The 127,952-nt window shown below is 42.6% G+C and overlaps 4 protein-coding genes across 12 annotated transcripts in view; 2 read left to right on the forward strand and 2 right to left on the reverse strand.

Annotated features, from left to right (window-relative positions):
• LOC144707989 (uncharacterized) overlaps positions 1 to 6,814 on the reverse strand; it is a 7,186-nt gene extending 372 nt beyond the window's left edge. The window contains exons 1-8 of one of the 2 annotated variants that reach the window (XM_078581278.1): positions 6,718 to 6,814; positions 6,313 to 6,613; positions 4,258 to 4,416; positions 1,954 to 2,043; positions 688 to 780; positions 471 to 614; positions 128 to 235; positions 1 to 21 (exon numbers count right to left, since the gene is read on the reverse strand). The exon at positions 1 to 21 is cut by the window's left edge and continues 31 nt beyond it. In XM_078581278.1, the coding sequence (XP_078437404.1) occupies positions 1 to 21; positions 128 to 235; positions 471 to 614; positions 688 to 780; positions 1,954 to 2,043; positions 4,258 to 4,416; positions 6,313 to 6,600 (903 nt within the window). In that variant the 5' untranslated portion in view covers positions 6,601 to 6,613; positions 6,718 to 6,814. Of the gene's footprint in view, positions 22 to 127; positions 260 to 470; positions 615 to 687; positions 781 to 1,953; positions 2,044 to 4,257; positions 4,417 to 6,312; positions 6,614 to 6,717 lie in introns of those variants that run through there. The other variant, XM_078581279.1, reaches the window with a different exon arrangement.
• Positions 6,815 to 30,113: 23,299 nt separating this feature from the next.
• LOC144707674 (uncharacterized) lies at positions 30,114 to 33,924 on the forward strand. Of its 2 annotated transcripts, XR_013582504.1 has the most exons (6): positions 30,114 to 30,414; positions 31,033 to 31,166; positions 32,488 to 32,564; positions 33,159 to 33,322; positions 33,402 to 33,498; positions 33,630 to 33,924. XR_013582504.1 is itself a non-coding variant. In XM_078580895.1 (5 exons), exons 1-5 carry the CDS (start codon positions 30,312 to 30,314, stop codon positions 33,828 to 33,830), a joined length of 642 nt encoding a protein of 213 aa, XP_078437021.1. In that variant the 5' UTR covers positions 30,121 to 30,311; the 3' UTR covers positions 33,831 to 33,924. The 2 variants fall into 2 exon arrangements, 1 of the variants encoding a protein (XP_078437021.1); XM_078580895.1 differs by lacking the exon at positions 31,033 to 31,166 and having other exon boundaries at positions 30,121 to 30,414.
• A 13,622-nt stretch (positions 33,925 to 47,546) lies between these two features.
• On the forward strand, positions 47,547 to 98,511 carry ABA3 (molybdenum cofactor sulfurase (LOS5) (ABA3)). 7 transcript variants are annotated; one of them, XR_013582633.1, is made up of 23 exons: positions 47,548 to 47,779; positions 47,856 to 47,954; positions 48,070 to 48,128; positions 48,751 to 48,911; positions 57,100 to 57,254; positions 57,478 to 57,604; positions 61,146 to 61,248; positions 61,322 to 61,367; positions 63,377 to 63,415; positions 63,493 to 63,649; positions 64,313 to 64,415; positions 64,738 to 64,854; positions 71,507 to 71,584; positions 71,705 to 71,806; positions 75,369 to 75,462; positions 93,499 to 93,609; positions 94,117 to 94,181; positions 94,551 to 94,702; positions 94,809 to 95,038; positions 96,325 to 96,470; positions 96,842 to 96,945; positions 97,698 to 97,799; positions 98,096 to 98,134. XR_013582633.1 is itself a non-coding variant. In XM_078581386.1 (23 exons), the coding sequence occupies exons 1-22, from the start codon at positions 47,668 to 47,670 to the stop codon at positions 98,213 to 98,215; spliced, it is 2,478 nt and encodes an 825-aa protein (XP_078437512.1). In that variant the 5' UTR covers positions 47,548 to 47,667; the 3' UTR covers positions 98,216 to 98,257; positions 98,349 to 98,511. The 7 variants fall into 7 exon arrangements, 4 of the variants coding, with proteins under 4 accessions (XP_078437512.1, XP_078437514.1, XP_078437515.1 ...); XM_078581386.1 differs by lacking the exon at positions 96,842 to 96,945 and adding an exon at positions 98,349 to 98,511 and having other exon boundaries at positions 98,096 to 98,257; XM_078581388.1 differs by lacking the exon at positions 96,842 to 96,945 and adding an exon at positions 98,349 to 98,511 and having other exon boundaries at positions 75,369 to 75,450; positions 98,096 to 98,257.
• Positions 98,512 to 101,582: 3,071 nt separating this feature from the next.
• LOC144707398 (pentatricopeptide repeat-containing protein At5g56310-like) lies at positions 101,583 to 102,542 on the reverse strand. The gene has a single exon (XM_078580502.1). It carries the CDS (start codon positions 102,540 to 102,542, stop codon positions 101,583 to 101,585), a length of 960 nt encoding a protein of 319 aa, XP_078436628.1.
• Positions 102,543 to 127,952: the final 25,410 nt, after the last annotated feature.

The following is a 127,952-nucleotide window of genomic DNA, read 5'->3' on the forward strand; positions in this document are numbered from 1 at the left end:
GTCTGCAGCAGAATTAAATTCCTACAAAATTTTCTATTTAATTGAGCAGACATCTCTGAAGGACTTATAAATAAGATATGCGATTACACAATTAATATATGTGAAGAGAAATCAATTGATGGCTTACCCTTCTCACATGGCGCACATCGAGGGAAAGGAATTTATTTTTGAGTTCAATGGCTTCCTGGTTTAGGCTGATAAGGTTCTTATGCCGTGTTCGCCAAACTCCACTCAACTGTCAATAGGAAACGCACCAAAACTGACAAATAATTAGAGGTATTATCAACTTCTGACATCGGTTTTTAAACCAAGTATCGAAGAATATTTGTCTGAATATTTAACATTTTATAAGGCAACACTCGAGAAAAAATTGAAAATTTGTATCACAAAAACGTTTAAACTAAGAAGAAGGATTAGCTTAATATCAGATGTACAAGGGTGGAAAAGAAAACCCTTTGGATCAAATATACCTGATTCACGACGAGCTTTGAGTCTCCTTGGATACGTATCACCTTCAAGCCTTTCTTAAGGGCACATCTCAACCCTAGTATCATAGCTCGATATTCAGCCACATTATTTGTTGCAACACCTAAACCTTCACGCAACCTATAAATCTTTAATGAACACTTCTTAAGTCACCAGGTATAAGAGTAAAAAGTGCGCAGCGGAGGGTGTAAGTTGGCATACCACGGCTCCATCCTCACTGCGGATGATGACACCTGCCCCAGCTCTTCCGGGGTTTCCTTTCGATGCACCGTCGAATTCAATGATGCATGATGTCTGATCCAATAAATATGATATATTGTCTCAATCTCCAACTCTTTGCTCAAAAGTTCATCCACATAGATGAAAAATAGGATAAAAGGTTATATGATGGAGTTGACGTGGGATATTGACGAATAACAGATGACTTCATCAACATCAACAGGCATCAATGTCATTATCGATCGTCCAGGTAGACATAGTTAAAGATCTTTTAATTAGAACTTTACTAGGTTGTCAGCTGATGATGAAATAGGATGTCAACTGTCCGTGATCCCCCCTTTGTCACCATCAACTGTCAACACTAATCTCATCATCGTCATTGTCAGCAATCCTAAAATTTGTCAACGTCAACGTCTTAGTCAACATCAATGAGGGTCGATTATGTTGACAATGATGTTGATGTTCGCCGAACACAAAAAGTCAGGTACTCTGAGTTAGTCTATCATTGGAAACCAAAAAAAAGCTTCACTTTGTAAGGCTCAGAGATAATCCATTCAATAAGATTAAAGGCCTAAGCCCTAAACTTTATGACTTTCTCAAGTTTAGTTATAGAAGAAGAATCTACTTAAGAGAAAATTAATTGAACATTTGTAATAGAGACGAATGAAATGATGTAATCTGACATTATGGTTGACATGACCCTTTACTAGCTTGTTTTAGTTTGTCCGGTCATGAATAACAGGCACATTATTTTCCAGAAGACGTCTTCAAGAGAAATTATTCTAACTCAAGAACAATCCCATATCAGAAAAGAAAGATCTATCATGAATTTGAAAGGGTAAGGGAAACAAAGGGGCAAAACCTTGAGGAAAAAGATTAAGTCGCGGAAGAAAGCAGCCATTACTTAATTATCTTAAATCCAAGGGTTTCATCTCCCTCTATCTAGCACTCTTTCTCTCTTTGCATCAAGGAATCTATCAGATTCCTAGAGCAATATTGTAGATGCAACCTTGTGCAAGATGGTCTAATGACTTTGATCTAATAATCGTCAGTAAAAAATTTACGTGATCCTTTTGTGCATTCATGACATGGATGGGAGAGGGAAAAAGGAAAGAGAAAAGGAAAGAAAGAAGAAAAAGAAAAGGAAAAAATAACAGTGATTTTTTAGAAAAGATAATAGCAGTGAATTTTCACCGATTCTAATGAAAAAATGGAGAAATACTATGGCGAAACTAGAGCCGGACTCACATTTCTGGAATCAAAAGAGTCCACAATTGGCTTAGAAACCTCAAAACTTTCCATAGAAAGTTCTGCTGGGCGCTCCGGTTCAGTTACATCCTGCGGGTATAAATCATAAAAATACAAATACTAGTTATCATCTGTCCGTAAAAACTGACGAATGTAAAAACCCATAAGATGGGTATGAGATAAAGGAGTTATAGATCTCATAACAATGCACCAAAACCAAAGCACCTTTCTCAATGTAGGTATATACAATGGTCAACATAGTAGGGTTAATCCACCACAGCTTTTGATAATCCTTTCGGGAACTCCAAAAAAACTATGAGCCCATGTGACGATATAAAAAACAGAGATAGGGGACTTCCATTGAAAATGAGGATAAATTTGCTTTTGAAAATAAATTTAGAAATTAAATATTGAAAATGACGAATATGTTTAACTGATCATAAATTAGAAAAATTGGGACACAACCTTGAACTCTTTGTAAAACTAGATACCAAATTATACAGAAAAAAGAACTGAAGCTATAAAAAACTAAAGCTGAAAGGATAAGCCAGCCACTCTCAGAGAAAGAATGCAAAACTTAGTGATGCCTAAAATTGTCAACCTGATCCAACATCAGTCCTTGTTTGCATCAAACAAATAAATCATAGTCGTCATCCTACCCCCAAATGAATGACAATGATACTGTGATCAAGGATTCCTTAAATAGTTGATGTCAACTCCACTTGGAATGGACGAAGAATGGAAATCAAACCAGATCCAGAATAGTTGACGTCGAATAGTGCGCAAGAATCATGATAACAAGATCCGTGACGAAGAGAATACGATGGAACACAATGCAATGACGAACCGAAGTAGAAGAAGATATCGTCCACTGCACTGGAGACTCCCAATCCGTAGCCTCTCTGCTTGCAGATATGATGGAAGTCAGATGGACTCCCACCCGCGATCAAAAGGATCTCCCGATCTGTAACTGATTCAAGAAAAAAACCCCCTTCCTCTATCTTGATCCCTCTTTATTTATAGACTGTGTTTCCAGCCTTCATACGTTTGAACAGCTGCGGCCGAGCCCTGGAAGTGACTTGGTGTCCCCCCTGTCCGGCTTCTCCTGTATCTGCCGTCGTTGACAGAGACCCAGAATGCCTCACCGGACAAGACATTGACCCCTGAAATTTGCTGCGATGACCATACTGCCTGACATGTGAAGAAAAGGTGAGCACAGTCTCTGTCGACCCATGTGCATGTAGGGCCATTCTTTTTGAAAGGCGCTTATCACCAGTTGCCACCGCCGCAACAGCCAGCTGAAGATCAGCACCTTGAGAGGGAGTTTCTGTTTCCACGGCAAGGTGCATATGTTGCTGATCGTCAAGTCCTCCACATCTCCCCCTCTGATCTTCATATAGGCATCCCTTACTGAAAATGATGTCACATCTCCCCCTCTGATGTTCATATAGGCATCCATTACTGAAAATGATGCCACATGCCACACCCAGCCATCTCGCGACCCGCACTAGAACTGAGATGTATAATTACCAGGATTGACTGCTTTACAACTCTTAAAGGCCGTGGATGGCAGAGGAGATGCAGACAGACAGACAGATGAGGTTAAACACTTCACTCTTTCGCGCTCCTGTGCCCTCTCCCAACCCATAGCCTACTCTCCGCTCTTCATTGCCACAGTTGGTGGACGATAGTAGGACGAACTTGGAGCACATGATGCCCTCTACTCGAGACAACAATACCATTCCTTCTCTCTTCCTCTCTCTTACCAGACCCCCTTTCTAGTATCTCTGCTCACCCTGAGACCCAAATTCTTCCCTTATTTCGCTTATACATAATCATTCTAGACCTGAGAGCGACAAGAGGCAACGATGATAACGATTTCAACATCATCATTGTCATCTTTGGGGGCGGGGGGGGGGGGGGAGAAATGACAGAATGATGACAACTCGCCAATGCAATCGCCGGGGATGTACACTTGCCAAACAAAACGTTGTATAACCCCACTGGAATCCTCTCATCGTCAAAACTTCCTTCACATAACTAAAACCAGGGAAGACATCCGAAGTATACCAAGAATAGATTCTCTTGACCATGTTTTTAAAATTATAGCCGTAATTTCTGAAAACCTAAAACGAACTGTGATGCAAACAAGAAAGAAATCTAAATTCTTCAAAGATCAAATCTGTTCCACTCTTTAATAAAATATAATGTTGTCATAATAGACACAAAATATTTAAAAGATATATATTTTTGTTGAACGAAAATATTTAAAAGATATGGATCTCTAAGAGGTTGGAAATCTACCTGAATAGTACAAGGAACAAGCGCACCAAAGATGTCATCTTTAGCATCTGCCGAATGGATGACATAAATAGCATTTCTTAAGCCACGAGAAGAAAGATACTTTTCTGTCTCCTCCATAAGCGAATATCCCTTAAAAACACTGACGGCTGGATCACATACCTAATGAAACGTTCATGGGCAAATCAACTTCAGCAACATCAATAAGAAATCAAGAGGAATGCCTGACGAAAAATTAGCATGTAAAGAGTTCTCAGTTCTGTTAATTTCGAGGAGAAAATATATCAAGAGGGAAAATGATGTGGATCTGAAGAATCAGCGTCATCTGCATAGCAGGATTTGGAAAACCAGCAGAGTATTCAAGTACAGGGGAAACAGAAGAACGAAGTAGAATTCGGAGGTGAGAGAGAAGAGTGGATAATTGGGAATCTCCAGGTCGAGCTTCCCCCTTCTAGATCATAGACCGGATCCTGCTCACCAGACTTTGGTTGCTGCTGCAACCAATTCTTGAAATGATGCCGAATGCCTGCTCCTTCCCAGTTTGGCTGTATTTTTACCTTCTCACACGTGTTGTACTAGTCAGCATGTGCTCTTCCCATTGGGCAAGATTCCTTTTCTTTCTATGATTGTTCTAAAATATGTGACCATGTTTTATTCGAATACACAAATGAATTTACAAAAATTAGAATAATAATAAAATACACAATTCAACAACTAGATTTCTTAGTCTTGGTGAATGGCTACAATCCCAAACTCGATTTACGATACCAAACGGTCTCCAATTTTGCTTCTTTACTCCCTAAGAGCAATAGAACACTGCTGTAACACAGGGAAAGGCTTCCAGAACAGCAGGATAAAATGATTTTAATATTTAATTGCATTTTATCTCACTTGCTAAAGAAAAATCCACAAAGAAAAGTTTTAAGGCGGAGGGTTAAAAGATGAAGCATCAGGTTCCTATTGCGCAAAACACAACCAGCTGATTGAAATATTTCAAAGAGATGAGGACAATTTTTCCTTTCACAGGTTTGTAATTGAACTACAAACTGACATAACCTTATCATATTATGGATGGCGCACTCTTTTCTATATTTCAGTTTTCCTACGGCCCTTAGAAACCGGCAGATTAACATAGAAACAAATGCAGCCTAACAAAAAGCCCTGTAGGAATCCTTGTGGACTGAGACCATAGAAAAAACCCATCCAATTAAACAGAATTTGAAAGATTGCAGTGATACACACGTCCTAAATTAAATACCTGCTTGAAATAGATTTCCCTTTTTTAAAGAAATGGGGAAGATCATTCAAAATCAGTGATCAGCCTAAGATCACCTAAAGATATATAAACAACAGGAGTTACAAGAATGGCCAAACTGGTCCCTTCCCCCACTATTCATGCCCTTCTAAACCAGCCTATAACAAATCCTTCCCGGTTTTTGAAGATTTGCACAGACACGAGTTCTTGGAAAACATGATGTCCCCATTTCTAGATTTTATTTTCTCAATATTACAGAAACAGTACCAAGCTATGAAAGAGGAAGAATTCTAAAACAGGATTATTAACGCATGAATCAGAGTACTATAACAGGATTAACTTACTTTTGTCCACCCCTTTTAATATGATGAGAGAGCTGTCTCCTAAAAGTTCACATCTATCATAATAGTTTCTCCTCACGGAGCACTGGAGAGAAGGAATTTAAAATATTTTATAACAATGCATTGAGTACATAATTAGGCCCCTTAATACATCATATCTCGTCTCTGGATGTTCTAAAAAATGAAAAACGAAGACATTATCTCCAAACCCTCGCCTGAGTTACGTTTTAAAATCAGGCTACGTTTTGAATTATTCTTCTTCTTCAGGGAAAAAAAGCCACAGTGAACAAAATAAATTCAGATTCATCTGCTAGAAACAATTTCATCAAAGACGTTTATTAAAAAATTTAGTTCACTAAACAAAGATCCTGAAAAATAATCAAAGATGCCGTCTAAACCTAGAGCTGACAAATGAACTTGCAATTTCACAATCTGCCAAGAATAACGAAATGAAGAACTCACAAACGAACTGAGCTGTTCCTGACAATCCTCAAAACTTTTAAAGACGCCGACAAGATCTCCTTTCCGAACCACATAGAACGCATCACTCTTCTTTCCGGACACGCGACACTCCGTCTTCGACAATCGAGATCGAGCGAGTCGAAGCGTGGAAAAGCACCATCTCTGTGTCTTCAAAAAATGAAGATCCGACGGAGTAGGACAGCACGATCTCCGCCCCAACGCCGGGGACGCGCTCCTCATCAGGCGATGGCAGTGCTTCAAGACGCCTGCCACGGAAAATGCTCGCATTTCGATCCAGTTCCTGGACGAGCAATCCGTCAGATCTTCAAATTGGATCAAATTCGATGGAAAACAAACGCGAAAATTGGGAGAAAATAGGGATAATTTGAGGTCTGGAAGATTCACCGGTCTCGACTAGGATTGATGAACTCGGATCGTCGGCGAGTTCAGTAATTGAATTTGGGAAAAAAATCGATCTCGTCTTCTTCGACGAGCTTTGAAGATTCAGCGAGGGTTTTGTTTAGCTCGTTGTTTGCTTCGGGAATGGTCGACGGACGACGGATGACGGAAAACGGATGACGGGATGATGAACGATGGACGACGGTTTATACGTGACGGATGATGCAATAGGACGAACGGAACAGAGATTCGTCCGTCATCCATAACTGATTCTATAGTAGACTAGGTCGTTCGGAATTGTTCTTTCTGTTCGGTTTTCCAAACAGAACAAAAACGAATTCGAACATAACATCGCACAGACCGGTGTGTGATTCTTTTGTTCGCCGAATTTTGTTCTAGTTTTATTTGAATGTGCGAATTTTGTTCGTTTATGAAAATAAAAAGGAACAGAACAAAGAACAAGGCCATATGCGGTTCATTTGTGCGAATTTTTGGTTCGTTTCAAACGAACAGAACAGAATAACCATGTCTAGTCTCTAGTGGGTTAGCCGGAGTGGATGACGGAATATGACGAACGAAACAGAGATTCGTCCGGCCTCCGTCATTGACTCTACGGAGGGTTAGACAGAGTATATGACAGAACGTGACGAAAGGAGCGGAGATTAGTCCATCATCCTTCAGTGAGTTTGTTACAGGGTTTGACTATTCCAGTCGAAACCCAATTTTTAGAAAAGACCTAAACCTTATCTAAACTTTGGTCCACTTCTGGTCCAGTTTTGTTCGATCTGGGTCTGGTCCTGATTGCCGACCCAGTTTTTAGAAAGTACCTAAACCTTATCTAAACTTTGGTCTGGTTTCAGTCCAGTCTTGTTCGGTCCAAGTCTGGTCCCGATCCGTTCCTAGTCCAGTCTTGTAGGTCCGAGTCTGGTCTTGATTACCGACGCAGTTTTTAGAAAGGACCTAGACCTTTTCTAAACTATGGTCTGGTTCTGGTCCAGTCTTGTTCGGTCCAAGTCTAGTCCCGATCTGGTCCTAGTCTAGTCTTGTTTGGTCTGAGTTTGGTCCTGATTGCAGACCTAGTTTTTTGAAAGAACCTAAACCTTATCTAAGCTTTGGTTTTGTTCCAGTCCAGCCTTGTTTGGTCCGAGTCTAGTCCCGATTCGGTCTTGGTCTAGTCTTGTTAGGTCCGAGTCTGGTCATGATTGCGGACCTAGTTTTTAGAAAGGACCTAGACCTTATCTAAACTATGGTCTGGTTTCGATCCAGTCTTGTTCGGTCTGAGTCTAGTCCCAATCCAGTCCTAGTCCAGTCTTGTTCGGTCCGAGTCTGGTCCTGATTGTGGACCTTGTTTTTAGAAAGGACCTAAGCCTTATCTAAACTTTGGTCTTGTTCCAGTCCAGTCTTGTTCGGTCCGAGTCTAGTCCCAGTGCGATCCTAGTCCAATCTTGTCCGGTCTGAGTCTGGTTCTGGTCCGGGCCCTGTCCAGTCATGTTGACTAGTCAGTGTCACAATCAAATAATGAAAGTAAAAAATTGCATAGAAAAGAACATAAATTAAGGGGGACATCCACCACATACAAGAAATGGGGAGGGGGAATATGGTCCTGGTCCAGTTTGACCTTCAGATTGAATCTAGACTAGCCAGCTGGTCCATCTAGAAATGGCGAATTGAGGTCTTGGTCTGGTCCGGTCTGGCCGGTCTTTGGTCCAAAATGGCAAATCCTAAGTTTGTAGAGGGTTGGAAGGAAAGGATGACATAATATGACAAATAGTGTTCGCCCAACCGATATACGTCTGATATCCTGTATCGGACAACTGATGTCCAATATCTGCAATAAAACTTGGACGGTGCCTGATAACGGATATCGGATATAGGTCGATCCGTCTTTAAAGTGTGGATGGATATCAAAGATGGATATCAGAGGGGTAAGGACGATCCGGATATCGGATACCGGATATCAAATATTGATATCTGGATATTGGAACCGGTATCCGGAACGAGATCCGGTATCAACAGAAAAAATAATATTAATCATCACATTTGATGATTTATGTATATCCAACGCCATATACTTTTGATATATATTCAACCTCAGTTAATATATACAATGCAAGACTTTTATTTTCTTCCATATGGGATAACAGGATATTTGTTTACATTAAACTCCGAATCCTGTTATCCCATATGGAAGAAAGGAGAAATCACGTGCTGTATATATTAAACAAGGTATAATATTTGTTAAACAATTTAGTAACATTTTAATAAAAATTTAGTATATTTTAAGCTGGTTATATATGTAATATATTTATTATATTAGTAACTCATCCAATAAATAGAGCCCAAAATTTCTATTTTCTTCCATATGGGATAAAGGATTCGGAGTTTGATGTTAAACTCAGACTCCTGCTGTTATCCCATACGGGAGAAAAAAAAAAGTTCAAGCTCTATGTATTAAATGTGCCATTTGACATATAAAAAGCTCCCAACTACCCTCTTCCGCACAATGATTCGTCTAATTGTTGCTTAATAATGATTAACTAATATTTTTATGCAACCCTTCTAAGTTGGATATCGGAATCCGATATCCAACACCGATATCTGATATCGTCATCCTCCTCGTGAGACGGCGGCGGATGACGACATCGGGACAGATACTAATATCGGATATCGGCACTGAAGCAACCGATATCCGATATCGTTATTTGATATCCAGATACCAAAAATTTGATTTTGGTATCCGGTACGGCATCCATACCGATACCGTAATACGATAGCGGTATCGGGACGGGCGAACACTAGTGACAAACATAACCGAGATTTTGTCTGTCAACCTTCAGTTAGTCTGTGGAGGGTTGGACGGAGAGGATAACATAATGTGATGAACTGAATGGAGATTCTTTTCATTCTCCTTCTCAAGTTGATTACTTGAATTGAGATGGATGTTTTATCACACTATTAAAACTAGAAATCAATGCTTTGAGATGATCATCTACCTTTTATGGTATTTTCATTTTTAATCTTTTTAAGCTTATGATATAAATATAGATGAGCTTAACTTGTTAGAGTGATGTAAATTAACTTTCATAAATCTAAATTGGCTAATATAAATGTTTAAACATGAACGGGGTATTTTATGGGTTAAATTTTGTTGTAGGTGGAATATTTTTTTGTCAAATATTATTATGGTTATGTTATTTTTAATCTATTGATGTAAGGGAGTAAAATTGACTCCATAGCTAATGGTTCTTAGAGTGGGAATTTTTTTAAATCAGGAGAAAAATAGAAGGCGAAGTGTAAAAGTTAAGAATGGGAACAAACACAAAAGTTGGAATGAATTTGGAAAATGGTTGAATCTGATAAAAGTAGCATAAGTGATAGAAACGAAACAAAAAGAAAAGGACAGTGAGAGATAATATAATATAACAAGAGAAATACCTGAGAAGACAATAAATGAGAGAGAGAGAAAAGAAACAGGAGGAAAGAAAAATATAGAAATATCAAAAGGAAGAAAGAAAGATAGAAGCACAGGTTGACAAAGTACATGATGGATGCAGAACAACATGAAGAGAGGTAATAACAAGGGAAACAAAACTCTTTTTAGTAAAAATGGTGAGTGTAAATGCTTCAGGAAAAATAAAGTGTCAGAATTGCTAAAAGAAACAAGATAATATAGAATATCAAAAAGAAAAGAAAGAGTAAATGATGTTAGAAAAAAATAGGAACCGATGCTGAAAAAAGTTGTAGAGACAACAAAAGAACTAGGGGAGAAAAGGAGAGAATTTTGTTTCACAAATTTACATATTTCTGGTGATAAATTGATCTAAAGATAAAAGAAACAATAGGACCTAATAATTTGTATTTTTTAGTTTTAATTGGGAGGAAAAAATTTATGTTTATTTTAGAAATTCCCAAAATGATACTCTTTATTGTAGGAATAGAATCAAACTAATGATTCTGAAGATTAGGATAAAAAATGTATTGAGATCAAATTCACAAGAAGTGGACACTAACTGGGACCGCCAAAGCTCCAGATCCCTCTCAATTTGTTTCTTTATTATAGGCGTATTTGGAGTCTTCCTCATATTTCGTTGTCACCCAAAATCACCATTGGAACCAGCGGATCAATGACCAGAGGGATTTTTTTCTGCATGACCCCCAGCTTTCTGACCCGTAATGGTGATTGAATGGCGGTGATAAAACCACAATCAAGGACCCCTAATAAGGTCACTAGACCCTCATCCCAGTGAGCCACCACCTCTCCCTTGGATTTTCTCGTTAAATGAGAAATTTAGCTTAGATATTTAACATCACTTGAACAATATTCTCAAATAAATTTGGAAGTTGTATATTATATCATATATTTTTTTTATTTTTTGCCTGTTCTTAGACAGGCTTTTGGGCAGAGGAGAGTAAAGCCCACTGCTATTGATAAGCTCAAAAATGCACATTTATATGTTGTTATTTAGGGGTTTTTCGAACTTAATCACTAAAATTTTTTTGTACCTTAATGCTTGAGTAAGGGGATGAACCCTAGGGAGGCGATAGGGAAATTCAGTTTTCCTCAAATTAGGGATTAGCACTCTAAGTTTTAATAGTTATGATTTTTTAACTTTTAATAGATTTTATCATTAGTTAGCAATCTTTGATAAGAATTACTAACTAATCTTCTAAATTGTTTAAGTATCCATGGCTTAGAAAAAATCTAAATCAACAGTTCTCTTGATGAGTGCTTTACTTGTTTATTTTACCTGAATACTTAATTCAGCTTGAATAGTTTTTTTATATTTCCTTTTTTATTTTGTATTCACTCAGAAATTATTTAGAGAAGAAAATTTATCCCAATCGTTATCACCAATATTTTTATAAGGGTTGATCCAATTTTCCTATGCACTAAAGAGCCAAAGGTAATGTTTTCTACCGTTTTGGATTTTCTTTTATTTTTTTTACGGATTTTAGACTGTTAAGAGTATTTTTATTATTTTTCATTTTATCCAAATTCGTTTGAAATTGTAAAAATGTCCTAAATGATTCACGATTTGCTAACTTAAGAAATACTAGATCGTGAATATGATTCACGATTTTTATGCAATTCAAGGGACATATAGGATTTAAAATAGGAAGTTTATAATCAATTAACACTAAATGATTCTAAAACGAACTAAAATCTACGAATTAAAATGACTAAAATCGGAAATTAAGGAAAAATGGTGAACGGAGCTGAACTATGGTTTTTTGAAGATTTGAATGATAAATTAACTGCAGATTGAATTCAAATTGTGCCTAGGAGTACCAGGAGGAGATTATGACTCTGTTTGAGGGAATTCGCGCAACGAATAACACCAAATTTCTGAAAAATTTGAAGGTTGAGTCTCAGGAAGAACGGCAGCCGGATCGTCGATTTCGTCTTCAAATTGAGCTCCAAATCCTCCCAGGTTGTTTCTTGAGTCTTCGAGGCTAGGCGATCACTCCTCGAACTTGAAAAATCAAGAACAACCAAATAATCTTCATTCTCCCTTTTTATCGTTGCAGAATCGAAAGAATTGTTTCTTCCGATTCCGTTATGTTTTTTTCTTTTTCGCGTTGTACGCAGAGTGTACAACCCGATTTGATTGGCTTTTTGTATCCTTGTGTGGCTCCACTCCGTGCGCGGCAAGCACGGAATCGTGTACGTGCGTGTCACGCACCGACGGCCTGAATGACCCGTCTGATGCGTTTGTGTGGCGCTACATGCAAAGCGCAACTTTCTTGTGCCCTGCACCACTTACCCACTTGTGAGCGCCAAAACTGGCCCAATAAGGGCCAGTTTAATTTAAAATATATTTTTAATTGAAAAACGAATGGAATAAGTCGTAAAAATTGTTTATTAATGCGACATTTTTTTATTAATTTATAAAATCATTTTTTATTGTTTAATTTATTTTTATTTATAGAAATGCTCAATTAAACAATTATATTCTTTTTTTAAAAAACATTTTAAAATGTTTAAAATGTATATGTTGACCTAAATATTCATCAAATGTATTATTTATCTTGAAATTTAAGGAAATGCTTCTTTTAACCTAAAATCATGATAACATGCATTAACAATTAATGTTTTGAAGAATTAGAAGCCCACAAATATGATGAAATAAACAATTTATCAGCTCTTATTTTCATGTTATAAGCTATTTTTTTGTATTTATTGCTTTTAAGACAGCCGATGGGCCGTACTCTACATTTATTCACTTCTACCTGGCCTGACATTACCTGAAGTACAAAGGGTTAGTGCCATGTCAAGAAATCCAGAAAATCTGAAAGCATATATAATGGTTGAACCATATTTAAGTTTAACTTTAAAAGTAAACGCATCCCCCGATTAATAAACAATTTAGTGAAATTTCTCAAATATATATTACCCTATGTCTTCTTATTAGATACATTTATTGTTTTAATTATATAAAATATAGAAGTGGAATATTCCATAAGTTTGAGTGGGCAAGCAACTAAGGCCCACCAGCACATGCCTAAAAGAGTGGAAAGTGGATGGTGGCCTTGTACATGGTTTCTCAACATCACAAAGATGATCTCATACCTGTCGATGCAATGATTTCTGTTACTTGGGTGGACGACCTCCATGTCGTGTTTCTTAAGGCAATAATTCTTCCATTAGTAGACCCCACAAAGATGTAAAAGGGTGCGAGTTTGGGAACAGGATGCATGATTAGGGGTCACACTAACCTTTTTAGTTCCCATGATTTATTTTAGAACATAGAGTTTCACACTGCTCAAGACTGTTGGGTTCTGCCACAATTAACAATCCAAGATCCAATTTGCTAAAAGGAAGAAATTTGAATCAAATTGGACCTTTTAAAACCAAAATAAAAATAAATTGATGACGACGTCCCCTTGTGCGTTATTGAATCCACTTCCATTTGACTCCTTGAAAGATTCATAGCAAGTTTCACAGATATGTGGCCTCTAAATGGATCCATGTAATCTCCGATGCATAAAATATCATCATCTTCTACTTAATAAGTGCCACCATCTCTCTAGAATGATATTCTCCTGATTCAAATTGCAATGGGAGGGGATAGTGCATAGTGAGAGAGGGGGGAGGGCTGGCAAGGAAAGGCTTGAATGGGTGATTTCTTTTCAGGGGTTTATCCATTTACGCTTGAAAGGGAATATTTCTTAAAAAACTTCATATTTTGACTATATCTTACAACATCCAATAAACCTATTGTGTGACACTCTAGACCTATGTACCACTCCAGTTAATAGCTCTAAAAGCCCAATAATTCTTTATTAGTAAACTAATTAATTGATCATTTCTAACATTTATTGGAATTACTCATGGATTGAGTTAAGTAAGTGCTACATTGAGTTTCCAACACATGAGGTGCTAAGCTATACCATGTACTCAAGAATGCATAAAAGACTTAATTCAATTTTCATGGAACTTTACTGTAATTAGTTATGATGCATGTGCAATCCTTCATCCATGTGACACTACTAGGATTAGCAAGGGTATGGTCAACTATCAAACTCTAAACAATCAACCTAATTAGCTCTAGTGCATTAGAAAATCATATGAGAACTCCAGCAATATTTTCTTTGCCGTTGCCAGGGATTTCACTGCATCACCTTCATAGGATTTCTCTCTTCTTTTACCAAAGGCAAATAATCCCATCTTGTCCACTTGTTGTTGGATCTAGGCTGATACCCCTTGGAATCCCATCGATACAAAATTCATTAGTCATAGTCAAAACACAATTTTTTAGGCACATGATTTTTTCACACAACAACAACATCAATCAATGTGATTGATAGTTAATTTATAAAACCATCAATGTATTATGTTAGGATCTATGTTGCATCATGTTTTCTCTCTCTCTCTCTTACTCTCTGATAACACTTGACAGCTAGGATTTGTGAGAAGAAAAAACAGAAATAAACGCTTCACTAACTCATGGTGGCATGTATAAATACAAGTTACATTGTTAATGTTCCAGACCCACTTATGACTCTTAATTAGTCTCATGAATAATGGGCTTTACCGATACACAGAATTAAAAAAGAGTTAAAGAAAAATAAAAGCATACATGGATCCTGCCATACTATCAGAACCCTAACCCAAGGCTTCCATTTGCACACAAGGAAAGCAACTCCAACCATTTGTAAAAGAAGAGATTGTTGACCTGATGGGACTCGTGATAGCAAGCTCTAGAGAAAGTCAGGATTAATCAGGAGGACGTCTCTCCATGAAATGAGAGAGCCCCCAAGATACCACGCCTAAAAGAACCAAATTCTATGAAGTATGTTTAAATATTCCTCATTGGAGTCAATATGCCGAACCGATTCTCAAGGGATTGGGATTGCTTGACAATCTTACTTTGGTGGTCAGTTATGGTGATTCAAGATACAAAGTATGGAATTAGGAAGACTCACTTGTCCATGTTTGTCTCTTGGGTCGCATGGAAAGGGAAAAATTCAAGAAAATCTTATTCCTGAACACGTCAAAAGGAATATGGAACCATGCACACCGAAGTAGCTCTAAGCGAGGTATTGATTAGCATATCTACAACCTAGTTACTCATGATATTAACTTGGTGTGTGGAAAAGGTCTGTGGAAGAATATTCAACAAAAATGATGGCATTATGGCAGGAGATGGAGCATTATCATCTGGTTAAGAATCTTGAATCTCAAGGATATAAATATGTGATGAAAGACCATTTCTACAAGTTTCTCATGGGTCTTAACATGGAGTATGAGGCATTAAGGAGTCAGATATTGCCCCTAGAGAGAGTTCCCAATCTTGAAGAAGCAACTAATTCAGTTGAGGAGGAAGCGATGAGGCGCTGTATGTTGGTTGAACCAATCAAGGGGGAGATGACAACATTCTTAGTGAAGAAGAAAGATGGAAATAAGCTTGTGTGAACACTTTAGAGACGAATAGTAATAACTTCACTCAATAAAGTAATCAAACCAGAACTCAATAGGGGCGCTTAAAGAAGGGGGATGACAAAGATATCTTGTTATGCATCTATTATAAGCAATGGCGGAATACTCAAGACACTCACTATAAGTTGCAGGGAAGCCAAATAAGGGAAGGCATATACAATGATTCACCCATAACCAACTAAGAAACATTATTCTCTAATTTCCTCAGCCGCTGAAAATGTGAAGCCTAGCTCTCAAGGCCCAATTGGCGAGCTAGAGAAGATTAGGAAGGAGCTAGAATGTTTGAAGAGTATGCTGGATACCACCTCTATTGTCCTCTCAAGTGAGGATAAACCGTACCTTGGCTTATCCTATACGCCAAAGAGGGTGATATAGGTTATTGATTGTGTATCAACTGACTAGTGTCACCTGATATTTTAAGATTCTATAATTACAGGCCTAGTGACGATCACAAAAGAGTTTACCATCAGGAGGATAATCATTACCAGTTATAGGAACTGATGACCTAGAGGCTTATCCTGTAAGAAGGCTGAAAAATATGCTACGTGTAACACAACTGAAGTCACAATTTGGTGGAGAGACAAATTGATGACATGGTGGGAATGAATGACTCAAAAATTCTTCCATTGCAAACTTTCAAACAGATTTCTCTATCATAGTTAACTAAAATTTCTTTCTGAAGGCTCCTTGGCCTATGTTCATGTTCATAGTCAAGGAAGAGGTAAAATTGGCCAAGGACCATTAAATGAACTATGGTTGGATCATAAGGGATTTTTATATAGCAGGAGATATTCATTTCAGTGACACGGAATCCTTTTTCCAGAACAACAATTCAAAGACTTGAAGATGACAAAAAATAATCAAGGCAATCCTAGTCAATTGCTGAGATGGGGGGACCTCAACCACACACATAGGCATTAGAAAGTGTGTTATCTAGAGAAGGGAACATGGAAGTGGTGGAGCATGAGCTCAATCAATCTGTATATGTTGAAATTCCATCCATGCAAGAAGAGGACGGAGGAGTTGAAGATAACCATTAGAGGGTTGACAATGAAAATTGGGATATTCAACCTGAATCTCATAACAATGAATGTGATTTAACCTTGCAGATATATCAGTCCTATAGGCCTATAGTCTTACGTAAAGGTATAAGGAGTTTTTTATGTAACCGAAGGATGCCGAGATTGAATTTCTTGTGCTACACCACAGGGAGGAGCGTACAATTAGATATGCAGCGATGCAGACATGATGCAAGCGAAGTAAAATCAATGAGAATATACAAAAATGCCGCGGATCTAGGGGGTAAGACCAATGTAACTGACATCGGACATCGTTGTTGACGTCGTCCGGTTGGATATCGAGACAATGCTCTTATACCAATTTGATGTTGGACGTTGGTGACGTCGTCCGGTCGGGTATTGCTGTGTTGTCAGACGTCGTTAGTGATGTCGCCCCATAGATAATTCCCTAATAGGAGATGTAACTACGTGATGATGTATGCCTAAGGTGGGTGTACGTGCAGGCCCCAAATCGTGGGGTTCGCCGAGCTCCGAGCTGTGGGATGGGCGACCGATGATGGTAATGGTGACCTTATGACCCTCGTCGGAGCGACGATGGCGACTACGGCGTCAAACGGAATAATTTCATTGATGCTCACACGTAACAGACGGGCTCGACCCATACCTAAGAATCCACTCGTGTCGTAGTTTTCTCAATATAATGTCTCACCTAAACTAACCCGAGCGCGGTGGAGTGCAGCCAAAAATATACTAAAAGACGTAATATAAATGACGAGCAAGGGGAACGACATAACTCAGCGGTGGTGTCGCTTGTCGTTGGTGTATTCGTTGCCATGAGCCGGTGCAGGCAGGTGTGGTGGAGATGTGCCAGTGACGGGCACAGCTTTGCTCGACTAGCGGCAGTGACAAGGCGCAGGAGCATGTATCAAGAGAGGTAGGCAATGACGAAGAGAATGGAGGAGCAGATGCAAGGTGGTTCAAGCTAAGGGCTGAGCTCGGCGGGCGCGATTCTTTCTTGAGGCTTGGCACGAGCGAAGATGACAACAATTGCGAGCGATGGCAGACGGCTTGATGACGGGCATGAGTCCGGGCAACATGCAGCAAGAAACGGACCGGCGCAACAGGTCAGAAGATCGGCGGGCACGATGGCTCAAAGGAGATGCGAGACCGAGCAGGTGGCGCGCAGCATGATCCAAGCGGGGCCGCGACCGTGCGATGGCTGTGTTGTGTGGCCGCTCGGTCACGTGGCAGTACGACAAGCGCGATTATGCATTCTCGTGGCTGAGACGTCTGCATGAACATCTTGTGTTGCATCCGAACTGTGATGAGCGGCGCACGTAGATGGTCTACACGAGGGTTGGGCTGCATGGCAGTTCGGTCAGCTTACGTCACAGTAGTGCGACGGTTGCGTGGCAATTGCTCGACTGTGCAACTATAGGTTGATCGTTCGCGTGACTTTGAGAACATTGCAGTCCGGCACATTCGGAAAGGTGCACGCAAAGAACGGCGTTTGGGTGCGCATGGTGCCGGCCGACGACGCACGGACGCACACGACGGATCGGCGATGCAACTATGACGTGGTTGTAACTAGCGGGACTAAGGGAGGTACATGGTGTGGAGGGCAATGGTCGCGGTAGTACGCTAATATGCAGGGCGAGTGACGACCACAGGGGAACTGATTGGGGCACTTACACCAAACCACGTCTAGCATCAGTCTCATCGCTGGTATGCGGCGAGATGGCAGGTGGTGCTCGTGAAGACCGCTGATGCTCTGGCTCAACCAGCGACATGCCATGGTCACGCTCAGAAACTATGTCGGTTCACCTGTTGGCACATGCACCTCACCTGCGCCATGCTCTACTCAGGCAGTACACTGTCGAGGTGGTGGTGGGAGTGGTACGGGCGACGACCAGCGACCGGGTTGCAGGGGCGTCTGTGGTCGAGGATGTAGGCGGCACGGTGTTCCCTCTCTTTCCCTTCTCCTCTTTTCTCTTCTTCTCTCTTCTTCCTTGTTCTCCTTCCTTGTTCTCCTTCCTTGTTCTCCTTCCTTCTTGGTGAGATCAGCCAGAGAAAAAAATCCTTACTCAAAGAAATAACTGGTCGAAGAGGGGCTAGGGCTCCATCGTGCCCCTTATATAGGGGCATGATGGCCCTTACTAAAGGCAGGGGAGCCCTTAGTGAAGGCACCAGTGCCCTTACTAAGGGGGAGGATCTTATACATAGGACCCCCCTTAATACAAAATAAATATGGATTCTTGACACCTACTCAATGATTCAAACACGACAAAACAAAACATGACATGACACATGGATATGGACATGACGAAAACAAACATATGAACACGATAAAAATGACGAATAAATGAGCACGTGCTGATGAAAATCAAAACCTTTGAATACACGGACGTGCTTTCATTTGGGTGTCTTCACTGTCGCCTTGGAGTGCTGGTCGAGCTGGATGCGAACCGGTGTGCGGTCAACGATGATGATGGCAGCTCCGATGATGTCTCTGATGGAGCAAGCTGGCCCGCTCCATCAGTAATGACACGAGGGGCCTAGGGTAGTGGCAAGCTCCCAATGACCCACGTAATCAGCTAGAAGGTGGACAAGAGGGAAACAATCACTGTCCATGAGTGTCCACGATCGTTGCTGAGAGCGATATAAATCTGGCACCAAAAGTAGAAGTCCTTAACACGAGTTCGGTGGCTATTCCTATGACTCAAAAACTCTCGTCAGCGGAGCAATTGAGGCCGTCACTAATAAAGATAATAATAATGAAAATAAGGGGAACGAATGTGTAACCTGTGGGCCCGGGTCTGGGTGCTCAAGCGGTCGTAATCATCGATGGCGAAAAAATAACACAAGACATGTCGATGATAGTGCAATCAACTCGTGAGTGATGGCACATGATGCTGATAATTTCCTGGCGATGGATGAACGGCCAACAGTGAGGGTGCACACAAGGGGCAAAGGTAAGTGGCAACGGGCGCGACGGTGACACTGTAGTTGGCTTGCTGGTAGGGCTCCAATGGACGAGGCGGCTAGTGGTCCTAGGTGTGACCACGGACTGGGCTGCAGCTGGCAACTGCTAGGGCGACGACCACGGATGGCAGCCGCTAGGGCGGTGGCGTTGGTCATGACAGTGGTTGGTGGTCACTAGGGTGGCGTGCGGAGTTGCTAGGGTGGCTTCAACTAACAGTCGCTAGGGCTGGGGGCTGCTAGGGTGGCGGTCGCCGTCCTGGCTGCGGCTAGCGGCCGCTAGGGCTGTGGCTGCGGTTGGCAGTTGCTAGGGCAGCGACAACAGCTGGCAGCTGTAGCTGCGGCTAGCGGCCATGGTTGGTGGCTACTAGGGCTGTGGTTGCAGGCCTCGTTGTAGGTGGTGGCCGCGATGGTGGTGATCATTGACGAAGGCACTATTGTGGCTGGCGCCACTGTGGTGGCGGCTACGATGGGAGTGCTGATAGATGTGGGAGGATGGTGCCCCGACAAATGCAGTGTTGAAAGGACTCTACAGGATGGTGGTCATGCGCCGAGAAGGATCCTACTAATGATGGACGATGAGGTCGTCGCCGGCTATGACAATGGCTGCTTTTCTAACGGCGGTATTGTCATCGCAGTGGTGAATTGGTGGCAGCGACGGTGATTGATCGGCGGGCGTCGTCCACAAACTAATCAACAAAAAAACTAAGATAATCTCCCTAGCAGAGAGGATGGGACTCCGAGTGAAAAACCTCAAATTTTCATCAAGCAAAGTATAATCGTTTCTTTGGCGTACCTTCCCTTAGATAGGGTGGGGGGGTTGCCTTAATGGGCCTAATTAGGGAAATTCCAACATGGGGGACTTCCCCTAATGGCCTAAAAAAACCAAAAAGATATGAAAAAGAGACGTCGAGAGGCCAAAACACAAGGGCCCTCGATATAGTCCATAACGAAAAAAATGTACAGAAAATAAATGAATATGGCCTGTCGTCAAGCTGGTTACTTGAAGCTCAGGTCCTTTGCGTCAGCTCAAACTCCACGACGCGGCTGCTGATGAGCTCAAGCATGATCTTACAGATGGTCCTCCATCAGTTGTACAAGAAGAACTGCCTATCTGATGTTCTGTTATTTAGCCTACATCAGACTGTCACCTTAAGAACACACTCTCCTCACTAACCTTTTAGATGTGCTCATTTTGTAGTAGGGAACATCAAACATCATATGTCATGTCATTTTTCACGGTTACAGATTTGTGACAGTAATGGGTGATGTTTTTTAGCCCCTTGAAGATGATGGATGACGTGACCAAATACCTGTGCCTTGGATGGGTGACATGATGGAACGACCATCACTAATGACGAGGGTGACAATTTCTTATGGAAAAAAAGGGGGGGAAAGGAAAAAAATGTGTTATATTCAGAAAAAAGGAGAGATATCGAGTAAGAGGGAGAGATGAAGATTGACCGAGAGAGAGGGGATGGATAGGGGAAGAGAGAGAGTGAGAGTGACCAAGAGAGAGAGGGAGAGAGGGAGATTGATCGAGATAGAGGGAGGGGAGGGAGAGAGAGAGAGGAGAGAGAGTGCGAGTGACCGAGAGAGAGAGGGAGAGAGGGAGAAAGAGAGATGGGTGTTGGGTTCTATATGCCTAGATCTGGATGAAGAAAACAAAACGATCCGCAGTGGAAGACTTTTGCAAAATCAAACGGCATCGATAAAATCATTGAAATGAAATACCTTTGCACCGATCCCATGTGTGATTTTATGGATCCCAGAGTGAGACGAGTCAAGCTGCTCAAGTGTGCAACCTCTAGATGTATCCACGTGATCCTTGGCATGTCAAAATCTCCTCCTTTTTTACCAGCCCTGTTCAATCTCCATCGGGGATGGAGAGGGGTGGTGGGGAGAAGGGAGACAAAGGGGAAAGCCCCCAAAACAATTCTGGTCTAGGTGAATTTCGTTCAGGGCCTTCCCCTATTTATACTAAGTGGGTATTTGTCATAAAACTCCCAAAACTTAAGTATATCTTTTGACGTCCAAAAGACCATTTGCATGTAACCCTCTAGGCCCATCTATCAGTCTCGTTAATAACTCCACAGCTCAATAACCTTTATTGGCCATCCAAATTAATTAATTATATCATCATATAGATTATTTAATGTCAGATCAATTTAACCCAATCGATAGGTTGGGTCTCCAACACGTGGGGTGCCACGCAATACCTCGTGCTCTAGAAGATACAAGGGAGTGTGTATCAACTCACTCATGGAACCTGTTCATCATCGGTTACCGTGTAGGTATAGTCCCTCATCCACTTGACAATCCTTTGATAACTTCAGTTATGATCTAATGTCAAACCCTAATCAGTCATCCGAGTTAGTACTGGTGCGTTTGGAAATCATCGAAGAACTCTTCTTCGATATTTCACTACATTGGCCAATGACTTCATCGCATCGTCTTCCTTGAGCTACCTCTTATACCAAGGGTGGACGAGCCCATCTTGACCACTAAATCATCTTTGTGAACTTCTTGATGTATCCAAACTAAGACTGTTTAGAATCATATGATTAGAGATTCGTTGGCCACAATTAAAGTACAACCGTCCATCCACAAGACGTCTTTGGTGTCTCAGGTCTAAGGACCATTTACACAACCGTGACATGAATCAACCTGATTGACATTTTGATATAATACCATTCATGGATTCGTATGGATCAATTCAATTAACGCTTTCCACTAAAGAGCACGCACTATCCATACTTAGTGTCTCCACACTAATTTCGATGGGACCGACCAAACTCATCATATGAGTGAGCTTAGATAGTGCTATTCTGTCTGGATATTTTGATGTCCTTATCGCATATCCTTTGAATAGGAATATTCAGAACACATGCTTAAAAACTTATGATCTGCATATTACGATCTCATCATAATTCACTAAGTCCGATCATATATTCATGGACTTTATTATAAGCATCACACTACACTATAATGAATATGTTCTATTAATGAACATGGAACGAGATGTGGAATATGTGATTGGCTTTTTGGCCACATATATTTCCATCAATGGGAAGAGGGAGAGAGATATTAATCGAGGGAGAGAGATTTACCAAGAGAGAGAGGGAGTGAGGGAGAGAGAGATTGACTGAGAGCAAGGAAGATGGGGAGAGAGAAAGTCCAAGAGAGGGACAGGGAGACAAACAGAGATAAAATATGATGGAGAGAGAGGGAGATGGATAGTGAAAGGGTGAGGAAAATGGACAATGAGAGAGAGAATACAAGAGAGGGAGAGGGAGATGGACAGTGAGAGAGAGAATACATGAGAGGGAGAGGGAGATGGACAGTGAAAGAGAGAATACATGAGAGGGAGAGGGAGATGGACAGTGAGAGAGAGAATATGAAAGAGGAAGAGGGAGATGGACAGTGAGAAATAAAATACGAGAGAAGGAGAGGGAGACGAACAAAGAGAGAGAACACAAGAGAGGGAGAGGGAGACAGAGAGAGAGAGGGAGTATAAAAGAGAGAGGAAGACAGAATGAGGGACATTGATAGGGAGAAAGATGGGCAGAGAAAGGGAATACCATAGAGGGAGACAGAGAGAGAGAAACTGAAAAATGTGAAAAATAAACAATTAAAGTATTTAACTATTGATATGTCCTTTCATCACTTGTGATCAGTACACTCTCTAGTGATGAGATGAAGATGAGATGACAGCTCTCGGAATAAGAGACAAAAATATGACAAAATTTGTGAAGTTCATGGGATACGTGACGGGATGTGAGACATGATGAACTCTACGCTACATTCTCTTCCATCACCACTCGTCATTGGTTCTGTCACGCCTGAGCTCTCCCATCCTTGATGTGTCGTTCCCTATTCAATAGTCTTTAGATGAGACCTTGTCTATGCAGGAATGGAGAGATGCCGTGGATCTTGAGATGAAGGCCATGAGAGACAACCATACATGGCATTTGATACGATTGCCATTGAGAATGTAGTTGGGGTATAAATGGGTGTGCTCGCCAAAGAATCACTTAGATGGAAGAGTAAAAAGGTCTAACGCTTGTGATGTCGGACGTCATCGAGGACGTCATCCGGTCGGCACCGAGTATGATGGCTCGATACCTATAAAAGATGAAGTATCGGATAACGGAAGTGTCGTCGTTCGACGGTACCCTAATGGGTATGTAACTACGTAAAGATGAATGCCCTACGTGTCGTACGTGCAGTCTCCGACTCTAGGGAAGTGCCGAGCTCCAAGCTTGGACGGGAGTCACCAGGTGACGGCGACGGGGGCCTCTCGAACCTCGTTAGAGCGGCGAGGACATCTACGACCAAACGGACTCAATCCGTTGGGCTCGCACATAACGAACGAACTCATCTGTACCGGTAAGACAGTCACTGACGTAGTTATCTCTTGTTTGATCTCTCTCACCTACCTAGCCCGAGCGCGGTGGAAACGGGACGAAAGAATACTGCAAGGAATAATCAAACGAGCGACAGAGAGGATGGCGTACCTCATCGACGTTGGCTCATAGTGCAGGACTTCGTCTTCATCGGTGGCGTGTCAGAGGGGTTGGAGTGGAGAGACGCCGGAGGAGACACGGCAGCTCGACGGGCAACGAATGGTGCCGGAGCTTCTCGTAAAGGATGAACGTTGAGGAGAATCGGCAGTGCGCGCGTAGCCTCGCACGGTTGATTGAAGTCCACGGACCGGGTTGGACGAGCAAGTCTTGAACGGCCAAGTCCATCGGTCGGCTCGACCGGTTTGAACTGGTCGACCGATCGGCCGGATCGGGTCGGCCAGACCACTCGACCGGGTTGGATCGGTCGGGTCGGTCAAGTTACCCAATCGATCGGTTAATGACCATTCGGTCTTGCTGACTTGCTGTTTGGTCATTTGGTCAGACCGGATCGGCCCGATTGATCGGGTCAGGTCGACTCGATTGGGTCGACCACCTGGTCGGATCGACCGTCTCATTCAATTTGGGCGGTTGTCTGACCCGTCGGGTTGGTCGTCGGTGAATGTCGGCGTTGGACGGCGCGACAGCGTCGGGTAGAAGGGGCGTCGTCGACGTGAAAAACCAACTGGCGGTGTCGGGAATCCTCGCGGCTATCGGGGTCGCGGCGGAGCAGCGTCCACGCCCGCGGGCGGCATGTGCGGCCGCGCCGGCCGTCGGGAGCGGCGACGGCTATCAAGGTCGCGGCGGGGTGCGCGGTCAGCGATAGTTCGACGTCCGTGGGTGCGGGGCGGCGACTTTGGGTTGCACCGCGGCGGATCCCTCCCTCTCTTCCCTTCCTGCTTCCTTCCCTTCTTCTCTATTCTTCTTCCTTCTCTTTGTTCTCTTCTTTGGACGAGGAAGGAGAGACCACAATCTGTTTGATGAAATGCCTCTTAGAAAATATGGTCTCTGGGGGCTTAGGGTGCCCATCTCCACCCTTATATGGGGGGGAAATGGGCCCTAAGTGGGCCATAACAGGTCCATTTGGGGAGCCCTTATAAATGGGCTCACCTTTACAAACAAAAGTTGAGAATAAGGGGAAATAAGGGGTAAATAAGGGGAGAAATAAAGAAGAAGAAAAAGGGGGGAAGAAGCAAGGGGAAGAGGGGGAAGAGTGGGGTAGAGAGAAACACATCCCCCTCGACGGTAAAACAACGAATGGATGAACATCACGAGCGAGATGAAACACGATGAAACGGGACGAATGAGAACGGGATAAAAGCAAAAACACGAGAGAAAGATAGACGAAAAACGGGAAAGGATAACCGGAGCAAGATCATCCGGTCTTCAAGGTCACGGGCGCGTGGCGCGGATGACGTCGATAACGATCCTCAATGGCGTGCGCCATCAGCTTGCCTGGTTGCAAAAGGTTTTACTCAAGTTTTGGTATAGACTACTTCGAGATTTTGGCACCTATAACAAAGTTAAACTTGCAGCTCACTTCAACTAGGGAATATGCCAATATGATGTCAAGAATGTGTTTCCACATGGCAATCACGATGAACAAGTATATATGACTCCTCCACCTGCCTAAAATCTATCTGATTATAAGCAATTGGTATGTAAACTGAAGAAGGCCTTATATGGGCTCAAACAATTGTCTCGCCCTTGGTTCGGGAGGTTTACGAGATCTATGAAGCGGCTTGGATATATCTAGAGTAGCGGGAACCATACCATGCTATTTAATCATGGCATAGATGAGAAAATGACTGTTTTAGCTGTCTATGTTGATGATGTTACTGTCACTAGAGATGATGTGGCAAAGACTAGGAAGATGCCTATCTCAAGAATTTTCTATTACATCAATCAAAAACTAGTGTTATTTCATCAGAATTGAGGTGGCCCATTCCAAGGAGGGAATCATTCTTTCACAGCGCAGGTGTGCACTTGTTGAGGAGACTAGAAAGAGGCCGTAAGCCAACATCAAATCCTATAGAACCCAACATGAAGATGGGAGAGGAGGGAAGTGCACCAATTAATCAAGAGTCTTATCAAACACTTATCGGGAGAATGATTTATCTTAATCATACTCAGCCAGATAATTCCGTTTTTGTGGGAGTGCTGAGTCAGAATATGAATGAACTAAGGGAGATTCATCTACAAGCAGCTCATTGAGTATAGGCATACGTAAAGAGAACTATCAGGCTAGGACTCCTATTCCACCGAAATGACGATGTATCATTGAATATCTCTACTGATACACACTTCACTTGGTCAGTTGGGGATCAAAAATCCGCTTTCTGGTTCTATTATTTTATTGGAAATATTTGGTAGTGTACAAGTTGTTGCAAAGTCAAGTGTAGAGACAGAACTCAAAACAATTTCCCAAGGCATTTGTGAAGGCTTGTGGATGAGAGGTACCCTGAGAGAGTTGAGAATTAAGCAAGTAGACCAGATTAGAGGTCATTGTGATAACAAGACAGCAATCTCTAACGTCAACAATGCATTCCAACATGAGAAAACAAAGCATATTGAGATAGATTGACACTTTCTAAAGGAAAAGGAGGAGGCTGACATCATTGATATTTTATGTGTTGCATCTGATGATCAGGTAGCGGATATCGTCACTAAGGGTCTACCAAGAGCCGGAGTAAACAAACTAGCAGCCAAGCTCAGCATGCCTAATGGGGGGGATGTTAGCCATCGTATTCGTCTCTGTTTTTAATGTTTCTTTAATTATTTGTTTTATCATGTATTTGTAATCCAAAAGGCTAATAAAGGGTTTTTTATTGGGCTATGAACATAAAAAGTTTACTTCTATTTATATACGCCACAGTGAGTTAGTGAAATCCTTCTTTCTCTTTTTTCCTCTCACCAACCGTAGTTGTAAACTGCTATCAGAGAGTGAAAGAGAGATAACAGGATCCAACATGGATCCTGGAAGATTCATTTAGATCAATTCAACAAACTCTTTCCACAAACATCACTAACTATCTATCCTTGGCATCTCCATACAAAAGGTTACAGGATCAGCCATCCTCTTCACAGGAGCATGAATAGATAATGTTATTCTACATGAATATTTCAATCACGTAAATGCAATTGAACTGAAGAGGACTAATTCATCTCTTGATTATTAAAGGGGTCAAGTCCTTTGTTCACACACATCCTTCTCGTTGCCCCATGAGATTAATGAAATCATGTCTGTCAACCTAGCAGACTTCTGCAGAGCTCTTAGTTCCATGAGTTCTGTTGTGTATGTTGACTTTGGTTATGGTCTTAGATATGTTTTGTAGTCAATTTCTTTCATCCTTAAGAATATACCCCTTGGTTTACTTCCCCTTTAAACCTTTTAGACGAAACCTGGGCATGAGAACCAAAATCAAGCTTTTTTGAACACGCCAGAATGATATTCTTTATTCATATTATAAAGTAACAGATGAAAACTCATAATCATATAGAGATACAATGAATAACATACAAGGAAACATGGAGAATGTCTGAATAATGAATACCATGATGATATAGAAGTCAAGGACGAAGGAAGAATGAGGCAGAAGGGAGAGACCGGGGAGGGATATGGAGAGACAGAGAGAGCGAATGAAAAAGAGAGAGGGAGAGATATGGATACATTGATAGATACACAGAGGGAGAGAGATCGATATATAGACATAGCGAGATAAATAGACATAGCGAAAGGAAGAGATAGATAAATAGGTAGATAGATAGATAGAGAGAGAGAGAGACAGAGAGACAGAGACAGAGACAAAGAGAGACATATAGAGAGAGAGAGACACAGAGAGAGAGAGAGAGAGAGAGAGAGAGACAGAGAGACAGACAGACAGAGAGGGAGAGAGAGACAGAGAGGGAGAGAGAGGGAGAGAGAGAAAGCGAGAGAGGGAGAGAGCTAGAAAGAGAGAGAGAGCGAGATATTTATATATATAAATCTAGATAGATAGAGAGATATATATAGATAGATAGATAGATAGAGAGAGCGAGATATATATATAGATAGGTAGAGAGAGAGCGAGATATATATATATATAGAGAGAGAGAGCAAGATATATAGATATATAGATTGATGGATAGATGGATAGATAGATAGATAGATCGAGAGAGAGAGAGAGAGCAAGATATATAGATATATAGATATATAGATGGATGGATAGATGGATAGATATATAGAGGGATGGATAGATGGATAGATAGATAGATAGAGAGAGAGAGAGAGAGCAAGATCTATAGATATAAATGGATAGATAGATAGATAGAGAGAGAGAGAGAGCAAGAGAGATAAAGAGAGAGAGCAAGAGAGATAAAGAGAGAGAGAGAGAGATAAAGAGAGAGAGAGAGAGAGAGAGAGAGAGAGAGAGAGAGAGAGAGAGAGAGAGAGAGAGAGAGAGAGAGAGAGAGAGAGAGAGAGAGAGAGAGAGAGATCCGCACGGCAGCACATGAAAAATTGTCATTGACAGAACGTGATACGAAAATTATATTTGGTAACGTATGAGAAGGACAACGAGTGAAAGATCGCATTTTACTTGGAGGGATGAGAGACGAGCAGAGTGGAAAACAATGTAAAGACGGCGTCGAATGGAATTGTCGTGATGAACCAGATTCTCTCTCTCTCTCTCTCTCTCTCTCTCTCTCTCTCTTTATGATCTATCTTTCAAATTTTCAAACCTACCGGAATTGACTTCGAAAATTCCTTAAATAGTTGTTTATTACTTCCATCCAACTACTCCCCTAGCTTCATCTCTCTCTCTCTCTCTCTCTCTCTCTCTCTCTTTATATATGTATATTATAAAATGGGTAGACCATTTTCTTTCATCGTGGCCCCTCTTTCCGCGGATTGACTTTAGACATGGCAAGTTTAAATGTCAAACTCCATTGAACTTGGGCCGTGCAAAGGGAGTCATTTAAATGCCCAGAAGATTAATATAATATATCTTAATCAACGCTCCCATCAAGATTGAACTCCATGTTTAAATTTTTCTTGTCAACGATACAAGTTAACCTGTATAAGAAAATCAAGCAGTGTAACAGATCCATATATTTCGACACGTCGTCGGTCAGAAGAACCTTAAATTGCCCATGTTTCTTGTTTCATAAGGGAACCCCCATAAGCTTAATCCAACAAAAAAGTATTAAGCACAACTTATATTTCAGTGGTTGGCTATCCAGAGTGAGAAAGGAGGGAGGAAGAGAGGGAAGGAGGGAGTGAGAGAGAGAGGGAGGGAGGGAGAGAGGGAAGGAGAGAGAGAGAGAGAGAGAGAGAGGTAAAGAGGTAGATCGAGAGAGAGAGAGAGAAACGCAGTGAAAGAGAGGGAGGTAAAGAGTTAGATAGATCGAGAGAGAGGTAGGGAAAGAGAGGGAGGTAAAGAGACAGATAGACTTTTAGAGAGAGAGAGAGAGGTAAAGAGATAGATAGATTGACAGAGAGAGAGAGAGAGGTAAAGAGATAGATAGATTGATAGAGAGAGAGAGAGGGAGGTAAAAAGATAGATTGATAGAGAGAGAGGGAAAGAGAGGGAGGTAAAGAGGCAGATTGATAGAGAGAGAGGGAGAAAGAGAGGGACGTTGAGAGATACATAGATTGATAGAGAAAGAGAGGGACGTAAAGAGATAGAGAAATAGATAGACAGAGAGTGAGAGGGAAAGAGAGGGAGGTAAAGAGATAGATAGATAGAGAGAGAGAGAAAGGTAGGAAAGAGAGGGAGGTAAAGAGACAGATATAGATAGATAGAGAGAGAGGGAAAGAGAGGGAGGTAAATAGATAGATAGACAGACAGAGAGAGAGAGGGAAAGAGAGGGAGGTAAAGATATAGATGGATTGATATATATAGAGAGAGGGAAAGAGAGGGAGGTAAAGATATAGATAGATTGATATATAGAGAGAGAGGGAAAGAGAGGGAGGTAAAGATATAGATAGATTGATATATAGAGAGAGAGGGAAAGAGAGGGAGGTAAAGATATAGATAGATTGATATATAGAGAGAGAGGGAGGGAGGGAGAGAGAGAGAGAGAGAGAGAGAGAGAGAGAGCGAGAGAGCAGCCTAACCCCGTCCATAGAGTGGTTTAGAGAAGGGTTGGACTGTTTGGCCTTTGACGGGCAGCGAGAAAGAATATCGTATTGACTTATTCCGTCAAGGAAACGACGTCAATGACATCTCTCTGTGTATAAAGATGAGAGAATGAAACCTTCTCTTCGGCTGGAGAACGATGAGGAGAAGCTACAATCGATCGGAGGCTCCACGCTTTCGATGGACCGAAGAGCTTCACCGCCGCTTCGTGGAGGCTGTGCACTTCCTCGGAGGCCACAATAGTACGTTGCAACGGCAAGATTGTTCTTTCTTTCCAATCCTCTTTCGTCTCTCTCGATTTTTTTTTTTCCTTTCTTGCTTTCATGCTCGCCGGCTACGCTCTTCGGTGTTTTTTTTCTTGAACTTACCCTCGCTATATTTCTCTTACATCGCCATCTTGAAACGTCTCTCTTCTCTTTGCATCTTTTTGAAGTTTTGTCTTTCTTCCCCATCTTCTGATGTTAGTATTTCTCTCTTGCCAAGGGCTAATACCCTGTGTTATTCTCTACCTCTCTCTCTCTCTCTCTATCTTTATCTGAATCTCTCTCTCTCTCTCTCTATATATATATATATATATCTTTATCTATGTGTCTCTCTACACATATGTCTCTCTCTATCTTTATCTGAATCTCTCTCTCCCTCTCTCTCTCTCTCTCTCTCTCTCTCTCTCTTTCTCTATATACATATCTCTATCTTTATCTCTGTGTGTCTATATACATATATCTCTCTATTTATCTGTTTTTCTCTCTATACATATATCTTTCTCTATCTTTATCTGTGTGTCTCTCTATACATATATCTCTCTCTATCTTTATCTCTCTATATTTATCTTTATCTGTGTTATACGAACCTTGATCTAGGTTCGTATCGGGAGCAGGTTGGAGGACAAGGTAAGGTAGAAGTTCCTGGGGTAGAGAGGAGAAACGGGAATGGTCGGGGGAAGGCTGAGCAGAGGGGGTAGAGATCGGCCGAGGACGAGCCGCCTGAAGATGCGGTGAGGAGGAGAGCGGAGACAAGAGACTTCTTTCTTCTTGGCTGCTGTCCTAAAGGGAGGGCATCCCTATTTAAAGGAAATACATAGTCGCCAAATGACTGAAATACCCCTATGGGCTAACATGCCAAAACTACCCCTAGATAGGTTGAAGATCCTCTCAAGAATTCTATCAGTCTCTCTATACATATCTCTCTCTCTCTATCTTTATCTGTGTGTCTCTCTATACATATCTCTCTATCTTTATCTGTGTGTCTCTCTCTATACATATCTCTCTCTATCTTTATTTGTGTGTCTCTCTATACATATCTCTATCTTTATCTGTATCTCTCTCTCTCTCTATATATCTATATTTATCTTTATCTCTCTCTATACATATATCTCTCTCTGTCAAGTGTATCTCTTTCCCTCAGCTCCCTCCCTCTCCCTTTCTCTCTGTCTCTATCCCTTTTCCTCCCTCAAACTCTCTGTGTACTGAGCATATAGCTCTTTCTCTCTCCATGTCCTCCTGTCTCTCTTTTTTTCTCCATCCAACCCCCCCCCCCTCTCTCTTCATTTTCGTCTCTCTCCCTCCTCCCTCCCTTCCCCCCCCTCTCTCTCTCTCTTCATGTTCTCTCTCCCTCCCTCCCTCCCTCTCTCTCTACCTCTCTCTCTTTTCATGTTCCTCTTCTCTCCCTCTCCCTCCCTCTCTCTCTCTTCGTGTTCCTCCTCCCTCTCTCTCCCTCTCTCTCTCTCTCCCTCTCTTTGTCTACCATCTGTTTCTTTCTTTGTCTCTTTCAATTTGTGTTCCTCTCTCTCCCTCTCTATATCTGTCTCTCTGTCTCTCTTTGTGTGTTCCTCTCTCGCCATCTCTCTGTGCACTCTCCCCCTCAGTCTCTCTCTATACTCTCTGTCGCCGTCTTTCAATATACTCTCTCTCTACTTACTTCCCTCTCTCTCTATACCTTTCTCTCTCCTCTCACTCTCTATCTTCACTCTTTCGCGCGTGGCACTTCTTTGTTTTTCTTCTCGGTCCCTCTAATCTCTCCTCGTTATCTCTTCCTGTCGTTCACTCCCTCTTCTCTCATTAATGTTACATTTCCTATTCTCCTAACCCAACAATCAAATATCAATCTATACCAAGAAAATTCAATATCCATTGCATATCATCCAACTATAATGTGTACTGAATAAATTAAAAAACCCGGGAGATAAACTTAGTTAATTGATATTATTATATAACTTTATAAAGTTCTATGCACGTTAGAGTGTATGATAATGCCGCCAAGCATCCAATTTTATGTTCATGATCTACATTTTCATGTTCATATCTACCTTTTCACAGAGGCAACGCCGAAGAGGATACTACAGAGAATGAACACGAAAGAAGTGAGTATATCTCATGTAAAGAGCCACCTTCAGGTAAATAACAGGATGCAGAAAACGAGATGGATAAGTTAGATATTTTAATTTTTATCTATTTATCCTGTGGTGGTCACCTGTTTGAGACGTTTTCCATTCAAAATCTTTATTTGATCCTGATAGTAAATTTTAACTTCATATATGCTTAATTACTGGGATCATCAGCATCATACAATGAAAATAAGGTCTTAATCTTCCATTTTCTATAATCTGTTCAATTTTAAAGATTTTATATAACTACAGAAATTAAGCATGTGACTCAATAATTATCATCAACACATCGCAGCCTGTCAGTATAGAACTATTATTCATGTGAAACCATTTTCTTAGCTTAATACTGTTTAATGACATCTTTATGGAGTTTAAGGTTATGTCAAAAAATGCTTTCCATATGAAAGGTGTATATTAAGTAATATCACATTAAGTAGTGAACTTAAACACATTATTCATTTGAAGTTAGTTCACGTATAGTTCTGGTTTATCTATGAAATTGAGAAGCGCAATGTTTTTTATCTTAAATTTGCCCTCTTATTTCAACTGAGGTAAGTTAGTCCTACAACTAGTTAATGCTCGTACATTTTATTTAAATTTCAGATGTACAGAAACATTAACAATCATGGAAATGATAACGGAATATTGCCGAGGGAGCAGTCACATCAAACAAGAAAACCAACATACGAAGAACTCTATCCTCCAGCATCATGTCATGAACTCCCTCATCATATCATAAACTCTACCCTAGATGTGCCTCAGAAACAGTAAGTCATAACTGATTTAAATTTTATTCAATTTGAATAAAGGGAAATATCATCTGGTTCAAACGTGAAACTGTTTCAGCAAGCCACTCAAGATGTTTTCAAATGACTGGGGAAAACATTTACATGGAAAACACAAGACCTACATTCTTGAAAGTGCAGATTTCAAGGACAATCAGGTAGATATTTAGTTTATATTTATAAAATACTTCTTTCTCTTTACACAAATCTTGTTTATATTATTACCAATCCAATATATTATTATTTTTATGCAGAAAACTAGATGTGTTTACTCTATTATATTGTGCAGAGAGGAAAACTATATTCGCATTTGAAGAAGGGCGCAAGGACAATCATTGAATCAAACCCGTTAAGTCTGTCCTTACAACCTACCACTCTACAAAGAAGTGGAAAGGAAAGACCAGAGGGTGCACAATCCGATCAAGATCTTAGTATGGATGATACTGGTCCCAGTCAAGGATATATTAACCTAGAGCTTTCCATCTCATAGATTTCTCTCTACAGTCTAGTATATCTATAAACTCCATCATTTTTCATGTACAGAAGTATGTATGTAATCATGTATTCAATCATGGTATTTATGAGGCCGCTTGAACGGAATCATCCTCCTAATATCTAAACAAAATATATTTATTTTATCACAGCCTAACTGGGACATTCATCTCTACACATAATATCTAACTAAATTGTTTTAATGATACGTCAAATGCTCATGAAAAAAACCTGAATTATCTTGCTCATGTTCGGAGGTACTTCTTTATTATATTATGATCACATCTTTTGCCTACTGTTTAAAATTTTCAAATTAATTTCTTCACGGGGTGAGATAAGTAACATATTTAATATATCATTGTGATTTAAATCATTATTTTTGGTTTTTCTAGCTTGGGCTTAAACTAAAATAAAAGTAGGTACTTTGAGACACAATAACTTGATATAAGTAGATCCGCTACCCAGTTATAAATTGATCATGGTTTTGAGATATAAGAGTTGGATCCTACCCTTATTTCTGATCTGGTTGGAGGTTAGTCCCTGAATCATGTTCTATGTGAACATATATCATATATTTCTAGTGATACATTCCCATAAATGTTTCAACAACCACAAGACAAAACCCTCTGAAATAGGGTGATACACATCAAAGGAAAATACCAAAATCACTTCAAGACAAAGAAATGAGTCCTCAAATTTTCAAGGTACCTCAACCATTTTTAGCCCCTAATGAGTATGAAAAAACAACTTATTCAGTTACAGTCAAACAATGAGCTCAAGTAAATTAAATCCCATTTTATCACCTATTTCCTCCGTATGAGTTCAAATTCAATATCAAGGCTCCCTTATTAACCTCAACCTATTTTCATTAGATTTAATAAATTGAACAAAGAGAGTTTCTATTTTCACTAATATTTCTATATTCTCAATTTCAATTAAATTAAGTGATATTCTCAAATATTTTATTAAGCCTGAAAATATTGATACTTTAATCACATATAACTAATAATATATCATTTCCAAGATAATTTAGCACTCGGAATTAATCATTGTCTTATAAATATCTTAAAAAATAAAAAAATAAAATTATTCAATTAATCACATTGATGGGGACCTTTCAAGTTTAGAACCATAAAAATATCATTGAAGTCTCACCCTTATTTGTCCAGCCTAATATATATCATATTTGGTATAATGTTGAAAAATCTCCAACATTCAATCTATTTATTTTGACCAAATCATACTAAAAAAGAAATAAAACCTTTTGATTCTTGTAGCTAATTTTATAAGAACAATCCAACATAATTATCTAAAAAAATTTATTTTTGATCCACTAATATCTCTAATTCTCAAACACAAATATAATTAAAATATAAAAGCTTAATTAGCATATCAACTCATGTCAATATAGTTTCCAGATTTATTCAATATTGGGTCATAATTATTATTTTGCTTATCCATTATTCCCACAACTTATTGACATAAATCTTATATTAGAAAAGATAAGAAGTAATAATAATTATCAATTCACCTTTTCCTTCTATTTTCTCTTAATATATTTCACTAGTTCTGCTAAATTTGACAGATGGGATCGTTCAAACATAGCGAACATCTTACACTAGAAATCATTGGACATTCCTCATAGTCTCCTAGTAAACAAAACAACTATTTTATTGGAGGAGCTCGCATATGGAGCAGAGATGACAACTTGTAAAAACATGGCACACATCTAATGACAATTCATTTTAATGTATTTTATGATTTGATGAAAGGTGATACTACTTATAATAAATATCACTGCCTGATTTTCACAATGTGTAGGCATATGTACTGGAGTGGTAAGGCCAAACTTATCCAGCAGAGAGTGTGAGTAGAACATCTCAAGTTGTAGTCTTGGCTATAACTTGAAAGTCAACTTCTACACTAAAATGAAGGATAACATTTTGCTTTTGTGATTTCAAGGTAACTAGGTTTCTTCTCAAATAGGAAAAGTAGCCAATAGTAGGCTTCTGATTTTTGTTGTCCCTCAAATACTTATACGAGCTCATAGTATTGATGCGAAGATGAAATATTACGCTTGTAGTTGAGCCCTTTTCTAGGAACAATGGTTAGATAAAACAAGACACCTATTTATGGCGATATAGGTTGACATCACTGGTGAAGAATACTTTCAAAATTTAGACCAACCCTTCACTCACAAGGATTCTCTTCGACTCTAGAAGTGAAATCTATTGATGGAGGTCAAGGAATTAGCAAGATTTTTCCAAGTCCCACAACACAAAGTGGTGATGAAGATACTGCTTTCTCATAGCATTGATACTTACCTCATCACCACTAGTCTAAGAGAGTGTCATTGACATAACATGCTAAGACAGAAAATCGACCATCTCTCATCTTTGTAAACATAATAGGGTCAATAATGCATGACTGAAGACATAGGTACAAAGAAGGCTACTGAACTCCACAAACTAGGCACAGGGACTCTACTTGAAGTCATTTATAACACCTAGACACAAACACCTAGGAGGAATCTCCTTGAACAATGTATGCTAGAATTTTCCCCATAAACACCTATTCATAGATACTTCCATATATGAAGGCATTTGAAATATCCACCTGATGGGGAGACCATGTCTAATTGATGGCAATATACAGAATAACCCGAATGGAGTTTACATGAATAAGTGGGGACAAGGTTTCTGAATGGCAAAGCCATATGCCCAGGAGAATCCCCAAGCAAGCAGCTGATCTGTGTGACAAGAAATAAAGCCATTGAGCCTGTATTTAAGAGTAAACTCCCTATTGGATGTCACAATGTTAGCATTAGATGAAAAAGGTATAAGCTGCCATGTACCCCAGTTCTACAAGGCATGAAATTTATTATCCATGTCAGCCTTCCACTCAAGCACCTAAAATGCCTCAAGGTATGGATGGGCAATGACTCGGTGGACAACGCTTCGGTGCAAAACACTTCAGAAGGTAGGAGGCAGGTGGTTGTAGAATAAAAAGGTAGAGACAAAGTGAAGTGTAGAAGAATGCTTACCCTTTTGTAAGGTGATGGGAAGATCAAGGTTGGCTGGAGCAGTGGAGGGTGGGAATCTGCATATGGTGGAGAGGAGTTAGTTAAGCATGTGCCAGAAAAAAAGGCAATGGTGATGGAAAGGGACATGATGGATACAAGGATATTAGGGTCAAAGTGATGTAGGAAGTGTTATCAAGAAAGGAGACATTAGTGATAGAGGTCAAGAAGATAATGTAGTGATAGAAGTCAAGAAGATAGACTCAAGGAGGTAAAGAGAATAGGGTGGCATTAGGATAGAGCCAATGTAGGGGAACTATGCTGATAAGCGTAAAAGAAGGTTGGTAGTTTATGATATAGGAGGCTTTCATGAGAGCATTTTCCATAGGTAGTGAGGAACTTTCATCTCAAGGAGATGAGTCTAAATCATGTCAAGAAGATGCTGGAGTTTGCATTTGGTATCACCATTTTTTTGGGAGGTTTATGGGTAACTGTTTTGGTGAATGATGCCCTTGACTTTGAAAATTGTGAATATCCTCAGTCACCCATGATGGAATATAAGCCATTCAGTAATTTCTTCATTCATATATTGTGAATTGACTTTTTATCTTCTCCTACTCGTAAACTCGGCCCCCAGAACCTGCTGTTAAGGAAAGAGTTGAATATGGGAAGTCAGAATTTTAAGGAGAAATTATAGGGTGGCAGTACAGATTTAGGATTGGTCCTTGAGGAGTGAAACCAAAGAAACCTAGATATAATCATGCACAAAGACTACATGATAAAAATTACAAAAGTCAGATGGCAGGCGCGAGGGACCCCAAACAACCCAACACATGATGTCTTTAGGCCTAGAGCAAGAGATGCCCCTGATTTAAGGATATGAAGAACAATGGCGTTTAACTAAATGAAAGAAAGCATTTAAGAACTAGGTGAGACAAGCCCAAGTTAAAGCTTTTCAAATTTGGAAACAGAAGGATGGCCAAGAAAGGGAAATGTATCCGAGGAAGATAAAAGGAAGTGAACTCTGCAAGAATAATGATTAAATTTAGTCCCCATAGGTCTTCGGTTCATTCTGAGAGCCCTAAAAACCCAAAAGTGTATATTGAAAAGGACAAAAGGGGAGAAAAAATTAAAGGAATAAGTTATGACTGTGATGGATAAGACACTAATGCGAAAACTGGGAATGTATAGAACATCTTGAAGGAGTATGGATTCGGAATTAGGTGTCATTTTTGTCACTGAGGTAATATAAAATTGATATAAGAGACCATCCTTAATAGAACATTGTGTATGGGATGAATGTAAGGCACTCGAGTTGATTGACCATGACAGGTTATCAGAGGCAAGAAGAGCAAGTGTAATTGAGGTAGAAGCACGAGTGGTCACATAAACTCTAGAATATCTAGTTGTTAGCATGTTTCAGTGCATCACATTCATTATGAGAGGTCAATTATCAAAGCAGGAGTAGTGGGTGAATAATTGTTGGAGAGAAGCATTTGAGCATATTTGGCTTGGCTAAAAATACTCATTAATTGAATTCATACTAACACAAAATGGTAAATATTCTTTGTCTAAGCATATTAAAACTTAAAGTATTAGTTATCCTTCTTGGAGAGCTTTTACAAATGCTTAGATCTCATCAGTAAGGTTTGAGAAAAAATATAATATTCATCATTGAACATTATACATATATTTTCTAATTGAACTTGTGCTGCAATTTTTTTCTTTCTTTAGTTGTTATTCTTCTTAGACAACTGATTTATCTTCTTATAAGACACATGGATGAATAAATGCATATATATTTTGATCTAGAATCCACCAATTTTTCATATTCAGGATTTAGGCTGAACTTGACTAATTTTTTGCACAAAAATGTTGGTGGCGGATCATCTTTAACTTATTTCATCATCTTGTGTCTGTTCAGAATGGGAATAGTCGAGTTAGTCAAGGTTTCATTATTATAACTTTCCGGCTTCAAAGAGAGAATGATTCCAAATGAAACAAGTGATGTTCATCGCTTGAGATAATGATGGCTTATGCACCAGACCTTCGAGTTTAGTGGTCTCTTTTATTATGACTTTAATACCATGAAAGCGTTTTAGAAATCTAGATCGAGATGAAATGAGAGAGATGAAGACGAATATATATATAAATCATGGTTTTGTTATAGAAACAAAACAGTAATCCTGGATTATATTATGGTGATATTTAAGTGAAAGCGTCATTACATGAGTATTGATTATGAAAGATTCTGCTACTAGTACTTTTGTATTGGCTGCTAACTTAGGTGCTTCCATATTTAGGTGTTATATTTTTGTCCATTCAATTATTGTTATGAGTGAGTTGTGTCTTCATTATGTTCTTTATCATTTTACCTTGTTAAGTTGTTAGTGATGGGTTTTAAAAAATTCAGTTTAAAAAATATCATTTTAAGGTTCACATTTAAGCAAAAATTATCAAAATCATTTGGAAACTCATAAGGTGTAAACCACAAATATCAGGTATTGAAATTGTAATTTAGAAATTTTTATAATTTTTGACTTGTATGATTTTATTAGAAATTTAGAAGATACTAAAATCAAACTAAATACAATTTTTTAATAAATTAAATAAGCCATTATTTTAAATAATTTTTAATAAGTTTATTGGAATTATTATGGGAATTTTAAGCACTAAAAATGACTTAAAATAGCTAACATATATTCCCCCTATTTTTCAGATGGGAATTGTTAGGGTTCACACACAAAGCAGGTGGTACACAACAATTGGCAGAATTGTACATTATTGTGCAATGTGTAAAGAGTGATATATCTTGTGAGATGGGAGAAGTTTTTGGATGTTCATGGAGGTTCTGGAATGATATGGACGTATGATATCCATATGGACAAGAATATAGAAAAAACAACGATAAAGCACGAGAGGCAAAAGGTGGATTACTACAAGAATCTGGGTCAGTAGTCCAAATTTTGGACTATGGTAACCTTATCGTTTTCTGAAATGTATTAGTGATAAGATAAAATTAATCAATTAAATGATGCATTTATACTTGTTTTGTACCAATTAGATTCTCACTTGCATTATTCACCATTGAAGGATAAAATAAGAAATTTATGACTTATTTTCCTAAGTCTACTTTTATTTAGACTAGCCCTAGTTCTTTCCTTAAGTTAAGTAGCGTTCTCACATATTCTTCGAGTTTTATTTGAAATACAATAATTAGGTAAATAAAATGGTGAATTTGGGATACAAATGGAAGGAAAGGAGATACCAAAACCATTCTTGTTCTACAAAATTTTGGGAGAGAGAGTTCAAGGGTGATCAAGATTCTTGGAGATAGAGCACTCCTCCGCCCTTGCGGGAAGTGCCAACAAGGTTTGTGTAATCTCTTGAATTTTTTATTTAATTTTCTATTCGTTCGTTCTAGGTAAACATTTCGGTGGATAGCCTAGACTTCAAGCTTTCCAATTCATCAAATGACACTAAAAAATCCTCTTGTAGCCAAAGTTATAAATTTTTTTGTCCACTACCCATTGGTGCCACATTCTGCAATCCAGAGGAGCGTGGCCACCCACAAATTGTGCCACATGAAGGGCGGCCAAGGGCTCTCTTGAACCTTAAAATTTATTTTTTGCTGTAAAAAGTGTTGAAAATTTCCTAAAAATTATATTAAATTATTAAAACTAATCTAAAATGACATAATATTTATTTTGTTGATTTAAAATAGTTTTGTTTAATTTTCATTTATTTCATTGATTTTCCTCTTATTAGAATAGGGAGGGACATGGTCAGACTGGACCAAATAAGACGATCGGTCAGGCTTTTTAGGGCTGACCAAACCTTCTGGTCCGGATCCGGCTTACACATCAAACCAGACCAAAGACCTTTACTCTCTCTCTCTCTCACCTGCTCCCTCTCCCTCTCCCCCTCTCTCGCTCTGTTCTTTCTTCCTTTATCTCTCTCTCTCTCTTTTGTCCTCTCTCCATATCTCCCGCTCGTTCTCTCTCTCTCTCTATCGTCCTCTTTCCCTCTCGCCTGAGTGTTCTCTCTCCCTCTATCTGTCTCTCGTTCTCTCGTTGTCTCTCCCTCTCTCCCGCTCGTTCACTCTCATTCTCTCCCATTCGTTCTTTCTGTTGAGGACTCAGAAAACTCCCCTAAGAGAGAGCCAACTTGCCACGTCGACGGTCCCCTCAGCAGCCAGATCAATAGGGACTAAACAAGATAAGATAGTAAGAAATTGACACACACCCCTATACTCCTTAAGAGATTTTGCGGTCAGGATTAAATCTAAGTTCAAAGATAGATAGGATGAAAAATAGAGGACTAGGATTAAATAAAAGTTAGGAAACACATCGAGGGTCCAGATTGAATCAAATGTGACCGTTATACCCAGTTATGATGGTCAGGATTAAAACGCTCTCTAATGGCTATACCTGTTGTAAACAACGGAAATAGTTACAAAAGGTCATGTTTCTATAATTTTTCTATTATATGATACTATAAATTACCAACCAATGTTAACAATAATTCTTGAGGAATACGGTGATCCTTTAATCACCATTCTTGGTGTCTCTTCTCTTCTCCTTTCTTCAGCTCCTTTTCTTCTATCTCTTTCTTTATTATTGTCTCTCTCCGAGATTTCTCACTCCCTCCCTCTCTTTCTCTCCTTCTGTTCCGGTCTCACTCTCCCTCCCTTTTGCCCTCTGGCCTGTTCTCACTCTCTCCTTCTCGTTTTCTTTCCCTCTATCCGTCTATCTATCTCATTCTCTCCCTCTCTTTCTCTCACCCTCTCCGGCTCTCCTTTCTCTCTTCCTCACTCTTTCACCGGCTCTTCCTCTCTCTCTCTCTCTCTCTCCTTCTCTCCCCCCTCTCTATCTCCCTCTCTCTTCCGGTCTTACTCTCTCTCGTTCGCCCACAATCCCTCGCTCCCTCTTTCCATTGATCCCATTCTCATTATCTTCCACTCATTTTCTTTCTTTCTATCCCCCTCTCTATCTCGTTCTTCACCCTCTCTCCCGATCTGCCTCTCCTCCTCTCTCTATTTTGTTCTCTCTCTCTCTGTCACCCTCTCTCCCGCTCTCCCTCTCTCCCGATCTCCCTCTCCACCTCTCTCTATCTTGTTCTCTCCCTCTCTCTCACCCTCCCTCCCACTCTCCCTCTCCTCTCTCCCTCACTCTCTCACCCCACTTTCCCTCTCCTCCTGTCTCCCTCTCTCTCAAGTCCTCTCCCGCTCTCCCTCTCCTCCTCTCTCCCTCTCTCTCAAGGCCATCTCTATTGAGGAGTTTTAATCACCGCTCACCTGCCACATCAGTGAACCGACGACGAATAGGATTTAACATAAGATTAGACTAGTAATAGACGAACACGTACCCTATACTCGTTAAGAGATTTAGTGGCTAGGATTAAATATAGGAAAAGATAGACGGCTAGGATTCAACATAGATTCAATACAGATAGATGGCTACAATTCAACACAGATAGGGAACAGATAGATGGTTAGGATTCAATCCAGTATAGCTGTTATAACCTGTTATAATGGTCAGGATTGTTCGAACAGATTAACGTTCATATTGTTATTACATAGTTTCTATAAATAAGAAGATGCATGTATTCTTTTCGATGCGGGAAATAAAAGGATTGTAATCACTTTCCTTCTTGCCTTCTTGCATCTTCTTCATTCTTCTTCTTTCTACATGTTCTTCTCAATCTTCTCGCATTTCTTCTGGTCACGCTCGCACAAAGAGTTCAACCGAACTCAACATCTCTCTCTCCCTCTCTCCCTCTCTCTCAAAATCTCCACTGCTCTCCCTCTCCTCCTCTCTCCCTCTCTCTCAAGCCTCTCATTCTCTCTCCCGCTCTCTGTCACCCCCTTTCTCTCCCCCCTGTCTGTCACTCTCTCTCCTGCTCGTAGTCTTTGCCTCTCTCCGTCTAGTCCTTTCTCTCTCTCACCCTCTCTTTTGCTCTCCCTCTCTCACGCACTCTCTCCCTCTCGCAATCTCTCTCTATTGAACTCCGTCCCTCTCGCCTGCTCCCTCTTCTTCTCTCCCCCTCACTTCCCTCTCAGGCTCTCCCCCCCTCTCGTTCCCCCTCTCTCCATCTCTCACTCTCTTCCTCCTTCTCTCTTGTTCTCTCCATCTTACCTGCTCTCTCTCTCTCTCTCTCCCTCACACACACACACACACACCCTCTTTTCTTTTGGTATTCTCACTGCCTTTTCACTATCTCAGTGTCACTCTCTCCCTATCTTATTCTCACACTCTTTCAATATCCCCTCTCACTCTCTCATTATTCAACACTGCTTCAGCACCAGACGTGACATTAGATGTAGTAAGATGACCAAGTTAAGTTAACAATGACTATCCAACCGAAGACCAGACCAGACCGAACCCAGACTGACACCGAGACCAAACTGAAAATTCCAAAATCGAACTGAGACCAAACTGTGTCCTTCCCTATATGGGAACTTGAAAATTCCAAAAAAATAGAAAATCACCTAAAAAAATTATTTATAAATATATTTGAATTTCTCCTTGTGGATTTGAGCCTTAATCTATTTTAAGGAAAATTTATAAATATGGTTGCAAAAATCAGAGCCTTCAAACGACTTATTTAACCCAAATTATGGATTATCAATTAGTTATGGCATGCATTGAGTTAAAATAAAAAGTTGATTTATATAAATGATTTATCATTTTCAGTTGATAATTTAAAATTATTTAGCATTTTATTATCATTAAATATTTATTATTAATAATTTTTATAAGGATCTCTAAGAAAGCGAAGGGCACCATCACTTATAAAATTGTGAAACCCTAGGGATAACCACCAACATTATCTCCTAGCTCTTCTTGGCCAGCATCTGATTCCATGTTGGGATTTAGGAGCTCACTCCTCACTCTCATTTCAATGCAGTATGAATATCTAGCCAAATGCATAGAGAAGGATTTTGATATTAGTAGCCAAACTACTTCACTGACACTAACATTGAACTTGATGGTTTGCTCGGTGATATTGCCAGTCAGATGACGCTCAAGATGTGTGATAATGATAAATGTTAATGATTTTCATATTTTCAAATAATAATTAAGGAATCATGATGGATAAAAAATTGACCTTCTAATACATTGTCACTTAAATAAAGATACTGAACTCTCATCATGTAATATTAGAGGTGATAGAAAGAACAACATGGGTAGAAGTCATCATTATATTTGGAATTATAATAAACCCTAATCCGGGGTTGAAAAGTCCTTTTAAGGTTTGGATTTAAATAAAAATTTTAAATATTTTTCCTCAAGACATGAATGATAAATACATCCGTGCATTTAAATTTTAAATGTTATTTTTGTAATTAGAAATGTTATTTTATATTTTTTGGGATGTTTGATATGTTTCTTATAATGACATTCAGTTAATCAAAACAAACTAGAAAGAAAATTAATTTGAATGAATAGAAATTTTAATTATTTTTTATTACTAAATTCTTAAATTATTATAATATTTGGAAGAAAAATTCAATAATTTTTTGGAACAGTAACATAATTAACTACTGTTTGTATAAGTAGCTATGGTCCATGTAAGAGAGGGGGTGATATTTAGGTTATTGAAATTTTATCCATTCTAATCTAGTGAGCTGTGTGAAATATCGTGTACGTACATTGGGAGTGAATTAAATGATACGGTATACTCAGTTTTTTTAAGGGAGCTTAAGATAGTCCTTAACATTGTTTGGGGGTATTCAACTCAAGGTGATGATGAGCCCTAACCACTTTTGTGTGAATGCTCCCCAAGCAAAACACTTGGAAATAAAGCCTATAAGGATGCCAAGAATATTAAGTTTTGGTGAAGTTTCATCATCCTTGACCCTTAAAGCCATTTATGGAATGGATATGCTTGACCTCCTTAGAATAAACCCCCAAGGCATTATCTTGTTCCACCCAAGGCCTTCACCTAGTTGAACCCGCAAATCTAACTGAAACCCACTCAAAGGCTTCATATTTAGTTTATCCAAGCACTATTATATATATAATCATTTCCATCAAGGCAGGTATTCTACGATATCCGATAATAAATAATCATTGAATTTTTTTTAACGAATACACTTTGAATATTCAATTAGGTATATTTAGATGATTAAACATATATTATTCTACCTTTATTCTCATTCTATTATTGTCTGCTTTTTTTTATCGATCTCCTTCTTTATCGTGATCGTTTTTTAGTCCTCACGATCAAACTTACCACTATTTAAAAACATGGGGACATTAGGATTCTTCATGTGAAATTTCAACGGAGTGCTTATGGATGCTTCTTCCTATTCCCTAAAGCTTCCAAAATACTACATGAAAAATTATGAATAAATCCATAGACTCAGGAAACCTGAAGAAAATAAATAAATAATTGTTCACAAAATTTTAAGTAATTAAACCATAAATCATCATGTAGTTTGGCTGTTCTGTATTATTTTTAAACTCTAGATATTATTGACTTTTATAAGTAATGTTTCACTTAAATAAATTAAAAAGATTAGCAAAAATATCCATGTGATGATCTTCAGGCCAAAATCACTGAAGGTGCAAATTTGAGGTCACAATGTAGACCTCATTGTAACTTCTTCAAACTTGAACCAACAAACATGATTGCAAATCCTATTGGTCTGGGATGATCTTAGAAAAAAAACATGGTATTGAAAATTTTATCATAAAAAACCTGAATTTTTTTCAGAAGATATACTGTTTTCTCTTTGTAGTGCAAATTTTCACATTCAGCAAAATTTGAAATGTGTATAATATGAGGGAGAAACATATGATAGGAAAACTGCTTCAATTTTGAACTTACATAAGTACATATTTTCCATTTATTTCATACGCCCCTAAAGATAGAACCAATCGTTGTAGCTCCTCCATGATTTTCGAGTTTAAAAAACCCAACATATTTTGGTATATATATGAAATTATATTGTTTAATATATAAAAAGGTCTCAATTTTATTCAGAAATACATTGGCTTTATAAAATAATTCATTAATTTGAATGTAAATACTTAAGGTAAGTAGATAAATATACATTGTTCATTATCTTGAATTGGTCAAATGATGGTCAATCAATATAATTATTTTACCAACGACATTAGAACTTTTTTTCAACATTTCATACAAATCTCAAATCCTGACAAGATGATTTTACTTATTTACCAGATGGTCAACATCATATGTCCTCATATACATGAAGGTTATAATCGAATCCAGGTTAGAGTTGCATAGTTTGAATTATATGATGTTGATTATCGTAACATGCATAAATCCAAACATTAGTAAACATGCCTTTATTATTTCAAACCCATTGGCTGATGTTTGTTTTGGCATAATCTACTTTGAGCATTCATCAAAACAAATACTTAGGCATTCTCACTCAAATGCAATATAACCCTTAATCATAAAATAATTAATTTTTTTAAAAAATTAAGACCAGCCAATTTACCATTGTGTTTGTATTTGAGTGTCTGGACCACCAGATCCAGAGGAGTATGCAATGGTGACTATCTAGGCCAGTTCAACACAAAGTTACACAGGGTTGAACAAATCCCCAGTTGAAAAATCTAAGTGGCTGGTGCTGGTGGCACCAAAAAAAAGTTTTAACTTATGTTGGTAGAGGAATTTCTATGGCTGGTGGCTGTAGGAAGCTCTAAATTGTGTCTACTTTAAGAATATAACCTTTTACATGAATATGATAGACAAATGTGAGAAATTAGATCGAACACACTAACCTCATTGTCACACCAGTAACACCTCATTGAACGCACCAAGTAAATTTAAATAGGGAATTGCACGTCCGGGACGTGACGCCCCGAACGTGACGGGACAGATGACGATTCACGACGGACGATGACGTGACGATACTTTTGTCACGTCACTGTCCCATCACACGTCCGAGGATTTCAGAAAAATCCGTCACGTTCGCGTCACCTTCACGGTTTGAGGCGTCCCTGTCACGTTCCCGTCACCAGACGACGTCACCGTCACGTGTGACGTGAACAACAACCATGTGGAGGAGAGAGAATCGGAGGGGCATATCTCCAATTTTCTTTGGACGCGTGAATTAATGAAAGGACTTTTCTGCAAAATGCCATGAAATTGAGTTAGCGACGCCACGTGGTGAAATCTACGCCGTCGAAAAGCTTAAATCTAATGATTTTTAAGCTTTTTTGGTCATTTTTAAAAATTCATGACGGCCATCATCCGTGACTGCCGTCGTGTCACGTCACCCTTCCGAGGCCCCCCCGTCACCATCACGTCACCGTCACGCCCAGTTCATCATCCGTCACCGGCACCGGCACCGTCACGAGTTCCTAATTTTGTCAACATCACAATCACGTGATCCGTCTCGTTGCCTTCACCGCGACGTGTGATGTGACAGACGATGGCTGCCGTTCCCTAAATTTAAATTATAACTTAGTAAGATGCTATTCAAATCTGCTCATGAACATGGCCAAAAGCCATTTACCTGAAAGAATTGAAAACCATGCACTCAAACAACTAATATATGCAGTAGTTTAGGAACTTAGAAACAATTGCATGACTTAATTTTTTATGATTAATTAACAGAAAAGACTTAAAAATGTTTAAAATATCATAATTTCTTACAAATCGGAACATTCTAAGAACTTTTTGTAGAATTGCGCCTATAAATACGGTTCGAATCCTCGGAAATCATGCCATGGAGAGGGGTTTAAGAATTGGAAATTTGCAATCTCCGCAGTCCAATTTGATTTGATCTTCCCAATTCGATTCTCCATTCACAGAGGATCGAGTCGGGACGGCAATGGAAAGCGCAAAGGAGGATTTCCTGAAGCAATTCGGCGAGTTCTACGGATACCCTGGAGGAGAAAAGAGCGTCGAAGAGATCAGAGCATCCGAATTTAAGAGACTAGAAGGTATGAAATTCATTCTTCATTTGTTTGCTCAAAGCCTTAGAGATTCTTATACAATCTGGGCTTAAATTTCAATCAGGACTTGTTTATTTAGACCATGCCGGGGCAACTCTGTATTCAGATGCTCAAATTGAGGCTGTGGCCAAGGATTTCACCTCCAATATCTATGGGAATCCTCGTATCCTAAAAAATTGAACATTCTTTCCTCGTAATTACATTTTTATTTCGCCGTTGATTATGGTTTTTTAATTGGATGCTTGTTTTAGTTTTGGCCGTTAACTCTTGAAGTATAGATAGCCAGAGCGAATCGAGTATGGCGACGTCTGATATCATTAGTAGAGCTCGCCGGCAGGTATTTTTCATGATTAATTGAATTGCTTTTCTTTGGCCTTACTTAAATTCTATAGGTGTATTTTTTCATGATTGATTGAATTTAATTGCTTGCTTGTGGATCGAAGTTTTAAGGTTAATAGAAAAGGGATAGAGGAAGTATTCTAAATTAATTTCAGGTTTCAACTGGGGGCTGTACAATCATGAAAATCATAGGTGGCCACATTAAAATTTAATGTTTACCTGTCATGTGCTGTTATGTTGAAGTCTGCACTTTAATGTCATAAATTTGGATTAAATATTACTGAGATAAAGTTTGTATCTATGGTGAAATAGTTGTCCCTTTGAGGGAGGGACCGATCATAGAAGACGAGGGTGTATGGTTGTGAGGGAAGGGACCGAGAGAAAGACTGAGAGCTACATCTTTTTAAAGGAAATTAACCCAAGATCAAAATGGGCGAAAGTGCAGAATATACCCCTGGTAGGTAGTTTGGTTAATGATGAATTTGATTGAGGTGTTCTGGCAACATATGGTATCCAGGAAGGACCAACCGAAATACATCCAAAATGACTTAATATGGACATGATGCCTCGATCTTCCTCAGATTTTCTGGCAGTTTACGGGTTTGTAATTTTGATTACAGGTCCTCGAACTGTGTAATGCTTCATCGACGGAATATGCGTGCATTTTTACTTCTGGAGCAACCGCAGGGCTCAAAATCATTGGGGAATCCTTTCCTTGGAGTGAAGAAAGCTGCTACGCGTATACAGTCGAGAATCATAATAGTGTCCTTGGCATCAGAGAGTATCCTTTTATTGGTTTACTGGATTTTTTCATGGTTTTTTTTATACTTATTATTTTGTTTTTTTACAAGGTTCAGCTGCAGAAGACATGTTACATGTGGATAGCAAAATATTTGAAATATTTTGGCTTGTCATTGTACAGGGACACGATTTTAGTCTTGATATCAGTATTTTTTGGTTTCTGATTTGTGCATCTAATCTTTGAACATAACAGTGTTTTATCTTGGACTTTTGAAATCTTGGAGTTTTATCTTGTGTATTAACTCAATACTTTTGACCAAGAATCAACAAACATTTATCTTCTTAAAAGAAACTCATGAGAAAACCTGTTACGATCCCCATGGAGATCTAACAAAATCAAGAAATGGGACTAGGGATAGAGAGGAGAATAGGAGAGATGGAAGAGGTAAGAGAGAAGAAGAGAAAGCGATAGGTGAACAAACTCTCAAGAACCTCCGAATCAGGAGTTCTTGCCTTCACAAAAGCTGGACACAGCTACTCATGCCAAGAAACCACAGGGTAATCATTCATCAAAAGTCCCTCTAATGACCTTACAAGGGGGTATTTATGACCCTACAATTTCAAGAATCGGTTATCTCATCAGGACTCTAACAATACTTCCCCATCGGCGACAGCTTGTCCTCAAGCTGTTCAAGAGGATCCCCTGGATCCATTATTGGACCGCTAGTTGACTTAGGAATGGGTCAAGTTGGATCCTAGATTGGGTTGAATGATGCCTTGAAAGCAGAGGTGATGATGGCGTTGCTTTCGGTGGAGGAGCATCCAATGGTGGCAACTGCAGCCATGGTATTGATGTAGAAAGCATTGCTGGCTTTGGCTGGCGGCTTGAAGATGGCGATCCATGGAAACTGAAAGTAGGCAGTGATGACTCCCACAGGGACAGTGCCACCTTGTAGTGCAATAGCAGTGCCATTGTGTATCATGGTGGCGGCCACAGCAAAGATGAAAGACTTGACGGACACAGTAAGATAAGGATATGGCATCAGCGGATGTCGATGACATCAGGTAGTGCAGTGGTGGCAACGCTGGAAGAAGAGCTCTATGTGATGGTGACTTCAGCTGTAGATGGAGTGACGTGCAGCGCAGAGGCAGCAGACCGCAGTAGCATCTCAGCTGGATCATGACAGAAAAATGTTGGGTCAGTTGTGGCCCTAGATCGTGGATGATATTCCCCTTTTGGGCCACAAGAGGTGGGCCCAACTTTGAGCGCCCAGTGCAGGCCTTTCTTTGCTCTGGCCCGAAGTTTAGCGCTTGGGTCAATCGTGCAGCCCGTTCCGGCAGATGGGTTTCGTGAACCCTAGTTTGCAACGGACAGTCATTGTTACTAATGTGTCGGTGGCACTGTGATCGAATCCACGAGAGTGGATGGAGCAATGGGCAGGGCCTTAGCCTCTGCAGTACAAGGCTGAGTAGCGGTAGTAGCCATGGTTGCATCTCGTTGAAAGCAGAGAAGGAGAAGTCTTCAGTGGCATCTTTGGAGGTGTTAGATATGGCGGCCATGGTGGACTCCGCGACTAGGGTTGCAGGTCTAGCCATTGCATTTTGCTTAGTCGCTGGAGCTTTTGCCAATGTATTTACAATTGCCTTTGTAGCAGGCAGGACAACATTTGCGGACACCACTGCTACGATGGTTGAAGCGGTGACGGATGTAGCTTCTGCAGTGGCAGATCTGGGAGCGATGCCTGATGCAGCGTCTATAGAGGATGCAGCAGCGGCAAAAGAAACATCAGTAACAACAGCGTCTATGGAGGTTGTGGCAGCAGCGAAGAAAATGTCGGTGGCGCCAGTTCTTAGAGCGGCAACTGCTGTTCTGGCGTTGCCTGATGCGGCTCCTGCAGATGATGCATTGGCGGTGACGAATTTTGCAGCGGCTGTTGGAATGTCACCTAATACAGCTTTTGCAGAGGAAGTGTCTGCGGCAGGGGATCTTGGAGCGGCTGTTGGAGCTTCGCCTGGTGCGACTTCTGCAGATGATGTGTTGGTGGCGACAAAATTGGAGCGTCGCCTGATGCAGCTTCTGCAAATGAGGTGTTGACGGTAGCGAATCTTGGATCAGCAGTGGATGGAACTGACGACATGACAGAAACGGCAGCGATTACTGCAATCTTCTTTTCCTTCTTGATTGGTTGAGGTTGACCATAGATTTGCATCAATTCCAACAATAATTGCTCTACATTTTGCAGACATCGCTGGATGCTGGCGAATGAATCCGACTCTGTTGCCACAGGTTGCAAGAACTTCGGCTCTGATACCAATGTTACGATCCCCATGGAATCTAACAAAATCAAGAAATGGGACTAGGGATAGAGAGGAGAATAGGAGAGATGGAGCGGGTAAGAGAGAAGAAGAGAAAGCGATAGGTTAACAAACTCTCAAGAACCTCCGAATCGGGAGTTCTTGCCCTCACGAAAGCCGGATACAGCAACTCGTGCCAAGAAAAGTTGTTAGTGAGAGGCCTCTCCTAGTGGGTCATGTTCTATAAACCCACTAGGCTCCCTCACTTATCACTAACTCATATTCTACTCTCTCTCTCTCCTAGGGTATATATACCCCTCCTCATGTACATTCTAGTTAAGGAATTCATTCCTCTCCTTCCTCCAAGCCCTAGCATGGAGTTCAACATGGTATCAGAGCAAGCTCTTGATCCCCATCTCTAGCCCTAAGCCTTTGTGCGGGCTTCTTCTTCTTCTTCTTCTTCTTCTTCTTCCCTTCTTCTTCACCATCACCCTCTCAATCTGCTCTTTGCTCGCGGATCTCCTCTCCCTGCTTCCTTGATTTGGGAAAAGGGGGGGGGGCATTTTTCGCTGCTGCCCGCGAGCAGCCGCCGCAACCGCCGCTCGCAGCCGCCGCGAGCAGCGCCCGCAGGAGCGCCGCGAGCAGCGCCGCAAGGCGCCCGCGAGCAGCGCCCGCAGGCGCCCGCGAGCAGCGCCCGCAGGCGCCCGCGAACCGCCGCCCGCAGCCGCCTGCGAGCAGCGCCGCGCGCCGCTTCGCGCACTGCCGCTCGCGAGCAGCGCCCGCGAACCGCCGCCCGCAAGCAGCCGCCCGCGAGCAGCGCCCGCAAGGAGCGCCCGCGAACCGCCGCCCGCAAGCAGCCGCCCGCGAGCAGCACCCGCAAGGAGCGCCCGCGTGACGCGCCCGCCAGCGCCACCCGCTCGCGCACTGCCGCTCGCGAGCAGCGCCCGCACGGAGCGCCCGCCAGCAGCCCGCAAGCAGCTGTCTCCCGCCTGCGCGCCGCGCCCGCCAGCAACTACTGTCCGCCAGCAGTGTCGGACCGTGTTCGGTTCTTCGTTCGCTGCCGCTGCTGCTGTTTGCCGTCATGTCGACTACCTCCAGCATGGGCAGTGATCCGTCTGCATCCACCGCCCCGACGTCAACCCAAGCAGATTTCACCGCGGCTGACTTTGCCCGGGAACTCCGTCGCCGAAATCGGTGTTCCTCTCCCTCCGGCTCGGATAACTGCCGTCTCAGTGCTCCGAACTTGATGTCGTGGCTGAAGTTCGCCGAGTACACTCTGCGCGCCGTCTGCTCCAGAAACATCTCACCTGCCAGCCCCTCCCGTCACGGACCCGCATTTCCCGGCCTGGAGTGCGAGCAGTGCCGTCCACTCCTGGCTCTTGACTCACACTCTCTCGGGAGGTCTATGACAAGTTCCTCCACCTGACGACTCCGCGGGAGATCTGGGAGCACGCCCGTCGCTACTGCGGGCATGATGCTGATGACTGGAAGATCTTTACTTTGGCTGAGCGGGCGAGTGCACTCCGACATGGCACCATGTCCATTATTAACTATAGCCTTGCCCACCAAGCCCTGTGGCGCGAGGTGGACTATTACATGCCGGTGGGGATCCGTGCGTCGACCGCCGCCATGCTCTCAAGCTCCGTTACATGTCATTTCTCGACAAGCTGAATCCGGAATATGCGGATGTCCGCGCTGGCTCTTCACTCCCAGACTCCTCTTCCGGACTTGATGGTCTGGTTAAGGAGTTGACGGAGGTTGAAAGCAGCCTTCGCCGTCAACGCCCGCTGCTGGACCTGCCTGCCGAGTCCCCGCGAGTGCTGCCCTCCTGTCCCGCCCTCACGGAGCAACCTCCTTGCTGCCCAAGCCTTCTTCGGGCTCTCGGGCACCGGTGGTTTGCTCCTACTGCGGCAAGCGAATCATCTTGAGGCCCGGTGCATCAAGAAATTTTTGGACAGTACCGGGATCGGAGGCCGCCCCTCGTCGTCATCAGCTCCTGCCTCGCCGTCTCGCCGGTCCCGCAGCCAGAGCCCATCTTGCCCAGGCACCGGCCCCGTCGCCCTCTAGCTCCAGCCATCCAGCCATGACTAATGACCAGCTGACTGCCGAACTTGCCCGTATCAGCTCCCAGCTGGCTGCCCTGCAGACCGCGTCTTCTTCGCAGCCTACCGTGGCTCACTTCAGTGACTTCGGTGCGTTCTTCCTTCCCAAGTCAGATCAGTGGTATTGTGGACACTCGGCCCTCCAAGCTCCCTTCGCTTTGGATACCACCTGGGTGCTTGATACGGGGCCACAGAGCATATGACCCCGTTCAACCACCGGTTTCTGTCCTACGAGCGGCACCTTGGTGGTCGAGCTGTCCACACGGCGGGTGGGGGACGACTTCGCGTGACTGGTATCGGGTCGATCCATGTGGATGGCCTTGGTATCATTCACAACGTCCTTCATGTTCCGTCCCTTCAGACCTTACTTATGTCACTGCAGCGACTCGTCGATGCGGTCCATTGCTCGTTCCACATTCAGTCTGATGGGATCTTTTTGACTGACAAGGTGGGGAAGACTTTGCGAATTAGGCGCTCGGATGGCCTACTGCTGTTGGACGAGAGGCAGTGGGGACCCGGTGCAGCGGTGCTTGTTGTGATCGAGGACCAGCGCCGGCAGCGGCTTCTACTCACTCACCAGCGGCTCGGGCATCCGTCTTTCCATGTTTTGAAAAGACTTTTTCCGACATTGTGTACTGGCTTGGACCTCTCTTCTGTTGTTTGTGATGCATGCAAACTGGCGAAGCATCGCCGGGCCTCCTTCCCTCCGTCGACTTCTCACAGTGATGTTCCCTTATATCGCATTCATAGCGATGTATGGGGTCCGTCGCGACAGGCCAGCCTGAAGGGACACCGGTGGTTCTTGATCTTTGTTGATGAGGCCACCCGTTACACGTGGACCTACTTGTTGCCGTCCAAGAGCGCCGTCTCCTCGACTGTTCAAGCCTTCTGCACCATGCTTCAGACTCAGTTTGGCCGGACTATTCAGCGGTTCCGGTCCGACAATGCGCGGGACTACGTCAACCAGGAGTTGACCTCGTATTTCACCGCCCATGGGATTCTCCACGAGACGTCTTGCGTGGCGACGCCCGAGCAGAATGGCCTTGCGGCGGCGTATTGGGTATGTCACGTCGACCGCCCGCACTCTCCTGCTGGACTACCACGTCCCGTGGACTTATTGGGGGGAAGCCGTTCTGACGAGTACTCATCTCATCAACCGGCTGCCCACCCCGACCCTCCAGTTCAGCCCTCCGCTTGACCGGTTGTCGGCTGCCTTTCCCGCCGCGCAGCTCCGCACTCACCTTCTTCCCCGCGTCTTTGGCTGCACGGCATATGTTCATGACACGACGCCCTCCCTGTCGAAGCTGGATGCCCGGGCGCTCAAATGCGTCTTTGTTGGCTACTCTTCGCTTCAGAAAGGGTATAAATGCTTTCATCCCTCTGCTCGCCGGTTTCGTCTCCGCCAATGTCACCTTCTCTGAATTTCAACCCTTCTTCTCTCCTCATCTCCTCCGGCCCCCACTTGGAGCCGGATCTGGTTCTGGAGCCCGCTGCTCCCTTTCCTCCCACCGCTGTCTCTCCTCCCACAGTCGTTCCACCCTCCTCTTCTTCTCCTCCACCGGTCGGCCTTCCTTCCTCACCCATTGCCTACTCCATTATCTTCCTCCCGAATCCTCGCCTCCTGCTTCCGCTCCCTCCTCGTCTGCTGAGTCCTCGCCTTCCTCTCTTCCGCCAGCCATTTCCGAGTCGTCTTCTTCTCCTGCTGACGATGACTCCTGACTTGCCTATCGCTGCGTAAAGGGTCCGCCAGTGCACCCGCACTCCTTTACCCCCTCTCTCACTATCGCTCCTTCGCCAGGTTGAGTACTCCCTACCGCCTGTTTTTGACCCGCATCGACTCTGTCTTCGTTCCACGCCGCTTAAGCGATGCTATCGCTTGTCCTCATTGGAAAGCGGCGATGGATGAGGAGATGCGCCTTGCTCAAAACCACTCGTGGGATGTGGTTCCTCTCCCGGAAAGACGGCCGTCTCGTGCAAGTGGGTTCACACCCAAGCACAACGCCGATGGCTCTGGAACGCCGCAAATCGCGGCTCGTGGCTCGTGGCTTCACTCAGTCCTCTGGCGCCGACTACTTCGAGGCGTTTTCTCGGTCGCGAAGATGGACACCGTCCGCCTCCTCCTGGCGCTGGCCGCTCATCATGGGTGGTTGATTCACCAGTTCGACGTTAAGAACGCCTTCCTTCATGGCGATCTTACCGAGGAGGTCTACATGCATCATCCTCCGGGCTACCCTCTCGGGCCTCGGGACCGTCTGCCGACCGCGGAAGTCCTTGTATGGACTGGAAGCAGTCACCGCGATGTGGTTCGCCGCTTCAGCTCCGTCATGCGCGCGAAGGTACACCCAGAGCAATGGGAAGCCACTCTCTTCTTCCGTCACGGCCCGGCCGGGTCGCTATCCTGGTCGTTTATGTGGGCGACATCCTGATCACCGGGTCGGACACTGCCAAGCTTCACGCCTCAGCCGCTCCCTTGCCCGCGAGTTCGAGATCAAGGCCCTTGGTCAGCTCCGGTACTTCTTGGGGGTCGAGGTGGCCTACTCGGCTCGTGGTATCTTCATCAGCCAGCAGAAATATACGGTGGACCTGCTGACTTTGACGGGCATGACCGATCTGTGCTCTGTGAAGACCCCATCGACCCCAACGCGTCAAGTTGGGCGCCGGGTGACTCTCCGCGGTCAGCACCCATCAATATCAGCAGTTGGTGGGGAAACTTCTATCTGACCCACACGCGTCCCGACATCAGCTATGCAGTTAGCCTTCTCAGTCAGTTCATGCATGCTCCGCATGAGATTCATCGTCAGGCAGCTCACCGGGTGCTCGCGTACCTGAAGGGCTGTCCCGGGAAGGGTTTACTCTTCCCCCGGAGCTCAGAGCCGACTGTAAAGGTATATACAGACGCTGACTATGCAGGCTCGACTGTGGACTACCGGTCTACCACCGGTCTTTGCATCTTTGTCTTCGGGGGCCTTGTGAGCTGGAAAAGCAGCAAGCAGGATCGTGTCTCCGCTCGAGTGCAGGCGGAATACCGGGCACTTGCGGATGGGGCCTGTGAGGCTCAGTGGATTCACGGGGTGCTCCGCGAACTTCGCGTCGAGTACACCCGTCCGATCCACTTTTATTGTGACAACAAATCGGCTATTGCCTTGGCTCAAAATCCGGGCCAGACGGATTGCATCAAGCACATGGAGATCAACCGCTACTTCTTCAAGGAGCGGATGGACGAGGGCTTGTTCGACTTGTCTTTCGTGCCGTCATCCGACCAGGCGGCCGATGTTCTCACGAAGGGATTATCAAATCCTCTCCTTGTTCATGCTACCTCCAAGCTTGGCATGGATGACATCCATACCTCGCTTGCGGGGGGCTGTTAGTGAGAGGCCTCTCCTAGTGGGTCATGTTCTATAAACCCACTAGGCTCCCTCACTTATCACTAACTCATATTCTCCTCTCTCTCTCTCCTAGGGTATATATACCCCTCCTCATGTACATTCTAGTTAAGGAATTCATTCCTCTCCTTCCTCCAAGCCCTAGCATGGAGTTCAACAAAAGTCCCTCTAATGACCTTACAAAGGGGTATTTATAACCCTACAATTTCAAGAATCGGTTATCTCATCAGGACTCTAACAAAACCTCACTGGTTTGTTCTTTGATGGCCCTGCGCTTGCGTTATGGAAACACTAATACGTATATCCCCTTCTGCGTTTTTTGCGTCGTGCTTCTGCGTTTTTTGAAAATAATGACGCCTGAGACATATATCGTATTACTGTTAAATGGCTTTCCCAAATATTGTTTCCAATCTCATTTTGCTCTAGTATGACCTTGATTCCTGTGAATATATGCACTTGATCATGGATCTCGGGTTATGGCAGTAGATATTGAAGACAGTAAGCTCCATAATGGGTTTTCTTCGTCTTTTGGGAACATTGATATAGAAAAGTACCCAGTGCAAAGGAGGACTGCTATTGGATCATCTGAGAGATATCAAAATGGTAACAGTAAATGTTTTTTTATATGCTGCTTGTACCATAATCTACCTCATGGTTCATTTGTTTGAGATCTTTCTCAATTGGATACCCATTTTCATCAGAAAATTTCATTTCTCTGTAAAGGAAAAAGTATTATCTAGCATCATTGGAACAGCTGCGAACTTAAGATTTGAGACTGCTCTTATGTTTCTCTTTTGACATCTTACAATCTGAAGTTATGGTGCAGGCGAGGTATTCAATTTGTTTGCCTTCCCATCAGAGTGCAATTTTACTGGTCGGAGATTTCATCTAGACTTGGTTCAAATCATGAAGGAAAAAGGGGGAGAAATTATTGGAGGTTCAACTAAGAAGCAGTGAGTCACATAACATTTCCAATACCTATCCTCATTTTATGTTGAATATAATAATATTATTTATGTATAGCATTTATGTTATTCGTTCACATGGTTTTTCAGGCGAGAACATTTAAAATGGCCTTTAAAATGTAAAATGTATCTGTTATCTATTATTTATGTGACTCTCTTTTTCATATTTTCAGAAGCTTTAGCATGGTATTCCTTGTGTCCCTGATCTTGTTGTGCAGCTGGAGGGGCATTTAAATTTAATGACTACGAAAGTGACATAATGTTCCCAGGATGGTGAGACTCAAGGTGTAGGTCAACAGAGGTTCAAGCTAATTTTTCTGAAAAATAATGGTTTTACAGTCTTTGGATGCGCATATCTTGATGACTGATAAGATCCTATAGAACCCAGGGGTAGCTCTGTCTCTTTTTCCCAGAAAGGAAATTTTGGTTTTTTGGGTGGGATAGTTTTCTCATTTCACTTTTAAATATATCTAGCCCTCTGTTTAGGAGGGTAACAATCTTGAAGATGGAAGTCTCATCCTGGCTCGGCCTATGCTAAGTCTCTGTCGCTTGGCCCCTTTCTCCTCGACCGACAAGCTATTCCCTGCAATTGCCTAAGGGGATCTTCAGCCAATCGTCCCACAACTCCCTGCCCTCTTTCTCCCTCCTCATTGCTTGGCAATTCCTGTTCCCTATGATTGCAAGTTGTTCCCTGCCTCCTCTGTTAGACCCCAGCTACCTCCTTTCTCAATAGGAACCTAAATCAAGGTTCCTATCGATAAAGGCCTTGTATTACTCGTTACTTGACGTACACAGCGTGTGATAAGCTTCGGATAGGTGTTATTCATGAATAGACTAAAATAATCAGATCACGATGAACATGGAGAAAGAGTCCGAAACGGAGCCAGAGGGAAGAAGAACGAGATTCAAATGAAGGTTTCTCCTTCATGCTATATCGGCCCCCTTCCGGTCAGCACATTGCTCCACGCTTACCAAATCCTTCTTCTATCACTTATAGCATGGTTAAGACTAATAGGGTAAGGTGATAGAACTTCCAGGGAAGTCTATTGTTTACAAATGACGCATGTGACAGATGTTTATGGTTAGAAATGACTTTCTGAAGAGGGTTCCATAAAGGAGAGCTCAATCCCAGAATAGGGAAAAAGTGAGAAAGAATAATGAAAGCCCATTCTTCATTAAAGTATTTTGGGGTAATATTTGTGGAATAAATGGGGCTGTAGAGAGAGAGCCCAATGCTGCAGAAGCATGTGCCTTTTACGACTAGAAGGGGCAGTGATTGATGCAAGGATGTTTAATGATTAGATGAACCTAGGAACATGATGGGGGAGGTGTTGAAGATTACTGTGCAAGACCAGTGATAACTTTTTTTTGAATGAAAGAGGGAAGATCACCCGAAATCTGTGATCAACCTGTAAATAATGATATACATGAACAAAAATAAACCGGAAATAAGACCAGTAGGAACTTTAAAGAAACTCTAACTCATGCAGTGAGAGGAAAGACCTGATAATGTTCTTCCCATAAACTATCATGACAAGAAGAGAAGGATGCACCAGTCAGGAAGACTGGTCCTAGCGCTCTTCATCTTTCATCTCGCCTTCTGCATTCAAATTCACCAATTATTTTACATTTACATCCAAAGTTCACTCTCAATCTATGCCTAAACCCTGGGCAATTCTTGAAGACCTCACATTTTGAATTGCTTACATGTTTCAATCCTCCTAGGATCGTAACAAGGCCATAAAAATAAAGAGTCAGTTTGAAAAATGTAATAGAGCTTCAACTTTAAACCAAATTTCTTTCTCCATTCTTTACCCAGTGCAACCATTTTTTCCTTCAATTTCATGAGTCTTTAGTTGTGTAAGTTTTATCCACTGTTACAAGCCTGACTTCTCAATGAGCATTTATATGTATGCACACCAAAGCTTTAAAAATAATCCTTATGAAGTGGACCAACAGAATATCTCACAATAGTAACGATTCAAGAATAGTACCAATTATGGAAGAATTTCTGGCGAGAGAGCTCTTCGCAAGAGTATGATACAGTGAATAGAAAATGAGTCAGCAGGATCAGCTTTCTCCCAAAGATCGGATCGGTCCACTCCCCTCTTCAACCACACTAGGGTATCTCCAATTTCTCTTGCCGACCACTTCTTGAAGAAAATGACCATCAGTCCATCAGGTCCCTTACTCTTCCCCTTACTTTATTTGTATTGAGCAGCTCCAGCTCAACTTTAAATAGACATGTGCGGCTTTAGGGCATTCATGCAGGATGATGGCGCCTTCTCTTGGTCTCATGAAAAATAATTTTCTTCCTCAAAAAAATTGATAGGTCCTTAAGAGGGACCTTATCATCCACCAGGTCAGTACCAGGCTGAATAAGCATTTCATCTAAATCAATTAAATGAGTCTCCATGATTACTCTCATCCAAACTTGGGTTCTGTATTTTTTGTTACTTTCACTGATGGTCAACCCGATGTAACATGAGTTCATCTTATGAAGGGACCGAGCTCTATTCCATCTTCATCTTTTCTAGTCAGACCTCAGTACTAAATTTGGCAAAAGTATAATCTGAAAATGCCAAACAGTATTTTAGTTCTCTGGTGTCTACCTATTAAGCCCAAATAAAATCATCCAGCAGTCTTCGTCTCTGCAAACACCATAGAAAAACACGGCTTCTCAGCACAAACTTCTCCACATCATTTCAACCACACAAACTCTTCCTGTTCGTATCCATGTTCCACTTGGTCTCTGGAATGTGGCTGTTATGACAGCAACCTACCTAAAAAATTGTATGCCCATTTCTGTGCCGAACCACCAAATTTCTTTAGTGTATGCGTTGTGGCTGTTTGCTATACCTCATAAAGTCGTACCCTTCAATGTATGCATTGTGGATGTTTGCTATACCTCAAAAGGTTGCACCCTTCAGTGTATGCATTGTGGCTGTTTGCTATACCTCTAAAATTTTTACCCGTCGGTGTATGCATTGTGACTGTGTGTTAAACCTCAAAAAGTTGTACCCTTCCGTGTATTCATCGTGGCTGTTTGCTATGTCTTAAAGTTCTTGTTGCAGAATCCAAGTGTACTTCCTGTCAGGTTTATCGGTCTGGATATCTTTTGAGCGGCGGGAGGTACAACAATGAAAAATGCATACACTGAAGGGTACAGCTATGAACAACCATGGCCAAGGCCACAGCCACCACGACTGTGACAGTGTTCATCCCACCATGGACCCAGTCACCCCACTTCTTGCCATGGGATCAGGACCAGTTATTTACTTTTGTCAATAAATGGGGGTCCAATTTAGGTGTACCATCAATTTACCAAATATGTTCCAGATCAAGTAACATCCTCATCACGATGTTGTTTCAGTTTGTTCCTGTGTTGCTATTCTGCATCTATTTTCTTACTGTATTCAAGAAGTGACTTTTTTTATTTTTCAACCCTTTGTGCCTCTGGATTTTGCTTTAATTTAATTTGAACCTTCAGTTCAGAATGTTTATTCAGCATTGATTTCAAATGACTTAGGCAGAGATGGCTGGTTTTAATTGATGCTTCAAAAGGATGCTCTACAGAGCCACCAAATTTGTCCAAGTTCCCAGCTGATTTTGTTGTCTTTTCATTCTACAAGGTATTTTATTCATGATATTAGTTTTTATGCATCAATGGCTTCCATTTCTTTCTTATGTTTGGTTCTTACTCAGATTTTTGGATATCCAACTGGGCTTGGTGCTTTGATTGTACACCACGGTATAGTTCATTATGACATTTTTGGCATGACAAGTCTTTTTTCACAAATGAATATTTTTGTAAAATCATATGTTAAGACAAAGACACATTCTTTCCTCTGGCACTTGGTCATTGTCATTGGCATAATCTAGTCCTATGCCAATGTCTCTGCCATTACCATCATCTGGTGCAGGGTTGCATAGGAACACTTGTTCACAGCCAGAGTGCCCATTGAACAGCCTTTCTTGCAGCGTCTCAATCATTGTTGTGATGTTTTTCTTGAGATTCCTCTGCACATTTCTCCAATGACCCCCAACCCTTATAAGTACATACAGGTCATCCTCCTAAGGGATTAGGCAAGAAGATGTAAGTACATGGGGCAGATTTAGCAATTAGGGGAAAGAGAAGGGAGCCCCGAGAGAGTGTGAGGGCACATCGCTGATTTCAGCCTTTATCGCAGTTGTTCTTGATCAATTTCTTCCATTCCTCAAATTATTGATCTATCTTAGGTTTTCTGCTCGTAAAATTTCCTCACCTATTCAGGCATCTCGGTCTGCTGGTTGTGCATCTGAATTCTTCATTTTATCCAATAGATAGAATTGATGTGCTCCTCTAGTTAGAGGTTGATTGAGAGAGTGGATCTGATCAAGAACTTCAAAAATTACCAGAAACAGTAATACTCTCCAAAATAGGAATGACTCACGAAGAAAGAACAGAAAGAGATGAGACAATGCACAAGAATCAGATATGAAGACTCAGACCAACTAGATTGGTTGAACCTGGCACTGGATCAGGATATCTCCCAGCCTCCTGTCACGATCGTCGCTGCACAGAACCTTCTTGATGCCTTGGCCCTAATTGACCCTCATTACTTACAGAGTTCATTTCCTTCCCTGTTGTCTCCCCTCTCATGTCAGATTTGAATCTGCACGTTACAGCTGGGTATGCTTCCTCCTCACGTTTGTTAGAGGAAAAATTTGAGACAATCCATATCAAATTGCTGAGAAAAAGATCAAGAAATGCAACTCACAGATGTAACATCAGAATCACAAAGACAGATCCATGTTTAGAAATCCCAGCGAAGGCTGATCCTCTCATAGCTAGCTCCTCTTGATGGTACAGCTGGTCTCTCCAAGATCTCCCACTCCCTCCAAGAAGTCTAACTGCCAGCATATGCCTTTTGTTGAGGTCTTATTTATAGGCATCCTTTATTCCCTTAACTCCCAGTCAAGACTGGAGTTTGTGGCCATGTCAGCACCACATGGGGTATCAGATCCCCTGTTGCATGTTGACTGGTCAACGTCCTTTACTTGGCCCCCCCTTCTTTTTTTTCTCATATACTCTAATGGGAACCATATCAGAGTTGTAACAACAATCTTTCTCAACCTAGTATCCTACCTCGGCCCTGTGTTGTGGTCAAAGTCTATAAACCCCCAAGGGTGTATTTGGCACATTAGCCCATTCGGGACATCGTAGTCTTCTATCTCTTGGGTAGTTTCCATTTACCTGTAAATATGTGTAGGCAATCCTTTAGGAGGTCAGTGAAGAATGAAGAAGTTCCCATCTAATCTTGATAATTGACACTGTCAGCTTCATTGTCTATGTGATCATGGCGGTTGACACCTTCCTCTGTCTATTTTGTCATCCACTTGACATTGATACTGACACGACGTTTACTGTGTCATCAACTATCAACATCAACAATTCAGCATCTTTATCATTATCAACCAACCTGGAGAGTGTCATCGTTATCGTCCTTGTCATCATCAACGTCAACACCAATCTCAATGATGTTTGATAATTTTGATTTTGATGATGGCAATGACGGTTTCCAAGCCTTATCTTAGAATATGTGACTAGTTTGTCAGATGTTTCTGTACTGAGTACAATGTCTCATGCCTTGTTGGGTCACTTCAGATGGTGTGCAAGTGAGCATGTAATCAGAAGATAGGTCTTGATGGCTTGGTAAATTGAAGCAAGGTGTGCTTGGAAGACATATTCTGACCATGTGTTTTGTTTTTCCTTCTCAGATGCAGCTAAATGGCTGAAGAAGACATATTTTAGTGGAGGTATGCGACTGAGCTTTGTTATTTTGTGCTTCATGACTTGTTTTACTGGGTCTGCTTTCAATGTTTCCTTTCTTTAGGCACAGTATTGGCTTCCATGGCCACCAATGACTTTGTCAAGAGGAGAGAAAAAGTTGAGCAATTGTTTGAGGATGGGACTTTGCCGTTTCTGAGCATATCTTCCATTTTTCATGGATTAAAAATCATTAACTCATTGACCATGCGTGGAATTGAAAGGTATTATGATATTTTAAATTGAATTCATGTGGACTGTATGTATGTTCTCATTAAATTGATGTTAAATGGTTTAGGGTATAGATTTCCTGTTCCATATATCAACTGTTATTACCTGGTAGCTGTTTCTGTTTGTAGGAAGAAGGTGGTCGGCATGCCAAGAGATTTTGGTGGCATAAGTTTCAAAAAGTGGAAAATTAGTCTATCACATGTTGATATTTTTTTCCCAAGAAATGTTTCATAGATTCTTTTGAAAGAATTCCTTGTGAATTTAGAGTTTGAAGTGAGACACTTGTTTGGTTTGCTCTCTATAGGATCTGATTTCATTAATAGGTCAAAACCCCTATTTGTGTTACAGTTATCAGCTTTTAAATTCATCTCCCAGATGCAAAATAGACTAATAAACAGTGGAAAGTTTTCCATCTTCCATGAACTCAATTGTTTCTTGTTTTTAGAAGTCCTCTGACCAAACATTTGGTACAGACGTCAAAATATAAGTTCCCAACAAGTGTAATACATCAATAGAAGAAATAAAAATAGATTAAAAATATTTTAACAAGTGTATACATCAATAAAAAAATTTCAATAGTTTTTAAATTATGGTTATTGATGGATCAGTTTTTAAATTATGTTTATTGAAATAATGAATTTGTTTAATTCTTGAAGACATACTGCATCTATTGCCACTTTTATGCGGAAAACACTATTGAAACTAAGGCACAGTAACGGTGTTGAAGTTTGCGTTCTTTATGGAAAGTGTATTCCAGAGGTTCGGACTTTCTTTTAGCTGTCATATCTTCAGAGTTTTTGATTTTCGTAACTTAATGTTTTTTCTTCATTGTTTTTCTCTTAGTATCTAGGAAAATTTTCGTTCTGCCTGCTGTTGGTAAGAAGTTTTAAAGTCAGCCTGTAGTCTGTAGTAAAAAGGACATGAAGATTATTTTGATGCATTTTTTCGAATGAGTAGGACAGTCTTTTAAGCAGAATTTCTATTTTCTAGATGAGTAAACCTTTTCATATTTAGGTCTTAGCTACAAATTTTCTAACCAGTTCTCTTTTCTTTTAATATTAAATCGGTTGTTGTTCATCAGATGGTGTACAGTGGCTTGGGTCCTACAATATCATTCAACCTGAAAAGACCAGATGACACTTGGTTTGGATATCGTGAAGTTGAAAAACTGGCGACTTTGTCTGGCATCCAGTTACGGGTAAATTAAGGGGATCTTATTATTATGCATACATTCTGGCGTCTATTTCTATATAAAACACTTGAAAATTCCCCATTAATTATTAACCAGAATTTCTCTTCACTAGTCATTTATTTATGTGAAGTAATAACTTAAATGTGCATCTCTCATTTACCACTTATGTCTTTTGTATTATGATACTCAGCTTCTCCTATGAAGACATCTCAATCTTCTTTTCCATTAAATGAGCATGAATTTACAGCCATATCTTACAACCCATTTGAGATATATCATTTGGAGAACATCGTGAAGAGACTTTATGTCATGAAGAATGTTTTCTGTTCAGGCTGTCCTCCCTCAAACACCACCTTGTTGTGGTGCACCACGAGAAGAGCCTTCCCTATTCCATCGTTCTCGTCGATGATACGATCTGAAATTCAGATCAAAAATTGTATAGAGAAAAACCAAATAATCTCTTTCAGGGAGATAATTCCATGATTTGATTTCAAAACAAATGCAAAAAACCTCAGTTCGGTGAGGAAGACTCTGGGAAATTGATGAGAATAATTGAGAAATCTGTTGAGGAAGAATGTGATGATCCTTCACTGACTGAGTCCAAAAGGCTTTGTCAGAAGAGGCATCCATCCCTGGGATTTTCTCCAATGCCCATATCACCTTGTCAAAACTAACATGCAAAGAAGAGATGAGAACAATATTCCATGCCACTTCTTTACATAAGGCTTTCTACTGAGACTTTCTTTTTTAGTGGGGGTTGTGTCACAAGTCGTCACCTCGTCAACATCCAACCAAAAATGTGCACCTTTATGGGAACTTTCTATTTATCAGCAGACGTCCACCTTTCTCTTTTCTTTATGTCCGTAAAGCCATGTGTTTATTTTAATAGATATCTACCCTTATAATTCGGATCCCTCTTATCGGGTCCACGAGACCCGATAAGTGTAAAACCCAGTATAAGTACTGGGTTATGATGTAAAACCTTGACTCATTATGGTTGGTTGAATCTCGTTTTGCCTCTGGCATCTAGGGTTTAGACAAGTGGAGAAGAAGCTTCTCCATTTTTTCTCTCCAAGATCAGCTTAAAGCTGACATGGTATCAGAGCGTCTTAGTGCGGAGGAACACTAGAAGCCCCTTGCAATCTAACCCTGATCCGCATCACTGTTCTCTTCTCTCCTCCCACCCTGTCTGAGGTGTGACAGAGTAGGGTTTACCAGAAGGAAGGAGCAGGTCGATCGATGGCTGACCATGAAGATTGAGCTAGTTCTGGGATGACACAAGTAATCAGGCGAAACCCAGAACTGGTTCAAGAGTATGACCGTTCAACCCAGATCATATTTCTTGGAGTTCCAGAGCAGCTAAGATATGATGGCCTCAACACATTGTATTGGGGTCAATATATTGAGCTTATTCTAAAAGGTATGGATCTCTCAGAACATCTATTTGTTTCCCTGAAACCTATAGATACGGGATACAGAGTTTGGAAATGAGAAGATGCCTTAATCCGTGCATGGCTCCTGTGAAGTATGGCTGGAGAAGAGTACAAGAATTTTCTACTTCTGAAGACAGCTAAAGATATATGGAATCATGCACAGAAGGGAAGCTCCAAGGGCATAGACTAGAGAATTTATCGCTTGGTGACCAGGGCAACTAACCGGGTCCAAGACGAGAGGAATGTGGCGTTATTTGAATGAATTGCAAACTATATGGAGAGAGATCGACCATTATCGCCCTGTAAAAAATCCGAATTCTGAAGAGTGGGCATATGTATTGAAGGACAAACTATATAAATTTCTTATGAGTCTGAATGCCGAGTATGAGGCTGTAAGAAGCCAGATTCTGAACCGTGAGAAGGTTCCAGATGTGGAGGAAGCTATTCGACTGGTTCGGGAAGAAGAAGAGAGGTTTGGTGTGGCTTCAGAGCCACTTGCAGGAGATAGTGGCATAAGTCTTATGTCCAAGACAGTATCACAGAAGCCTTAGTTGACCCAGAATAATCAGAAGAATCAGAAGTTCCAATCAAAGGATGTACTATTCTGCGAGTACTGTAAAAGGAAGAATCACAATATTGATCAATGCTGGAAACTCCATGGACGCCCAGCTCGCCCAAGTCAAGCAAATACTACTGCTGCTCAGGAAGAAACGAAGGATGATTTTGAAGAACCACACCTTGAAGAAAGAAAGCCTTCTTAAGCTACTCCAGGAGGCAAATTAAGCATTATGAGAGAACAAATTAAAAAGCTGAAGAATATGCTTGGCTCTACTTCTATGGTGAAATCAAGTGAACATTTAATTTGAACTGCATTCAACTCTGCTCCCTTGAAGTTGGGCTGGGTGGTTGACTCAAGGCCAACAGACTATATGACTCCAAGTTGACCTATCTTCACCACATATTCTTCATGCTGCACTCCAAGGAAGGTGATCACCGCTGGTGGAGAGATACTTCCAGTTACTTTAATTGGAACTGTCTTGATTAATCACTTGGGGCTTCTTAAAGAAGTACTGCCTGTACCGGGCCTGAGAGCACAACTTATTTCTCCCCAACGACTAGTGAGAGATATTAAGTGTGTTCTGGTCTTAAACTCTAATGAGTGTTTTTTATTTGACAAGGTACTCAACCGAATGATTGGATCTATTAAAATGAAGAACAACCTTATTCAAGTGGATGAGAAACCTGGAGATGCTTTGATGGTGAGGAGCCCCAAGCCTACGCCAAGAGGGGAGGAGGGTGCATAACCAGAGAAGCTGAAAGAGCTAAAGATTTTGCATTCCAGAACTGGACACCCATCTTTTGATGTTCTGGAAAAATGTTCCCCGTTTATGTTAAAAACAGTGGTCTAACAAACTTACTTTTGTGATGCATGTCAATTTGGAAAACACAAGTGAGCCTCATTCTTAGGCAATAGTCAAAGAAGATATCATCCATTTGATATGATTCACAGTGATATTTGGGGACCATGCAAAACCCCATCTATTACTGGGAAAAGCTAATTCTTTGTGCTTATTGATGATTGCACTAGAGTGACATGGGTACATTTGTTCAAATATGAATCTGAAGTATCAAAGATCATTCGAGATTTCTGGATGATGATTAAAAATGAGTTCTTTGTCACCATCAAAAAGTTTTGATCTGACAATGCAAAAGATTACTTCAACAACTCTTTGACAACTTTCTTTGGTGATCATGGTATTATCCATGAGTCCTCTGGTGTTGATACTCCCCAGCAAAATGGAGTCGCAGAAAGAAAAATTGGACATCTGATTGGTACCACCAGGACATTACTCTTCCATGGCCAGGTTCCCAGCCAATTCTGGGGAGATGCACTTTTAACTGCTGTATATTTGATTAACAGGCTTCCATCCAAGTCACTACATTAGCATAGTCCACGGGATTTGATATCAAGGCACTTTCCAGAGGCAACAATACACTCTCCTATTCCCCTAAGAGTATTTGGGTGTACAGTTTTTGCTCATGCTCACAATCCTGGTAGCAAGCTCATGCCTAGATCAATCAAGTGTGTGTTTATGGGATACTCTCCTACTCAAAAGGGTTACAAATGTTACAGCCTGACCTTGAGGAAGTTTTTTTATCTCAGCAACTGTGACATTTAATGAGGACGAAATGTATTACAACTCATCAAGCAACACTAATGCAGAGAGGCCTATCCTAGATTCCACTAAGGCAAGAGGCGGGGAAGAACAAGATAATGGTACTACACCTATATTAATCAAGGAGAGTCACCATCCGTGAAGAGAAGGATCTAGTCCTATGATGCAGGGCGTCCGTCCACAGATGTTCCAGAACCAGAAGCAGAAAACTCTACCATCGATGAAGAGAGACCAATCGAGGAAGATCTAATTGATGAAGACCTGCAATGCCAGATTGCCCTTAGAAAAGGGAAGCGGACATGCACTCAACCTGAAAGGTATCCACTATCACATGTGGTTAATTATGCAAAAATCTCTCCACATTACCGTTCACTCCTTACCAACATTGATAATGAAGATATTCCGAGAAGGGTAGAAGAAGCTATGAAGACATCTAAATGGAAAGAGGCAATGGAATCAGAAATGGAAGCATTACTTAAAAACAACACATGGGAGGTGGTACCAGTGCCAGGAAATCGGAAAGTAGTCAACTGCAAGTGGGTATATACAATCAAGTATAAGTCAGATGGTTCAATTGAACGTGATAAGGCCAGACTTGTGGCCAAAGTATATACCCAATCCTATGGAATATATTATAAAGAGACATTTGCTCTGGTGGAAAAGCTGAATACTGTGAGAATCCTGATAGCAGTAGCTGTGAAGTTGGGATGGCAGATGCATCGGTAAGACGTTAAAAATGCCTTTCTTCATGGTGACTTAGACGAAGAGGTATAGATGGACTTACCCCTGGGATATAATGCTGAACACAGGGGGAAAAGGTGTGTCGATTGAAGAAAGCCCTGTATGGGTTGAAACAGTCACCCAGGGCATGGTTTGGAAGATTTTTCCTATCCATGAAAGAAATGAGATATAGACAAAGTAACTGGGATCATACTTTGTTCATCAAACATTCCCCTTCTGGAGGGGTTTTAGTTCTCTTGGTATATGTGGATGATATTATAATCTCAGGAGACAACTATGAAGAAATTCAACATCTAAGCAATCAGTTGGGCAAGCTGTTTGATATTAAGTCCCTGGGTCTTCTACGGTATTTCCAGGGAATTGAAATTGCTTATTCTGAAGAAGGATCCTTCATTTATTAGAGGAAGTATACAATTGATCTTCTTCATGAGGTAAGGATGGCTGATTGTAAACCAGCGTCCACCCCAATTGACCCCAATAGCAAGCTTGGTGTATGTAAAGATGATGCACCTGTCAACAAAGATTAGTGTTGAGTTATGTTGTACTAACTATGAGCCTAAGGCCATGTAAATGTAATAAACTAACTCTAGGCTGATAATGAAACTGCTAACGCCTCTAGAAGACTGCTAATGGACCACTGGAAGGCCCATTAGCAGCCCTGTAATGGTCCCTTAAGGACCATTACTCTCCCACTAAGGGCCCATAAAGGGTCCCTTAGTGAAGGCCCACTAGGGGCGGAGATATCAGGCCCTTAGTGGGCCTGATATGGTCTGGGCCTGTCCTAGACAGGCCCAGAGTCCAACGGCTATTTAAAATAGCTGTTGGACAGGCCCTCCAACGGCTCCTTTTCAAAAAGGTAGCCGTTGGAGCTTACTTGTAAAACAAGTAAAGGATTACTTGTTTTACAAGTAAGCCTCCTAACTACTTGTGAAAGGGTCTTTTAGACCCTGGATTTATTAGCATAAAAGGGGAACTTCAGTGCAGTAAAAGTCACCTTTTCAGCCCCAACCCTTGTGCACTCTCTTTCTCTCTCTACTTTCTCTCTCTAGACTTTCTCTCTCCTCCGAATTCTGCTGTTCTACAATTAGTACCAACGATTGGTTGGTAAGTTGATATACTTGAGCCATACAAGACCAGATATAGCATTTGCAGTTGAGACTCTTAAGTCAATTTATGCACAATCCAAAAGAACCTCATCTGAATGCAGCACACAGACTTCGGTCATATTTGAAAGGTACAGCTGGACAAGGCCTCCTTTATCAAAGAGAGGGAGATACCTCACTAGAGGTGTACACAGATGCAGATTATGGAGGATCAGTTCTCGATAGGAAGTCGAAATTGGGTTATTGTTCACGCATTGGAGGAAGCTTGACTAAATGTCGAAGTAAGAAGCAGGATATAGTTTCAAGATCGAGCTCTAAAGCTGAACTCAGAGCATTAGCCCAAGGAATCTGTGAAGCACTGTGGATGAGAGGAATTCTGGAAGACTTGGGAGTTCATCGCGAAGGACCAGTTATATTATATTGTGACAACAAGTCAACCATTTACATTGCGCATAATCCTGTTCAACATGACCATACAAAGCATGTGAAAATTGACAGACACTTTATCAGGGAGAAGATATCCAGGGTTTTTTCTCAATGGCTGATCCCTTCTTGCTCAACCCCTGGCTGATGTTGCCTCTCAATATATCCAGGGTTTTTTCTCCTATAGAGGATGAGGAATATCCTCACTAGTCCTCACCTCCTGTCCACGTAGGTTGAGATTGTTTGCAGGTTTGACATTCTTTGCCGATCTCCATTAGGCCAGTGTCACTGGAGGAGGGGTTTGTCCCCTTAGCCAAACTGTTGAATCCAATCCGGTGCTGGCATCTAAGCTCCGCTGATCATCTCCACCTGCAATACTGCTTGTTGGATTCAAGTGCCTACCAACTTTGCTAAAAGCTATAGCTGCTAGCAAGGGCGTTACTTTTCATCTCTAAATAGGATGTTGTTCTTCAACACTCCCCCGCAACATCTGCCGTTGGCCTATTTATGGCCCAAGCTTGCGGTGTGTTCCTTATGGAATTTGAACCTGCCACCTGACTCTAATACCATGTTGGATTCAAGCTTTCACTGTATAAAAAGCTATAGCTGATAGCAAGAGCATTTAATTTAATCTTTAAGCAGGATATTGTTATTCAAAATTGCCACGTTTGGGTCCCCTGATGCATCTCCTGTTGAATTGTGAAATATTAGTCTTCATGGAATCATATTCTCCTGAATTTTTGAAAAAGACAAATACAATTATCTAATATTTTGTATCCAGACGGGTTGTTTTTGCAATCCAGGAGCTTGCGCAAAGTATCTCGGACTTTCACACTCAGATATCATGTCGAATCTTGAGGTATATTATGAGAAAGTCTTTAATCTGCAGAATCTTCTTTTCATCAATTTCTATGAAATATTTTTAATCAGTAATGTTCTCAACATGTTGGTGGTTCGTCACAATCACTATTTTTTTCAGGCGGGACATGTTTGCTGGGATGATAATGACATACTTAATGGAAAACCAACTGGAGCAGTTAGGATATCCTTCGGCTATATGTCAGTATTTGAGGATGCATGGGTAATTTTTCATGTCTCCACAGGACTGATCGTAGAAAGTAGAAAAAACAAATGAACTGTGTATTCTTTGAGTTTCTTACTGTATTATGTTGTATGTTTCTGCATCCAGTTATCTCGGAAATATTCGCTTCATGTCTGCATCTGGATAATCTCTAAACATGTCTGATAGCAAATGATTTTGATTATTGTTGGTTATTTACTTCAGGTGCATTCTTTCATAAACAATATATATATACTTCAGGTGCTCTCAAACTATTCAGTTAAAGTCCCCAATTTAAGCACAGAACAGCTATATGATACGATCCTGGATCTAGGCTCGTATCGGAAGGAGGGTAGAGGACGAGGCGAGGTAGAAATTCCCGGGGTAGAGAGGTGAAACGGGAAGGATCGGAGAGGAGGCCGAGCAGAGGGGGGTAGGGATCAGCCGAGGATGAGCAGCCTGAAGATGCGGTGAGGTAGAAACAATCACAAGGATGGGGATCGTAGTGGGAGAGAGGGAGGACAGACCTAGACGTGGAGAGGGGAGACAAGAGTACTTCTTTCTTCTTCTTCTTCTTGAAGGAAATAAATAATTTCCAAATGGCTGAAATGCCCCTATGGGCTAACATGACGAAACTATCCCTAAATAGATTGAGGATCCTATCAAGGACCCCGACGACCGCGACGACTGCCACTGAGCCCTGACGACCGCGACGACTGCCGCCGAGCCCCGACGGCCGTTGCCCCGGCCCTGACAGCCGCGGCCTTGACGGCCGCTGCCCTAGCCTCGACAGCCGTTAGCCGACGACTGCTGCCCCGACAGCGACAGACATGGTCCCGACAGCAGCCGTCGCGACCCCGACAGCCGCCGCTCTGGCCGTTCCGTTGGTCGCCGCTCCGTCGGTCGCTGTTCTGGTTGTTCCGTTGGTCGCTGCTCTGTCCGTTCCAATGGCCACCGCCCTGGGTTCGCCCTGGGGGTACCTCGACTCCAATGGGTGCCCTACGGCGAGTCGGGCCGTGGTGGAGGGCTAGGCCGGCCCAGCCCGCCATGAGAAGGCCCGCCAGCATGAAGCTAGCGGGCCTGCTCAAAAGGGAAAAAGGCTGGCCACGGGCTTTCCATCCCCGGCCGGCCTGCCTCGCTATCAGGCTGGCCTGTTTCGGGCGGGCTACCCAGAAAACAGGCCCACTATGGGGTATCTCCCCTCAAAGGGTCGGCCCTGGGCTTACCTGGACCCAAACAGATCAGGTTACCCGGTGAACGGGCCGGCCATGGATTTCTTACCCGAGACTGGCCCAACTGGACTCGGGTAGCCAAGAAGATAGAAAAAAGAAGTGTTCTTGTCTCCCCTCTCCTCGTCTAGGTCTGGTCTCTCTCTTCCCCTCTACGATCCCCTGCCCTCGTGATCGTCTCTACTTCACCGCGTCTTCAGGCGGCTCGTCCTAGGCCGATCCCTAACCCTTCTGCTCGGTCCCCTCTCTGATCCTTCCCGTTTCACCTCTCTACCCTGGGAAATTCTACCTCTCCTCACCCTCTACCGTCCTTCTGATACGAACCTAGACTGAGGTTCGTATCAGCAACCCTCTGTACAGTACTAAGGGTGCTACCTAAGTTTTGTTTGAAATAACCAAAGATAATTTTTTGCATAGTGGTATTAGGCATGTATTTTTATTCACCTAAAATGAACTGTGATCCCTGTAATGGGGTATGGAAAAATAAGGCCCATGAAGACCCAAGTCAGTGGACCAGCATTGGCCCACTGAAGGTGGTATTCAAACTGCACAAAAGAGTAGAAAGTCATGTATGATTCAAGGTCAGGTCCCTCCTCTGACGTACAGAGGTCCCTACAGTCGTGGGGATCCTCCTTCCTGTCGCTACATACCTAGTTTTCTCTTCTCCTTTACTTTTCATCTTTAATTCCTCCTGTGTTTCCTCTGAATTTTTTCTGTGTCCAAGTTTTTCTGACTTAGTTATCAAAATTTTGAAGTATTGAAGATATTGACGGAATTTTCCATGTGATTCAATCAAAAGGAAATATTTTGATTGACTGATATGATCCTTGTTAGCAAGCATTGGTTTTCCATGCTTGTATTTTTATCTTTCCCTTTACATGTAAGTGGACCACATGTCTATAAGTGAACCCATGTGCATATTCGTTAAGTCACTTATTCACCCACGTGAGAATAAAAGGCTTAATATGCGTGGGCCCAGCCCATTGGCTGGTATTTAAACCAGCTGTTATGGGTGAATAGTAAGAAATTCTTTTTCATTTGTCCAAAACCCTAGCCACACTAGAGAGTTTTAATAGGTGCTGGAGATGAAGTATTAGAGCTTCTTAGGGGAAGCTAAAGTTGATAATCCTCTATCGTATCCAAGGGCATTCTAGTCATTTTGGCCCTTTAGGAGCATTTTTGTCATTTTCCCTTCTAATGAAATTCCCCTTAAATAGGGCACCCTCCCTATAGGAAAGTGGCGAGGAAGTAATATCACATTGTTGTTCTCCTGTCCCTCTCTCTCTCTCTCTCCGTGCGACATCCATTCTACTGGTGTCCCTTGAGCCAAGTATATCCTCCCAGGTCTTCTCCTCTCCTCTAGTGAACATCCATCCTGGCATCCCACCCTTTGCTGACAATCATTCAGCATATTCCCCATCCGCTCTCATCTCCTCCAGGATAAGAACTGTCGAGTTCTTATCCTGGAGTTCTTATCATTTATTGATGTTATCTTGAATTGACATGATCTGTGTTGGGTTCTTCACCGTAGAATAGGGTTATCCCTGGGTTGGTAAATAAGCTTGGAGAACAACCAGACGTGCACTCGGTGTAGAAGTCTAGCTTAAATTAAATTTAAAGGGGATCAAGATGAATGGTCGTGTGTACCTTGTATAATTATAGTACCATTTTTTTGATATTGTATCATAATTAAGATACTTGATACTTGATATTGTACTCAAGATACTTGCTAGTATCATTTTTTTCCAAAAAAATTATGGTTGACAGAGATTCAGATGAGGGAGCTCCACCAGAGCCACTAGCTTGAAGAAAAACAATTATTGGAATGAGTGATCAATTATATAAGCCCAGATGAGTGAGCCCACTGGGAACCCCCATTACGCAGGGTATTCTGAGAAGCTCATTCCCTGTGAATGAGGACTTTTGGCATTTTGAGATTTCAAATATCGCTTTACATATTCTGTCTTTATGCCTTTTCAAATATTTATCTTCATTATCCTTGTTAACCTGTCTGGTAGATTTCCATCTTCCAGTATTAATTCATTCACGGCGTCTCATCTTGAACCATATTCATCTTGCTGATAGTAATTCGACCCACATTATTTATTATTTTTTTCAGCTCTGATGGGATCCCTAGTGATTATATTGAAAACTAAGGAAGTTTCTAAGAGGAAGAGAGCGAGATCAAAGGGAAAATGTTAAAACACCCCTATTGCACTAGAAGAACAGAAATAACCCTGGAGGGGTCTAGGAATTTCATTTTGTTTAGTTTATTTTATCACCTTTCTTGAAATGATTTCGATATATTTTTACTGCAGTTTAAGTTATTTCTCGACCTTTTTTATTATAAACAGAAATTTTTGAAGTTTGTGGAAAATTCATTTGTATCTAGAGCAAACTTCATTTGTGAAGTACTGACAACGGAAAGCAAGGAAGGTCCGTCCCCAGGTACATTTTCATTTTTGCAAAGTATTATAGTATTTAGAAAAAAGTTGGGAAACAAATAGAAAAATTGGATAACTACAGCTATATAATTATTATTTAAGAAATGCTTGATTAATTTTTCCTGTGGAGAATCTAAAAGAGAAATGTTTATAAACTTGAATGAAGGTGAAATTTTTTAATATTAACTAGTCATCTAGTACTACTAATTTTCCCTATTAAAACTATGTAAATCATGATGGTGCAGCTGAATTATATGCACAAAAGACCTACTTTCTTGTAAAATATATCATCATTGAGTTTTTTCTGCTTCTTTATTAATTTTAAAGAATTTTCTGTTTTTTTATCATTTATATGCGTGAATATCATCAACTTGATCTAATGTTTTTTAAGATGAACTACCAAGTCAAACACATATAATAGAAGAGAAAAATCAAAACAAAATTAACTGTTTTTATTCATTTTTGCTACTATATTGTGAATTGCTAGATAATCTTTTGTGTATGGCTCATAAAATAATACTTTTTCTAGTAATCTGAAGAAAAAACAAGTAAAAAAAAATCAGAAATGGACTTATAGCTCTCACCAAACAGTTGAAGTCGTCTTATCACTCCACTGAGTGGTGGTGTTGTGTTTTTCCTTATTTAAAATCTTGAGTGAGTTTAGGTCTATTGATCTTTTTCCTCGAGGTTTAATGGTGACAAAGATGGTATCAGACTTGGTCGAAATCAATAGTTTTTACTGTGAAAGACAATGAATAGATTATGAGAGGGGGAATGGATAAAAGCAAAAGTTATGAGAAGTTGAATGGTCTTGTGTACATTGTATAATTATATTTATAAATATCAGAACATTCAATGAATAGAGGAAAAACAGGAAAATATGTAGTGAGAAAAATATTGGAAGGTCACCGGATGCCCTCTTAGTCATTACGGTGAACATCATAAGAATTTTTTGAAGAATTCATGTGTTACGATCCTCAATCCATTTATCAAGGGGGTTTCTCGCATTTTCTGACGCAGCCTTAGTACACTTGATGCGAGTTATGAAAAATACTAGGCGACCGTAAACAAGAAACGACGCAAGAAGGTTTTCGCTGAAGAAGATATGGTTATGGTCCTTCTGCGCAAGGAGAGGTTTCCTATGAGTACCTACAACAAGATGAAGCCGAAAAAGTATGGTCCTTACAAGATTCTCAAGAAAATCAATGACAATACATATGTCATCGACCTTTCAGAGCACATTGGAATCTCCAAAACATTCAACGTAAGTGACATTTATGAGTACTGTGCTGCAGAAGAATATAACTCGAGGGCGAGTTCTTTTGAAGAAGGGACGTCTGATGTAACCCAAAAGCCCATTTTCTAAGGCCCATTAGCACCTTGTAGCCCAAGAAGGAGATTCTTCTAGAACTAACAAGATCTGCAGAAATTTACCTACAGCCCTCAAAGTTCTCTGACTGGATTTCCTCCGATAAGATCCTCTGACAGGATTTCTCTAAGGAGATTTTCTCTGACAGGATTTTGATATGAATCTCCCAATATTCGTACAGAAAACCCCAGAAATTTCGTAGCAGTCGATCAATGTATAATGTCTCCCAAGTAGAACAGGAGAAGAGATAGAGAATCAAGAATAACACCAAGAATCCAAAGAAAAGAAAGAAGAAATGACGGAGAGGCTACAGCCGCATCGGCCCCCTCCTGCTCCCAGTGGAGTATCTCCCGCCAGTCCTCACTTCGAAAATATCTTCCCGTGCTCCTTCAGCTTGGAGAACATTATTTATATAGATGTTTTCCCGCCCAAAATCCCATAGGTTGTTATGCCTTTCTTGGACGTTTCTTGTAAAAACGTGGAAGATCCGTAACAGATTTCTCTAAGAAGATTTTCTCTGAAAGGATCTTCTGATAGATTCATACCTGGCAGAAGAAAAATCCGTGAGAGGACTCTGTTAGGTTTGAAGTTGTCAGAAGATCCTGTCAGAGAAAATCTTGTCACAGAAATCCTGTCATAGAAAATCCTGTTAGAGGATTTTGAGGGGCTCTAGGTAAATTTCTGCAGATCTAGTCAGTTCTAGAAGAATCTCCTTTTTGGATCACAAGGTGCTAATTGGCCTTAGAAAATGGGCTTTTGGGCCACATCAGGCGCCCCTTCTTCAAAAGAACTCACTCTCGAGTTATGTTCTTCTGCAGCAAAGTACTCATAAATGTCACTTTCTAAGGCCCATTTGTTCTTCTGCAGATCAAGGAGACGTTGAATGTTTAGGAGATTCCCATTTGCTCTAGGAGGTCGATGACCTATGCACTCTCATTGATTTTCTTGAGAATCTTGTAAGGACCATACTTTTTCAGCTTCATCTTGTTTTAGGTGCCCATAGGGAACCTCTCCTTGCGTAGAAAGCCATAACCATATCTTCTTCAGCAAAAACCTTCTTGCGTCGTTTCTTGTTTGTCGCCTCTTGGTATTTTTCATATCTCGCAGCAAGTGAACTGTGCACATTGCTATGGACCGACTTGATGTAGTCAGCCATGTTGGTTGTCGCTAAGCTTTTGACCTTGTGCAAAGGTAGTTGCAGGAGGTCCAGAGGGATCTTTGGAGGATAAAGATACACAACTGAAAATGGGGACTGCTTGGTTGAGCGATTCACCATGGAGTTGTAAGCAAACTCCGCTTGTGCAAGTGTTACATCCCATTGCTTTGGCTTATCTCCAGAGAGACACCGAATCAAGTTTTCTAGTGTTTTGTTGACGACTTCCATTTGGCCATCTGTCTGAGGGTGACATGTTGAGCTAAACTTCACCCGTTTGGCCATCTGTCTGTCGTCGCCAAAGTGTCACCCATAAGTGAGAGAAACTTGGAATCTCGATCAAAGATGATCATTTCTGGCACTCCGTGAAGGCGTATAATCTCTTTGAAGAAAAGGCTCACCACTTGAACCACATCATTCGTCTTCTTCCATTGTATGAAGTGAGCCATCTTGGAGAACCTGTCAACCACAAAAAAAACAGAATTTGCACCTCATTGTGTGCGGAGTAATCCCAATACAAAATCTATAGATATATCTGTTGAATGACATTGTTTTTATATCTTTTTATTTCTTTTCTTTCTTTTATACCGTATTTCTCCTTCTTTGTCTCTCCCCTTATAAATGTATCTTCTTGCAAGAAACCAAATAGAGAAGTTATTTTTCCTCCACATTTTCTCTCTCCTCGAAGCTCCCTTCTCCCCCTGTTTGGAGTTACTTCATGGTATCAGAGCATCAATCCTCAGCTTCTCGTTAGATCTGCGATGTTGCAGATTCCCTCCCCTTCTTGTCGCGAATCGTTGCAGACCTCTTCTCGTCACAGATCGTTGCAGATCGGTGCAGATCTTTTGTCGCAGATTTTCGTCGCACATCTTGGCGTCTTCAGGCCTTGGCGTCTTTAGGCCTTGACGTTGCAGATCTTCGATTCCGATCGGAATCTTGACGTCTCCAGCAGAAACATCGCTCAGATTGGAATCTTGTCGAACTCCACAGCCTCTTCGGCCTCCGGAGCCGACTTCTCCATCTTCATCGCCTTCTTGTCGCAATTTGTTCAGCCGGCGACATTTGCGACCTCGACGACCTCGGCAGATCTGTTGAAGAGCCAACGTGTGGAAACTGCTAACGCGTGGAAACTGACGACACTCGCTACCTCGGCAGATCTATTAAGCTCTACAGTGTCAGCTCCAGCTTCGATTTGTGCCTCCAACTCTGCTTTGTTGCAGAATTCACGTCGCTGATATCTGACTCTCCGAAGGAGCTGGAACTTTGAGTTGATCTATTAGTCAGTCTAACCTCCGACTGATCATTATGGCCTCTACCGACTCCTCTTCTTCTGCTGCCATTCAGGCACCGGGCCTTACTCCTCACTCATCTGAACTGAACTCTTGGCACTACTCCTTGCCACGTATGCCTACTGAGTTCAGATTCACTGGGTTAAATCTTCTTCGATGGCGTCAATATGTTCAGATTACTTTGAAAGGGAAACTTATGAAGCATCTAGTTGAAGAGGCACCGTCTCCCACAGCTCCTCATTACGAACACTGGCTTGATGTTGAGGGTGTGGTTCACAGGTGGCTGCTTGACAGTATCAGTCCATCGTATGCAGCTGAGTTCTTATCTCTCAACTCTGTCAAGGAAATATGGGATGCCGCTCAAGAGTCTCACTCGAAGAGAAATAATCTGGCGGTAATCTATGAACTTGTGACTCGCTCCACTAATTTGGTCCAGGGTCAACAATCTGTTCGAGCTTACCACCTGGAATTATCGTCTCTCTGGGCTGAATTGGACCACTACATGCCAACTGACCCCCACTCAGTTGATCGTGGGTATGTTCTCCAACTCTGAGTGTTTAAATTTCTCATGGGATTGAATCCAGAGTATGAGTCTTTGCGTGGGCAACTTCTTCACTGTGAGAAGGTCCCTACCTTGAAAGAAGCCCTTGTGGCCGTTCAGATGGAGGAGATTCGTCTTGGAATATTCCACTCTGAGCCTGTTTCTGTGATGGCAGTTCAAAAGCTGGGAAACCCACGACCCACATCTGCTCGGGGTGGATTGCCTCATATCCCCTCTCATAATATGAAGCCACGTCACATGCACCACACGGTATCGAAAGTGGCGCCCACTGTGGGAGGTTTACATATTGATTCTTCTCTTGTCTGCAACTATTGCAAGAAAAGAGGTCATACTAAGGAGACTTGCTACAAGTTACTGAGGAAAAATGCACATCAAAGTCACTTGGTGACTCATATTTCGTCTCCCGGCGGGCCATCCATGACTACTCCTATGTCTCTTCCTGAGCCACCCCAACCAATTGCCGAAGCCACATCTTCACTTGGAGACCAGCTTCAACGTGATGAAATTGACCAACTCCGGCAGCTCCTACAGTCAAAATTGATGGACTCTACCTCCCTCGTTCATCAAGGTACACCTTTCTACTCTTCCACTATGCAATGGATAGTTGACTCAGGTGCCACAGCCCATATGACTCCTATATCCCAATGTTTCCTTAGCTACGCCCCTTCTCCTAGTTCTCATACAGTTCGCACTGCCTCCGGAGACTTCCTTCTCGTGACTGGTGTGGGATCTGTCCAAATCTCCCCCAATCTCACTCTCACCCATGTTCTTCATGTCCCACGTCTCACCTTGAATCTCCTCTCCCTCTATCACCTCGTTCAAGACCTTGGTCAAGACGTATTTTTTACCCCTAATTCTTGCTTCTATCGTGATAAGGTGTTGGGGCAGATGACTACACTTTCTGAGGAACGAGGGGGCCTTTACATCCTTCACCGTTCTCCATCCAGCTCTCCTTTGGCCCCTGCTCTCGGCGTGGCTCTCTCCACCGCAGCACCGGACCCTCTTTGGCTCCTTCACCGTCACTTGGGACATCCTTCCTTCTCTACTTTGGAATTCATGTTCCTTCATTTGTTTCATAGACGTCTTGTGGACGGGTTTGTTTGTGAACCATGTCGGTTGGCTAAACATACTCGGACGACATATCCTCTTTCTGATCCCTCTTCTCGTTCCTCCTCCCCTTTCTCTCTCATTCATAGTGATATCTGGGGGCCTGCTCCTGTCCATAGTACATCGGGCGCCCGATGGTTAGTGATCTTCGTCGATGATTTTACCCATGTTACATGGGCCTATCTCCTCAAGCACAAATCAGACCTTTCCCAAACTATAATCTCATTCTATTCCCTTATCCAAAATCAGTTTGCTACCTCCCTCAAACGCTTCCGCTCCGATAATGCCCGTGATTACGTCAACTCCACCATCTCTACCTTCTTCACCTCTCACGGCATTGTTCATGAAACATCCTGTCCATACACACCCAACAAAATGGCCTTGCAGAACGCAAATTTCGTCACATCTTTGACACCACACGCTCTCTTCTTCTTCACATGAACATGCCAAAATTTTTTTGGGGGGAAGCCTCTCTCACCGCAATCCATCTCATCAACCGACTTCCCTCCCAAGTTCTATCCCATCTTTCCCCTCTTGACGCTCTCCATAAGGCCTACCCCATGGTTTCCCTGAAAACTACTCTCACTCCCCGTGTCTTTGGCTGCATCTGCTACGTAACTAACCATCATCCTTCTCGAGACAAACTTGATGCTAAAGCATTCCGATGTGTCTTTGTCGGTTACTCCTCTCACCAAAAGGGTTATAAATGCTACCACCCTTCTACTCACCGCTTCATTGTCAGTAAAGACGTCACATTTGATGAGTCTACTCCATTTTATCCCTTTGAATCATCGTCCACCACTTCCTCTTCTCCTTCACTTGATGAGTCCCTTGATTTCCTGGTTCCACTCACGTCTCCATTGTTGTCTCCTTCCCCTGCCTGTCCATCCATTCCAACCTCCTTGGCTCCTCCACAAAGATTTGATGGGACCATGTATCATCGCCGTCCACGCTCTACTCTAATTGTCTCGACACCACAGCCTACAACACCACCTCCCCCTTCATCCAATGACGACCTCCCTATTGCCCTCCAGAAAGCCCCTCGCTCATGCACTTCCACCCCCTTGTACCCTTTGGCAAATTACCTTTCCTCCCACCGACTCTCCTTGTCTTACTGTGCCCTTCTCACCCGACTTGATTCCATCGTCATACCGAAGACTGTGGCTGAAGCATTAGTTTCCCCTGAATGGCGACGTGCTATGGAAGAGGAGTTGGCTGCCTTGGATAAAAATCAGACATGGGATCTTGTTCCTTTACCTCCGGGGAAACATTTAGTTGGCTGTCGGTGGGTCTATACAGTCAAACACCAGTCCGATGGCTCCCTTGAGCGGTATAAAGCCCGTCTTGTAGCTAAAGGCTATATTCAACAATTCGGTGTTGACTATCTGGAGACGTTTGCCCCAGTTGCAAAAATGAATATTGTGCGTATTCTTATCGCACTTGCAGCTCATCATGACTGGCCTCTTCAACAGTTTGACGTCAAAAATGTCTTTCTTCATGGTGATCTCCATGAAGAGGTTTATATGGCCTGCCTCTCGGTTATGCGGCTCCTTCTTCGGCGCTTCCCATGGTATGTCGCCTCAAGAAATCTCTTTATGGTTTAAAGCAGTCTCCTCGCGCTTGGTTTGGTCGCTTCACGCACTCGATAAAATTATTTGGCTACTCCCAGTGCAATGGAGACCATACCCTTTTCTACCGTCATTCCACGTCCGGGGAGTCACCCTACTTCTTGTGTACGTGGATGACATTATTATTACAGGGAATGATTCGCAGGCAGCGGCAAAATTGGCATCTCATCTTTGCCAAGGAATTCGATATTAAACATCTTGGCTTACTTCGCTACTTCTTCGGAATTGAAGTGGCATATTCTGCAGCTGGCATTTTCCTTTGCCAGTGGAAATATGTTGTTGATCTTCTTCAAGAACTTGGTAAGGAAGACTCACAACCTCTATCTACTCCTGTTGAAGCGAATCATCGATTATCCCTGGCATAGCATGAGGAGGTTGTTGATCAAGGAAGGTACCAAAGATTAGTTGGGAAACTGATATATCTCACTCACACTCGCCCTGATATTGCTTACACAGTGGGCGTGTTGAGTCAATTTATGCACTGTCCGAAGGTGTGTCATATGCATGCTGTCAATCGTGTACTTCGCTATCTCAAAGGTACTGTTGGACTTGGTCCTCAGTTCAAGTGTAAAGGTGGTCTTCAACTAGATGTTTACACAGATGCTGATTATGCTGGTTCTCACGTTGATCGTCGCTCAACAATGGGCTACTGTACTTTTCTTGGTGGCAATCTTATTACATGGCGCAGTAAGAAGCAAGCTGTCGTCTCTCGATCCAGTGCTGAAGCTGAATTTCGTGCCCTGGCACAAGGTCTCTGCGAGGCATTATGGATCACTAATCTCCTTACAGAGCTGAAACTATCGTGTCCTCAGCCAACTCAAATGTTTTGTGATAATAAGTCGGCTATCAGCATCGCCCATGATCCTGTGCAACATGACCGTACTAAACATGTTAAAGTTGATTGACACTTTATAAAAGAGAAGCTGGAGACAGGACACTTTTTTCTTTCATACATTCCATCCGCCCATCAACGAGCTGATATTCTCACCAAAGGACTATCTGCTCCACATTTTCAAGAATTATGCGGCAAACTGGGAATGGATAACATCCACTCACCAGTTTGAGGGGGACTGTTGAATGACATTGTTTTTATATCATTTTCTTTCTTTTCTTTCTTTTATACCGTATTTCTCCTTCTTTGTCTTCCCCCCTACAAATGTATCTTCTTGCAAGAAACCAAATAGAGAAGTTATTTTTCCGCCACAGTTTCTCTCTCCTCGAAGCTCCCTTCTCCCCCTGTTTGGAGTTACTTCAATATCCGTACACGGATGTTGAGAAATTTGTAGAGGAGTGTACAACCCTGTGTTTTGACTTGTCCCTTGCTGCTCTCGCAAATGCTGCAACGCCGGACAAAGTTTTCCACATCCTTTACCTGTGGCCAATAGTATCGCGCCTCAAGAAACTAGAGGGTCTTGTTGCATCCAAAGTAACCGCCAAGACTACCATAGTGTAGCTCCCTCGAAAAATTCTCCTGCAATGATGTCATTGTGGGGGATGCACAGCTGGTCTCCTCGAATTAAGTAGTCGTCCTTGAAATAGAATCTTCTTTTTACATTTCCCTCAATGCAGGCCTTCCGAGTAATGGCAAAATCTTCATCATTTGCAATCAACTCCTTCAGGTACTTAAAACCAAACACTTAAGTGCAAAGGCTTACCAAACAGGCAGTATTGTGACTTAAAGCGTCGGGCACCTTATTTTACACTCCCGACTTATGCTTGATGACAAAAGTGAAACGCTGGATGAAGGAAACCCAACGTGAATGCATGCAGTTGACTGAAGTCCGGCTATTCAACGACTTCAAAGCTTGATGATCAGTGAATAGTACAAACAAACGTTGGATCAAGTGGTGCTCCCATGTCTATATTGCTCACACCATTGCATAGAATTCAGGCTCATAAGTTGTCCACTTCCTTCTGGCATCAAATAGCTTTTTGTTGTAGAAAGCCACTGGACGGCCTTCTTGGGGTAGTACTGCTATAACTCCCAAAGTTGAAGCATCACAGTCAACTTGAAACAATCTATCAAAATCAGACAAAGCTAAGACAGGAGCAGAACACAATCTGCCTTTGATTTCTTCAAAACTCTTCTTTGTTTCCTCATCCCATGATAACTTTCCTTTTTTCATACATTTGGTGATTGGAGCCATGCTGGTGCTAAAATTTTGAATTAAGCATCAATAAAATGAGGCGAGTCCATGGATACTTCGCACCTGGTGGATGTTTGCAAGAGCCGACCAATTCTGAATCACCTTGATCTTCTCTTCATCAACTTGTATTCCATATGCATTAACCACATATTCAAGAAACACTACAGTGCTAGTCATAAAGCAACACTTCTTGGAATTTATGTCTAGTTCATTCTTTTGCAGCACATTTAAAACTTGTCGTAGATGCACCGTGTGTTCACCCTCAGCTGTGCTATAGATCAATATGTCATCAAAGAGGACAACCACAAATTTTCCGATAAAGGGTTGTAGGACATGATTCATCATTCTCATAAATGTGCTTGGAGCATTAGAGAGGCCGAGTGACATCACTAGCCACTCATATAGACCTGCCTTTGTCTTAAATGCAGTCTTCCATTCATCTCCTTGGCAAATCCGAATCTGATGGTACCCACTCTTCAAGTCTATCTTCGAAAACACCTTGGAGCCACATAACATATCCAGCATATCATTAAGTCGCGGAATGGGGAAGCAATACTTTACCGTGATCTTGTTGATTGCTCGACTGCAGACACACATTCTCTAGCTCCCATCTTTCTTTGGAACCAACAAAGCAGGAACAACACATGGGCTCATACTCTCTCTTTTGAGTTTATTCTGCAACAAATCATCGACTTGATCCTGCAAAATCTAATTCTCCTTGGGGCTCATTCTGTAATGGGGAAAATTTGGCAAACTTGCTCATGGAATGAGGTCGATGTGGTGTTATATATCCCTCATTGTTGGAAGATCAGATGGTGTATTCTGAATCTTTGGAAACTCAAGTAATTGCTTCAGCACCTGTTTACGGACTGCTTGAGAACCACATGGGTTAGGATCCATCTTTTGTAAAACAAATAAAGCTTCAGAATTTTCATCAATGCAAGAAAACAAATCCTTTTCTGTCAATCAACATCATCTCCTGTTTTTTCTTGCTAGGAGCAAGCTTGCTGGTCATGGGATTTAGCACAAATTTCTGACATCTTTAAAGAAGGTAAAGCAATTTTTTCTACCTCTGTGGGTTGCATTGTGGTCAGACTGCCACGGTCGCCCAAGGATGATGTGACATGCATTCATATCCACAACATCACATTGCACCTCATCCACATATCTCCCGCCAATGAAAAACTTCACCAGACAAGTCTAGTTGACTTTGGTGCCAATATCATTATGTATCCAACCAATCTCATAAAGTTGCGCATGGGGCTCTGTCTTCAAGGCTAGCTTCTTCACCATGTTGAGAGAAACAATATTTTTACTACCCCCTCCATCAATGATGACATCGCATTCCTTATCGTTGACGGTGCACCAAGTGCGAAAAATGTTACGTTGTTGAGGGTGCTCTTCCTTTCTTGGGGTAAACATGAGCCCTCTCACCACAAGGGATAAAGCTTCACTGCAGTGGCTCTCCATGACGTTTTCTTCAAAATCTTCATTTTTTCTCCCAGCTCCTCGTCTTCATCATCATTTGCATTTACAAAATTTGTCACCTTTCGAGTAGGACAAACATTAGATTTGTGTCCTTCATTGCACCGATAACACTTCACCACAATATTTGGCGTATATGGGTTCTTGGTAGTTGAGCTCCTCCCTAGATACCGAGCCACTCGCCCTTGGGGTGAAGGAGTTAGACCGCCCATTGTATGGTTGGTTTTCTCCACCATGCCTGACACCATCTTGCAATGGAGAAGGTCCACTTTGCATTGTGCTAGATTTTGGCCTTCATCTGGGGTATCACCTTGACATCCTTTGACAATGATGTTGGAACGATATACTTTCTCTGATACCACTTGACGCAGCCTTAGTATACAAACAGTGCAAGAACAGGACTTGAATCCACAAGCCTTGCTCTACTCGAAGGAGCCAAGTCCTGAATCCACAGGACTAGCTTCTCTAACCTTTGAGTCTACAAGGGGTTATTCTTGAATCCACAAACACTAATGCACTCTCTAGCAAAGAGAACACTTAGAGGGAAGAAACAATAGTTTCAACAAAACAATAGACTTCAATAATACTCATTCAGGGGTACATGGGGGCCTTGTATTGGCCATAACAAGTGCAAGGTCGTCCATAATGACTGTACCAATGAAATGACAAGTCAAAACATTGAGAAAAACAAATTTGACAAGCTAAAAGAGAGGATAAGCAGCCTAACAGGCCTGAGAAGAGATATCCTGCAGATTTAGGGACCTGTAGAAACTCTCAAGAGATATTTGTGTGGCTCAAGAAGATCTTGATGGGACAAAAGAGAAGATAGACAGCTCTGACAAGTTAGAGCAAAGATCATGGCAGAAGAAGAATCTGTCAGAGGATTGTGTTAGGTATGAATCTGTCAGAAGATCCTGTCAGAGAAATCCTGTCAGAGAAAATCCGGTCAGAGGATCCTGTCAGAGGATTTTGAGGGGCTCTAGGTAAATTTCTACAGATCTTGTCAGTTCTAGAAGAATCTCCTTCTTGGGCGACAAGTTGCTAATGAGCTTCAGAAAATGGGCTTTTGGGCTACATCATTTTCCTTGAGTAGTTCCCCTTGAGTACATTTTGCACTTCCCTTAGGAGGAGCAATCTAACCTGTCATAGAATTTGCGGGAAGATCCTTCCGGAGGGGCACAGGTCCCAATCTGGCCTATTGTCATTTGGTTTTCTCCTATTCTTCTATCTTTTCTGGTAACCCCATCTCTTTTTCCCCTGTTTCATTTTGTTGATATGATTATTACGTTTCTTTATTTTTCTTTCTCCTGTTAGCCCATTAAGGGCCCTATCTCTAGTCAGCCCATTAGGGCTCCCTATAAAACCCTGTAATCTCTTTCATTTCATTATTAAGAAGTATTGTTTTCTTGTTCACATGGTATCAGAGCCCTAACCCTAACCCTAATCTGGGTTTCCTGGGCTTGACCTTGCGCTCCGATCTCTGGCGGTTCTCACGACCGCCTGATCTCGCTCGGTCCATCGCCGTCGCTGTATCCTGCACCGGGGTCGCGTGCAGCAGTTCGCCACGCCCAGCAGCCAGCCGCCGCCACAGCAACCGCTGCCGTGCGCAGCTGCCAGCGCGCCGCGGTCGCGCCCGCGCGCAGCCTCCCTTGCGCAGGCAACCAGCGCCGCGCGCTGCCGCCGCGCAGCCGCTCGGCGTGAGCAGCCGCCCGCCGCGCAGCAGCCAGCCTCGCACAGCCGCTGCCGGTCCGCATCGACCTGCCTCGGTCCGTGCGCGAGCCGCATCCGCCGCGCCGTGTATCTGCCTCGGCCGAGCCATCAGCTCTGCAGATCCCACCGCCGTACAGTTGTTTCTTGTGGCTGGTTCAGCACCTTCTGACTGTGATCTACTCTGATTGAGCCACCGGATTCTACAATGACGAATCCGGTTGCTGCTGATTCGCCAGAAGCCCAGACCTCTCATTACGCCAGACTCGACGCCGTATCTACGCCACATGCAGCTGCAGTGCCTCTTGAGCCCGGAATTGGTCGCCTCTCCTGGGCCATTCTCTCTGCCTAGGATGCCTCCGGATGGTATGTTTACTGGATTTAATCTTCTGCAATGGCGCCAGTACGTCCAGATCACTTTAAAGGGGGGTCTCATGCGCCATCTTCTAGAAGACGGACCTCCCCGAACCGATCCCAAGTATTATGACTGGCTGGACGTTGAGGGGGTATTTCATCGCTGGCTCTTGGACAGTATTTCACCCAGTGTTAAAGGTGAATTCCTGTCTCTAGAGTCGGCTCGGGCGGTCTGGGAAGCGGCACTCGAGAGCCACTCCAAGAAGCACAACATTGCGACTTTGTACGAATTGGTGCATCGGGCCGCCAACCTGCGTCAAGGAGACCGGTCTATCATGGAGTACAGTACGGAGCTCATTTCGTTGTGGAATGAGATTGACCACTACATGCCGCCCGACCCTCATTCGGTGGACCGCAAATATACTCTTCAACTTCGGGATTTCCAGTTTCTTATGGGACTGAACCCGGAATATGAAGCGGTACGGGCTCAGCTTATACATCGGGAGACTGGTCCTACCTTCAAGGATGCGCTCCGCAGTGTGAGGGTTGAAGAATCTCGCTTTCAGCAGGCCCAGAACTCGCTTCGCACTTGTAGCTCAGTCCTCTTCGCTCGCGCCCATCGGCGACTACACCACCCAGTTCTTTGCCGCGTGGTCAGACTGCTCGGACGGAGGATTCTCCGGCGGGTGATCCTTCGCTGTTTTGCAATTACTGCAAGAAGCGAGGTCACTCTAAGGAGACGTGCTACAAGCTTCAACGGAAACGCATGCAGCAGAGTAACCTTGCATCGCCGCACCTGCTGCCGTCCCATGCCTACTCGGGTCAAGTACCTATGCCATATGGTCTTCTCCCGCCTCGCCCGCCAGCTTTACTCCGAAGAAATGGAACGTCACGCCAATTGCTGGATCCTCCAGTCGTGGGATCATGCTCCTTGGCCCACGCAAGTATGTCCACCGGTCTTCCTACACCTCCATCCCCTTCTGGCCATTCTCCTTTCTCTTCTACTTGGCTCCTTGATTCCGGTGCCACCGCCCACATGACTCCTAATCCAAGAGCCTTTGTGACTTATGAACCCGTCCCTGGATCCTCCAAAGTCAAAACAGCCTCCGCGATCTTCTCACCGTGGCGGGTATTGGACGTGGTGGCTATTTCCTCTTCTATGCATCTACCTAAAGTTCTTCATGTTCCACATCTTACTCATCATCTTCTCCTTATCTAGCCTTGTTCGCGATTTGAACCAAGACCTTACATTCTCTCCTACTTCATGTTTTTATCGTGATAAGGTGTCGGGAGGACGATTTCCATTGCTGAGGAGCATGAGGGGCTCTATCTTGTTCGACCTCGCTTGACTTCTTTTGCTGTTGCTGCTGCGGCAGTTTCCTTCGACTTCCCACGAGCGCCAGGTCTCTTCATCGACGCCTCGGCCATCCTTCTTTGCTACTCTTTATCGTCTTTTCCCCAAACTTTTTCAAGGCCATTCTGTGGACCGTTTTGTTGGTAATGCTTGTCGAATTGCGAAACATCATCGCACTACGTATCCTATCTCTTCCTCTCATTCTTTGACCCCATTCTCCCTTATTCACACCAATGTGTGGGGACCATCCCCTATTCACAGCACTTCCGGCTCTCGATGGCTATGCATCTTCATTGACGATGCAACTCGTTTCACGTGGGCATATTTCTTAAAGAACAAATCGGAGATATCACGTGTCATTCCTCAATTCTACTCACTTGTCCAGACTCAATTTTCTACATCGATTCGTCGCTTCCGCTCCGACAATGCTAAAGACTACGTTAACACTTCGTTAAGCACTTTCTTTCGAGACAAAGGCATTATCCATGAAACCTCTTGCCCTTATACACCCCAGCAAAATGGCGTTGCCGAAAGAAAATTCCGCCACATCTTTGACACTTGGAGCCTTCTCTTCCATATGCATGTGCCCAAGTATTTTTGGGGGGAAGCCGTCTACACCGCCATCCATCTCCTCAACCGCCTTCTGTCTCGAGTGCTTGACTATTCCACTCCTATTGACCGTCTTCAGCATGTCTTTCCCACTCTCTCTCTCCGAACTAATCTCACCCCTCGTGTATTTGGATGTGTCTGCTATGCGCCTAACCATCAACTTGGTCGTGATAAACTGGATCCTCGTGCTATCAAATGTGTGTTTGTTGGTTATTCTTCCACCCAAAAAGGGTATTTATGCTATCATCCACCCTCTTGTCGGTTTGTCGTCACCAAAGATGCCACGTTTGATGAATTTCTTCCCTACTATTCCTCCTCTTCTCCAGAACCACCATCGTCCACATCTCCATCCGATCCACTTGAATTCCTAATTCTTCCTCCACCATCTCCTCCGTCATCCGTCTCTAGTCCTCTTCGCCGCCCCGACAGAAGTGTCTCCTCCTGTTGCTCCTCCAGAGATTGTGCCTCCCGACCCGCCTCCGGCCGCTGCCTCAGTCCCTCCTGTGGAGACTCCTCCTGTCCCTGCTGCTGAATTCCCTCTTCTGCCGAAACTTCTTCGATTCCACCGCTTCCTATACGCCGCTGCCCGCCTGAAAACGCTACGGTATTACTCTTGCTCGCCGAAAACCTCGGTTGCTTCTTCTTCTCCAGCTGTCCCGCCTCCTCTTCCTCCACCCTCCAGAAACCTCCTCATTAGCCGTGCTGCCTCGCCTCGTTCTTCTCCTCTCTATCCATTAGAGGCATCCATCTCATCTCACCGCCTCTCACCATCCTATCATGCCCTTCTCACCTCACTTGATGCCACTTCCCTTCCAAAGACGGTGGACATTGCCCTTCGCTTTCCGCATTGGCGCCAGGCTATGGCGGAGGAGCTTCATGCTCTTGCTCAAAATGAGACGGGGATCTGGTTCCTCTACCGGCCGAAGCATCTAGTGGGTAGCCGTTGGGTGTATGCTGTGAAGCATAATTCGACGGTTCTATTGAGAGGCACAAAGCCCGGTTGTGGCGCAAGGGTTTACTCAGAAGCATGGCATTGATTATCAGGAGACATTTTCCCCGCCGCCAAGCTGAATACGGTGCGGATCTTATTGGCCCTTGCTGCGGATCGTGGCTGGATTTTGCAGCAATATGATGTGAAGAACGCTTTTCTGCATGGTGATTTGACTGAGGAGATCTACATGGCATTACCTCCTGGCTACACTTCCTTAGTGCCGTTGTCTCCAAAGTCTGTTGTCTGTCGCCTGAAGAAAGCACTATATGGCTTGAAGCAATCTCCTCGAGCGTGGTTTGGTCGTTTCACGATGGCCATGAAGCGCCGTGGATACCGTCAGTGTAATGGAGATCACACCCTCTTCTACCGCCATTCCACGTCAGGGGGAGTCGCTATTCTTCTTGTGTACGTGGATGACATCATTCTTACGGGTGATGATACGGCGACCATTACGGAGCTGGCTATGTATCTTTCGTCAGAATTTGCTATTCGCCATCTTGGCCCGTTGAGGTACTTTCTTGGTATAGAGGTGGCATATTCTTCGAGCGGGATCTTTATTTGTCAGAGAAAGTATACGGTGGACCTTCTCTGTGAGCTTGGAAAGGAGGACTCCAAGCCTGCTTCGACACCGATTGATGCGAACCGACTTGGTGCCGATGCGGATGAGGAACTTGCTGAGCCTGGACCATATAGAAGACTTGTGGGCAAACTGATTTATCTCACCCACACTCGTCCGGACATTGCATATTCAGTGGGTGTTCTGAGTCAGTTTATGCAGACTCCTCGCAGGAGCCATTTTCATGTTGCTCATCGTCTCCTCCGTTTCCTGAAGGGCACCATTGGCCGTGGACTATTGTTTCGTCGCCATACCGGCCTGCGTCTCGAAGTCTACACCGACGCAGATTATGCTGGCTCTGTGGTTGATCGTCGGTCCACATCTGGATATTGCACCTTCTTGGGCGGCAATCTGATTACTTGGAGGAGCAAGAAGCAGAAAGTGGTCTCCCGATCAAGTGCTGAAGCGGAGTTCCGTGCCCTTGCGCATGGTCTGTGTGAAGCACTTTGGATTACCCAGCTTCTTCGTGAGCTATGGTGTCCAGTTATCTCCCCTGTCCAGCTGTTCTGCGACAACAAATCGGCAATTAGCATTGCTCATGACCCCGTTCAGCATGATCGTACAAAGCACATTGAGATCGATCGCCATTTCATCAAAGAGAAGCTTGAATCGGGAGATTTTTGCACGCCATATGTTCCGTCCGCTGAACAACTTGCAGATATCTTCACCAAAGGGCTTCATGCCCCTAGGTTTGAGGAGCTCTGTTCCAAGCTGGGTGTGGAAAACATCCACGCTCCAGCTTGAGGGGGAGTGTTGATATGATTATTAGGTTTCTTTATTTTTCTCTCTCCTGTTAGCCCATTAAGGGCCCTATCTCTAGTCAGCCCATTAGGGCTCCCTATAAAACCCTGTAATCTATTTCATTTCATTATTAAGAAGTATTGTTTTCTTGTTCACACATTTATACCCGTTTTTAAGTCAGAGACCATATTGCACAAAGTCTTTCTTTCTTCTACCTTTTTTTGGTGCCCCCATCTTGATGTCTGGATGTTGTTCTTTCACGATCTTGTCTGAAGAGAGGAATCATATGTGTTGGTGGAAGATAGTCCTTTTATGTTTTTCTGCTGTATTTTCTACTGTAACCAAAACTAATTTTATTTGCGTTTGTATCCTTAAAGCATTTCACTATTTGAACGTATGACTCTTGGATCGTGTATCAATTGGATATTGGATCCAAGATCCTCTTTTATAAGTGGAGGCTTTCTCAAGTAATAAAATAGTTGTTTTTTGAGTTATTTCCTGATGTTTCCTCCTCGGGCTGTTTTGTTGTATCAAGTCCTGCTGCATCTCTGCTGTGAACAACACCTGTGCTCTTCCTGGCTTGAATATCCTATCTCCTTCTCTTTTTCCTTCAATATGACACCCATAGTGAAAACCATTAGCAACTCTATTTTGGGGTCCCAAGCTAGCTGTCGGGAGATTCAGGGTCCATCAAAATATGGTCAGAAGAGTGAAATTACATGTAGTAAAAGTTATATGAAGTCATGAGAAGGTAGATGGGCATGACATATGAACTCTCTTTAAAAAAATTGAATAAAAAATAAAGAAAGGGAGATATTCCTTCGAGCTTCATTGAGGAAATGTTGAGCCTCTCTAATATGCACCATCATCTTTTGAATAGTGCAGCTCCATCAACTTCTAATGTGCCCAGGTGTCTTTCATTTTTCAGGTTGTTTGCAGAAATATGAGAGCAGAGACATTTGCATAAGCTCTATTGCTATTTATCCAGTCAAATCTTGTGCTGGATTCAGTGTTGATCGCTGGCCCCTGTGCTCTACTGGTTTGTTGATTCCAATTTTAAACTGAATCCTGTGATATTTTTCTAGAAATGTTCAGGCCATTGACAAAAGAATTTTTCTCTATATTCGAAGAAGCTTAAATTTATAGGTCAAATAATGCGTACTCGGTTGTATGCTACCAAACTGTTATAATTATTTTATCTTCATCCACTTATTTCTTTGTCTATTAAGGAATCCTATTATGTCGTCATATATAGATCCGCAGAATGGAGCCATTAGCTAGATAAGTTTGTTCCTAGACCTTCATACAGAACATATGAGCCATTACAAGATCATGCACATGATGCAATTTACCCTTTCACAATTATCTCTATATTCTGGATGCTTTGTAGAAATTGCTTTCCATTATATTCTGACATTTCCTAATTAACATCATGTAATGTCCAAAACTCTAACTCATATTGAACAGCCAGAATCTTTCCCATCATTTGCTTATGCATGAGGATGGGTATATTTGTTTTCAGTTTCTTTTTATTGCAATTTAACAGGTCTTAGATATGATCGAGAGTGGCTTATTAAATCTCCAAGGGGCGAAGTCCTCACTCAAAAGAAGGTTAGCCTTGGTTATTGTATAAAGTTGTCTCAGTCTAAACAAGCTGGTGCCTGAAACTCATGTTGTTTTACCTGATAGCTACCAGTCATTTTCCCTTAAATGTTATACTTAGTATTCAAATTACCTCATTTATTGATTAAATTCTCATGTTATTGTTGACATCAATGTGATTAGGCCTCAGTTGGTGCGTTTTGAGTGATTTTAGGGTGCAAAGCTGAAGGTCAAACTAATCCAAGCATCTGGAATCAATATCAGAATTAGACTAACATTCCAAATTTTAGTTCTCTGTTGGAAAGCAAACCTTTTATTTTGGATATTCAAGTTTTTTGCACGAACCTTGTTATTTTTCTTGTGATTGCTCATTTTCAGGTTCTAGAAATGTCCAAAGTTTCAACTTTTATTGACCTGAATCAGAAGATGTTAATATTAGAATCTCCAAATTGTGTGGACAAATTGCAAATACCTCTCGAGCCTACAGATGGGGATAGCCAGCGTGGGGAGCTTGATGTTTACGGTCAGAGGTGCAGAAAATTAGTTTATTTTCATTTGCCTTTTTTGATGGATACTAAATTCATATCATTCCAAACATAACTTTTTTTTGAAATATATTTTAAACAATGGAAATAGGTTTGGAGTCCAGGAATATGGAAACAAGGTTAACCAGTGGCTCTCTCTGGCTATTTCCCGCCCTTGTTTCCTAATAAGACGTGATTTCAAATTCAAAGATCCCATGAACAAGGAGATCACAGAAGCTGCATGCAGAGATGCAACGCAAGAACTTAATTTTGTCAATGAAGCTCAACTTCTCTTAATATCTTCAGACAGCATTGGGGACCTGAACAACAGGATAAAATTAAGTATGTTGTTCATCGAAACTATTTTTTTCTGACCTGATGATTAATTTTCAACCTCTTGGATGACAATTTATTCAATTTTAATGTCCATTGTCAACTTAGTCTCTGCATTTGAATACTTCTATTTTTTTGTAAAAGAGAGTCTAAAATGCTGATGGAGGCTATGGTAAGCATAATTTCTTAAATTGTGGTTGGTGATAGACGTGAATTTATTTCCGTTAAATGATAAAGATGTCTACTTATTCAAGTTGTACCTATGTGTATAATAATACTGTTAATTTCGTTTCAACACTGCTCACAATGCATCTCTTTCTTCACTGGTTCTTAGGGATAACTTTTACTACAAATTGAAACAATGTAAAAATATTGTTTCCGTTTGAATCCAAATTGTTTCTACCTTCGTCAAATGCTTCTAAATCTTCCAAATCTTCCAAATCCAAACGACAAGGTTCTTGATTTAAGGTTTAATTGTATTGAATAATTTATATTTTTTGGTTGACATACACAAATTTTGGTTTTCACCATGGTTGCGTTTAAAATATCATACTAGAAAATGGAAAACACTGCTCATTCTTCCAAGGACTTATCAGAGGAGGAAAATGATGAGAAACGTCACATGTGCACATCACTGAAGCATGTGTGGGATTTGAATAAAGAAGAGGTGGGGCAAAGACTATATATATAAATAAGAGGTCTCTCGTTCAAGAAGGGGAATTCCCTCAGAAGAACCAGAATCGCAGGAGGGATTGCCCAGCTGTTGAGATCCTCCCTGCTGGACAAGTAAAGCTGATTTGACCTAGTTTTTTCCTTTCCCATCTCCTTCTTTTCATACCATCTCTCTGCACATTCTCTCTGTTCTTCAATCATTTTTCTATTTTAAAATATCGGAGTATTTCGTTGGAGGCTCATCTTGGAGTCTTCTGCATCTCTCTCAGAGTCAGAGGCCATTATCAGAATGCAACTTCACAAATGTATCTAAGTTTCCCTGAATTCACAAGATGCAACTAATCATCAAATACTTATGCATACCTTATCTTCAGATATCAGGTATATCAAGCGTAACTTATCTTAGTTGTGCCAAATGATGTGCACGAAATGATCTTGGTTATCTTTATCGAATGTTTCACTTCTTATTACTGCTTCCAAATGAACAAAAATTTCATGTATGGGCTTGTTTAAGAATTAAGGTTGCATTATCTATTTTTATGGGGTTATCTTTTACTAGATGTGATGTGTCAATATGAAAAATCTACATGTATTCATTTCCTTGAATCCAACTATATTTACAGAATGCATGGATGAGAAGAATGGAATAACAGACAATGTAAGTAAAGTTGACTCTGCCAGGTTCCGGCCAAATCTGGTCATCTCCAGAGCCCAACCCTATGCGGAAGATACCTGGAGGAGTCTTCAGATTGGCACAGCTCATTTCACTGTACGGTTTCCTTCTAATACGAAATTCACCTGAAAAAAGAAAACCCTTTTGTTATTCATTCGCATCCTGACAACTTTTTTCCCATTATTGGATATTTTATGAATCATGGAAGGATAAGTATCGCTGTTATAAATTTTTGGATAATTATGAGTGTCAGAGTCCGTAGTTATTAATATTTGTATCAATTGGCATATTATTCCTGATGTTAGTGTTGAAATGTCTTGTGAAATAAATGGGAAAATTGTACAATCGAAATAGTTTTATCTAATATTTTTCTAATTCACTCCCATCAGGTTAATTTTTTTTTATTAGTGGATGTCTTTTTTATGTGTTAACTTCCCTCACGTTCCTTAAACGTGCTTGCGCATCAGATCGTGAGGAAGAAAGGTGAAGAAAAAGGACACAGGTTGGAAAATATAAGACAGCTGGGTTTCCACTTACTCCGAGAGATGTATACAGAGTCGCATTAGGCTGGGTTAGTCATGACCCATTTCAATGTTCCAATGGCTAACTCAACGGTTAAATGACCCTCAACTGTGTCTATCAATGATGCTATTGTGCTATGCGATAGCATTAGGAATCTTGAGATAATCAATAGTTGTATTATAATTTTTTGGATAATGATGGGTGTCAGCTTTTGTACTTCTAGTAATTTCAGTACCAGTATGCCCTAGTCCAAGTACTTTTCACAATATATTTATAAAGAAACTGGAGAGTTCTAAAATCAATTTTTTCTATCCAAATTTGTTTCTCTATTCATTTCTATCCAATCAAAAATTGATTTTCTATTAATTTTTTTTGTTTTTTATCATTCGAGAGAGAACAAATTTTTATTGCAAGTTTTTGGATAACTATTGTCGGCATAGATAGTTTTCCTTAAACAACAAAGGAGAATTATACTGTAAAAATATTGATTTCCAAAAAAAAATCTCTTACTTTTTTTTATCGCTGGATTTTCTTTATAGATAGTGAGAGGTTAAATATCTTAACCCTAAATATTTGGACAATCGTGGTGTACTGATATGCATATCAGTTGTATTATTGTCAATATTTTTTCGAATACAAAAAAAGAGAATTTTGTGGGGAGAATATTTTGTCTAATTTTTTTGCCCATATATAAAATATTCTTCTCCAAGATAACACTATGGGTAATGTTTGGGAGCAGTAACTTCTGTTAGTGACCAATATCTTCTTATATATTAACAATCTGTTCTAATTTAATGGCAGTCTCTTGGCGGCTGCAACCGGTGCCAAATGATCAACCTCGACCCAGTGTCAGGAAAATCAAGGGAGCCCTTGGCCACTTTAGCATCATTTAGAAGACGGCGGGTAAATGATACAATCGACAGCTCAATTCCTTTTCGATCTTTGGAGTAAAAGTTCCTGTTTGATCCATGAGAATCATATCAGCACACAAGGCCCAGTTCATCATATTTATAATAATTATACAGAGTTAAAAGTTTTCCATACGTACCACTGTACTGTAGAAACCAACTAATAAATAGGCGATGCCTTTCATTTCTCGTGTTTGAAAATATATTGACACCAGCAATACAAGTGATCTAATTTTCATTTCACTGTAGTTTGCAGACTAATGCCGGTGAGTCCCCTTTTTACATATGCAGGGACAGATACTCTTTGGCATTCTGTTGAGATACGAGGAGGCTCAGAGTAAAACTTCAGAAAAGATTGATGACGAAATCTGGATTCAAGTTGGCCAAGCAGTTTACCCTCATGCAGAATAATAAGATCACCGACTTCGTCAATGTGTATCCGGAATCAATATGGTCAGCATCTTAAAATCGATCTAAACTTGTATTTTTTGTCCCTTTTTCATCTTCGACTTCTTGATTATATTTATTGATCCTTTATTTTCAGCATCTTCGAGGATCACATAAAAAGGAAATGGAGATCGTGTTTTGAGAAACAGGTCGATGTGCTGGAAAATCTCTCTCCTAGAGACCGATTTTAAGATGCTGACCATATTGTATGATGCCATATTCATTTTCTTAAATTAAATTTTCTTATCTTTTCAATAAAACCAAGGAATACATAGGGTAAGTTAGGGTTCTGGTATGATCTCCAACCCTTCTATGAGTAATTTTGTCCTTTCAGCCGGCTAAGCCCAGTCAGGTCTTTTACCTTTATGTTAGTTTCCCTATTTAAATAGATGTAGCATGAATAAGCCAATAATTGAGAGGGAAGGCAATGGTTCCATAGGAATCAGAAAGAAGCTGAACTCGCGTAAGCCATTTTAGGGTTCATTACATGATATTTACAGAGAGGAGAGAGAATCCAAAAATGAGCCAATGCTATAAGATATAAGATAGAGTCATTGCCTTTCACAGATTCCTTGATTTTATAAAATAAATTCATTCAACATAGCCCTCCATTTGGGAAGGCAACCAAGAAAGAAGATCACCTGCCTCCCTGTGATCTCCTCACCAGATCTTCGGCTGACTTGATTTACAATCGATCTGGTACTATCGACTGCTACGAAACGAACATCAAAATGAAACAAGAGAGAAGGTTCAAATTCATTTTCAGGTGTCAAAGACAATCTACGCCAAGAAACACATGTTTCTGCCTCTCCAAATGGATGATAAAGTCAACCCCACATTTTGGTTACCCCTTTCTCTAGTGCCTTAGTTCCCATTGAAGTGTTAGCCTTTGATTCGTGGAAAAAATATCAAGGTGCTTTGGAATTGTTTTCTTGAAAAAATATATCAAATGAGTTGAAATTCAACAGATGCTTTTGACTTCTTGAAACTGATTCCTCGCCCCCTGTTTTCCCCCTCGCATTTTTAGGAAAGAGATACAAATTGAGTTTCATGATCAAAGCCGATGATCGTAAGCTATGGTCCTCCATCACAAGGTCGAATGAAACTATTCATGGAATCATGTGCTGTGTGAAATATAGATCTTAACCATTCTTAACTGAGACTCAGGTTAAGCTACATTTGGAACGGTGGAGTTAGGAGTAAAGTACCCCAAGATGTTTCGTGGGCATGGAAAAACAAGTAATGAAGATTCAAATAAAGAGAAAGGTTTGAGTTTATGAGTGGACGCACGACTTTAGGAACAGAAGCATCCTAAACTGGGTCAAATAATTTCATAGAAGAAAAGAGAAACAAATATGTTCATATTTGTTATATTTCTAACTTGTTCCAGTTTAGGTTTAATTGGAAAGCTAGGACCAAAATCAGACAAATAAAATTGGTTCACCAAAAAAACCCAATTTGATGGTGTCAATTAGGTTTGATCTGACCAAATTTTGGAAGGATCGTGATGTGCTCCATTCACAAATCCTACTTTTATCTTTGGTGATTTCCTCCCTTTTTGGATCACTGGAGAGCTCATCTCTGATTTTGATCCTAAGTTGTATCAGATCAATCCCTCCTCTGCTCTCTCAGAAAACATTTTCCTTGGTAGAAACCTAGATCAAGGTTCAAACCAGATTATTTTACCTTTGTAGTTAATGAGCTTCTTATGTGTTGGAGTCATGACTTTATAAACTAATGTACATTATTGGAAGCATGTTACTCCAATATATAAAAATTCATTTACTTAAGTGAGAAAAGATGGCTTCCCTTTCTCTATAACTATACATTTTAATCATCCCTGTCTCCCACTTGCTCTCTATCAGTCTCTTTTAAGATGAAAAAGGAAAAGAGAAGACAACTCAGTTGTTTGATCTGATTCTAACCCATTCAAAGAGAAAGTATGCTGGTTTATTTAAATTAAATGTATCTACGAATGCAATTGTGAGTTGTATGGTTTCATGAATTTTCCTGACTGATCATTGATATATTCTTCATATACTCAATACAGTATAACTCAGAGTATATATTTATGATAATTATTCTGCACTAGAGATTGAGAATACAAACCCATGTTCATGCTTTAGAATACAAGCCCATGTTTTGCAATCATGATGATGATGAATTTTCCATTGACATTGCTGTCTTTGAGACTCAAGTTAACAAGAATAATGTTTAGTGGTGAACTCTATATTAAAAAATTACATCTTCCTTCCTGTGGCATCACCATTGCAATTTGTCTCATCATAGGATGTCAATGCCAATGCCAAGTTGTCGTTCTCATCCACGACAATGGCAAGTTGAGTCATCATTGTCCTCATCATCTTGCATGACGATTAATGACAATGACAACCACAATTTCTCATCATCCTTGCCAATGTCGTCAAGTTGCCTTTGATGATGACCATAACATTGTCAAAAATTCTCTTAAAGTTTAGAAGATGGATGTGATATGATCCCTAGCCGTCTTGAGGGGCAGTTTTGTCTTTTAATCATTAAGGGCATTTAGACCCCTCTTCTTACATGTTTCCTTTAAATAGCATTGCCCTCCCTTTAGGAGCGCAGACTGGAAGTTATCATATTTGGCTATTCGTATCTCTCCTCTCCTCTTGTCTTACGCCCCAGCTCTATCTCCCCTACGATCCCCGTCCTCGTGATCGCCTCTACCTCACCGCATCTTCAGGTGGATCATCCTCGGCTGATCCCTACCCCTTTGCTCGGCCTCTCCCCGATCATTCAAGTTCTTCCCTTCCTCCCCTGGAACCTCTCTCCTGTTTCTTACACTCATTTATCTGTAAATGTTAGGACGTAGTCAATTAATCAAGAGTATCCAAATCTAGTTCGAAGGTCTGATTCGATCTCAACCCGGGATTGTATCAGGATGGCATGACCCACGATGACTGTGACAATGATGATGATGATGATGATGATGACGAGGTTGATATCAACATCCGCTGCTGTTGAGGATGTCACTGGCAAAGTGTCAACCGAAAGACAAGAGAGCATTTTCAAGCCCTGTTGTCATGACTCAAAACATCAACCGAAAGACGAGAACAATACGACTTAGTCGATCAGTCAAGCATATCCAAATCTAGTTTGAAGGTCCAAAGTACAACATGGGACCGATTCGATCTCGAGCCGGGATCGTATCAGGATGGCATGACCCATGATGACTGTGACAATGATGATGATGATGATGATGACGAGATTGATGTCAACATCCGTTGCTGTTGATGATGTCATTGGCAAAGTGAAAGACAAGAGAGCATTTTTCAAGCCAAGTTGTCATGACTCAAAACATGGGTTCCAGTGAGCTCTTCCCAGCCTCCTTCCTTGCACGGTTGCTCTCCATGTCGGCCCTCGCCTGCCCAGCATCCTCCCACCTTCCTGATTCAGCCAAAGTGTTGGCCATGATCACATACCTTCCCCCATCCTGAGGCTCCATGGCGACCAGGCGCCGCCCCACGCGCGCCGCCACCGCGCCATCGCCGTGGGCCCGGCACCCAGCCATGACTGCCCCCCACTGCGCTGCCTCCGCCGCCATCGGCATCGTCCTCACCACCTCCTCCGCCTCCTCCACCAGCCCAGCTCTTGACAGCATATCAGCAAAGCACCCATAATGCTCCCTCCGCCTCTCCACCCCAAGCTCGTCCATGGCCGCAAACGCCGCCCTCCCCTCCTCCACCAGCCCTGCATGGCTGCATGCACGCAACACGGCGACGAAGGTCGACTCATTCGGCGCCGCCCCCGCCGCCTTCATCTCATGGAAGAGCCGCAGCGCCTGCGCGCCGCGCCCATGCAGGGCCAGCCCATTGATCATGGCATTGTACAGCACCACGTCTCGGCCGGCGCCGCCGGCCGCGTCGAAGACGCGCGCCGCCTCGTCCAGGCAGCCGCACTTGACATACATGTCCACGAGTGCCGCGGCGAGGCGGGCGGAGCGCAGGCCGCCGGCAAGGCGATGGAGGCGGCGGCCGAGGCCGAGCTCGCCGAGGTTGGCGCAGGCCTTGAGCACACTCACTAGAATTACGACGTCGAGGACGAAGCAGGCAGTCCTCTCCATCTCCAAGAACAAGGCCAGAGCCTGCGCATGCTCGCTGGAGTTGGTACAGGCAGCGATGGCGGCGGTCCAGGAGACCAGATTCCGGGCCGGGGCGCGGCGGAAGAGCTGAATTGCGCGCCGGGCATCGCCAATTCGGCCGTACCCGGCTATCATGGTGTTCCAGGGGATGGGGTCGTGGGTCAGGGGCATTTCATCGAACAGGTGGTGGGCATGGGGGAGGAGAGAGAGACGGCAGTACATGGAGATGAAGGAGTTTCTGACCAGGGGGGAGGAGAGGGCGCCGGACTTGGCGGCCTGGGCGTGGGCGAGATGGGCTTGTGGGGGGGTGGCGGTGAAGGAGAGGGCCTTGGCGAGGAGAGAGAAGGAGGGGAGAGAGGGGGGGTGGGGGGAGGAGCGGAGGAGGAAGAAGAGGCGGAGGAGGGAGGAGGAGGAGGAGGGGAAGCGGAGGAAGAGGTGGAGGAGGGAGAGGGCGCCGGAGGTGATGGAGAGGGCGTGGAGGGCGGGGAGATTGACGGGGAGAAGAGCTGCTTCTGCTCGCTGTTGTTGTTGTTGTTGGTGGTGTTCTTGGTGGTGGTGGTGGAGGAGGGAGAAGAGGGGATGGGTAGTGAGGGGGGGAAGGGGTGGAGAATGGTGCATGGGGAGGAGTGGGTTTTCATCGACTGGCTCGTGGGGGAGGCTTCCTTGGAGTGTTTCTCTCTCTGTTTCTCTCTTTCTGTCTCTCTCGGTCTATGTCTCTCTCAGTCTCTCTCTCTCTCTCTTTCTCTTTCTGTCTCTCCCTCTGAGTCTCTCTCCTCTCTCCTTCTCCTCTCTCTCTCCTTCCTCTCTCTCTTTCTCCTCTCTCCTCTGTCTCCTCTCTCCTCTCTCTCCTCTCTCCTCTCTCTCCTCTCTCCTCTCTCCTCTCTCCTCTCTCTCCTCTCTCCTCTCTCCTTCTCTTTCTCCTCTCTCCTCTCTCTCCTCTCTCCTTCTCTTTCTTCTCTCTCCTCTCTCTCCATCTCTTTCTCTCTCCTCTCTCTCTTTCTCCTCTCTCTCCTCTCTCTCCTTCTCTTCTCTCTCCTCTCTCCCCCTCTCTCCCTCTCTCTCTCTCTCTCTCTCTCTCTCTCTCTCTCTCTCTCTCTCTCTCTCTCTCTCTCTCTCTCTCTCTCTCTCTCTCTCTCTCTCTCTCTCTCTCTCTCTCTCTGTCTCTCTCTCTCTCTGTCTCTCTCTCTCTCTCTCTCTCTCTCTCTCTCTCTCTCTCTCTCTCTCTCTCTCTCTCTCTCTCTCTCTCTCTCTCTGTTCTATCTATGTCATTCTTAGTCCCTCTTTCACTTTATCTCTCTCTCTTTCTCTCTCTCTGTCTGTCTGTCTCTCGCTCGCTCTCTCTCTCTGTCTCTCGCTCTCTGTCTCTCTGTCTCTCTGTCTCTCTCTCTCTCTCTCTCTCTCTCTCTCTCTCTCTCTCTCTCTCTCTCTCTCTCTCTCTCTCTCTCTCTCTCTCTCTCTGTCTCTCTCCCTTTGTCTCTCTCTCTGTCTCTCGCTATGTCACTCTCTCTCTGTCACTCTCTCTCTATCTATCTCTGTGTCACTCTCTCTCTCTCGCCGACTCACTCTCTCTCTGTGTCTCTCTATATGTCACTCTCTCTCTATCTATCTCTGCGTCTCTCTCTCTCCGACTCATTCTCTCTATGTCACTCTCTCTCTATCTATCTCTATGTCTCTCTCTATCTATCTCTGTCTCACTCTCTCTTGGTCTCTCTCTGCCTCTCTCCCTCTCAATCTCACTCACACACTCTATCTCTCTCTGTCTCACTCTCTCTCTCCATCTCAGCCTCTCTCTGTCTCTCTCCGTCTCACTTTCTCTATGTCTCTCTCTGTCTAAATCTCTCTCTGTCTCTCTCCATTTTACTCTCTCTGTGTTTCTCTCCATCTCACTCTCTCTCTCCCCGTCTCATTCTCTCTTCCTCTCTCTCTGTCTCTCTTTATCTCTCTCCCCCTCTCGCTCCTTATATTTCTCTCCTTTTCTCTTTGTCTCTCTCTGTCTCACACTCTCTCTCTGTCTCTCTCCGTCTCTCTCTTTGGCTCTCTCCATCTCACCCTCTCTGTCTCTCTCCATCTCACTCTCTCTCTGTCTCTCTCCGTCTCTCTCTTTGGCTCTCTCCATCTCACCCTCTCTGTCTCTCTCCATCTCTCTCTCACTCTGTCTCTCTACGTCTTACACTCTCTGTCTCTCTCTCCCTCTCTTTCTTCGTCTCATTCTCTCTCCCTCTCTCTCTGTCTCACTCTCTCTATCTCGCTCTCTCGCTCCCTATGTTTCTCTCTCTTTCGCTTTGTCTATCTTTGTCTCTCTCTGTCTCACACTCTCTCCCTGTCTCTCTCTGTCTTGGACTCTCTACCTATCTCTTTGTCTCTCTCTCTGGCTCTCTCTGTCTCATTCTCTCTTTTTCTGCCTCACTCTCTCTCCCAATGTGTGCGTCTCTCTTTCTCTTTATGTCTCAATCTTTCTCTCTTTGTTTGTCTGTGTGTATTGTGTAGGGACGAGGACGGGATGATTTTTTTTCCAGGACAAAAAAATCATCCTGTCCAAGGGTTTGGACAAAATTTAGGACAAAAATTCATCCCGGGGACCACCAGACGGGACGGTTTTCATCCGTGGAATGGAAAAAACATCTGTTTGGAGGTCTCCGATAATGGACAGATGAATCTGGAGGAAATACTGCCAGATTCACATCTGACGGTTGAGAAGTAGCCACACGGCCTCACTGCGACAATTTGCATCAAAGTCCCTGTATTTTTTACGCGCATGCAAACTGACACCGCTCAAAAATAATTGTACATATGTCCCTACGTATTTCCCTAAAAACTTAGAAAAATATATATTAATAGATTACAAATACGTTAATATTTTTTCATCCAGGACGAGGGACGGGACAGTTTTCTCCCCATACTGGACAAAAATTCATCCCGGGAGGACTGGACGGGACAGTTTTCAAACCATCGGACGAAAAATTCATTCTGTCCTTCGTCCCTGCACTAAATCCCGACGTCAAACGAGATGAAATTCATCCTGTCCCGTCCATCATCCACGTCCCGGATGATCCGGAACACAAACAATGTGTGTCTCACTCTCACTCTCTATGTCTCTTATTTTTCTCAGTATTCTGTGTCACACTCTCTATATGTCTATATCTCTATCTTTATCTCTCTCTGCCTCTTTCTCTTTGTATATCTTTTTGTCTCTTTCTCTCTACCTCTCTTTCTATTTCTGTCTCTCTCTGTATCTCTTTCTCTCTATCTCTCTATCTATGTCTCTGTCTATCTCTCTCTATGTTCCTATCTCTCTATATCGCTGGCTATGTCTCTCTCTCTCTATGTTCCTATCTCTCTATCTCTATGTATATCTATCTCTCTACCTCTGTCTTTGTATGTCTCTCTCTATGTTCCTATCTCTCTATCTTTATGCATATATCTCTCTATATCTCTGGCTTTGTCTCTCTCCCTATGTTCCTATCTCTCTATCTCTATGTATATCTATCTCTCTGGCTCTGTCTCTCTCTCTCTCCCTATGTTCCTATCTCTCTATCTCTATGTATATCTATCTCTGGCTCTGTCTCTCTCTCTCTCTCTATGTTCCTATCTCTCTATCTCTATGTATATCTATCTCTGGCTCTGTCTCTCTCTCTCTCTCTCTCTCTCTCTCTCTCTCTATGTTCCTATCTCTCTATCTCTATGTATATCTATCTCTGGCTCTGTCTCTCTCTCTCTCTATGTTCCTATCTCTCTATCTCTATGTATATATATATATATATATATATATATCTTTACCTCTGCCTTTGTACATCTCTCTCTATGTTCCTATCTCTTTATACCTATGTGTATCTATATCTCTACCTCTGGCTCTATCGCTCTCTATGTTCGTACCTCTCTATCTCTATGTACATCTTTATCTCTCTTTGCCCTTCTCTCTACCTGACTCTCTCTCCCACTGTCTTTGTATCTCCCTCCCTGTCTTTGTCTCTCACTCCATGTCTCTATCTCTCTCTACATTTCTCTATCTCTTTGGCCTTCTCTCTATGTCCCTGACTCTCTCTCCCTCTCTCTTTGTCTCCCTCCCTCTCTCTATTTTTGTCTCTTTGTCCTTCTCTATAAGTCCTTGACTCTCTCTCTATCTCTATCTTTTTCTCTCTGTTTGCGTCTCTCTCGATCTCTCTATCTTTCTCTCCATGTCTGTGACTCTCTCTATCTCTCTATCTCTCTTTGTCTTTCTCTCCATGTATGTAACTCTCTCTTAATCTGTCTTTGTCTCTCTCTCTCTCTCTGACTCTATCTCTCTCTATCTCTATCATCTCTATGTTTTTTTATTATGTCTCTCTTTTTGTTTCTCTCTCTCTTTGTCTCTCTCTCTCTTTGTCTCTCTCTAGCTCTGTGTCTCTCTCAGTCTGTGACTTTGTCTCTCACTCACTCTTTGTCTCTCTCTCTTTATGTCTTTGACTATGTCTCCCTCTACCTATGTCTCTATGTCTCTCTATGTCTCTATCTCTCTACCTCTCTCTCTGCCTCTGTCTTCGTCTGTCTCGCTCTCTTCCTATGTCTTTGTATGTATCTCTCTCTATGTCTCTGACTCTATCTCTCTCTACCTCTCTCTCCTCCTATGTCTCTATATGTCTATCTCTATGTCTCTAACCCTATCTCTCTCTACCTCTCTCTGCTTTTGTCTATGTATTTCTCTCTCTATGTCTCTAACTCTATAGCTCTCCGCCTCTGTCTATGTCTATCTATCTCTCTGACTGTCTCTGCATGTATCTCTCTCGCTGCCTCTGTCTCTGTATGTCTCTCTCTCTCTGACTATGTCTGTGCATGTCTCTCTCTCTGCCTTTATCTTTGTATGTCTCTCTCTGACTATGTCTTTGTATGTCTGTGTATGTCTCTCTCTCTGACTATGTCTCGGTATGTCTCTCTCTCTAACTATGTCTCTATATGTCTCTCTCTGCCTCTGTCTCTGTATGTCTCTCTCTTTGACTATGCCTCTATATGTCTCTCTTGCCACCTCTGTCTCTGTGTGTCTTGTAGGGTTTTGTGCCTTGGGTTGTCCATGAAAAAAACATGTTTCCTTGGATGCGGAAGCGTGTGATCGATTCATAATCAATATTAACAATCATACATTGAGTGTACCTTTTGGGGAACTCATTCCACACTTGACTTTGTCGCTCCGAGATTGTTCTTAAGCAGTTCATGCGTTCGGATTCTAGAAGTATCCACGCGATCACTCGACACTTGGATCTCCATGTCTTCTTCTTCAACTCATCTTGAAAATCTAGAAGATCTTCTCACCATGAAGACACTCTTCTTGGATAAGTGAAGAAGAGAGTGGAGAAAGGGAGGGGCTCTCAAATCTGGCTGGCCTGGGTGCTTTAAATGCGAACCCTTTTCCCTCTTTATATTTCACTTAAAGTTTTTCCCAAAAACTCTTAAAGTAAAATATATCCACCAATGCCCTTATGACCTTATGTGTGTGACCCTCTAGGCCCATGTATCATTTTATTTAATAACTTTAGTGGCCCAATGATAATTATTGAGCAATCTTATTGATTAACTATATCAGCATATAGATTAATTAAATAAAGATCGATTTAACCCAATCGATACGTTAAGTTTCCAGCCAGTGGGGTGCCAAGTTACACCTTGTGCTCTAGAAGATATGGAGTAGTCTCAAACTCTCTCATGGAACCTTTACCATGGTCGGTTATCATATAAGTATAATCCATCATCCACGCGAGACCCTTGAACGACGTAGGGAATGGTTTATCGTCAAACCCTAATCAGTAATTCGATTACTACTGATGCGTAAAGAAGATCATTGGAGAACGCCTTCTCCAATATCCTCACTACCCTGGCCAGGGATTTTTCTGCATCGTCTTCCTTGAGTCAATCTCCTCTTATACCGAGGGCGGATGATCCCGTCTTGACCACTCAATCATCTCTGTAAGCTTCTTTGTACATCGGAGTTATGACTTTTTTGAATCCCATGATTAGAGGCTCGTATGTAGTAGTCGAAATGTAGTCGTCCATTACGGATCAATTCATTGATCTTTTTCTCCAAAGAGCACCCACTATCTATCCTTAGTGGCGCCACACTAATAGCCATAGGATCAGCTATACTTATCGTATAAGTAGGATCAGCTAGTGGTATTCTATGCGGATAATATGTCCGTCTTGACTATCCATCGAATAGGAATCTTTAGAATACACAAGTGATCACCTTATTATGATCTCATCATAATTGATTATGTCATTGCATGAATTCATGGACTTTATTATAAACATCACATTGGAATATAATGAACGTAAGTATTTTTATTCAATGAACTTAAATAAACATAGTGGTGTGATTGGCTTGACGCCAACATAATATCCATCATGTCTCTATCTCTGACTATGTATTATGTCTCTCTCTCTGTCTCTGACTCTGTATGTCTCTCTCTGTCTCTTTGTCTCCGTATGTCTCTCTTTGGGTCTCTAACTCTATCTCTCTCTGCCTCCGTCTGTCTCTCTTTGGGTCTCGAACTTTATCTCTCTCTGCCTCTCTCTACCTCTCTCTTTCTCTCTTTGTTTTTCTGACATGTTTGACAATCCTAATGCACTCTCCATCGTCACACAAGAATTATTTGTGATTATTGATTGTCTCTTTATCCAGGATGACAACAACGTCATCATTGTTGTCATCCTACCAAAGATGGATGATGACAAGGTTCAGGACAATGATGATTCTGTCATCGTCTCACAAGAATAATAATGAAATTAATATGATAATATTTATAATGAAGTCCTTGAATACATATAATGAATTGGTGAATTATGATGAGATCATGATACACTGATCACTAGTCTCTAAGAATGTATTGTAAATTATTTTAAATTTGATGGATTCTAAAGGCAGACATTGAACTATTTGAAAACAATAACAATACTTAATCGGAGTTATATGATTATCTCTCTCTACGTTCATATTTCCTTTATTCACCAAATATCAATTCTTTTGCAAATGTTCGTGAACTAACCAAACATGAACATGAACTAGGTTTGGGCTGTTCATTTGACATTAAAACCCAAACTTCCAATCCCTACACCAACTTCGTTTTGAACATCACACAAGCATCTTACTGAATGAACATTGATTTCAATGAACTTAAAATTAGATGGAAGTATGATAAGGTTGATGTCACATAGCGTCCATTTTATCCGAGCTAAGACCAATTTGAATCTCATGATTAGATACTCGTACGTCCTAGTCAAATATAGTAGTCCATCTAGAAGATGTATTTGGTGTCTCTGTTCTAACGAACACTATATCTATCCATGATATGAGTAAACATGATTAAGTATAGGTATAATATCATTCAAGGATTCATATTTCTCTAAAGAGCATCCATTTTTTTCATTAGCATCTCTACACTAATGGAGGTCCCAACAGCCACCAAATGTGCCTCGTCTTCAAACCAATATCTCAAAATAGCCTCATGTTCACAAATGGTTTGTATTTTCATGAAAATTATTTGTTTTGACTTTTTTTGCATTTGTGTTTGTGTTTTTTTGTGAACAAAAAAAACGTTTTACCCATCCATAAGTATGTGAATACATGAAATGACTTTGTGGATTGTGATGTAATCATAACATAGTGATCACTATTCAAAGGACACACCAGACGGACATTAGATTATATGGAAACAAGAACACTCTTTGATCAGTCTTATATGATAAGTATGGCTGATCTAGTTTTCATTATTGTAGAGAGACTAAGGACAGAACATGGTGATTTTTAAAGAATGTTCACTAAATATGCCATATAATCCTCAAAGTGGTCAAAGCTTCCAATGATTTGATAACAATTGGACTTTATTTTTGTGTATTTTTCTCGATTTTCTTTAGGCTTGATAGGTGTCCTTGCAATGGGATAAAAATAGGACCTTTTGTTGGAGAAATGGATAATTTGATGAATTTTCATACATTGTTTGTTTTATTATGAACTGATAATATATTATTGATATTCTGAAAGAGTTAGATGTATCATTCAGTAAAATCAGGGAAGAGAAGGGATAAGTTCAGCGATACTGTTTTTGTAGATTAATTTGACATATTTACATGTTTATTTGTACTGAATTAATTATATATTCATGGTATCAAGCTTAAAATGATTAAATTTATTTTTAGAATGATATACAGAATTTTCTATATTTTATATATATTTGGGGATTTTTCTTATGTCAAATTCTGAAGGAATATTTAGACCCTAAATTTTTTTATTCAGAATATAACTTTTCTTGAATTTTTAGACCTTAAATTTCTAAAGGTATTAATTTATATTTTTTGGCCCTTTATTCTAATTAATATGAAATTTAGAACATATTTTATTCCTTTATTTTTGTCATTTGTTGTTGTTCAATTAGTTGAACAATCAGATTTAGGGATAATTATTGGCGACAGCCAATCATTAATCCCTGTTAATGATTGGTATCAGCCAGTCATTTAACTAAGCCATCATTGCATCACAATTAGTGCTGCCATAGTTGCATTTAATGGATTTGCTTTTCAATTTTTAATTGCGTAGGGCAATGTGGCCCAATCAAAAAAAAAGTAAATGTCTTGCAATAAATGCGCAGCGCAAACCGAGGCAAAGACGATTAAAAATGTTTACTTTTCCTCTCTCTCTCCTCATACTGGTCAAAGATTACAGCACTCATTGAGTTGTCACATGACACGCGGTGCCACATGTACACGTGGCATGCATGTGTACATGTAGCGCACATGGGTTAGTCTCTAAGATGATGACAAAGGAAACATGATGACATGCCATTCACTGGCGCGCCACCACGTCACATGTGTTTTTATTATTTAACTATTTTATTCCTTTTGTCTCTATTTTGTCTTTTCTTCCAGGGTGACACGTGGCGCAGCATCCCAAGGTAAATGGTAAGAATTTGTGCTTAATAAAAATTATGTGTTACCTAAATGGTATTTCATACGTATAATATTTTGTCTACATATCTTACTCATGGATGTTCCATTGTATTTAGCTAGAATACTCTTCAATATTTGGATACCTATTTATGAATTTCATTTTATCGTGATTCATTGATTTAAACTTTTCACATAATAAATGTGTGCAGATTACTATATCATTACTAACATAGGTAGGGATTATTTTGAAACATTATATTCTAGGTTATTATATCTCTCTATATCTTGTGAATCAATATTATACATATAGGTTGTACGTAGCACTAATATAATTATTTATAAGTTTTTACTGTTAACTTTGATGGATAACGACATTGAAAAATATACCTATACATTTAAAATTTTTGATTACCTTTATAGTGGCATATTACTCTATATTCTACACGCTAGAATATTTATACCCCATATTATATTAGAAAACTTTTATTTCCAAAATTGCCCTTTAAAAATGGAAAAAGTGCTTTAGAGAATTGGTTTAGTCATAATGGGAGAAGTATAAATGGGAAAAATGGAAAATAAACCCTATGATTTTGTGTGCAACACTTTCTCTGGTTTTTCAGCTTGCCAACATCTTCCAAGCTTGTATATATTTGGATATATCTAAACTTTCTACATTACTTCAATCTCAATCTCCAAGTAGATTTGTCTTATTTATATTTTACATGTTTGAGAGTCTAATCCCTGGCAGTTCATATCATCCTTGCTAAACATCTAATTTGAAATGTTATTTCATACTTCTGCTTCCATAAATATATTTATCTCAACATAACTATCTATCATGAGTCATATCTAGATATAAATGATATCTCTCTATTTGATTAGTGATTGATTATATTCTCATTGTTTAATGATTTTTGTCTCATTGTTGGTTATTGGATACGACATTTTTTTTTATTTGCATCATTATGAAAAGTTTAGGGAAAGTGAACTTCGACCCTAACACAAAGTCAGAGGTCACTGTAATTCAGAGGTCAATCCTATACAACTCAAAGTTAATCGTAGGGTGCATGTCAACCCCAAGTAAAGTCGAATCAAAGGTTTGTCAAGTCAAGGTCAAGACCGGAGTGTCAAGTGACAATGGTGAGCTATAGGGATTGTCGTGGAAGAGTACTCTGCATCTTTTATTAAGGTAGTCTTACAATACTAGTTAGGGGTTCTATCACACAGTCAAATATGGAGCTAAGAATAATGCTTGGATCAAACACGCCTCAGCCTCAACGCTTGGCCAAGAACATCAAGAAGCCTTTGCTTGTGCAACGGAAGTCTCTTTTCATAGCTTTAGTGGTGGCAACGTCAACGCACCATCTTTCGACGCACCTCCACCGTCACCGACGACACCCCGCATCATGACTTGTCGCCAACATCATCTGCAGAACCACCTTGATAATGATCAAGTCAATGCGCCGGCATCAGACACATCTCCACTTACACACAACACATCACGCATCATGACACATCGTCAACGCTAGATCCAGAACTGCCCTTTGACGTGGCACGATAACACATCGTCTATTTTATGTAATTTCTCGTATTTTCTCTTTTCTCCAAGGCCTATATGTAGGCCAATGTTGCACAATACACTTGGTGAATCTATTTTCCAGAATTGAAGTTTATTTCTTCTTGGAAGACTTTCCCTAACCCTCTTCCCTCTCGGATCACCGTTGCCACCGCTTGTCATTGCCATCGTCGCCCCTCCTCATGTAGATCGTTGCCGAGCAGGCCATCCACGCAGGCCGCCACGCCGGCCGCCCGCGCAAGCACCACTCGCACAGGCCGCCACGCCGGCCGCCCGCACAAGAACCGCCCATGCAGGCCGCCCGCACCGGCAGCCCAAGCAGGCAACCCACGCAGGTCGCCCGCGCAAGCCCCGCCTGCCCAGGCCGCCCACAAAGGTCACCCGTGCTGGCAGCCCAAGCAAGCCGCCCACGCCAATCGCCTGCGCAAGCACCACCCGCACAGCCCTCTCGCGCTGGCTGCCCAAGCAAGCCACCGACGCAAGCCGCTCACGCAGGTCGCCACGCCTGTCGCCCGCACAGGCCGCCTACGCCAGCAGCTTAAGCAGGCTGCCCATGCCGGCTGCCCACGTCGGCCGCCCGCGCAAGCCCCGCGCAGTTCTCGGCATCATGATGACCGGGGGCATCCTCACGAGATGGCCAACAATCCTAATCAGATACCGGTACCGAACTCTCCACGGTATCACCGCACTACCCATCGCCCGGAGGCAGCCACATATGGTGGTAGTTCTGCCCACCCGCACTATTACGGGTCGGCGCACGTACCCACACTTGGCCAATACCAGGAGCCTCTAGCACCATCTCGAGCGCCACCAAGGAGGCTGAACCCCTACCCACCTCATATACCACAGTCATCCTACTTACCGTTTGCGCCCTCATTGAGTTGTGCGGCACACGAGCCCCCTGCACACCATTCAAGACAACCGACCAAGGTGGCATCACGTGATTCCTACATGTCACCTGCTCACTATGGACAGCCCCCTCCACTAGTGTCAAGTGCAAAAGAATCTAGGGAACCACTTAGCCCACAACATGTTAGGCAAACCAAGTGTGCCCATCATCAGCATGATGACATTGATAGGAGATGTCGAGACAATGCACCCACTAGAAAGATACATCTAGTGACTCCATTCATTACCTTAGCCCAACACATGATGCACCTTAACGGTCATCGCGTTGATATGTCATCTGACCGTCAAACGTCACAATATAATGAAAGGAGACTCATTCTAGAGGTACTACCGGGAGCCCACCGACCTGCCACGTTGCCAGATCCACCACCGCCATCACCATTCCTTCGTCCTTTCGCTATCCCGCAGCCTCTGGGGCTCTTCTTCACACGAGTCCAAACAACTCACCCCTCAACGCGATTTCTAGTATTTTTAAAATTGCACTGGATTTATATTACATTCAAATGAACGTACTGCAGTCCACCGTGGGTCTATACCCCCACATACTAGGATGTTTACCTCACATGGATCGGGTTCACTGTTTGCCCAATGGTGAACCGTACTAGTTTGGCATTGTTTGAAACTAGACTATGGTCAATTACTTCATGGACACTAGATATCATTCATGTAGGTAATCATACTAACATATTGGATTCCGTTCTTCGTACATGCATTAAGTAGTAGAACATGCATCATTGCATCCATTTGTTTTTTTTTTTTACATCGCATCCATGAATGAGCAGTATAAGGCGTCAGCGGGTAAGGGTCGTAGGTCCATGTCGTTCTCTGAGGGAGAACTGGTCCTGGTCAGATTGAGGCCCGAGAGGTTCTCTCCTGGGGTCGCTACGAAGCTCCGTGCTCATAGCGCCGGGCCTTTCCCGATTGCCCAACGGATCAACGACAATGCCTATGTCGTGAGCATCCCACCACATTAGGGGATTAGTTCGACGTTTAACGTCAGTGACTTATCCCGATACCAGCCTTCGCCACCCGTCATCGAGCCTCACAGCCAATTGAGCCTTAGTAGTAATGAAAGTGAGAGCAAACCCACTCCATCTCCGTTTCCCCTCCTTGTACGGCAAGACGCGATAGAAACGATACTACAAGAGGTAATTCACACTGAGGGGGAGCGAGTTGGTCGTTCTTTCCTAGTCCATTGGCAGGGGCGACCATCATCCGACGACACGTGGATCTCCGAGGATGACCTTCGCCGACTCCGACCGGACATGCTGCCTCCACTTGAAGACCTTGCTGAGCTTAGCTCGCCGGAGTCGAGCTCCTCCCACCCCGGGAGGATGATGGAGGACCATCTCCAGGACGACGCCATGATGACGAAGAACCATCTCGAGGATGACACGACGGGACGTCGTCAGCCATGCCGAGCAGCTCGCGCAGACGCTCGGCACCCCGGGTTTAAGTACCCCGCGTAAGAACTTTTATCTTTTTACTTATGCTCATTTCCATGTGTGTTTGTATTTTCAGATTCGTGGACTGGGCCAATGTTGTTGGGCCCCGTCCTAGTCATTTTTACTTTTTATGTTTGTATTTTGAATTTGTAAGGAGAGGCCGAACCACGTCTCGCGACGGTTCGTCCTCTCCCACGTTCACTTGGCACCCATCCTCACTATATAAGGGGATGGCATGCCCAAGGAACACCTTGGAGTCATTGTTGAAAAGTTTATTCACAATTCGTCTCCCCCCTATCGTAGTTTGTAGCGTAGGGGGTTGGGCTAGCCCCATCCACGTCGAGATCACTCCGTGGTTAGAGCCCACGTCTCTCTCGTCGAGATCACTCCGAGAGGAACGTGCTTAAACGTGCCGTCAAGATCACTCCGGAGGTTCTTAGAGGCTTACGACGTCGACGACGCGACGCCGACCTGGGAGATCCGCTCCATCGAGAGAGCTCGCCCAAACCGATCAAGAAACCCGTTCTTGACAGGTTCTTGATCTCCACTCTCCTCCATCTCCCATCTCTTCCACCCCTTTCTTGAAACCCCAACCATCCTCGTCCTGGCCTTCCCAATCGTTCTTCCACGTTCTTGATCCATTTCCCCGCGTTCTTGATCCCTTCTTCCACATTCTTGAACCCTTATTCCACGTTCCTGATCCCTTCTTCCACGTTCTTGAACCCTTCTTCCACGTTCTTGATCCCTTCTTCCACGTTCTTGAACCCTTCTTCCACGTTCTTGATCCCTTCTTCCACGTTCTTGAACCCTCCTTTCACGTTCTTGATCCCTTCTTCCACGTTCTTGATCCATTTCCCCGCGTTCTTGATCCCTTCCTCACACGTTCTTGACCATTTCTTCCCCCCCCCCTTCCTCCACATTCTTGAATTATTGAAATCTTGAAACCTCAACCCTCCCTCCGCCCTCACTTTCTTGATCTGTCATCCACCCCTCGTTTTTTTTGAATTCCTGAAATCTTGAATCCTCAACCCTCCGCCCTCTCTTTCTTGATCTACCACCGTTCTTCCCTTCCATTTCTTGGATTCCCGTCACCCCTCCCTTCCCAACCCCTTCTTGGTCGCCCTACCCGGCCAACATCGCCATTCCCCCCCCCCTACTAGTCCAATCACTGCCGCCTTCGCCCCTCTCGTTGCCACGCCTCTCCCCGCCGGGACCCTGCATTCGCATGGGCGTTCACACGCCCGCACGCGGCGGCCACCTCTGTGCGCTCGCCGGCCTGCCCGTGCGCGCACCTCACGCCCTTGCCGGTCGCACGCCCGCCCACTGTGCACCATCGACCCGGCCCACCAGAGTCGTCCCGTGTCTGCTGCCCACGCTGCTGGGAGTCAGCCGCATTCAGATCATCGTCTCCAACGATTCGTCCGCACCTCATTATCAGTCGGGACGATTCTCTACGCCATGGACTAAGCGACCCAAAGGTCAGTCTCGTCTTCCCTCTATACTTCCAGCATTATTATCTTCCAGTCTCGTCACCTGCTATCGCGTCCTCTGCCCCAACTTTCCTCTGCACTGATAGGATAGCCACCATTGTCGAGAGTAGGGAATTCTTGTGGTTGAAAGGATATTCATTTGACTAGGACGCCGAACACTCCAGGGCCGTCATACGCCCCTCACCGCTTAAGCGTCTAGTTGATTTTGCGGGTCATTGGGACTTTGATCTTAGGATCATTCTTCTCTCATTGATCGACACGGCCGACGCCGTTATCCATCGATTCCCTAACTGCTCATTCACCATTTTCTCATTACTTGAATTACATCTCACATCATTCGCATCACAATTCCTGTGACGTAATACGAGCCGATTGATCCCGGCCGACATTGTATTACATCAAATCATCGAGAAAATTTCTATCCACCTGAGCATAGAACCCTGGGCCGTGATAGGAATCGTCCTCCATGGAACGATCCCTATCCACCTGCAGATAGAAACCCGGTACAAGATGGAAATCGCCCTCCCCCAAGATGATTACTATCTACCGGAGGATAGGATTCCAGATCATGATAGCAATGATCCCCCACGGAATGATCCCTATCCACCTGACGAAAGGCGCCGATGTTGGAATTGGAAGCATCCTGAACTGCATGATCCATATCCTCCCAAAGATCGGGCACCGCCTCGCGATCACCATCGTCCAGATCACGACAAACATTGGCAGCAGACACAAAGGAGTGTCAAAGTCGATGTCCCATATTATGGGGGATATAGGGACCCGAAAGATTATCTAGATTAGGATTCTAAGTTTAATAGTTATTTCAAATGGTACGATATGCTCGAATGGCAAAAGGTACAATATGCTGAAATGAGGTTAGGAGGTCAAGCCAAAATTTTCTAGGAGAACCTTGAATTGTCTATCTATAACCGACAAGAGGCACCGATTGACACATGGCCCCAAATAAAAGATAAGTTATGTGAGAAATATGTTCCCCTCGCCTACTTAGATAATGGCATAAATTACAGCAAGGTAGACGATCCGTCTTAGAGTATATCACCCAATTTGAGGAATATTATATGAGGTTTCAATTTGAGGAGAATCCGCGAGTCGTCATTTCCTGTTTTAGAACAGGATTAAATCCTTACCTCAAAACTGAATTACTTGTTCGAAAAGCAGCCACCCTAGAACAAGCCTATCAGATCATAGAGGATCTAGAACTTTGCCAAACCCTCTATGGTAGTCCTGTCATGAGTGGTCGTCCCGCGCTTAGTGATAGATCTTATTCTAACTATCCCAACAAGACAACCCATCGTAATCCTCCTCTCGCTCTCCCAGCGCCCATTTCTACTCTGACTCGTACTCCCGTAGAACATCGCGCCCCGACTCCTACCCCTCAGTCATCCACTAAAATAACGCCTAATAATCATACCTCTACTTCTCTTGATTCTACCGCAAGAGCCCCAAATCAATCAAACCCACCAGAGATTGGTCCTTCTGGCATGACATGCTTTAAGTTTCAGGGACGTGGCCATAGAGCCTCCCAGTGCCCTTCCCAAGCTCTACATATAGGACAAGAGTCTATGGCGGGTGAACTTATCTTGGAAGAACAATCGATCGACGAAGAAGAATATAGGATAGATAACTATGTGGTAGATGAATTCGTGCACGAAGATGGGTTGGTGAGCTTCATTGGCATCACTGACTGCCCACCATCCCTTCCTCGTCGTGATCCATCTACATCAATTGGGGGAATTGTTCAATGCAAACTTACCCAACCATCCACTAATAATTCTGCTTTGAGGGCATACATATTTTACACTTACTTTAAGATTGGTGATGGGATGTGTAAGACGATCGTAGACAGCGGTAGTGGTATCAATGTTGTATCTGATGTTATGACTTCACATTTGGGATTACTGCGATTGATCATCCTCATCCTTATTATGTACCTTGGATCGATGCCACATTGATCCCTGTGGAGAATCAATGTCTCCTCCCTCTAAAAGTCCAATCGTACGAGGAAGAAGTATTATGTGATGTGTTACCCATGAAGGTAGGAAGCAATATCCTCGGTCGCCCATGGTTATATGATAATGACGTATACATTTTTGGTAGGAGTAATACTTGCTCATTCCTTTTTGGTTTCATTCCAGGATAATCCTTGCCAAATCTTCCCCATTATCTTATGGACCCCACACAATATAAGGAACTTAGCGTCAAGTCCAAGAGCTCTTGGACAAGGGATTTATTCAGGAGACTCTTAGCCCATGTGCCGTCCCTGCATTGTTGGCTCCCAAAAAGGATGGGATTTGACGCATGTGTATTGATAATCGAGCCATTAATAAGATTACCGTTAAGTATAGGTTTCTGATTCCTCGCATTGATGATATGTTTGATATGATGGCTGGCTCAAATATTTTCTCAAAAATTGATCTTAAAAGTGGTTATCATCAAGTCCAAATCCGTCCTGGAGATGAGTGGAAAACCGCATTTAAAATCAAGGATGGCTTATATGAGTAGAAAGTCATGCCTTTTGGCTTGTTGAATGCTCCTAGTACCTTCAAATGATTGATGAACCATATCCTTAGACCATTCATAGGAAACTTTGTTGTGGTTTATTTTGATGATATACTCATTTATAGTAAATCCGAGAACGATCATGTCCACCACCTACGCCTAGTATGTGAAGTTTTAAAGGTCGAACAATTATATGCCCATCTAAAGAAATGTTCATCTCTTGTTGATCATGTATCATTCCTTGGCTTTATCTTATCGGCACAAGGTGTATCCATAGATCCAGCAAAAATAGTTGCCATAACCCAATGGGCACTCCTAGAAATGTCTATGATGTTCATAGTTTCCATGGTTTAGCGACCTTCTATCAACGCTTCATTTCTAACTTAAGTACCATTATGACACCCATGACCAAATGCCTAAAGGGTAATCATTTTGAGTGGACCCCATTAGCTCAGAAATCCTATGAAGATATAAAGGTTAAGAGGATACAAGCTCCCATCCTACGTTTACCCGATTTTAGTTAAGTATTTGAGATCGCTTGTGATGCATCGGGATTAGGAATTGGAGTGTTGAGTCAGGAGAATCATCCCATTGCATTCTTTAGTGAAAAGTTGAATGATGCCAAGCTCAAATACTCTACTTATGATAAATAATTCTATTCCATTTTTCAGACACTTTGCCATTGGCGGCACTACCTGCTTTCGAAAGAATTCGTTCTTTACTCTGACCATGAAGCCTTGAAATACTTACATTCATAGCAGAAGTTGATTCATAGGCATGTTCGTTGGGTTGAGTGCATCCAGTCATATACGTTTGTCATAAAGCATAAGAAAGGTGTCGAGAATCGGGTCGCCGATGCATTAAGTAGACGAGTCCACCTTTTGAACATCATGAAAATTGAGGTGATTGGTTTCGATCAGATAAAGGACCTTTCCGTAGATTGCCCCGACTTTGCACCCATCATTCAATCCTTGGGAAAACATCCTACTCCACAAACCCTGGATTATATCCTAGAAGATGGATTCCTTTTCTACGATCGTTGGCCATACATCCCACAAACATCACTTAGAGATTTCCTTGTTTGGGAAATACATGTCGGAGGCCTAAGCGGTCTTTTTGGCTGCGATAAGACTATCACATCTGTCGAGCATAAATTATTTTGGCCTTCACTTAAACGAGATGTAGCAAATATAGTATCCCAGTGTCGAGTATGTGCTCTAGCTAAACAGGTAAAATAAAATATCGAACTCTATACTCCCCTACCAATCCCTCACACACCTCGGGATGACGTGAGCATCGACTTTGTTTTATGGCTTCCCAAAACTCTTAAACGTTTTGATTCCATCATGGTTGTCATAAATCGTTTTTCTAAAATGGACCATTTCATTCCATGCTATAAAACTTCAGATGCTTCTCATATCGCTCAAATATATTTTAATGAAGTTGTCTGTCTGCATGGACTTCCAAAGAGTATAGTATCAGACAGAGATGTCAGATTCACTAGCTACTTTTGGAAGATCCTTCGGCACCTCTTAGGGAATAAACCAAAATTTTCTACGGCTTTTCATCCCCAAACTGACGGTCAAACGGAGGTCGTTAATGATGGAAATATATGTGGTCGGCAAGCCAATCACACATTCTACATCTCGTTTCATATTCATTAATAGAACATATTCATTATAGTGCACGTGTGATGCGTATAATGAAGTCCATGAATACATGATAAGACTTAGTGAATTATAATGAGATCGTAATGCGGAGATCACTAGTCTTTAAGCATATGTTCTAAACATTCCTATTCAAAGGATACACGAGAAGGACATCGAAGTATCCGGATAGAATAGCACTATCTAGCCTCACTCATATGATGAGTATGGCCGGTCCCGTAGCCATTAGTGTGGCGACACTAAGGATAGATAGTGGGTGCTCTTTAGTGAAAGAGTTCACTGAAATGTTCTGTATGAATCCATGAATGATATTATACCAAACTGTCAATCAGGTTGATTCACGTCACGGTTGTGTAAGTGGTCCTTAGACCTGAGATACCAAAGACGTCTTTTGGACAGACAGTTGTACTTTGGCTATGGCCAACGAGTCTCTAATCATGGGATTCTAAACGGTCTTAGTTCGGGTGCATCAAGAAGTACACGAAGGCGATTGAGTGGTCAAGATAGGATTGTCCACCCTCGGTATAAGAGGTGATAGCTCAAGGAAGATGATGCAACTAAGTCCTTGGCCAAGGCAATGAAATATCGGAGAAGAGTTCTCCGATGATTTCCAAAATGCATCAGTACTAACTCGGATGACCGATTAAGGTTTGATAGTTGACCATACCCTAAGTTGTCCAAGGAGCATCAAGTGGATGAGGGATTATACATATACCGTAACCGATGATGAACAGGTTCCATGAGGGAGTCGATACACACTCCTTTGTATCTTCTAGGACACGAGGTGTAGCTTGGCACCCCACGTATCAGAGTCTCGACCTATCAATTGGGTTAAATCAATCCGACATTAATTAATCTATATGATGATATAGTTAATTAATTTGGAAGGCCAATAAAGGTTATTGGGCCACTGGAGTCGTTAACTAGACTGATACATGGGCCTAGAGGGTCACATGCAAATGGTCTTTTGGATGTTGGAAGATATACTTAAGCTTTGGGAGTTTTTATAGAAAATACCTACTTACTATAGATAGGGGAAGGCTCTGAACAAAATTCATCCAACCCAGAACTGTTCAGCGGCCTTTCTCCTTCTTCTTCCTTTTGCCCACACCCCTCTCCAACCTCGATGTGATGGGGATGATGTAACAATGACAACGGAGAAAGAACGAGGCTCGTCAACGAGAAGGAGGAGACCCGACGTGCCTAGGACCGCGTGGATACGTCTAGAGGCTGCACACTTGAGCAGCTCGACTCGTCTCGCTCTGGGATCGAAGAAATCACAGATGCGATCCATGAAAAGGTACTTCGTTCAATTTTTTTGTCGATGTCGTGAAAAGGTACTTCGCAAAAAGATTTCAGTTGCGCATCATTTTGATTTGTTCATCCAAGTCAAGGCCTCTAGAACCCCAACAGTTAATAGAAGCCTCAACAATCTATTATGATCATTAGTTGGGGACAACCTCAAATCTTGGGATACTAGTATTCCACGTGCTGAGTTTGCCTACAACGCATTTGTCAATCGTACCACTGGCATGAGTCCATTTGAAATTATTCATGGTCATCCACCTCGTAAGCCTACTAACTTAATACCCATGTTACCACATGCTAGAGTCTCAGACGATGGTGAATCATTTGCAAATCATATTAGGAGTCTGCATGAGGACATTCATCAGTGCATCACGAGTAGCCACCCATCATACAAACAGACTGCAGTTTACGCCGTCGTTTTCGCGAGTTTAATGAAGGTGACATGGTGATGGTGAGGGTAAGGTCGGAGAGACTTTCTCCCCAGCGGGCTACCAAGCTTCATGCTCGTAGTGCCAAGCCGTTCCCGATCCTCAAGCAAGTTGGGGAAAATGCCTATGTCGTCGGTATACCCTCTACATGGGGGATAAGCACTACTTTCAATATTTCAGATTTGGTCGCATATAAAGCCCCACCTCTCTCATCTAATGACCAATCCCTGCCCATGGACTTTCCGGTGAGCGAGTTTGACTTGTCCACCCCTCCTTCATTACCTTCCGACTGGCATGAGAACATCGAGGCTATATTGATGAGGTAATCACTTTCACCAAGGGTGGGATGGTGCGGAAGTTTCTTGTTCATTGGCAGGGCAAACCATCGACGGACGACACATGGATCGTGGAAGAAGACTTAGTTCGCCTTCGACCAGACCTGCTAATACCACTTGAGCTTTGTGTCAACAACTTGACAGAGTCGAGTTGTTCTAACCCCGGGAGAATTGGTGGCGACGTCAACGCACCATCTTTGGACATGCCTCCACCGTTGCCGGTGACAACCCGCATCATGACTCGTCCCCAACATCAAGTACAGAACCGCCCTAATGACGACCAAATCAACGCACACAACATGTCACGAATCATGACACGTCGTCAACGCCAGATCCAGAACTGCCCTTTGACATGATACGATAACACATCACCTATTTTATTTAATTTCTCGTGTTTTCTCTTTTCTCCAAGGCCTATATGTAGACCAATGTTGCACAATACACTTGACAAATCTATTTTTAAGAATAAAAGTTTATTTCTTCCTGGAAGATTTGCCCTAACCCTCTCCCCTCTCGGATCACCGTTGTTGTCACTTGTTGTTGCCATCGCCGCCCCTCCTCATGCATATTGTCGCCAAGCAAGTCGCCCATGCAGGCCGCCTGCACAAGCACTGCTCGCGCAGGCTGCCACGTCGGCTGCTTGCACAAGCACTGCCGCACAGGCCGCCCGCGCAGGCCGCCCGCCAAGGCCGCCCACGCAGGTCGCCCGCGTAGGCCGCCCGCATCGGCCACCCAAGCAAGCCACCCACGCAGGTCGCCCGCGCAAGCCCCACCCTCACAAGTCGCCCGCGCAGGCCTCCCACGCAGATCGCCCACGTCGGCCGCCCAAGAAAGCCGCCCACAACAGTCGCCCGCGCAAGCACTGCCCGCGCAGGCCACCCGCGCCGGCCGCCCAAGCAAGTCGCCCACGCAGGCCGCCCGCGCCAGTTGCTTAAGCAGGCCGCCCGCGTAAGCCCCGCCCGCGCAGGCCATTGCACGCAAAGAGCGCCTGCGCAGACCACCAGCGCAGACCGCCCACGCAGGTCATCTGCACCCTCCACACTTTGCCTGCCCGCACGCGCCAGCCATCGCTCACGTCCCCCTCCCTCCCGTTTGCCTCACTACCCACTGTCATCCACGCCCGCACCCTCTATCGCTCGTGCGCACAGCCGCCTACATCCAACCGCACCTGTTTCATTCTATTGAAGTCACGCTTGCTCCATCGACGGATCATCCCTTCTTTGAGCTCGCCAGTGACACTTCGAGAATTCCCCATAACCTCATCATGCACAATCTGGTGCTGAGGTACCCCTACACTCTTTGGTGTCCCGTGTTCTTCATCTAGTGTTCCTCGAGAGTTTATCCACCGCAGTCAGGTTTGATTTGGATTTTGAATTTTCAAGCAACTAGTTGAATAGGTTTTTGAATCTTCAAGCGAAAAATCGTTCGAATTTATTGATTTTGGTGCTTGGCATCACCGTGGTTGAAAACAGTACTCCCGCCCTCGACGAGGAAAGGGGCTACACCATCACTATTTCATCGGATTTAATTCTTCAGAATTGATCGTGTGATTTGTAGTCTGGTATTATCCAACCCATTCCTTATTCATCCCAGTATCCTACACCCGCCGTCATCCCGTCCCATCTCCTCTAGACATTCTGCATTATTTTGATTGCTTGGAGCCAAAGGAGAGAAGGTACGGCTACGCCCTTAACATCAGAAGATACATTGTATTTTAAGGAAGAATATTACATCAAAGGCCATGGGGGAAGACTGGGGATGATACCGAAGTAATGCAACGAGACACAACACTCATCATCGGGTAATGGCACTCCTATGCCTTGATGTGCCTATGGGTACCGCCGCTACAAGCATGCCCTTAGGCCGGGCACTGCGCGCCCACGGGTCATGGCCCTCGGCACATCTGCCAGTCAGTTTTGCCACACACCCCGATGTCCAACTGTCGCAACCTTGTGCTGAGTCCCAGCCTTGACACTCCACGCACCTTCAGATCCTGCGCTAACAACTCCATTGCTTAGTCTGCGTTGGCACCATCGGCCTCAGCGCCCCAAGTCTTATTGCTCATGCACCGCAGCATAACCCCAGGGGCGGCTCACTCCCTGAAGCCATCTCAGTGCTCTCTACACCATGTCTTAGTCTCTTGGAGGAAAGTCCCCAGAACCAAGCCCCATGCACGGAGCGCTCATGGTATTATGCATGCGCAACGTCCACGGCCCGACTCACAGTCTGCATGCACGAGTGTGTAGTACTCGTGCCCGCTCATCCTCGATGGCCAACGCACCTAGCGCCCATGGCCTGCCCTGATCCACCGCTCTTGCGCCCCAATGAGCACAAGCACCTAGTAGGCACTGGCTCTAAAGACAAGGGTCAGGCACCACCACCTGTCATGTGTGCAGTGTCCAAGCTATGAACTCAATCTCCAATTATGAGTCCCAACTACACGGTCATGTCCTCAACAGTTATCAGGCAGGCCGCGGTGCAGGAATGCCGCCTACTTTGGGGCTTTATAGGTGCACAGATTAGGGTCTGGTAAAGACTAGAAGAGCCGATGCAAACATTATGATACTAGACATAGGGGGCATTTAATTCCCCAAACCAGGATTAAAATATGTATACTTTGATACTAAGCGGTGAGAGATAAATCCAAAAATATCTAAATAAGAATAATTTACAGAATATAAGAAATATTGTGAAACTAATACATCCATGCCCTTAAGAACATCACCACCAACTTGGGACTTTCAATATTAAATCACTACTAATGTATGATGCGGTGAAGTGACCAATTAATGCATTAGTCGTCCTCAGCCAATGAAGAAAGGCCACTTTTCAATTACTTTTTGGGACTTCATACAAAATTTATTGGAATTTAAATCACTAAATTTTGTCATCTTGACACGTCTCTATGCTTTCGACTAAAATTTATTGTGACTCAAATTGGAGAATATTGTTTGATGACATATGCCTACAATTTCCATCTCATTATTTACAAATAAAATTGACACATTATTTTGTGACATGGGCCCTTATGTCCTTACACATTAAAAATAAAATTAAATGATTGGCTGATTATGCTATTGCAAATCACGATGCCAAAATGTTAATTTTAAAAATGATTGAGAGGGCCAATCGTTTCCTCATCAGATCGATCGACGACTGGCTTGACCAGCGTGACTTGACTGGAGTCAACCGTTGGCCAAAGTTGAACGGTAGCTTCCTTTGTTCGTTGTCGATGGGAGGAGTCGAGTCTGCCGGTACCGGTGGGTCAATTCAACTATGCTCGCCACCCGATCATCAGGCATAGACCCTGTTCATTGACAGTTGAACGGGATTGCCTTGGCGGTCATCAGCCAATTTTGGTGGCCAAATTTGTTGCCCAGATTCAACGGAGAACCAACCCAAGCAGTGGCGGGGGCTTTCGCCAATTTCTCTGCCCAACTTTGACCAGAATCGTTCCAAGCGGTGGCGGCAGCCTCCGCCAATTCTCTGCCCAAATACAATCTAGAATCGGTTGTAGCGGCGGCGGTGGCTTCAATCAATTTGTTGCCCAATTTTGGTGGGATTCAAGTGCCCCGTAATCGGCCCACTCACCTATTCAACTCTGTAGAGTAGGCAGCAAATTGACGAGCTTCGTTGGAGATTGTTGGATGGCGATGGCGATGGCAATGACGAGCTTCACCAAGATGGCGATTTCCACTCAGGCAAGTGACAGATTGTAGTTCACGGAGCTGTCTGTAGGGAGAAGAATAAAAGGGGGGTTAAGGCCTTCTAAAAGACCACTAGCGTGGTGGGAAGATCTTCACGCAAGCCCCCTTCCTCTCAAATCTTCTTCTTCCACCCTCTTCTTCCCTTCTTCACCCTCCCTTCTTCATGTGTGGGAGGGGGAGACCTGTTTTCCTCGAAGCAAACTTAACTTAAAACTCAAAGGAAAACAAATCTGAGTCTCTTCGGGCAACCACTATTCCCTTAACTAGGGGAATTAATGGGCCCCTAATGGGCTCTTAAGCAAGGGAGAAGGGGGTAGGTCCACTAAGGGGAGCCCTTATATAATGGGTCCCCTCTTTTACAACAATGAAGGGGAATAAAGCAAATAAAAGAATGGGAAAGGCAAGGGAGGGGGTCCAAATGTTTGACCCCTTCCCATGACGACGAAAATGGACATACGGGACGCGTTGCAATGCGACAAAAACAAGATAACGAGTGCAAAAAAACACAAAACTCAACTAAAAAAAAGGACGATGAATTCAAAATGCGATAGACGAGCAGTTTCACCCGGTAGTCAACGACGGTGGTGGGCGGCGCAGACGGCGTCGTCGGCGGTTCAAGATGGCGTACACCATCAGAATGGAATGATGATAACGAGAGAATGCATAGAAGTGACTTTAAGAAAAAAAATGAATGAGTAAGGTAACGACAAGACAGTGATGTGAAAATGGTAAGTCGTAATTAGAGAATGTACAGATGCGACGTGATGGTAGGATATGAATGTGAAATCAATTTATGCTGACAATGTTGTTGAGAAAGAACAATGTTTTGCCTGGATCAGGATGATTTGTGAGTGTTCGTAAGCTCCCTTTCTTCTTTGTTTCCTATTCTCACACACCCAGAACCCATAGAACAAACTTGATGAATCTAGCTTTCAATCAACCGACATGAGTAGGAAGCAATTTTAAGGATGAATTTGACTATAATCCACACATCTATTTTTAGATCAAATGATATGGATGGAAAGCGGGGGAGAAGGTGAAGCCTCTGTCAAAATTTCAGCTCAATCATACTTGTGAACTTGTGGATTGTCAGTTATCAAGGTCTGAATCTAGAGCAATCCTAGCCATCAATTATTTCTCTCTCCTCATCATCAGCACTAGTGCTGCCTAATTTTTTGTTGGCAGTTGAGATGTCCAATCATCACTCATTTAATAATTTCATGATTGTCTCATCTTTCATGACCGACCACTCCAAGAATGTCACATGTTCTTGCATAGAGGAAAAGACA

The sequence above is a fragment of the Wolffia australiana genome, chromosome 9 (genome assembly GCF_029677425.1).
Source record: "Wolffia australiana isolate 7733 chromosome 9, ASM2967742v1".
Classification (NCBI taxonomy): Eukaryota; Viridiplantae; Streptophyta; class Magnoliopsida; order Alismatales; family Araceae; genus Wolffia; species Wolffia australiana.

Coding starts and splice junctions, on each gene's coding strand:
- ABA3 (XM_078581386.1), top strand. CDS start 47,668: ATGGAAAGCGCAAAGGAGGATTTCCTGAAGCAATTCGGCGAGTTCTAC. Junction 48,912..57,099: donor AGTGTCCTTGGCATCAGAGA/GTATCCTTTTAT, acceptor ATTCCTGTGAAT/ATATGCACTTGATCATGGAT. Junction 97,800..98,095: donor CATCATTTAGAAGACGGCGG/GTAAATGATACA, acceptor TTACATATGCAG/GGACAGATACTCTTTGGCAT.
- LOC144707398 (XM_078580502.1), bottom strand. CDS start 102,542: ATGCCCCTGACCCACGACCCCATCCCCTGGAACACCATGATAGCCGGG.
- LOC144707674 (XM_078580895.1), top strand. CDS start 30,312: ATGAGGAGAAGCTACAATCGATCGGAGGCTCCACGCTTTCGATGGACC. Junction 30,415..32,487: donor CTTCCTCGGAGGCCACAATA/GTACGTTGCAAC, acceptor ACCTTTTCACAG/AGGCAACGCCGAAGAGGATA. Junction 32,565..33,158: donor ATGTAAAGAGCCACCTTCAG/GTAAATAACAGG, acceptor TTTAAATTTCAG/ATGTACAGAAACATTAACAA.